We start from the raw sequence: 144179 nt of genomic DNA on the forward strand, positions 1-144179 counted from the left end.
AGAACATAACCCCACATCAAACTCCATGGCACCCAAATGCATCTCAAGGTTCTGACCTATTGGTCCAGGAAGCCATTATCTGTCCCCCATTTCCTTGAGATGGCTGGATTGTCATTGTAAATAAGCACTTGTACCTTGCCCCCCCCCCCCCCCTCGCATTGTAGATTGTAAGCTCTCACAAGCAGGGTTGCCTTTTTTCCCTTTAAATATTGTATCTTCTATAGCTGTTACTTGTTTGTATATGTTTACGTATATGATATGTATATGTAGATGAGCCTCCTGAATTGTAAAACGCTGCAGAATATGTTGGCGCTATAGAAATAAAGATTATTATTATTAGACACCGCACTACAGATCAGGGCTGTGGAGTCGGAGTCGGAGCTCATTTTGGTGGAGTCGGAGTCGGTATAAAATGCACCGACTCCGACTCCTAAAATATATAATAAATTGGGGACAGTAGTGCAATGCAGAATGTGCTGAATATTTTACTAAATAATATTTAGTATAATAGTTATATTTAAGTGAAAAATGTATTGTACAATGTGAACATCAGACATTTAATCATTTTTATGATACAATAATCAAGATATTTGGAAAGAACATAAAATATATTTATTGGATACAACTTTAGAACACAAAAAACATAAATTGTAAATATGTAATTAATATATACATATATACACACACACAAGATATATATGTCATCTACTGTATATTACATATTGTATTACATATTTACAATTTATTAGTTTTTTGTGTTCTAAAGTTGTATCCAATAAATATATTTTATGTTCTATCCAAATATCTTGATTATTGTATCATAAAAATGATTAAATGTCTGATGTTCACATTGTCCTACAATACATTTTTCACCTAACTATAAGCAATATATGTAGGAGTCGGAGTCGGTGCAAGAGAAATTGAGGAGTCGGAGTCGAAGGTTTGGCTTACCGACTCCACAGCCCTGCTACAGATCCTCAGAAAACCAGACCCAGACACCGCACTACAGATGCTCAGAAAACCAGACCCAAACACACAGACACCGCGCTACAGATGCTCAGAAAACCAGACCCAAACACACAGACACCGCGCTACAGATGCTCAGAAAACCAGACCCAAACACACAGACACCGCGCTACAGATCCTCAGAAAACCAGACCCAGACACCGCGCTACAGATCCTCAGAAAACCAGACCCAGACACCGCGCTACAGATCCTCAGAAAACCGGACCCAGACACCGCGCTACAGATCCTCAGAAAACCGGACCCTGACACACAGACACCGCACTACAGATCCTCAGAAAACCGGACCCATATACACAGACACCGCACTACAGATCCTCAGAAAACCAGACCCAGACAGACACCGCGCTACAGATCCTCAGAAAACCAGACCCAGACACACAAACACTGCACTACAGATCCTCAGAAAACCAGACCCAGACACACAAACACTGCACTACAGATCCTCTGAAAACCAGACCCAGACACAGACACCGCACTACAGATCCTCAGAAAACCAGACCCAGACACCGCGCTACAGATCCTCAGAAAACCAGACCCAGACACCGCGCTATAGATCCTCAGAAAACCAGACCCAGACACAGACACCGCACTACAGATGCTCAGAAAACCAGACCCAAACACCGCACTACAGATCCTCAGAAAACCAGACCCAGACACCGCGCTACAGATCCTCAGAAAACCGGACCCAGACACCGCGCTACAGATCCTCAGAAAACCGGACCCTGACACCGCGCTACAGATCCTCAGAAAACCAGACACAGACACCGCACTACAGATCCTCAGAAAACCGGACCCTGACACCGCGCTACAGATCCTCAGAAAACCAGACCCAGACACCGCGCTACAGATCCTCAGAAAACCAGACCCAGACACCGCGCTACAGATCCTCAGAAAACCAGACACAGACACCGCGCTACAGATCCTCAGAAAACCGGACCCTGACACCGCGCTACAGATCCTCAGAAAACCAGACCCAAACACCGCACTACAGATCCTCAGAAAACCAGACCCAGACACCGCGCTACAGATCCTCAGAAAACCGGACCCAGACACCGCGCTACAGATCCTCAGAAAACCGGACCCTGACACCGCGCTACAGATCCTCAGAAAACCAGACACAGACACCGCACTACAGATCCTCAGAAAACCGGACCCTGACACCGCGCTACAGATCCTCAGAAAACCAGACCCAGACACCGCGCTACAGATCCTCAGAAAACCAGACCCAGACACCGCGCTACAGATCCTCAGAAAACCAGACACAGACACCGCACTACAGATCCTCAGAAAACCGGACCCTGACACACAGACACCGCGCTACAGATCCTCAGAAAACCAGACCCAGACACCGCGCTACAGATCCTCAGAAAACCAGACCCAGACACCGCGCTACAGATCCTCAGAAAACCAGACCCAGACACCGCACTACAGATCCTCAGAAAACCAGACCCAGACACCGCGCTACAGATCCTCAGAAAACCGGACCCAGACACCGCGCTACAGATCCTCAGAAAACCAGACCCAGACACCGCGCTACAGATCCTCAGAAAACCAGACCCAGACACAGACACCGCACTACAGATGCTCAGAAAACCAAACCCACACACAGACACCGCACTACAGATGCTCAGAAAACCAGACCCAAACACACAGACACCGCGCTACAGATCCTCAGAAAACCAGACCCAGACACTGCGCTACAGATCCTCAGAAAACCAGACCCAGACACCGCGCTACAGATCCTCAGAAAACCAGACACAGACACCGCGCTACAGATCCTCAGAAAACCAGACCCAGACACCGCACTACAGATCCTCAGAAAACCAGACCCAGACACCGCGCTACAGATCCTCAGAAAACCAGACCCCGCACTACAGATCCTCAGAAAACCAGACCCAGACACCGCGCTACAGATCCTCAGAAAACCGGACCCAGACACCGCGCTACAGATCCTCAGAAAACCAGACACCGCGCTACAGATCCTCAGAAAACCAGACACAGACACCGCGCTACAGATCCTCAGAAAACCAGACCCGAACACACAGACACCGCACTACAGATCCTCAGAAAACCAGACCCAAACACACAGACACCGCGCTACAGATCCTCAGAGATCCGGACCCAGACACACAGACACCGCACTACAGATCCTCAGAAAACCAGGCCCGGACCCAGACACCACACTACAGATCCTCCCGGACACACAGACACCGCACTACAGATCCTCAGAAAACCAGGCCCGGACCCAGACACCACACTACAGATCCTCCCGGACACACAGACACCGCACTACAGATCCTCAGAAAACCGGACCTGAACACACACACACCGCGCTACAGATCCTCAGAAAACCCGACCCAGACACACAGACACCGCGCTACAGATCCTCAGAAAACCAGACCCAGACACACAGACACCGCGCTACAGATCCTCAGAAAACCAGACCCATATACACAGACACCGTACTACAGATCCTCAGAAAACCGGACCCATATACACAAACACCGCGCTACAGATCCTCAGAAAACCAGACCCAGACACACAGACACCGCGCTACAGATCCTCAGAAAACCGGACCCTGACACACAGACACCGCACTACAGATGCTCAGAAAACCAGACCCAGACACACAGACACCGCGCTACAGATCCTCAGAGATCCGGACCCAGACACACAGACACCGCGCTACAGATCCTCAGAAAACCAGACCCAGACACACAGACACCGCGCTACAGATCCTCAGAGATCCGGACCCAGACACACAGACACCGCGCTACAGATCCTCAGAAAACCAGACCCAGACACACAGACACCGCACTACAGATCCTCCCGGACACACAGACACCGCGCTACAGATCCTCAGAGATCCGGACCCGCGCATTCAGCTGAAGGACGGTTACATCCTCGTACATTGTGTCATTGTAGGTGTGCAGACACAACTGTGACGAAGCCTCCGCCAAGACAAGTTTTGGGGATTTGTTGCCACATTATATGTTGATCTCCGTTGTCCGAAGGAAACGGACAAGAAGGCGGAGCATCCGGTCACTGCGCACACCGTGCTACGGAAAATCACTAAAGATGAGAGGGGGTCAGGAGGTGGGGGGCCGGGGGACAGCGGGGACCCCCACAATGCCTAGCACTGTACCCAGCTCGCCGGCCGCTCCCCCAATCCGTATCCTACACAAGCTGTGGACGTGCCCTTCACAAATCAGCATTTAGGGGCTTCCTGGGATTTGGCGGCTGTGAGACCCCCCCCAATCACTGGACCGGGGTCTGCAGCCATTAACTTCTCCAGCAGTGAATGACATGAGCTCCAAACGTTCTCACCAAGAGGTTCTGCAGCAGCTGGGTGTATGCTCAGCTCCCCCAACCAATATAACATGTAAGAGAAGCCACTGAACTCTGGGACTTCAACACATTCTGGGGCCACGGGGCCCTATAACGACTATTATATTACGGGGGACGTGGCCTCGTCTCTTCCCCTCCCCCGAGCGTTAATCTTCGGAGATTTCCTCTATCACTGCTGTACGCAGACTGTGCTCCAGGATGGGGAACACACTATTTATACAGGGGGGAGGGGCGCTGACGTCAGCAGGACCATCCCCTCCCCCGCAGCTCTGTGTATATAGAGGCAGGCGAGGGACAAGGAGCAGCCAGAGCAGATACAATGTAACGTCTGCGTATTACTGCACCGGGGGAGGGGACGCTGAGCCACAAGAGGGGAGCCCGAATATCGGGGGGCATCACTGGGCCCCACAACAGTCAGAGGGGGCCCAAATACCGGGGGGCCGTCACTGAGCCCCACAACAGTCATAGAGGGGCGCCGAATACTGGGGGGTATCACTGGGCCCCACAACAGTCAGAGGGGGCCGGAATACCAGGGGGAGTCACTGAGCCCCACAACAGTCATAGAGGGGCGCCAAATACCGGGGGGTAGTCACTGGGCCCCACAACAGTCAGAAGGTGCCGGAATACCAGGGGGAGTCACTGAGCCCCACAACAGTCATAGAGGGGCGCCAAATACCGGGTGGTAGTCACTGGGCCCCACAACAGTCAGAAGGTGCCGGAATACCAGGGGGGGGTCACTGAACCCCACAACAGTCATAGAGGGGCGCCAAATACCGGGGGGTAGTCACTGGGCCCCACAACAGTCAGAGGGGGCCGGAATACCGGGGGTCGTCACTGGGTCCCACAACAGTCAGAGGGGGCCGGAATACCAGGGGGAGTCACTGAGCCCCACAACAGTCAGAGGGGGCCGGAATACCAGGGGGAGTCACTGAACCCCACAACAGTCAGAGGGGGCCGGAATACCAGGGGGAGTCACTGGGCCCCACAACAGTCAGAGGGGGCCGGAATACCGGGGGTGGTCACTGGGTCCCACAACAGTCAGAAGGTGCCAGAATACCAGGGGGAGTCACTGAGCCCCACAACAGTCATAGAGGGGCGCCAAATACCGGGGGGTAGTCACTGGGCCCCACAACAGTCAGAAGGTGCCGGAATACCAGGGGGAGTCACTGAGCCCCACAACAGTCATAGAGGGGCGCCAAATACCGGGGGGTAGTCACTGGGCCCCACAACAGTCAGAAGGAGCCGGAATACCAGGGGGAGTCACTGGGCCCCACAACAGTCAGAGGGGGCCGGAATACAGGGGGGCGTCACTGGGCCCCACAACAGTCAGAGGGGGCCGGAATACCAGGGGGAGTCACTGAACCCCACAACAGTCAGAGGGGGCCGGAATACCAGGGGGAGTCACTGGGCCCCACAACAGTCAGAGGGGGCCGGAATACCGGGGGTGGTCACTGGGTCCCACAACAGTCAGAAGGTGCCAGAATACCAGGGGGAGTCACTGAGCCCCACAACAGTCATAGAGGGGCGCCAAATACCGGGGGGTAGTCACTGGGCCCCACAACAGTCAGAAGGTGCCGGAATACCAGGGGGAGTCACTGAGCCCCACAACAGTCATAGAGGGGGCCGGAATACCGGGGGTCGTCACTGGGTCCCACAACAGTCAGAGGGGGCCAGAATACAGGGGGAGTCACTGGGCCCCACAACAGTCAGATGGGGCCGGAATACCAGGGGGAGTCACTGAGCCCCACAACAGTCAGATGGGGCCGGAATACCAGGGGGAGTCACTGAGCCCCACAACAGTCAGAGGGGGCCGGAATACAGTGGGGAGTCACTGGGCCCCACAACAGTCAGAAGGGGCCGGAATACCAGGGGTCGTCACTGGGTCCCACAACAGTCAGAGGGGGCCGGAATACCAGGGGGAGTCACTGGGCCCCACAACAGTCAGAGGGGGCCGGAATACCAGGGGGAGTCACTGAGCCCCACAACAGTCAGATGGGGCCGGAATACCAGGGGGAGTCATTGAACCCCACAACAGTCAGAAGGGGCCGGAATACCGGGGGTCGTCACTGGGCCCCACAACAGTCAGAGGGGGCCGGAATACCAGGGGGAGTCACTGAGCCCCACAACAGTCAGATGGGGCCGGAATACCAGGGGGAGTCACTGAGCCCCACAACAGTCAGAGGGGGGCTCCAAATACCGGGGGGCGTCACTGGGTCCCACAACAGTCAGAAGGGGCCGGAATACCAGGGGGAGTCATTGAACCCCACAACAGTCAGAAGGGGCCGGAATACCGGGGGTCGTCACTGGGTCCCACAACAGTCAGAAGGGGCCGGAATACCAGGGGGAGTCACTGAGCCCCACAACAGTCAGAGGGGGCCGGAATACCGGGGGTCGTCACTGGGTCCCACAACAGTCAGAGGGGGCCGGAATACCGGGGGTCGTCACTAGGTCCCACAACAGTCAGAGGGGGCCGGAATACCGGGGGTCGTCACTAGGTCCCACAACAGTCAGAGGGGGCCGGAATACCAGGGGGAGTCACTGAGCCCCACAACAGTCAGAGGGGGCCGGAATACCGGGGGTCGTCACTGGGTCCCACAACAGTCAGAGGGGGCCGGAATACCAGGGGGAGTCACTGGGCCCCACAACAGTCAGAGGGGGCCGGAATACAGTGGGGTGTCACTGAGCCCCACAACAGTCAGAGGGGGCCGGAATACAGGGGGGTGTCACTGAGCCCCACAACAGTCAGAGGGGGCCGGAATACAGGGGGGTGTCACTGAGCCCCACAACAGTCAGAGGGGGCCGGAATACAGGGGGGTGTCACTGGGTCCCACAACAGTCAGAGGGGGCCGGAATACCGGGGGTCGTCACTGGGTCCCACAACAGTCAGATGGGGCCGGAATACCGGGGGTCGTCACTGGGTCCCACAACAGTCAGAGGGGGCCGGAATACCAGGGGGAGTCACTGGGCCCCACAACAGTCAGAGGGGGCCGGAATACCGGGGGTCGTCACTGGGCCCCACAACAGTCAGAGGGGGCCGGAATACCGGGGATCGTCACTGGGCCCCACAACAGTCAGAGGGGGCCGGAATACAGGGGGGTGTCACTGGGCCCCAGTCATGGAAAACAAGAATAAAATTAGATTCTCACATTTACTAGATCTACAGAAAATAAATAATATACACAGGTATACAGACTCCGCCCCCGAGGGGACACCCCAAATCCTGAGAAAGGTACACGAGACCCTAGGCTGCAGCACACCCCAAGGAGAGGGTCACAGCGACCCATATTAATACCCTAAGGAATTATCCCCCAATCTGAGGCCCCCGGGGTACATCTCCTCCTGATCTGAGGCCCGCAGGTTACATCATCTGCTGATCTGGAGCCCCTGGGGTACATTATGTCCTAATCTGGGGCCCCCGGGGTATATTATGTCCTGACCTGGGGCCCCCGGGGTACATTATGTTCTAATCTGGGGCCCCCGGGGTATATTATGTCCTAATCTGGGGCCCCTGGGGTATATTATGTCCTAATCTGGGGCCCCCGGGGTATATTATGTCCTAATCTGGGGCCCCCGGGGTATATTATGTCCTAATCTGGGGCCCCCGGGGTATATGTCCTAATCTGGGGCCCCCGGGGTATATTATGTCCTAATCTGGGGCCCCCAGGGTACATTATGTCCTAACCTGGGGTCCCCGGGATACATTATCTGCTGATCTGGGGTCCCCGGGGTACATTATCTGCTGATCTGGGGCCCCCGGGGTACATTATCTGCTGATCTGGGGTCCCCGGGGTACATTATCTGCTGATCTGGGGCCCCCGGGGTACATTATCTGCTGATCTGGGGCCCCCGGGGTACATTATCTGCTGATCTGGGGTCCCCGGGGTACATTATCTGCTGATCTGGGGCCCCCGGGGTACATTATCTGCTGATCTGGGGCCCCCTGGGTACATTATCTGCTGATCTGGGGCCCCCGGGGTACATTATCTGCTGATCTGGGGCCCCCGGGGTACATTATCTGCTGATCTGGGGCCCCCGGGGTACATTATCTGCTGATCTGGGGCCCCCGGGGTACATTATGTCCTGATTTGGGGCCCCCTGGGTAAATTATCTGCTGATCTGGGGCCCCCGGGGTACATTATCTGCTGACTGGGGTCCCCGGGGTACATTATCTGCTGATCTGGGGCCCCCGGGGTACATTATCTGCTGACTGGGGTCCCCGGGGTACATTATCTGCTGATCTGGGGCCCCCGGGGTACATTATCTGCTGATCTGGGGCCCCCGGGGTACATTATCTGCTGATCTGGGGCCCCCGGGGTACATTATCTGCTGATCTGGGGCCCCCGGGGTACATTATCTGCTGATCTGGGGCCCCCGGGGTACATTATCTGCTGATCTGGGGCCCCCGGGGTACATTATCTGCTAATCTGGGGTCCCCGGGGTACATTATCTGCTGATCTGGGGCCCCCGGGGTACATTATCTGCTGATCTGGGGCCCCCGGGGTACATTATCTGCTGATCTGGGGTCCCCGGAGTACATTATCTGCTGATCTGGGGCCCCCGGGGTACATTATCTGCTGATCTGGGGCCCCCGGGGTACATTATCTGCTGATCTGGGGCCCCCGGGGTACATTATCTGCTGATCTGGGGCCCCCGGGGTACATTATCTGCTGATCTGGGGTCCCCGGGGTACATTATCTGCTGATCTGGGGTCCCCGGGGTACATTATCTGCTGATCTGGGGCCCCCGGGGTACATTATCTGCTGATCTGGGGCCCCCTGGGTACATTATCTGCTGATCTGGGGCCCCCTGGGTACATTATCTGCTGATCTGGGGCCCCCTGGGTACATTATCTGCTGATCTGGGGCCCCCGGGGTACATTATCTGCTGATCTGGGGCCCCCGGGGTACATTATCTGCTGATCTGGGGTCCCCGGGGTACATTATCTGCTGATCTGGGGCCCCCTGGGTACATTATCTGCTGATCTGGGGTCCCCGGGGTACATTATCTGCTGATCTGGGGTCCCCGGGGTACATTATCTGCTGATCTGGGGCCCCCTGGGTACATTATCTGCTGATCTGGGGTCCCCGGGGTACATTATCTGCTGATCTGGGGCCCCCTGGGTACATTATCTGCTGATCTGGGGCCCCCGGGGTACATTATCTGCTGATCTGGGGCCCCCGGGGTACATTATCTGCTGATCTGGGGTCCCCGGGGTACATTATCTGCTGATCTGGGGCCCCCGGGGTACATTATCTGCTGATCTGGGGCCCCCTGGGTACATTATCTGCTGATCTGGGGTCCCCGGGGTACATTATCTGCTGATCTGGGGTCCCCGGGGTACATTATCTGCTGATCTGGGGCCCCCGGGGTACATTATCTGCTGATCTGGGGCCCCCGGGGTACATTATCTGCTGATCTGGGGCCCCCGGGGTACATTATCTGCTGATCTGGGGCCCCCGGGGTACATTATCTGCTGATCTGGGGCCCCCTGGGTACCTTATCTGCTGATCTGGGGCCCCCGGGGTACATTATCTGCTGATCTGGGGCCCCCGGGGTACATTATCTGCTGATCTGGGGCCCCCGGGGTACATTATCTGCTGATCTGGGGTCCCCTGGGTACATTATGTCCTGATTTGGGGCCCCCGGGGTACATTATCTGCTGATCTGGGGCCCCCGGGGTACATTATCTGCTGATCTGGGGCCCCCGGGGTACATTATCTGCTGATCTGGGGCCCCCGGGGTACATTATCTGCTGATCTGGGGCCCCCGGGGTACATTATCTGCTGATCTGGGGCCCCCTGGGTACATTATGTCCTGATTTGGGGCCCCCGGGGTACATTATCTGCTGATCTGGGGCCCCCGGGGTACATTATCTGCTGATCTGGGGCCCCCGGGATACATTATCTGCTGATCTGGGGCCCCCGGGGTACATTATCTGCTGATCTGGGGCCCCCGGGGTACATTATCTGCTGATCTGGGGCCCCCGGGGTACATTATCTGCTGATCTGGGGCCCCCTGGGTACCTTATCTGCTGATCTGGGGCCCCCGGGGTACATTATCTGCTGATCTGGGGCCCCCGGGGTACATTATCTGCTGATCTGGGGCCCCCGGGGTACATTATCTGCTGATCTGGGGTCCCCTGGGTACATTATGTCCTGATTTGGGGCCCCCGGGGTACATTATCTGCTGATCTGGGGCCCCCGGGGTACATTATCTGCTGATCTGGGGCCCCCGGGGTACATTATCTGCTGATCTGGGGTCCCCGGGGTACATTATCTGCTGATCTGGGGTCCCCGGGGTACATTATCTGCTGATCTGGGGCCCCCGGGGTACATTATCTGCTGATCTGGGGCCCCCGGGGTACATTATCTGCTGATCTGGGGTCCCCGGGGTACATTATCTGCTGATCTGGGGTCCCCTGGGTACATTATGTCCTGATTTGGGGCCCCCGGGGTACATTATCTGCTGATCTGGGGTCCCCTGGGTACATTATCTGCTGATCTGGGGTCCCCTGGGTACATTATCTGCTGATCTGGGGTCCCCTGGGTACATTATATCCTGATTTGGGGCCCCTGTGGATGAACCCAATGACTGAGGACACGGCGGGAACACATAACAGCCCCGGTGCAGACGGGACACCGAGCATCCGCGGACTCCCCGTCCTCCGGCACCGGCTGAGGAGACTCCCCGTCCTCCGGCACCGGCGGAGCTGACTCCCCGTCCTCCGGCACCGGCGGAGCTGACTCCCCGGGCCGGGTGACCGCACACTCGGGGCTCCGGGCTCTTACCACGGGGTTGGCGTTGGCCGCGGTCGCCATGTCCCGCAGTAGCCTCCCCGGCCCCCGGTGCTGCCTCCTCGCTTCTGCTTCTCCTTTATATACGGACACCGAGCGCCGAGACGCAGCCAGCAGGTCACGGGGGCGGGAAACCTCGCGGGAAGAGCGCGTCACTGGGGGCGGGGCCGCGCGGAGGCTGCTGGGAGTCGTAGTACTGAAGGCCGAGAGGGAAAGGCGTCTATTAACCCGTGAAGTGCCAGAGCGAGAGAGCGACGGAACAGTGCGGAGAGGAGAGGAGCTGCGGCCTAGGAGACCTGCCGGGACCTGTGGTTCTACCGCAGACGGGGGCGTCATAGCTGTGTGACAAGGACCCTCCGTACGAGGGGGAGGGGTCATTACTTCTGCACAGTGACCCCACTCATCTACAGTAAATGGGGGGTGATTACTTCTGCACAGGTACCACATCATGTACAGTACGTGGGGGGAATGACTTATACACAGTGACCCCCCATGATCTACATTCCATAAGAGGTGATTACTTCTGCACAGTCACCTAAATAATCTACTGTACCTGAGGGTTGATTACTTCTGCATAGTGACCCTCATCATGTACAGTACCTGGGGGGTGATAACTTCTGCACACCGACCCCTATTATCTACCATACCTAGGGGTGATTACATCTGCAAAGTGACCCGTATCATCTACAGTACTTGGGCTATGATTGCTTCTGTACAGTGACCCCATCATCAACCGTACCTGTGGGGTGATTACTTCTGCAAAGTGACACCCATCATCTACTGGTGGGGGGGTGACTACTTCTGCACAATGACTCCATCATGTACAGTACCTGGGAGGTGATTACTTCTGCACAGTCACCTCAATAATCTACTGCACTTGAGGGTGATTACTTCTGCACAGTGACCCCCATCATCTACAGTACCTGGGAGTGATTACTTCTGCACAGTGACCCCCATCATCTACAGTATTTTGTAATGAAGGCGGCAGAGAGCAGGACGTCTTCTATACTGTGTGCTGTGCTCTTATCTCACCACATGAGGGCGGCAGAGAGCAGGACGTCTTCTATACTGTGTGCAGTGCTATCTCTCACCACATGAGGGCGGCAGAGAGCAGGACGTCTTTTATACTGTGTGCTGTGCTCTTATCTCACCACATGAGGGCGACAGAGAGCAGGACGTCTTCTATACTGTGTGCAGTGCTATCTCTCACCACATGAGGGCGGCAGAGAGCAGGACGTCTTCTATACTGTGTGCTGTGCTCTTATCTCACCACATGAGGGCGGCAGAGAGCAGGACGTCTTCTATACTGTGTGCAGTGCTATCTCTCACCACATGAGGGCGGCAGAGAGCAGGACGTCTTCTATACTGTGTGCTGTGCTCTTACCTCACCACATGAGGGCGGCAGAGAGCAGGACGTCTTCTATACTGTGTGCAGTGCTATCTCTCACCACATGAGGGCGGCAGAGAGCAGGACGTCTTCTATACTGTGTGCTGTGCTCTTATCTCACCACATGAGGGCGGCAGAGAGCAGGACGTCTTCTATACTGTGTGCTGTGCTCTTACCTCACCACATGAGGGCGGCAGAGAGCAGGACGCCTTCTATACTGTGTGCTGTGCTCTTATCTCACCACATGAGGGCGGCAGAGAGCAGGACGTCTTCTATACTGTGTGCTGTGCTCTTATCTCACCACATGAGGGCAGCAGAGAGCAGGACGCCTTCTATACTGTGTGCTGTGCTCCTATCTCACCACATGAGGGCGGCAGAGAGCAGGACGTCTTCTATACTGTGTGCTGTGCTCTTATCTCACCACATGAGGGCAGCAGAGAGCAGGACGCCTTCTATACTGTGTGCTGTGCTCCTATCTCACCACATGAGGGCGGCAGAGAGCAGGACGTCTTCTATACTGTGTGCTGTGCTCTTATCTCACCACATGAGGGCGGCAGAGAGCAGGACGTCTTCTATACTGTGTGCTGTGCTCTTATCTCACCACATGAGGGCGGCAGAGAGCATGACGTCTTCTATACTGTGTGCTGTGCTCTTATCTCACCACATGAGGGCGGCAGAGAGCATGACGTCTTCTATACTGTGTGCTGTGCTATCTATCACCACATGAGGGCGGCAGAGAGCATGACGTCTTCTATACTGTGTGCTGTGCTATCTATCACCACATGAGGGCGGCAGAGAGCAGGACGTCTTCTATACTGTGTGCTGTGCTCTTATCTCACCACATGAGGGCGGCAGAGAGCATGACGTCTTCTATACTGTGTGCTGTGCTATCTATCACCACATGAGGGCGGCAGAGAGCAGGACGTTGTTACGGTTGCTGCGAGCACTGGAGACTATGTCCAGATTTCTTGCTACTGCACATATGCGAGCGCTGGAGACTAAGTCCAGATTTCTTGCTACTGCACATGTGCGAGCGCTGGAGACTAAGTCCAGATTTCTTGCTACTGCACATGTGCGAGCGCTGGAGACTAAGTCCAGATTTCTTGCTACTGCACATGTGCGAGCGCTGGAGACTAAGTCCTATCTTGGAGCCATTGCACATGTGCGGGTGACATCATCGCTGACACGAGGTCACATGTCTCTGACACCTTCTATGCCGATTGGTCGCTGGTCATGTGCTTGTGACGCCTTGCTCGGTGATAGGCCAGCATGACGTCACTCTTGTCGTTCTGGCAGCCGATTGGCTCTGGTGTCCTCCATCTTGGATGAGGCACAGAGTCTATATAAGACCCTGACACACGCCGCATGGTGCTCAGTCCTCTTGGTTCATGCATGAGGGTAGACGCCCTGTGCACGTTCCTCTAGGCATTCCTCTGTCTATGCTAGGTGAGCGCTACCGGCAGGGTAGCGTTCTTATACCTTACAGCTTCGGCTGCTGTCCGTATCCTTACCTCTTAGGGGAGCGGACATAGGCAGGTGCCTGAGGCACATGGTCTGGCTGGGCCTTGTGATTCTACTCGTAGGTGGACGTTGCCGCTAGGGTAACGTTCCTTATACTGCGTCTGGCAGTTGTTCGTATCCTCGCACACTAGGGGAGCGAACAGAGGTAGGAGCTTTGTGCGGCTTATGCTGCTGTTCGTCTCTTTTGCACCACTAGAAGAGCGGACCTAGGTAGGTGCCATTTCGCACACATTGCCTTTGTCTCTGTGATTATTAACAGAGATCATTCCACACACCCTCCAAGTAAGGGAGGAATTGCTTTACTTACTTATTATATCCTTCTGTGAGTTAACAGAGGTATTGCACTCTGCCATAGTCTGCAGCAAAGTCTTTGCACGGTGGACCCTGACTGTCTGATACTCCTTTAAGTTATTATCAGACAACCCCCCGTAACAGACGTCTTCTATACTGTATGCTGTGCTCTTATCTCACCATATGAGGGCGGCAGAGAGCAGGAGGTCTTCTATACTGTATGCTGTGCTCTTATCTCACCATATGAGGGCGGCAGAGAGCAGGACGTCTTCTATACTGTGTGCTGTGCTCTTATCTCACCACATGAGGGCGGCAGAGAGCAGGACGTCTTCTATACTGTATGCTGTGCTCTTATCTCACCATATGAGGGCGGCAGAGAGCAGGACGTCTTCTATACTGTGTGCTGTGCTCTTACCTCACCACATGAGGGCGGCAGAGAGCAGGACGTCTTCTATACTGTGTGCTGTGCTCTTATCTCACCACATGAGGGCGGCAGAGAGCAGGATGTCTTCTATACTGTGTGCTGTGCTCTTACCTCACCACATGAGGGCGGCAGAGAGCAGGACGTCTTCTATACTGTGTGCTGTGCTCTTATCTCACCACATGAGGGCGGCAGAGAGCAGGATGTCTTCTATACTGTGTGCTGTGCTCTTATCTCACCACATGAGGGCGGCAGAGAGCAGGACGTCTTCTATACTGTGTGCTGTGCTATCTATCACCACATGAGGGTGGCAGAGAGCAGGACGTCTTCTATACTGTGTGCTGTGCTCTTATCTCACCACATGAGGGCGGCAGAGAGCAGGACGTCTTCTATACTGTGTGCTGTGCTCTTACCTCACCACATGAGGGCGGCAGAGAGCAGGAGGTCTTCTATACTGTGTGCTGTGCTCTTATCTCACCACATGAGGGTGGCAGAGAGCAGGAAGTCTTCTATACTGTGTGCTGTGCTCTTATCTCACCACATGAGGGCGGCAGAGAGCAGGACGTCTTCTATACTGTGTGCTGTGCTCCTATCTCACCACATGAGGGCGGCAGAGAGCAGGACGTCTTCTATACTGTGTGCTGTGCTCTTATCTCACCACATGAGGGCGGCAGAGAGCAGGACGTCTTCTATACTGTGTGCTGTGCTCTTATCTCACCACATGAGGGCGGCAGAGAGCAGGACGTCTTCTATACTGTGTGCTGTGCTCTTACCTCACCACATGAGGGCGGCAGAGAGCAGGACGTCTTCTATACTGTGTGCTGTGCTCTTATCTCACCACATGAGGGCGGCAGAGAGCAGGATGTCTTCTATACTGTGTGCTGTGCTCTTATCTCACCACATGAGGGCGGCAGAGAGCAGGACGTCTTCTATACTGTGTGCTGTGCTCTTACCTCACCACATGAGGGCGGCAGAGAGCAGGACGTCTTCTATACTGTGTGCTGTGCTCCTATCTCACCACATGAGGGCGGCAGAGAGCAGGACGTCTTCTATACTGTGTGCTGTGCTCTTATCTCACCACATGAGGGCGTCAGAGAGCAGGACGTCTTCTATACTGTGTGCTGTGCTCTTATGTCACCACATGAGGGCGGCAGAGAGCAGGACGTCTTCTATACTGTGTGCTGTGCTCTTATCTCACCACATGAGGGCGGCAGAGAGCAGGAGGTCTTCTATACTGTGTGCTGTGCTCTTACCTCACCACATGAGGGCGGCAGAGAGCAGGAGGTCTTCTATACTGTGTGCTGTGCTATCTCTCACCACATGAGGGTGGCAGAGAGCAGGACGTCTTCTATACTGTGTGCTGTGCTCTTATCTCACCACATGAGGGCGGCAGAGAGCAGGACGTCTTCTATACTGTGTGCTGTGCTCTTATCTCACCACATGAGGGCGGCAGAGAGCAGGACGTCTTCTATACTGTGTGCAGTGCTATCTCTCACCACATGAGGGCGGCAGAGAGCAGGACGTCTTCTATACTGTGTGCTGTGCTCTTATCTCACCACATGAGGGCGGCAGAGAGCAGGACGTCTTCTATACTGTGTGCTGTGCTCTTACCTCACCACATGAGGGCGGCAGAGAGCAGGACGTCTTCTATACTGTGTGCTGTGCTCTTATCTTACCACATGAGGGCGGCAGAGAGCAGGACGTCTTCTATACTGTGTGCTGTGCTCTTATCTCACCACATGAGGGCGGCAGAGAGCAGGACGTCTTCTATACTGTGTGCTGTGCTCTTACCTCACCACATGAGGGCGGCAGAGAGCAGGACGTCTTCTATACTGTGTGCTGTGCTCTTACCTCACCACATGAGGGCGACAGAGAGCAGGACGTCTTCTATACTGTGTGCTGTGCTATCTATCACCACATGAGGGCGGCAGAGAGCAGGACGTCTTCTATACTGTGTGCTGTGCTCTTACCTCACCACATGAGGGCGGCAGAGAGCAGGACGTCTTCTATACTGTGTGCTGTGCTCTTATCTTACCACATGAGGGCGGCAGAGAGCAGGACGTCTTCTATACTGTGTGCTGTGCTCTTATCTCACCACATGAGGGCGGCAGAGAGCAGGACGTCTTCTATACTGTGTGCTATGCTATCTCTCACCACATGAGGGCGGCAGAGAGCAGGACGTCTTCTATACTGTGTGCTGTGCTCTTATCTCACCACATGAGGGCGGCAGAGAGCAGGACGTCTTCTATACTGTGTGCTGTGCTCTTATCTTACCACATGAGGGCGTCAGAGAGCAGGACGTCTTCTATACTGTGTGCAGTGCTATCTCTCACCACATGAGGGCGGCAGAGAGCAAGATGTCTTCTATACTGTGTGCTGTACTCTTATCTCACCACATGAGGGCGGCAGAGAGCAGGACGTCTTCTATACTGTGTGCAGTGCTATCTCTCACCACATGAGGGAGGCAGAGAGCAGGACGTCTTCTATACTGTGTGCTGTGCTATCTATCACCACATGAGGGCGGCAGAGAGCAGGACGTCTTCTATACTGTGTGCTGTGCTATCTCTCACCACATGAGGGTGGCAGAGAGCAGGACGTCTTCTATACTGTGTGCTGTGCTCCTATCTCACCACATGAGGGCGGCAGAGAGCAGGACGTCTTCTATACTGTGTGCTGTGCTCTTACCTCACCACATGAGGGCGGCAGAGAGCAGGACGTCTTCTATACTGTGTGCTGTGCTCTTATCTCACCACATGAGGGCGGCAGAGAGCAGGACGTCTTCTATACTGTGTGCTGTGCTCTTACCTCACCACATGAGGGCGGCAGAGAGCAGGACGTCTTCTATACTGTATGCTGTGCTCTTATCTCACCACATGAGGGCGGCAGAGAGCAGGACGTCTTCTATACTGTGTGCTGTGCTCCTATCTCACCACATGAGGGCGGCAGAGAGCAGGAGGTCTTCTATACTGTGTGCTGTGCTATCTATCACCACATGAGGGCGGCAGAGAGCAGGACGTCTTCTATACTGTGTGCTATGCTCTTATCTCACCACATGAGGGCGGCAGAGAGCAAGACGTCTTCTATACCATCCTTCCTACAGTCCCCACCCTGGATATGCCCCATCATAAGCCATGGACTTCCATAGCCCCCCTCCTAGAAGTGCCCCCACAGTCCCCACCCTGGATGTGCCCCATCCATCCTTCCTACAGTCCCCACCCACCATCCCCACAGCCCCAGCCCCTAATGTACACTTGCTTTGGCAAAACTAATTTGTATTTGGTCCTGCCAATAAAGCTTATTTGATTTGATTTGATTACTGTGTGCTGTGCTCTTACCTCACCACATGAGGGCGGCAGAGAGCAGGACGTCTTCTATACTGTGTGCTGTGCTCTTATCTCACCACATTAGGGCGGCAGAGAGCAGGACGTCTTCTATACTGTGTGCTGTGCTATCTATCACCACATGAGGGCGGCAGAGAGCAGGACGTCTTCTATACTGTGTGCTGTGCTATCTCTCACCACATGAGGGTGGCAGAGAGCAGGACGTCTTCTATACTGTGTGCTGTGCTCTTATCTCACCACATGAGGGCGGCAGAGAGCAGGACGTCTTCTATACTGTGTGCTGTGCTCTTACCTCACCACATGAGGGCGTCAGAGAGCAGGACGTCTTCTATACTGTGTGCTGTGCTCCTATCTCACCACATGAGGGCGGCAGAGAGCAGGACGTCTTCTATACTGTGTGCTGTGCTCTTATCTCACCACATGAGGGCGGCAGAGAGCAGGACGTCTTCTATACTGTGTGCTGTGCTCTTACCTCACCACATGAGGGCGTCAGAGAGCAGGACGTCTTCTATACTGTGTGCTGTGCTCCTATCTCACCACATGAGGGCGGCAGAGAGCAGGACGTCTTCTATACTGTGTGCTGTGCTCTTATCTCACCACATGAGGGCGGCAGAGAGCAGGACGTCTTCTATACTGTGTGCTGTGCTATCACCACATGAGGGCGGCAGAGAGCAGGACGTCTTCTATACTGTGTGCTGTGCTATCACCACATGAGGGCGGCAGAGAGCAGGACGTCTTCTATACTGTGTGCTGTGCTCTTATGTCACCACATGAGGGCGGCAGAGAGCAGGACGTCTTCTATACTGTGTGCTGTGCTCTTATGTCACCACATGAGGGTGGCAGAGAGCAGGACGTCTTCTATACTGTGTGCTATGCTCTTATCTCACCACATGAGGGCGGCAGAGAGCAGGACGTCTTCTATACTGTGTGCTGTGCTCTTATCTCACCACATGAGGGCGGCAGAGAGCAGGACGTCTTCTATACTGTGTGCTGTGCTCTTATCTCACCACATGAGGGCGGCAGAGAGCAGGACGTCTTCTATACTGTGTGCTGTGCTATCTATCACCACATGAGGGCGGCAGAGAGCAGGACGTCTTCTATACTGTGTGCTGTGCTCTTATCTCACCACATGAGGGCGGCAGAGAGCAGGACGTCTTCTATACTGTGTGCTGTGCTCTTATCTCACCACATGAGGGCGGCAGAGAGCAGGACGTCTTCTATACTGTGTGCTGTGCTCTTATCTCACCACATGAGGGCGGCAGAGAGCAGGACGTCTTCTATACTGTGTGCTATGCTCTTATCTCACCACATGAGGGCGGCAGAGAGCAGGACGTCTTCTATACTGTGTGCTGTGCTCTTATCTCACCACATGAGGGCGGCAGAGAGCAGGACGTCTTCTATACTGTGTGCTGTGCTCTTATCTCACCACATGAGGGCGGCAGAGAGCAGGACGTCTTCTATACTGTGTGCTGTGCTCTTATCTCACCACATGAGGGCGGCAGAGAGCAGGACGTCTTCTATACTGTGTGCTGTGCTATCTATCACCCCATGAGGGCGGTAGAGGGATAGATGACTTCTATACCGTGTGTTGTGCTCTTATCTCACCACGTTGTTCAAGTAAAACCACTTATACTCTCCACCGCCATTAACTTGAGAACGGCGGCAGCTATAGGCATAGAAGTGGTGTCTAGATATAGTAAAGTAGCCATGCGCTACACAATGAAACCACTTATAGCTCCACCTGGTGGAAAACAACGGAGTTAGCATTTTTATCTCGAAAATGGAACGAGATAGAGAAAAAAAGTGAATTAAAAAAATGTAGGGCATCATCAATTCAATACGAATCCACACCTTGCATACAGAAATGCTAACTTTATGTTCACAGTGGCCCCCGTCAGCTGCAATGCACATCTGGCCTCTGCACAGCATACTGTATCTTGCTGCAATGCACATCTGGGCTCTGCACAGCATACTGTATCTTGCTGCAATGCACATCTGGCCTCTGCACAGCATACTGTATCTTGCTGCAATGCACATCTGGCCTCTGCACAGCATACTGTATCTTGCTGCAATGCACATCTGGCCTCTGCACAGCATACTGTATCCTGCTGCAATGCACATTTGGCCTCTGCACAGCATACTGTATCTGGCTGCAATGCACATCTGGCCTCTGCACAGCATACTGTTTCTTGCTGCAATGCACATCTGGCCTCTGCACAGCATACTGTATCTTGCTGCAATGCACATCTGGGCTTTGCACAGCATACTGTATCTGGCTGCAATGCACATCTGGCCTCTGCACAGCATACTGTATCTGGCTGCAATGCACATCTGGCCTCTGCACAGCATACTGTATCTTGCTGCAATGCATATCTGGCCTCTGCACAGCATACTGTATCTTGCTGCAATGCACATCTGGCCTCTGCACAGCATACTGTATCTGGCTGCAATGCACATCTGGCCTCTGCACAGCATACTGTATCTTGCTGCAATGCATATCTGACCTCTGCACAGCATACTGTATCTGGCTGCAATGCACATCTGGGCTCTGCACAGCATACTGTATATTGCTGCAATGCACATCTGGCCTCTGCACAGCATACTGTATCCTGCTGCAATGCACATCTGGGCTCTGCACAGCATACTGTATCTTGCTGCAATGCACATCTGGGCTCTGCACAGCATACTGTATCTGGCTGCAATGTACATCTGGCCTCTGCACAGCATACTGTTTCTTGCTGCAATGCACATCTGGCCTCTGCACAGCATACTGTATCTTGCTGCAATGCACATCTGGGCTTTGCACAGCATACTGTATCTGGCTGCAATGCACATCTGGCCTCTGCACAGCATACTGTATCTTGCTGCAATGCACATCTGGCCTCTGCACAGCATACTGTATCTGGCTGCAATGCACATCTGGCCTCTGCACAGCATACTGTATCTTGCTGCAATGCATATCTGGCCTCTGCACAGCATACTGTATCTGGCTGCAATGCACATCTGGGCTCTGCACAGCATACTGTATATTGCTGCAATGCATATCTGGCCTCTGCACAGCATACTGTATCTGGCTGCAATGCACATCTGGGCTCTGCACAGCATACTGTATCTTGCTGCAATGCATATCTGGCCTCTGCACAGCATACTGTATCTGGCTGCAATGCACATCTGGCCTCTGCACAGCATACTGTATCTTGCTGCAATGCATATCTGGCCTCTGCACAGCATACTGTAACTGGCTGCAATGCACATCTGGCCTCTGCACAGCATACTGTATCTTGCTGCAATGCACATCTGGCCTCTGCACAGCATACTGTATCTTGCTGCAATGCACATCTGGGCTCTGCACAGCATACTGTATCTGGCTGCAATGCACATCTGGCCTCTGCACAGCATACTGTATCTTGCTGCAATGCATATCTGGCCTCTGCACAGCATACTGTAACTGGCTGCAATGCACATCTGGCCTCTGCACAGCATACTGTATCTGGCTGCAATGCACATCTGGGCTCTGCACAGCATACTGTATATTGCTGAAATGCACATCTGGCCTCTGCACAGCATACTGTATCCTGCTGCAATGCACATCTGGGCTCTGCACAGCATACTGTATCTTGCTGCAATGCACATCTGGCCTCTGCACAGCATACTGTATCTTGCTGTAATGCACATCTGGCCTCTGCACAGCATACTGTATCTTGCTGTAATGCACATCTGGCCTCTGCACAGCATACTGTATCTTGCTGCACGCTGTGCAATATGGTAGGTGACACGTTTCCACACATCTGTGATACGTGGTGGTAGGTCCTGCAATGTTGGGGGAGGGGTCGCAGCTGTGTGATGTGACCTCACAGAAAGGAGTGCAATGGGGTCAGGTCAGGTGAGCGGAGGCCACTCCACACAGCTCCATACCCAATGACTTGTAGGAAGGTCTCCATGAGGTGTCGCTTCACCTCCGCAGCCTTGTGAGTTATACACGTTCTAATCACAGCATTTCTGTGTAAGGTGTGGATTCGTATTGAATTGATGAGGCCCAAAACTTTGTAATTCACTTTTTTTCTCTATCTCTTTTTGTTTTCGAGATAAAAATGCTAACTCCGTTGTTTTCCACCAGGTGGCGCTATAAGTGGTTTCATTGTGTAGCGCATGGCTACTTTACTATACCTAGACACCACTTCTATGCCTATAGCTGCCGCCGCTCTCAAGTTAATGGCGGTGGACAGGATATGGGTGGACACACTGTATATAGGTGCGGTGTATACAGGATATGGGTGGACACACTGTATATAGGTGCGGTGTATACAGGATATGGGTGGACACACTGTATATAGGTGCGGTGTATACAGGATATGGGTGGACACATTGTATATAGGTGCGGTGTATACAGGATATGGGTGGACACACTGTATATAGGTGCGGTGTATACAGGATATGAGTGGACACACTGTATATAGGTGCGGTGTATACAAGATATGGGTGGACGCACTGTATATAGGTGCGGTGTATACAGGATATGGGGGGACACACTGTATATAGGTGCGGTGTATACAGGATATGGGTGGACACACTGTATATAGGTGCGGTGTATACAGGATATGGGTGGACGCACTGTATATAGGTGCGGTGTATACAGGATATGAGTGGACACACTGTATATAGGTGCGGTGTATACAAGATATGGGTGGACGCACTGTATATAGGTGCGGTGTATACAGGATATGGGTGGACACACTGTATATTCTTCCTTTAAAATGTTTGTTCACAGAGAGTGCGAGAGTGAAAAAGGGGAGAGAAAGTGCAAGAGCAAAGAACAAAGGAGGGCAGAGAGGAGAGAGTGCGAAGGAGGGGAGAGAGGATGAAGAGAGAGCGGGAAAGGACAGAGTGAGTGAAGCAGAGAGAGCGAACGAAAGGCAGAGAGAGCAGGAAGAAGGGGAGAGAGAGCAAGAAGGAGGGGAGAGAGAGAGCAAGAAGGAGGGGAGAGGGCGAGAAAGAGGGGAGAAAGCGAGAAAGAGGGGAGAGAGAGAGAGCGAGAAGGAGGGGAGAGAGGGCGAGGAGGGGAGAGAGAGCAAAGGAGGGGAGAGAGAGAAAAAGGGGAGGGTAAGAAGGAGGAGAGAGGGTGAGAAGGAGGAGAGAGGGCGAGAAGGAGGGGAGAGAGGGCGAGGAGGGGAGAGAGAGCAAAGGAGGGGAGAGAGAGAAAAAGGGGAGGGTAAGAAGGAGGAGAGAGGGTGAGAAGGAGGAGAGAGGGCGAGAAGGAGGGGAGAGAGAAAGCGATGGAGGGAGAGAGCAAAGGAGGGGACAGAGAGCAAAGGGAAGAGAGCGTGAATAAAAGGGGAGAGAAGGCGAGAAGGAGGGGAGAGGGAAAGAGATGGAGGGGAAAGCAATGGAGGGGAGAGAGGGTTGGAGGGGAGAGCGCTGGAGGTGAGAGAGCGAGAAAGAGGGGAGAGAGAGCGAGAAGGAGGGGAGAGAGCGAGAAGGAGGGGAGAGAGAGAGCGAGAAGGAGGAGAGAGGGAGCGAGGAGGGGAGAGAGGATGAGTGAAGCAGAGAGAGCGAACGAAAGGCAGAGAGAGCGAATTAGGACAGAGAGAGCGAGAAGGAGGGGAGAGAGATCAAAGGCGGGGAGAGAGATCAAAGGAGGGGAGAGAGAGCATAGGAAAGAAGAGAGATCATAGGAGGGGAGAGAGAGAGCAAAGAAGGGGAGAGAGAGAAAGGGGAGAGAGCGTGAATAAAAGGGGAGAGAGGGCGAGAAGAAGGGGGGAGAGAGCGAGAAGGAGGGGGGAGAGAGCGAGAAGGAGGGGGGAGAGAGCGAGAAGGAGGGGGGAGAGAGCGAGAAGGAGGGGGGAGAGAGCGAGAAGGAGGGGGGAGAGCGAGAAAGGAGGGGGGGGAGAGCGAGAAGGAGGGGAGAGAGAGCGAGAAGGAGGGGGAGAGCGCGAGAAGAAGGGGAGAGAGAGCGAGCAGGAGGGGAGAAAGATCAAAGGAGGGGAGAAAGATCAAAAGGAGGGGAGAAAGATCAAAGGAGGGGAGAGAGATCAAAGGAGGGGAGAGAGAAAGCAAACGAAGACAGAAAATGAAAGGGAAGAGAGTGTGAGAAAGAGGGAAGAGAGAGCGAGAAAGGAGGAGAGATAGAGCAAGAAGGAGGGGATAGAGAGAGCAAGAAGGAGGGGATAGAAAGAGCAAGGAGGGGAGAGAGCGAGCAAGAAGGAGGGGCGAGAGAGAGCAAGAAGGAGGGGGAGAGAGCAAAAGGAGGGGAGAGGGAGCGAGAAGGAGGGGGAAGAGAATGAGAAGGAGGGGGGAGAGAGCGAGAAGGAGGGGGGAGAGAGCGAGAAGGAGGGGGGAGAGAGCGAGAAGGAGGGGGGAGAGAGCGAGAAGGAGGGGGGAGAGAGCGAGAAGGAGGGGGGAGAGAGCGAGGAGAGGGGAGAGAGGGCTAGAAGGAGAGGAGAGAGGGTGAGAAGGAGGGGAGAGAGAGCGAGAAGGAGGGGAGAGAGAGAGAGAAGGAGGAAGGAGAGAGCGAGAGAAGGAGGAAGGAGAGAGCGAGAAGGAGGGGAGAGAGCGAGAAGGAGGAAGGAGAGAGCGAGAAGGAGGGGAGAGAGCGAGGAGGGGAGAGAGCGAGGAGGGGAGAGAGCGAGGAGGGGAGAGAGCGAGAAGGAGGGGAGAGAGAGCAATGGAGGGGAGAGAGCGATTGAGGGGAGAGCGATGCAGTGGAGAGAGCGATGGAGGGGAGAGGGAGCGATGGAGGGGAGAGGGAGCGATGGAGGGGAGAGAGAGCGATGGAGGGGAGAGAGAGCGATGGAGGGGAGAGGGAGCGATGGAGGGGAGAGAGAGCGATGGAGGGGAGAGGGAGCGATGGAGGGGAGAGGGAGCGATGGAGGGGAGAGGGAGCGATGGAGGGGAGAGGGAGCGATGGAGGGGAGAGAGAGCGATGGAGGGGAGAGAGAGAGCGATGGAGGGGAGAGAGAGAGCGATGGAGGGGAGAGGGAGCGATGGAGGGGAGAGGGAGCGATGGAGGGGAGAGGGAGCGATGGAGGGGAGAGGGAGCGATGGAGGGGAGAGGGAGCGATGGAGGGGAGAGGGAGCGATGGAGGGGAGAGGGAGCGATGGAGGGGAGAGGGAGCGATGGAGGGGAGAGGGAGCGATGGAGGGGGGGAGGGAGCGATGGAGGAGAGAGGGAGCTATGGAGGGGAGAGAGAGCGATGGAGGGGGGAGGGAGCGATGGAGGGGAGAGGGAGCGATGGAGGAGAGAGGGAGCTATGGAGGGGAGAGGGAGCGATGGAGGGGAGAGGGAGCGATGGAGGGGAGAGGGAGCGATGGAGGGGAGAGGGCGCGATGGAGGAGAGAGGGAGCTATGGAGGGGAGAGGGAGCGATGGAGGGGAGAGGGAGCGATGGAGGGGAGCGCAAAGGAGGAGAGAGGGAGAGCAAAGGAGGGAAGAAAGAGAGAGCAAAGGAAGGAAGAAAGCGAAGGAAGGAAGGGAGCGAAGGAGAGAACGTAGGAGGGGGAGAGAGAGTGAAGAAGGGAGAGTGAGCGATAGGGAGAGAGAAGGAGAGAAAAGAAGAGTGCAACATAGTCTGCAATAATAAAGGGTAAAATGGTTTTACTTTAACACTATATGCCAGCTGTCTTTCTTCCTTCACATTATCTGTAGGGAGATATCACTGTTATCTGTGGTGTTACATAGGACTGCAGGTGACATCTACTACATTATCTGTACTCAGAGATATGACTGTGTTATCTGTGGTGTTACATAGGACTGCAGGTGACATCTACATTATCTGTACTCAGAGATATCACTGTGTTATCTGTGGTGTTACATAGGACTGCAGGTGACATCTACTACATTATGGCTAGGTTCACACACTGCGCTTTTTTGCCGCTGCGTTTTTGTGCGTTTTGCCGCGATTTGGTGCGTTTTTTGCTGCGTTTTTGCTCACTACGTATTTATGCGTTTTTTATCAGTGAACAAAAAAAAAAGGTCTGATGTCATTTCCTTCTTCAATATGTTCTTCATTCTCCACTAGTGTATGCAGGAGAGCAGACAGCTGCAGAACTACAAAGCTCAGCATGCTCCATCCAGGACTGTATGCTGGAGGGAGAGGCAGGGGGAGCAAACCTACAATGCTCAGCATACTCCATCCACTAGTGTATGCAGGAGAGCAGACAGCAGCTGCAGAACTACAAGGCTCAGCATGCTCCATCCAGGACAGGAGGCTGGAGGGAGAGTCAGGGGGAGCAGACCTACAAGGCTCAGCATCCTCCATCCAATAGTGTATGCAGAAGAGCAGACAGCAGCTGTCGAACTACAAGGCTCAGCATCCTCCATCCAATAGTGTATGCAGGAGAGCAGACAGCAGCTGTCAAACTACAAGGCTCAGCATCCTCCATCCAATAGTGTATGCAGGAGAGCAGACAGCAGCTGCAGAACTACAAGGCTCAGCATCCTCCATCCAATAGTGTATGCAGAAGAGCAGACAGCAGCTGTCGAACTACAAGGCTCAGCATCCTCCATCCAATAGTGTATGCAGGAGAGCAGACAGCAGCTGTCGAACTACAAGGCTCAGCATCCTCCATCCAATAGTATATGCAGGAGAGCAGACAGCAGCTGCAGAACTACAAGGCTCAGCATCCTCCATCCAATAGTGTATGCAGGAGAGCAGACAGCAGCTGTCGAACTACAAGGCTCAGCATCCTCCTTCCAGGACTATATGCAGGATTTCTTTGCCTCCCCCAAACAAAAAAAATGACGTGGGCTTCGCCATATTTTTGTATGCTAGCCGGGTACAGCAGGCAGGTACGGGCTGCCCCCAACCCCCAGCTGCCTATTTGTACCCAGCTGAGAACCAAAAATATAGAGAAGCCCTTTTTTTTAATTATTTCATGAAGTTCATGAAATAATTTAAAAAAAAAAAATGACGTGAGCTTCGCCTAATTTTTGTGTCCAGCCGGGTACAACTAGGCAGCTGGGGATTGGAATCCACAGTGCAGGGTGCCCATGCTTTCTGGGCACCCCCACTACGAATTGCAGTCCGCAGCCACCCCAGAAAATGGCGCTTTCATAGAAGCGCCATCTTCTGGCGCTGTATCCAACTCTTCCAGCTGCCCTGGTGACGGTGGCTCGCTGGGAAATAATGGGTTTAGGGCTAGCTGTATATTATCAGCTGGCCCTAAGCCTGAAATTCATGGTGTCACACCAATATTCGACATGGCCACCATGAATTTCTAGTAAAGATAAAAAAAAAACACAACACACAGAAAAATATTTTTATTAGAAATAAAACACAACACAATTAGTGACTCCATCTTTATTGAAATAAAGAACCCCCCCCTCCGCAGTAATCCTGGGTCAGGGTCCTGCGCCATCCAATCCGGATCCAATATCATCTGATCGGTTTGCTGGAAGGCAAAGCGATCAGATGATGTGTCAGGTTCTAGGGGCTGAAGCACATCACACATCAGCTGATTGTAAAAAAGCCGTTTATACAATCAGCAGATGCATCGGTGAAAAAAAAAAAAAATACTCACTTATGTGCTGATTACCGGCAGCTCCTGGAGCGGAGTCTGATCCCATCCGATCGCTGCAGGAGCTGCCGGTAATCAGGGGTGAAGTCTCCTGACGCATCTGCTGATAGGTGAAGCCGGCCGGCCGCTGGCGTCAGCCCGAGACTTACGATCAGCTGATGCGTCAGGTGACTGCATCAGGTGATCCATCGCCAGGTCCTGCATCCTGCAGGCACACGTACCCGGGGAGACTGCACACAGCCGGAGCGGGGGTGGCGTTACCGTGAGGAGCTGGGAGCGGGCATGGCACCGGGAGTCTGCAGACAGGTGAGTATGACTTTTTTTTTCTTCTACTGTTCACTTTTATTTTCGCAGCGACTTCCACCTCCCGCCCAGACATGGCGCCGCACGGCAGCATACATGCACAGGACGGGAGGTGGACGCGGCGGTGACGGTACCGGGAGGATTCACGCTTCTGTATTTACTGACAGAAGGAATCCTCTTCCTGTACACGTCACTTTACTACCCACCTCCTGCGTTTATAGCTGCGTTTTTGGTCTTAGAAACGCACCAAAACGCAGCTATATTTGCAATTTGCGTTTCTCATTGCGTCTTTCAACATCCCATTGCACTCAATGAATGAAAAGCGCAGTGAAAAACACGGGGAATAATTGACATGCTGCGTTTTTGTGGCACCACAAAAACGCAGCTGAAAAAAAATGCTGTGTGCAGACAGCAAAAATGAAAACCCATAGACTTTGCTGGGGAAGCAAAGTCCTGCAGTTTTCTGAGCAAAAACGCACCCGAAAAATGCGCAAAAACGCCGCGAAAAACGCACTGTGTGAACTTACCCTATCTGTGCTCAGAGATATCACTGTGTTATCTGTGGTGTTACATAGGACTGCAGGTGACATCTACTACATTATCTGTACTCAGAGATATCACTGTGTTATCTGTGGTGTTACATAGGACTGCAGGTGACATCTACTACATTATCTGTACTCAGAGGTATCACTGTGTTATCTGTGGTGTTACATAGGACTGCAGGTGACATCTACTACATTATCTGTACTCAGAGATATCACTGTGTTATCTGTGGTGTTACATAGGACTGCAGGTGACATCTACTACATTATCTGTGCTCAGAGGTATCACTGTGTTATCTGTGGTGTTACATAGGACTGCAGGTGACATCTACTACATTATCTGTACTCAGAGATATCACTGTTATCTGTGGTGTTACATAGGACTGCAGGTGACATCTACTACATTATCTGTACTCAGAGATATCACTGTTATCTGTGGTGTTACATAGGACTGCAGGTGACATTACTACATTATCTGTACTCAGAGATATCACTGTTATCTGTGGTGTTACATAGGACTGCATGTGACATCTACTACATTATCTGTGCTCAGAGGTATCACTGTGTTATCTGTGGTGTTACATAGGACTGCAGGTGACATCTACTACATTATCTGTACTCAGAGATATCACTGTTATCTGTGGTGTTACATAGGACTGCAGGTGACATCTACTACATTATCTGTACTCAGAGGTATCACTGTGTTATCTGTGGTGTTACATAGGACTGCAGGTGACATCTACTACATTATCTGTACTCAGAGATATATTACTGTGTTATCTGTGGTGTTACATAGGACTGCAGGTGACATCTACTACATTATCTGTACTCAGAGGTATCACTGTGTTATCTGTGGTGTTACATAGGACTGCAGGTGATATCTACTACATTATCTGTACTCAGAGATATATTACTGTGTTATCTGTGGTGTTACATAGGACTGCAGGTGACATCTACTACATTATCTGTCCTCAGAGAGATATCACTGTGTTATCTGTGGTGTTACATAGGACTGCAGGTGACATCTACTACATTATCTGTACTCAGAGAGATATCACTGTGTTATCTGTGGTGTTACATAGGACTGCAGGTGACATCTACTACATTATCTGTACACAGAGAGATATCAGTGTGTTATCTGTGGTGTTACATAGGACTGCAGGTGACATCTACTACATTATCTGTACTCAGAGATATCACTGTGTTATCTGTGGTGTTACATAGGACTGCAGGTGACATCTACTACATTATCTGTACTCAGAGAGATATCACTGTGTTATCTGTGGTGTTACATAGGACTGCAGGTGACATCTACTACATTATCTGTCCTCAGAGAGATATCACTGTGTTATCTGTGGTGTTACATAGGACTGCAGGTGACATCTACTACATTATCTGTACTCAGAGAGATATCACTGTGTTATCTGTGGTGTTACATAGGACTGCAGGTGACATCTACTACATTATCTGTACTCAGAGAGATATCACTGTGTTATCTGTGGTGTTACATAGGACTGCAGGTGACATCTACTACATTATCTGTCCTCAGAGAGATATCACTGTGTTATCTGTGGTGTTACATAGGACTGCAGGTGACATCTACTACATTATCTGTACACAGAGAGATATCAGTGTGTTATCTGTGGTGTTACATAGGACTGCAGGTGACATCTACTACATTATCTGTACTCAGAGAGATATCACTGTGTTATCTGTGGTGTTACATAGGACTGCAGGTGACATCTACTACATTATCTGTCCTCAGAGAGATATCACTGTGTTATCTGTGGTGTTACATAGGACTGCAGGTGACATCTACTACATTATCTGTACTCAGAGATATCACTGTGTTATCTGTGCTGTTACATAGGACTGCAGGTGACATCTACTACATTATCTGTACTCAGAGATATCACTGTGTTATCTGTGGTGTTACATAGGACTGCAGGTGACATCTACTACATTATCTGTACTCAGAGATATCACTGTGTTATCTGTGGTGTTACATAGGACTGCAGGTGACATCTACTACATTATCTGTCCTCAGAGAGATATCACTGTGTTATCTGTGCTGTTACATAGGACTGCAGACTCTGGTTTCGTGGGTGAGGAGGGGTGCTATACATAGGTGAGGCCAGAGGGGGCGCTGTGTTGTGCACTCCGGGGGTTGTCGGCTGCTGCGGTTCCTGGAGGTTTAATAAGTGACTGTTTAATAACGATCCATTCTGGAGTCAGTGGCGCGGCCTCCGCCGTGTGACCGGCCTAGTCAGTGGCGCGGCCTCCGCCGTGTGATCGGCCAAACCCTTCGATGGCTCAGACAGGGCAAAGGTTCCCTCTGGCGCCCCTCCCCCATCAGATTAATGGTGGGTGCAGACGGGTACGTCCCGGTCCATATACAGAGCACAGTGCCTGAACCCGTCCGGGGGTCCGGGGGCAGGAAAGCGCCTGCTCCTCTCGTAATTACATTGCAGGCACCACTGACCTTCCTAATGAACACTTTCTAGGGTCCCTCGGGTGTGAAATGCGTCAGTCGTGGGGTGATGCAGCGTTCCGGCCGGCTGAGCTGCAGGGAGATGTGGCGTCCATCGTCATCAGCGCTGGAACAGAGGCAATCACCAATGGGGGCAGCGAGGAGAGAGAATCGCCAAAATGGTGCTCCATCCTCCAGTCACATCCAGAGCTGCGGCCACAGGTGCATTGTGGGGGCTGAGCAGACAGTCACAGTGAGGGCAGAGATCCGGGGTCACTATTCCCCACAGACATGGATGTAACAAGGGTATTCGAGATAACGTAAATCTGCGCAGAATAAAGGGAAACCATCAGCATGGCGGCACCGGTCCTAGTACAAGAGACGATTCCCGTCCTGTAGTTCCCGATGTGCGAGCGCTGAGAAATCAGGCTGCGAGGACGCAGCGGACGAGCCTGGAGAGCAGCCACGGGCACTGCCACGATAAACTGCATGTATCGCTGAAGCTTCATTTCTCAGCGCTGGCTCATCGATAACTACAGGACGGGAATCCAGCCCCCCTGCCCGTCTCCAGCACGCCAGCCCCCCTGCCGGTCTCCAGCACGCCAGCCCCCCTGCCGGTCTCCAGAACGCCAGCCCCCCTGCCCGTCTCCAGCACGCCAGCCCCCCTGCCGGTCTCCAGCACGCCAGCCCCCCTGCCGGTCTCCAGCACGCCAGCCCACCTGCCCGTCTCCAGCACGCCAGCCCCCCTGCCCGTCACCAGCACGCCAGCCCCCCTGCCGGTCTCCAGCATGCCAGCCCACCTGCCCGTCACCAGCAAGCCAGCCCCCCTGCCGGTCTCCAGCACGCCAGCCCACCTGCCCGTCACCAGCACGCCAGCCCACCTGCCGGTCTCCAGCACGCCAGCCCCCCTGCCGGTCTCCAGCACGCCAACCCACCTGCCCATCACCAGCACGCCAGCCCCCCTGCCGGTCTCCAGCACGCCAGCCCACCTGCCTGTCACCAGCGCGCCAGCCCACCTGCCTGTCACCAGCACGCCAGCACACCTGCCTGTCACCAGCACGCCAGCCCACCTGCCTGTCACCAGCACGCCAGCCCACCTGCCGGTCTCAAGCACGCCAGCCCACCTGCCGGTCTCAAGCACGCCCACTAGTTTTTGGTCTGCCCTCCGATTTCTGGCTCCCTCCCTGGTCACTAGCTGACTTGCCGGTCTCCGGCCCAACTGTCAGTCTCTGGTTTACCAACTAGTCTCCAGTCCTCCCGCCAGTCTCCAGCCCACCCCTTGGTCTCTAGTCTACCCACCAGGCGCCGGTCCGTCCACAGGTCTCCAGCCCACCCCTTGGTCTCTGGTCTACCCACCAGGCTCCGGCTGGCCCGCCCGCCAGTCTCCAGCCCACACCTATATCTGACCGGCCTTTTGACATTAAACACTATATAGATTTCGGCATCTGGTCCATTTAATGAACATCAGGATGAAGATTTTGCTCACGGATACCGGGGCGCCCCTCCCCAGGTAACGACCAGTCTCTGAAATGTCACTGCTATGGAGGAAGGCGACTACAGACAGGTTGTGCAGTTCTCCGCCTGTAGCGCAGCTCTCCGTGTTTTCCCGACTTCTTGGTCCTCTATTACTGTCTTCTACAGTTTCCTTCTCTAGTGCAATCACAACGTCTAATGTTATCAGTCCCTTTCCCATTAATGTTCATGAATGAGCAGCCAATCGGTACAACATTGTAAAGTGCCTATCGCTCATCATCATCCCCAGAGAAAATGGAGCCCTGGCACATATGGAGCTGGTGATGGGCACCTGGTCTCGGCTTTGTACCAGTCTCCTGACACCATTAAGGCTGCAGAAATTGCTTCACTCCAGTTTCCCGGTCAGTTATTGGGCGACACATTCAGCTGGATTCTCCACAACCTCGTCCTCGGCCTCGGGGTTCAGGGTCTTCTTCTGCTCAATTTCCACCTGATCATGAAAGAGAAGAATCAGTATAAGCTGCGACCATGCACAGAGACGGCAACGAGTGGGGGGCTGCAGTGGGCACAGAAACAAAACCCCCATGTCTCCATTTATATACTGTTAGACTGGATCAGGTTCTATGACTCCTACCCGGTCAATAATTGCCACATAATGTGGTGGGCTTTCAGCATTGTCTTACCTTGTAGTAGTAATGTGCTGAGTAGTTCACCCACTTCTTGATTTCTGTCCGTTCTTCTACAGAAATAGATCGCACCGCAGTCTTGGAGGCAGATGCTGCAGGCATAGAAAATTCCACCTCCACATACTTGGCAAAGACTGAGGGCACTTCCCTGTCTGAGCCCAGCTCCAGGTGGCAGTAGAAGCAGTGTGGGTGACCCCATCCTAGGAGAGACAGAAGCCGTGTCAGATATTACTGCTCCGCGCGATCCATCTTACCTCTATATAACTATAGAAACGACAATATATAGGAGAAAAGGAGGTGCAAAAAACGTGACAAAATGTATTTCATGCCAGAGGTCACCACGTATTTTGTCAAAGTGTGAGCTACTCTCAAGTGGAAGACGTTCACACCTTGAGACACCTCACGGTCTACCTTTGGCATGGAATACATTTTTTCATGCTTTTCCTATGTTTGGAGTGGGACCTCTTTTTCATTTAAAAATAACAATACATATTTTTGTTCATTCTAACCATCCCTAAATCTGGAGAACTACAGTCAACTCCCTTCCTAAATGCCACTAACTCCAGTGAGCCACCAACACCTGAATGCCCCAAACTCTCAAGAGCCATCAACCTCACCCTAAGGACCACTGTGAGGTAAATCCGGAGATATGACGATAAATCATGATATTCAAGTATGTCAGGAAGCCCTCTCCTGGTGTCACCCCCCCTTTCCTTCACACAACTGGTTTAGCAACAAATCCCATGGCCATGTCCTGTGATATGGAAATTAGGTGGCTTAGGGACAATGGACACAGGATGACTCCCTGCCGTGACCCTGTAGTGGGGGCTGCTAGCTAGTTAGCAAGGCTATGGAAATAGCCAGACAGAACGACTCCAGTAAAAAATGGTTCATATCTCGCAAGCCATATTTCCGATAAATATGGCAACCATAAAAATGGTGTCTCCGCATGTGGACGATGCCGGCACCCCCTTTTTATGGGAGCAGGACATTGGGAAATGCCCCAGGCGTGATATCAGCCAATGGGGAACTGGCAGACAGGTCATGAGTCCCCTCGTTCTGTAGCTAAATTCATAACTGTCACAATGAGAGCATTGGCGTCCGCCTACGACGCTCCCAGGCCAAGTTATGGCCATATTCCATGTTGTGGATTTTGTCCATAACTCCAGCCAGGGGTGGAGCAGTGCTCCCTGTGAGGTCACTAAGGTAGGAGGGGACCTGGATTGCCCAGGTTGATAACCCTACTTCGGCCATTTTCCAGTGTTCTTCTGCTCGGGGGCCTGGTTGGGAAAGACCTGTGAGGGAGTTCCTGGAAACCTGGTCTACAGCGCCCCCCTGTGGCCAGACGCAACAAGGTAACTGCTGGAACTCTGTATGCCTGTTTGTAACCCATGCTTTGATTGTAACTGTACTCTGACATATGTATATTCTGTAGATTCCCTATTGTATATATTGTAGTTTCTAGTGTGCTTTAGGCTGATTAAATTATATAATTAATCTTGGGCTGTTCTGTTATCTCGATCTTGAATCCCACGTCTGTGTGTTCGGCTAATAGTTACCGTAAATCGGTTGGTGGCAGCGAATTGTGCCAAGGATTATTGTGGGGAGGCCAGTGAGATTCGGGGAGATTTTATATATTCCGCCCGCGGAGGTCGGGGGAATATATACCTTACTCTCACCGGGGACCCTTCAATAATCGGCATAAGTAGTATAGCGGCCTCCTTGCTTATGGTCGGGCAATTCCATAATTGGCCTGACTATAAGAGGGGCGCTAGAGAGCGCGTCACGTGCTCTGTCTGTCGGTCGGGAGGTATAAAGGAGGGGTGACCCCCACTTGTTACCCCCCGATTGTGACGTACTGGTAGCCAGCGCGGGGGATTTCTGAGTGACCCCCCCGGTGGTTTGTGACATATTGGTGGCATAGCGGTGGGATCGAGATAATAGTGTGTGTGAGTGTGAGACCCATACTCCCAGACACTAAAGACTGCCTGCAGCAGCTGTGGCTGCTGGGGTCTTCAGACTAGCTCAACACTAGAGTGTCAGAGTGCAGATACTGTAAGGTGTGTGGAGGCATCAGGTGTCAGTTCTGTGTCAGTGACCAAAAGTCTGCAAGAATGGCTGATGGCACCAGGAGCAGAGCTATGCAACTGGCCAATGCTAAGGCAGGAGCCGAAGAGAGGGAGGACGGTGCTGTGGACAGCAATGAGGAGGTTGCCCACGAGTCCTCCAGGAGCTCGACGCCAGAAAACCGTTCTGCCGAGGACATTGCGCAACCTGGCACTGCTGGACAAGATGAGGAGGAGCTCACCCAAGGTTCCTCAACGAGCCAGATGCCAGCCCTCCGCTCTGAAAGGGACAGTGAATCGCCTAGCTCTGCAGCGTGCCACAGATCACCACGTGCCATTCCACCGAGCCTGGGAGGCTCGGATAGCCTTCTTCAAATGGCTATGGCCCTTCTCCAGGCTGGAGACCAGAAGGGCTACAAGGAACTCCTGGCAGAGCGCAGGGCAGAGCGGCAGGCAGCGCGTGACGCTGAGGCTGCGGAGCGGCACGCAGAGCGTGAGGCTGCGGAGCGAGAGCGGCAGGCAGCGCGTGAAGAGCGAGAGCGACAGGCAGACCGTGACTACCAGCTGCAGCTAGCTCAGCTCCGGCCCTCATCAGCCACATGTGACCTTCGAGACACCAAACTTCCAAAGGTCCGTGTTGAGGACTTCCCAGTGCTGGAGAAGGATGGAGACTTGGACTCTTTCTTGACTGCTTTTGAACGGACTTGCTTGCAGCACCATCTGGACAAGGACCAGTGGGCCAAATACCTGACCCCCCGTTTAAGGGGCAAGGCCCTGGATGTCCTTGGGGACTTGCCTGCTGAGGCAGATCAGGGCTACGACACCATCAAGCGGGCCCTGATCCAACAGTACAACCTCACCCCGGAGTCCTACCGCAAGAAGTTCCGGAGCCTACAGAAGGGACCAAAGGACTCCTGGGCTGACCACAGGCGGGCACTTGCCCGAGCTGCCGACCACTGGACCCAAGGCCTGCAGCTTTCCACCGGACCGGAGATCCTGGACTTGTTCATCACGGAGCAACTCTTGTGGAACTGCCCTGAGGATCTCCGCCAGTTCATCCGAGACCAGAAGCCAAAGGGGTCCACGGCTACAGCTGCCCTTGCCGATGACTACACCAACAACCGGGCCCCTGAGGCCAGGAGAGCGGCCACCAGCAGCACCTGGAGAGGGGGTAAGATGAACTCTGCGACTGCCCCACCTGCCCCTAGACTGCAGGGGGTGTCCCCCTCAACTCCCCTCTCCAGGCCCGTGGCAGAGCCAAGACGGTGCCACCAGTGCAACCTACCTGGACACTTCAAGGCCATGTGCCCTCAGCGTCCCAAGGCCCCGGCTCCGTCCCCGTCCCAAGGGCCGCCCAAGGTGTATTGTGTGGGTGGGGGTGGTGGTAGGTCCCTGGACAGCTTCCAACCTGTCACCGTCAGCCGGTCTGTGACCATAGGACTGCGAGACAGCGCCTCGGAGGTGACTCTGGTGCGGCCTGAGATGGTGTCCCCCCAAGACTTGATCCCTGGAAAAACCCTCGCTGTCTCCGGGATTGGAGGCACTGACCCGGCGCTGCCTGTTGCTGACATTTATGTGGACTGGGGCGCAGGGCGAGGGGTGAGGGAGGTGGGGGTAACTGATCGGATCCCTGCAAACGTGCTACTTGGGACAGATTTGGGGCAGATAACCTCCCAGTTTGGGCCCCAACCAAGGGCTGAACCTTCAGCCAGTACTGACATGCCTCCGGACAATGTTAATGTGTTATCTATGAATGATGTAAGGGAGGAGGGAGTGAACTCTGATATTTCTGCTTGCATAGACACCATAGACACACACTCAGCTGCAGCTGTGACAGGGGAGGGGGTCAGAGAAAGGTGTGACAATGCCTCTACAAGTAACCAGCCTGTGAGCTGGGATCTGTTGCCCTCTGCAGGGATAAGCAGAGAGCAGGGTGCTGCAGGGGGAGGACCAGTGTGTGGGGTGGGGGCTACCACAGCAAATGTGGGGTCCCCAGAGATTTCACAGCGGGGTTCTGTTGCTGCAGGAGGGGAACAGGCAGGTGAGATTGGGGCCGGTCCAGGAGCGGAAGTGCTCCCAGGTAAGATCTCGGTGCATGGTTCCCCCACAACCGGGGTGTCAGGAAGCCAGGTAGGTCTGCCTGAACCGGCGACTTGGTCAGGAACGGAGGAGGAGCAGGCACGACCCACGGTCGCAGCGGCTGTGGCCGCTGTCACCCGCAGTGGGAGTGCTGGAAGCCAAGGGGCCTCCCGGAGGTCCGATAGCTCTTCCCCTTCTGACCAAGTGGCAGCCGAGTCAGGTGGAGGCCAGGACACAGGTCCCGGGGTACTGACTGAAGATGTGACAGTCTCGTCGATTCTGGCCACATCTAGTCAGGGGTTTCAGGCAGCGTTAGAAGCTGACGACAGCCTGAAAGCTCTTAAGGAGCAGGCGGCACAGCCTCCCTCGGACGCGGACCCGGAGCGAGTGGTCTGGGACCAAGGACGGCTGTACCGGGCCACGGTCCAGCAGGGTTCACCGGAGGCGTGGCCCAGGGACCGACAGTTGGTGGTACCCTATCCGTTCCGGACGGAGTTGTTGCGGATCGCACATGAGATTCCGATGGCCGGACACCTAGGGATCGCTAAGACCAAGGCCAGGTTAAACCAGCATTTCTACTGGCCAAAAATGGGGGCCGATGTGGCTGCCTACTGCCGTTCGTGTGAAACCTGTCAGAGAGTGGGGAAGGCGGGGCCACGCCCCAAAGCCCCACTGGTATCTCTGCCCATCATCGATGAGCCTTTCAGGAGGGTGGCTGTGGATCTGGTCGGCCCGCTGGCCATCCCCAGCAGCTCCGGGAAACGCTTCATACTGACGGTAGTGGACTATGCCACCCGGTACCCAGAAGCAGTGGCCTTGTCGTCCATTCGGGCTGACAAGGTGGCCACCGCATTGCTGGAGATTTTCTCCCGAGTGGGTTTTCCCCAGGAAATGCTCACTGACCGGGGGACCCAATTCATGTCCCAGCTGATGGAGGCCCTCTGTAAGCAAGTCCAGGTGCGACATCTGGTGGCCAGCCCGTACCATCCACAGACTAATGGCCTGTGCGAGCGGTTCAATGGCACCTTAAAGCAGATGCTTAAGATGTTGGTCGACTCCCATGGGCGTGACTGGGAGCGGTATCTCCCACACCTGTTATTTGCTTACCGGGAGGTTCCACAGGCCTCAACAGGATTCTCACCGTTTGAGCTCCTGTACGGGCGACGTGTGCGGGGCCCCCTGGCTCTGGTGAAAGAGGCTTGGGAAGGGGATTTGGCCACCCCTGGAGTGTCGGTTATCGAGTATGTCATGCGCTTCCGGGACAAAATGCAGGCCTTGACGCAACTGGTACACGACAATATGGCTCAAGCCCAGGCCGATCAGAAGCGTTGGTACGACCAGAACGCTTGTGAGAGGACCTACCAAGTGGGTCAAAAGGTGTGGGTACTGGTCCCCGTACCACAGGACAAGCTTCAGGCAGCCTGGGAAGGCCCATACCTCGTGTACCAGCAGCTCAACCCTGTAACGTACCTGGTCACCCTGGACCCTGCCCGTGGAAGGCGGAAGCCCTTCCATGTAAACATGATGAAGGCACATCATGAGCGGGAGGCATGTGCGCTCCCCGTGTGCAACCTGCCCGAGGAGGGAGAAGCGGAAACCCTCTTGGATATGCTAGCCCAGGTTAGGGCAGGCGGATCCATTGAGGATGTGGAGGTTGGCCACCAGCTCTTGGAGGACCAACGGTCCCAGCTGTGGGCCACCCTACACCCCTTCCGGGGGTTGTTTACCAACCAGCCCGGAAGGACTAACTTGGCTGTCCATCACGTGGACACTGGGGATCATCCCCCGATCCGGCGTTCAGCATATCGGGTCTCCCTGGAGGTGCAGCAACACATGCGCCAGGAGATTGACGAGATGCTGAAGCTGGGGGTGATCCAGGCATCCAACAGCGCTTGGGCCTCGCCTGTAGTCCTCGTCCCTAAGAAGGACCGAACCACTCGGTTCTGCGTGGACTACAGGGGGCTCAATGCGGTCACGGTCGCCGATGCGTACCCAATGCCACGCATCGATGACCTGCTCGATCAGTTGGCCGGGGCTCAGTACCTGACCATCATGGATCTGAGCCGGGGATATTGGCAGATCCCCCTGACTCGCAAGGCCAGGGAACGCTCTGCCTTTATTACCCCATTTGGACTGTACGAGTCCACGGTGATGCCATTCGGGATGAGGAATGCCCCTGCCACTTTCCAGCGGATGGTCAACACCCTGCTCAAGGGACTTGAAGGGTACGCGGCCGCGTACCTGGATGACATTGCCGTCTTCAGTCCCACCTGGGAGGACCACCTAGAGCATCTAGCACAGGTGCTCAGGCGGATCCACCGGGCAGGTTTGACCATCAAGCCGGGAAAGTGTCAGCTGGCCATGAGCGAGGTCCAGTACCTCGGTCACCGGGTAGGTGGGAGAACACTGAAGCCCGAGCCTGAGAAAGTGGAAGCCATCGCATCCTGGCCCACCCCCAGGACCAAGAAGCAGGTGATGTCCTTCTTGGGGACCGCTGGGTACTATAGGAGGTTTGTTCCATGCTATAGTAGCCTGGCAAAGCCCTTGACGGACCTCACCAAGAAGAAGCTGCCCTCTGCAGTCGATTGGACAATGGACTGCGAGACAGCCTTCCGGGCCCTAAAGGACGCCCTGTCCAGCCCGCCCGTGCTACAGGCAGCCGACTTCACGCGGCCGTTTGTAGTACAGACCGACGCCAGTGACTTCGGCCTCGGTGCGGTGCTCAGCCAGGTGGACTCTGCGAGCCAAGAGCACCCAGTCTTGTACCTGAGCAGGAAGCTGTTACCAAGGGAAGTTGCCTATTCCACGATGGAGAAGGAGTGCCTGGCCATAGTGTGGGCCCTGCAGCGTCTGCAACCCTATCTATACGGGCGCCACTTCATCGTGGAGACGGACCACAATCCCCTCAGCTGGTTGCACACCGTCTCTGGGACGAATGGGCGATTGTTGCGATGGAGCCTTGCGCTCCAGCAATACAACTTCACCATTCGCCACAAAAGGGGCCGTGACCACGGTAACGCAGACGGGCTGTCCCGACAAGGAGAGGTCGCGGACGGGCGCACGGGGGAACACCGGAGTGTGCTGCCCCCTAGCGCCCTCAAAAGGGGGGAGGTGTGAGGTAAATCCGGAGATATGACGATAAATCATGATATTCAAGTATGTCAGGAAGCCCTCTCCTGGTGTCACCCCCCCTTTCCTTCACACAACTGGTTTAGCAACAAATCCCATGGCCATGTCCTGTGATATGGAAATTAGGTGGCTTAGGGACAATGGACACAGGATGACTCCCTGCCGTGACCCTGTAGTGGGGGCTGCTAGCTAGTTAGCAAGGCTATGGAAATAGCCAGACAGAACGACTCCAGTAAAAAATGGTTCATATCTCGCAAGCCATATTTCCGATAAATATGGCAACCATAAAAATGGTGTCTCCGCATGTGGACGATGCCGGCACCCCCTTTTTATGGGAGCAGGACATTGGGAAATGCCCCAGGCGTGATATCAGCCAATGGGGAACTGGCAGACAGGTCATGAGTCCCCTCGTTCTGTAGCTAAATTCATAACTGTCACAATGAGAGCATTGGCGTCCGCCTACGACGCTCCCAGGCCAAGTTATGGCCATATTCCATGTTGTGGATTTTGTCCATAACTCCAGCCAGGGGTGGAGCAGTGCTCCCTGTGAGGTCACTAAGGTAGGAGGGGACCTGGATTGCCCAGGTTGATAACCCTACTTCGGCCATTTTCCAGTGTTCTTCTGCTCGGGGGCCTGGTTGGGAAAGACCTGTGAGGGAGTTCCTGGAAACCTGGTCTACAGCGCCCCCCTGTGGCCAGACGCAACAAGGTAACTGCTGGAACTCTGTATGCCTGTTTGTAACCCATGCTTTGATTGTAACTGTACTCTGACATATGTATATTCTGTAGATTCCCTATTGTATATATTGTAGTTCTAGTGTGCTTTAGGCTGATTAAATTATATAATTAATCTTGGGCTGTTCTGTTATCTCGATCTTGAATCCCACGTCTGTGTGTTCGGCTAATAGTTACCGTAAATCGGTTGGTGGCAGCGAATTGTGCCAAGGATTATTGTGGGGAGGCCAGTGAGATTCGGGGAGATTTTATATATTCCGCCCGCGGAGGTCGGGGGAATATATACCTTACTCTCACCGGGGACCCTTCAATAATCGGCATAAGTAGTATAGCGGCCTCCTTGCTTATGGTCGGGCAATTCCATAATTGGCCTGACTATAAGAGGGGCGCTAGAGAGCGCGTCACGTGCTCTGTCTGTCGGTCGGGAGGTATAAAGGAGGGGTGACCCCCACTTGTTACCCCCCGATTGTGACGTACTGGTAGCCAGCGCGGGGGATTTCTGAGTGACCCCCCCGGTGGTTTGTGACAACCACCAACTCCGAAGAGTCACCAACTCTACAGCCAATAAAACTAACCGTCGAAAGCCACCAACTTTGGGAGCCTCCTCTACCCTGAGATACATCCGCTCTAGAAAGCCACTAAAACAGAAACACCAATTCCTAGGATTCACTAACTTAAGAAGCCACCAGAAATCACCTCTGAGGGCCACCAACTCCCGAGTTTCATCAACTCCAGACATGCAACAACCATTGAGAGACACTAAAGGCCCCGTTACACGCAACGACGTATCTAATGATATATCGCTGGGGTCACGGATTCCGTGACGCAAATCCGGCATCGTTAGCGACATCGTTGCATGTGACAGCAAAGAGTGACTGTTAACGATGGAAAATACTCACCTTATCGTCCATCGTTGACACGTCGTTGCTTTTCAAAAAATCATTGATTGTTGAGCTCGCAGGTTGTTCGTCGTTCCCGAGGCAGCACACATAGCTACGTGTGACACCTCTGGAATGACGAAGTACAGCTTACCTGCGGCAGCCGGCAATGCAGAAGAAAGGAGGTGGGCGGGATGTTACGTCCCGCTCATCTCCGCCCCTCCGCTTCTATTGGGCGGCCGCTTAGTGATGCCGCTGTGATGCCGCACGAACCGCCCCCTTAGAAAGGAGGCGGGTCGCCGGCAACAGCGACGTCGCTAGGCAGGTAAGTCCGTGTGATGGCTCCTAACGATATTGTGCGCCACGGGCAGCGATTTGCCCGTGACGCACAAACAATGGGGGCGGGTGCTTTCACCAGCGATATCCCCCTTAATTCTTGAGAGCCATCAATTTCAAAACACTAGTAACACAAACCCCGCAAAAGCCATTAACCTTTGAGAGCCACCACTATCCCAGGAGCCAACAACTCTAGAGTCGCAAAAGAAAAAAATAAACATTTCTTGAGAGCTACTAACTCCTGGGACCCAGAAACTCCAGAAGCCACCAGCCCCCAGAATCCACCAACTCTAAACCCTGAGAACCACTAACTCCAGAAAGACACCAAACCCAGGGTTTCACAACTCTTGAGAAAGATCCAACTCTAGAGCTTGAACTGTTTCCCAGACTGACTACATAGAAATCGAAACCAAGGGCTTGGTGAGCTTAAGATACACATATATACAAACAATACAGCCGCACTCAGAAAACATCAAATACTTTTTGTCAGTATGTGAAGGGACACTTGTCCTCACCTGAGTTTTTGTCAGGAAGTCTGCTAATCCTCCATACGATGGCATTATAGGCATGCTCATATTTCGCAGTTCCCAGTGTAACTCTCATAGCTGGCTCTGAACCAGAGATGCTCGGAGAGCCGAAACTGGCCTCCCTATTGACTTTGGCCTTTAGTGACCTCTCTCCAAGTACGCCATCTCTTCGGAAATAGTTCACCCACTCTGATGGCACTGGATGTCGGATAGTGACATTTTCACAGGGAACCTGGGATAAACTATCTCTGTTAGAAGAGAAGCCAGTAGACATGACCACCCAACTCTGCAGCTCGACCTCTGCTCCACGAACACAGGCCATAGTTCTGAGCGTGAAGGGCATAGTCTTTTCAGAAAACACCGTCCGGAACCTCATTAACTCAAATCTGCAGGCATCAAGTGGGGTGAAAAGAACAGTTCTGGAGCCGGGAAATACCTCTTCATCTACTGATGAATGGAACTGGCAGTCATGAAGTCTCACCCACTTGGTGGTTGTAGTTGGCATGATATCGTGCCTAGAGACAACTTCATTGCCTTTGATGAGAACATCGTTGAGTCCTATCCTGCAGTCGGCCATCCCTGAGATGAAACTGAGAACATGCACATGTGTGACCACAGAGCACTGAAGAAGCTGGTTGTCCCCCTTGGCCAGAATTCCCCTAAACTCATCTCTGACATCTACGGTGATCTCCTCTTCAATGTAATTCTGGTGCATGGTGCTGAGGTCCACTGTGGCCGGAAGATGGAACAAAACATCTTGGATGGTGGAGATAAAGCTTATGAAGTCCGTATAGTCAACTGTTCCCAGCTTTATCACCTGCTCCCTGTCTCCTGTGTGAGTGACAAGCGGCATTGGCTGATATTTGCGTTTTTCTCTGTATAACACCCGGTCAATGCGGATGGTGTGAATCCTTCCACTCTCGTCATAGTTTTGGAGCTTTGGATCTGAGATCTCATGGTTGACCTCCAGTTTAAATTCTCGGAATGGTTTTTCCAAACCCTTCTCATAGAATAGCTGCAGGAATCCAGCTTCATTAACCTTCACATAGATGGGACCCCAGTGTCTAGAAGACATAATGTTCTTTTTCTCTGGGATTCTCAGCAGCATTGGCCATCCTTCTTTTAGCTGAGGCTTTGTGAAAGACAAAGAAGGGCCAATAGGTTCCTCAAACTTCAAAGGGTCGTCTGGTAGAGAAGGGCTCCCAGGAGAATCTGGGTCCTCTATCTGAATCTGTTTGAGTTGTTCTACCACGTCAGCTTGTAAGACCTTCTTCCGGTAATCTTCAAACTGCTCTGTATCGAGTTCTTCAGCAAGAATGGAGATGGAGTTTCTTTGGCTGGACCCTGGCCCACTGGATACAGAGGAGTGTTGAGAGCGTCTCTCCTGTTCCTCAAAGAAGGAGCTGAATGGATTAATAGGGGACGGCTGAACATCCTTCAAGGTCTCGTCAAGAAAAGGGTTAGGAGCCTTGGTAGGAGTGGAATTTAATGAGAGCTGTCTGTGCAATGTCAAAAAGTCAAGTCTCTGAGTCCTGGAGAGGTCGACCAGCGAGCTCTTGGGTCGCTCTCTTTTTCTTAAGACTTTGACATTACTCAAGCTGCTGACTGTGGTAGAGGGGGATTGTGGACTCTCTGTAGGTTTGTGGGGAGAATCATTAGGACTGGGTGCTATAATCTCATCTTCAAAGGTGACCCAACTGGGGAATCGAGTTCTTGTGCATGACTCTGGATGACCATTGACTGTGCCTGGCCAGTTTACAGATTCCATGTCTAGGTCTTCATCTCCCTGGAAAGAGGAGTTATCTAGAAGAAGAACAGACAACATAATAGGTAATGTCATTATGGGTGTCTCTGATGTCTGAGGGATAGTAGAGGAATTACCAGTGTAGGAAGTCTCACGGCTATTACAGAGAGGAAAAAACAGCAAAGACCAAACAGTGATCCAAACTCCAACTATTGGTGACTTTATAAAGAACTAGCTGCACTCCCCGGGTTCGCCCGGCTTAATAACTGTTGTTAACAAAATAGAATGTATTAACAAAAATGTATTCTGCACACAAAAACCACAAAACAAATAGATAGAAATGTAATTATTAAAATGCAAAAACTAAGCTAATAGAAGCATTTCACAACATATAATTCATCACCACAGATATTCCACACAGATTTAACTAAATTGGCCAAGTAATGTGCTCCGTCTGTCTCTTCCCAGGTCTGTCTCTTTCCCCGTCTGCCTGTCTCTGTCTGTCTCTTTTTTTGTCTGTCTCTAATCTCTCTGTTTCTTTCCCCATCTGTCTCTTTCCCAGGTCTGTCTCTTTCCCCGTCTGTCTCCCCATCTCTTTGTCTGTGTCTTTTCCTGTCTGTCTCTTTCCATGTCTGCCTGTCTCTGTCTGTCTCTTTCCTTGTCTGTCTCTATTTCTCTGTCTCTTTCCCTGTCTTTCTCTATCAAGGTCTGTGTCTTTCCCCATCTATCTTTGTCTGTCTCTCTGGCTGTCTCCTCCTTCCCTGTCTGCCTGTCTCTGTCCCTGTCTGCATGTCTGTCTGTCTCTTTCCCCATCTGTCTCTTTCCCCATCTGTCTCTTTCCAGCTCTGTCTCTGTCTGTTTCTTTCCAGGTCTGTCTCTATCACTGTCTGTCTGTCTGTCTCTTTCACCGTTTGTCTCTGTCTGTCTCTTTCCCCGTCTGTCTCTCTCTCTGTCTCTCTCTATCTGTCTCCCCACCGACATCTTATTACCTCACATATAAGTTTCTTATATTATGAATGTCTTTTGTTCCTATAGCAACCAATTACAGCTCCTACTAATAACCTGTAGTAACAGGCTCCATTTACTTTAATGGAAGCATGTTTTTGGAGAGTAACTGTAAAGCGCGGGGTTAAATTTTCCTGTCGAAACATAGTCTACGATGTTCCCTGGGTCACATGAGGTGTCTGTGCAAAATTTCGTGATTGTAAATGCGACAGTGCGGATACACTTTTCGTTTCAATTTTTCCCCATTATGTAGATAGGGGCAAAATTTATTGGTAAATTGGAACGCATGGGGTTTAAATTTCAGCTCACAACATAGCCTATGACGGTCTCGGGGTCCAGACGTGTGAGTGTCCAAAATTTTGTGGCTGTAGCTGCGACGGTGCAGATGCCAATCCCGGACATACACACATACACACACAGCTTTATATATTAGATGTTATCACCCTAGTGGTGTCTGCAGACAGGATCTTATCATGTATCTCTGTATACAGGGAGCTCCCCTAGTGGTGTCTGCAGACAGGATCTTATCATGTATCTGTGTATACAGGGAGCTCCCGCTAGTGGTGACTGCAGACAGGATCTTATCATGTATGTCTGTATACAGGGAGCTCCTCCTAGTGGTGGCTGCAGACAGGATGTTATCATGTATCTGTGTATACAGGGAGCTCCCCTTAGTGGTGACTGCAGACAGGATCTTATCATGTATGTCTGTATACAGGGAGCTCCTCCTAGTGGTGGCTGCAGACAGGATGTTATCATGTATCTCTGTATACAGGGAGCTCCCCCTAGTGGTGGCTGCAGACAGGATCTTATCATGTATCTCTGTATACAGGGAGCTCCCCCTAGTGGTGGCTGCAGACAGGATGTTATCATGTATCTCTGTATACAGGGAGCTCCCCCTAGTGGTGACTGCAGACAGGATGTTATCATGTATCTCTGTATACAGGGAGCTCCCCTAGTGGTGGCTGCAGACAGGATCTTATCATGTATCTCTGTATACAGGGAGCTCCCCCTAGTGGTGGCTGCAGACAGGATCTTATCATGTATCTCTGTATACAGGGAGCTCCTCCTAGTGGTGGCTGCAGACAGGATATTATCATGTATCTCTGTATACAGGGAGCTCCCCCTAGTGGTGACTGCAGACAGGATATTATCATGTGTCTCTGTATACAGGGAGCTCCCCCTAGTGGTGGCTGCAGACAGGATATTATCATGTGTCTCTGTATACAGGGAGCTCCCCCTAGTGGTGGCTGCAGACAGAATCTCATCATGTATCTCTGTATACAGGGAGCTCCTCCTAGTGGTGGCTGCAGACAGGATATTATCATGTATCTCTGTATACAGGGAGCTCCTCCTAGTGGTGGCTGCAGACAGGATCTTATCATGTATCTCTGTATACAGGGAGCTCCCCCTAGTGGTGGCTGCAGACAGGATCTTATCATGTATCTCTGTATACAGGGAGCTCCCCCTAGTGGTGGCTGCAGAAAGGATCTTATCATGTATCTGTGTATACAGGGAGCTCCCCCTAGTGGTGGCTGCAGACAGGATCTTATCATGTGTCTCTGTATACAGGGAGCTCCCCCTAGTGGCAGCTGCAGACAGAATCTTATCATGTATCTCTGTATACAGGGAGCTCCTCCTAGTGGTGGCTACAGACAGGATCTTATCATGTATGTCTGTATACAGGGAGCTCCCCCTAGTGGTGGCTACAGACAGGATCTTATCATGTATCTCTGTATATAGGGAGCTCCCCCTAGTGGTGGCTACAGACAGGATCTTATCATGTATCTCTGTATACAGGGAGCTCCCCCTAGTGGAGACTGCAGACAGGATCTTATCATGTATCTCTGTATACAGGGGGCTCCCCCTAGTGGTGGCTACAGACAGGATCTTATCATGTATCTCTGTATACAGGGAGCTCCCCCTAGTGGTGGCTGCAGACAGGATCTTATCATGTATCTCTGTATACAGGGAGCTCCTCCTAGTGGTGGCTCAGACATGATCTTATCATGTATCTCTGTATACAGGGAGCTCCCCCTAGTGGTGGCTGCAGACAGGATCTTATCATGTATCTCTGTATACAGAGAGCTCCCCCTAGTGGTGGCTGCAGACATGATCTTATCATGTATCTCTGTATACAGAGAGCTCCCCCTAGTGGTGGCTGCAGACAGGATCTTATCATGTATCTCTGTATACAGGGAGCTCCCCCTAGTGGTGGCTGCAGACAGGATCTTATCATGTATCTCTGTATACAGGGAGCTCCTCCTAGTGGTGGCTAAAGACAGGATCTTATCATGTATCTCTGTATACAGGGAGCTCCCCCTAGTGGTGGCTACAGACAGGATCTTATCATGTATCTCTGTATATAGGGAGCTCCCCCTAGTGGTGGCTACAGACAGGATCTTATCATGTATCTCTGTATACAGGGAGCTCCCCCTAGTGGAGACTGCAGACAGGATCTTATCATGTATCTCTGTATACAGGGGGCTCCCCCTAGTGGTGGCTACAGACAGGATCTTATCATGTATCTCTGTATACAGGGAGCTCCCCCTAGTGGTGGCTGCAGACAGGATCTTATCATGTATCTCTGTATACAGGGAGCTCCTCCTAGTGGTGGCTCAGACATGATCTTATCATGTATCTCTGTATACAGGGAGCTCCCCCTAGTGGTGGCTGCAGACAGGATCTTATCATGTATCTCTGTATACAGAGAGCTCCCCCTAGTGGTGGCTGCAGACATGATCTTATCATGTATCTCTGTATACAGAGAGCTCCCCCTAGTGGTGGCTGCAGACAGGATCTTATCATGTATCTCTGTATACAGGGAGCTCCCCCTAGTGGTGGCTGCAGACAGGATCTTATCATGTATCTCTGTATACAGGGAGCTCCTCCTAGTGGTGGCTAAAGACAGGATCTTATCATGTATCTCTGTATACAGGGAGCTCCCCCTAGTGGTGGCTGCAGAGAGGATCTTATCATGAATCTCTGTATACAGGAGCTCCCCCTAGTGGTGACTGCAGACAGGATCTTATGTATCTCTGTATACAGGGAGCTCCCTCTAGTGGTAGCTGCAGACATGATCTTATCATGTATCTCTGTATACAGGGAGCTCCCCCTAGTGGTGGCTACAGACAGGATCTTATCATTTATCTCTGTATACAGGGAACTCCCCCTAGTGGTGGCTGCAGACAGGATCTTATCATGTATCTCTGTATACAAGGAGCTCCCCCTAGTGGTGGCTACAGACAGGATATTATCATGTATCTCTGTATACAGGGAGCTCCCCCTAGTGGTGGCTACAGACAGGATCTTATCATGTATCTCTATATACAGGGAGCTCCCCCTAGTGGTGGCTGCACACAGGATCTTATCATGTATCTCTGTATACAGGGAGCTCCCCCTAGTGGTGGCTACAGACAGGATCTTATCATGTATCTCTGTATACAGGGAGCTCCCCCTAGTGGTGGCTACAGACAGGATCTTATCATGTATCTCTATATATAGGGAGCTCCCCCTAGTGGTGGCTGCACACAGGATCTTATCATGTATCTTTTTAAAGGAAGCTCCACCTAGTGGTGGCTACAGACAGGATCTTATCATGTATCTCTGTATACAGGGAGCTCCCCCTAGTGGTGGCTGCAGACAGGATCTTATCATGTATCTCTGTATACAGGGAGCTCCCCCTAGTGGTGGCTGCAGACAGGATCTTATCATGTATCTCTGTATACAGGGAGCTCCTCCTAGTGGTGACTGCAGACAGGATATTATCATGTGTCTCTGTATACAGGGAGCTCCCCCTAGTGGTGGCTGCAGACAGGATCTTATCATGTGTCTCTGTATACAGGGAGCTCCCCCTAGTGGTGGCTACAGACAGGATCTTATCATTTATCTCTGTATACAGGGAACTCCCCCTAGTGGTGGCTGCAGACAGGATCTTATCATGTATCTCTGTATACAAGGAGCTCCCCCTAGTGGTGGCTACAGACAGGATATTATCATGTATCTCTGTATACAGGGAGCTCCTCCTAGTGGTGGCTGCAGACAGGATATTATCATGTATCTCTGTATACAGGGAGCTCCTCCTAGTGGTGGCTGCAGACAGGATCTTATCATGTATCTCTGTATACAGGGAGCTCCCCCTAGTGGTGGCTGCAGAGAGGATCTTATCATGAATCTCTGTATACAGGAGCTCCCCCTAGTGGTGACTGCAGACAGGATCTTATGTATCTCTGTATACAGGGAGCTCCCTCTAGTGGTAGCTGCAGACATGATCTTATCATGTATCTCTGTATACAGGGAGCTCCCCCTAGTGGTGGCTACAGACAGGATCTTATCATTTATCTCTGTATACAGGGAACTCCCCCTAGTGGTGGCTGCAGACAGGATCTTATCATGTATCTCTGTATACAAGGAGCTCCCCCTAGTGGTGGCTACAGACAGGATATTATCATGTATCTCTGTATACAGGGAGCTCCCCCTAGTGGTGGCTACAGACAGGATCTTATCATGTATCTCTATATACAGGGAGCTCCCCCTAGTGGTGGCTGCACACAGGATCTTATCATGTATCTCTGTATACAGGGAGCTCCCCCTAGTGGTGGCTACAGACAGGATCTTATCATGTATCTCTGTATACAGGGAGCTCCCCCTAGTGGTGGCTACAGACAGGATCTTATCATGTATCTCTGTATACAGGGAGCTCCCCCTAGTGGTGGCTGCAGACAGGATCTTATCATGTATCTCTGTATACAGGGAGCTCCCCCTAGTGGTGGCTGCAGACAGGATCTTATCATGTATCTCTGTATACAGGGAGCTCCTCCTAGTGGTGACTGCAGACAGGATATTATCATGTGTCTCTGTATACAGGGAGCTCCCCCTAGTGGTGGCTGCAGACAGGATCTTATCATGTGTCTCTGTATACAGGGAGCTCCCCCTAGTGGTGGCTGCAGACAGAATCTCATCATGTATCTCTGTATACAGGGAGCTCCTCCTAGTGGTGGCTGCAGACAGGATATTATCATGTATCTCTGTATACAGGGAGCTCCCCCTAGTGGTGGCTGCAGACAGAATCTCATCATGTATCTCTGTATACAGGGAGCTCCCCCTAGTGGTGGCTACAGACAGGATCTTATCATGTATCTCTGTATACAGGGAGCTCCCCCTAGTGGTGGCTGCAGACAGGATCTTATCATGTATCTCTGTATACAGGGAGCTCCTCCTAGTGGTGGCTGCAGACAGGATCTTATCATGTATCTCTGTATACAGGGAGCTCCCCCTAGTGGTGGCTGCAGACAGGATCTTATCATGTATCTGTGTATACAGGGAGCTCCCCCTAGTGGTGGCTGCAGACAGGATCTTATCATGTATCTCTGTATACAGGGAGCTCCCCCTAGTGGTGGCTGCAGAAAGGATCTTATCATGTATCTGTGTATACAGGGAGCTCCCCCTAGTGGTGGCTGCAGACAGGATCTTATCATGTGTCTCTGTATACAGGGAGCTCCCCCTAGTGGCAGCTGCAGACAGAATCTTATCATGTATCTCTGTATACAGGGAGCTCCTCCTAGTGGTGGCTACAGACAGGATCTTATCATGTATCTCTTTATATAGGGAGCTCCCCCTAGTGGTGGCTACAGGCAGGATCTTATCATGTATCTCTGTATACAGGGAGCTCCCCCTAGTGGAAACTGCAGACAGGATCTTATCATGTATCTCTGTATACAGGGAGCTCCTCCTAGTGGTGGCTGCAGACATGATCTTATCATGTATCTCTGTATACAGGGAGCTCCCCCTAGTGGTGGCTGCAGACAGGATATTATCATGTATCTCTGTATACAGAGAGCTCCCCCTAGTGGTGGCTGCAGACAGGATCTTATCATGTATCTCTGTATACAGGGAGCTCCCCCTAGTGGTGGCTGCAGACAGGATCTTATCATGTATCTCTGTATACAGGGAGCTCCTCCTAGTGGTGGCTAAAGACAGGATCTTATCATGTATCTCTGTATACAGGGAGCTCCCCCTAGTGGTGGCTGCAGAGAGGATCTTATCATGAATCTCTGTATACAGGAGCTCCCCCTAGTGGTGACTGCAGACAGGATCTTATGTATCTCTGTATACTGGGAGCTCCCTCTAGTGGTAGCTGCAGACATGATCTTATCATGTATCTCTGTATACAGGGAGCTCCCCCTAGTGGTGGCTACAGACAGGATATTATCATGTATCTCTGTATACAGGGAGCTCCCCCTAGTGGTGGCTACAGACAGGATCTTATCATGTATCTCTATATACAGGGAGCTCCCCCTAGTGGTGGCTGCACACAGGATCTTATCATGTATCTCTGTATACAGGGAGCTCCCCCTAGTGGTGGCTACAGACAGGATCTTATCATGTATCTCTGTATACAGGGAGCTCCCCCTAGTGGTGGCTACAGACAGGATCTTATCATGTATCTCTATATATAGGGAGCTCCCCCTAGTGGTGGCTGCACACAGGATCTTATCATGTATCTTTTTAAAGGAAGCTCCACCTAGTGGTGGCTACAGACAGGATCTTATCATGTATCCCTGTATACAGGGAGCTCCCCCTAGTGGTGGCTGCAGACAGGATCTTATCATGTATCTCTGTATACAGGGAGCTCCCCCTAGTGGTGGCTGCAGACAGGATCTTATCATGTATCTCTGTATACAGGGAGCTCCCCCTAGTGGTGGCTGCAGACAGGATCTTATCATGTATCTCTGTATACAGGGAGCTCCCCCTAGTGATGGCTGCAGACATGATCTTATCATGTATCCCTGTATACAGGGAGCTCCCCCTAGTGGTGGCTGCAGACAGGATCTTATCATGTATCTCTGTATACAGGGAGCTCCCCCTAGTGGTGGCTGCAGACATGATCTTATCATGTATCTCTGTATACAGGGAGCTCCCCCTAGTGGTGGCTGCAGACATGATCTTATCATGTATCTCTGTATACAGAGAGCTCCCCCTAGTGGTGGCTGCAGACAGGATCTTATCATGTATCTCTGTATACAGGGAGCTCCCCCTAGTGGTGGCTGCAGACAGGATCTTATCATGTATCTTTGTATACAGGGAGCTCCCCCTAGTGGTGGCTGCAGACAGGATCTTATCATGTATCTCTGTATACAGGGAGATCCCCCTAGTGGTTGCTGCAAACATGATCTTATCATGTATCTCTGTATACAGGGAGCTCCCCCTAGTGGTGGCTGCACGCAGGATCTTATCATGTATCTCTGTATACAGGGAGCTCCCCCTAGTGGTGGCTGCAGACAGGATCTTATCATGTATCTCTGTATACAGGGAGCTCCCCCTAGTGGTGGCTGCAGACAGGATCTTATCATGTATCTCTGTATACAGGGAGCTCCCCCTAGTGGTGGCTGCAGACATGATCTTATCATGTATCTCTGTATACAGAGAGCTCCCCCTAGTGGTGGCTGCAGACAGGATCTTATCATGTATCACTGTATACAGGGAGCTCCCCCTAGTGGTGACTGCAGACAGGATCTTATCATGTATCTCTGTATACAGAGAGCTCCCCCTAGTGGTGGCTGCAGACAGGATCTTATCATGTATCTCTGTATACAGGGAGCTCCCCCTAGTGGTGACTGCAGACAGGATGTTATCATGTATCTCTGTATACAGGGAGCTCCCCCTAGTGGTGGCTGCAGACAGGATCTTATCATGTATCTCTGTATACAGGGAGCTCCCCCTAGTGGTGACTGCAGACAGGATCTTATCATGTATCTCTGTATACAGGTAGCTCCCCCTAGTGGTGGCTGCAGACAGGATCTTATCATGTATCTCTGTATACAGGGAGCTCCCCCTAGTGGTGGCTGCAGACAGGATCTTATCATGTATCTCTGTATACAGGGAGCTCCCCCTAGTGGTGGCTGCAGACAGGATCTTATCATGTATCTCTGTATACAGGGAGCTCCCCCTAGTGGTGGCTGCAGACATGATCTTATCATGTATCTCTGTATACAGAGAGTTCCCCCTAGTGGTGGCTATTGGCAGCCGCATTTGATCACAACCTCTCTCTGCAGATGATTTGGAGATGGTTATTATATAGGATGTCATTACTGGGGTTGAGGATTCGCCATCCTGACACTTTCTGTCCATATCACTAGCTCTATGTGTGACGGGGGCAGGCGACTTCGGGATGAACATTTCCTGGAATTTTGGGTTTTATGAAGAAATGATCTTGGCATCGTGATGTTCCCAGGCTGGGGCAGATGGAGTAAACAGGACGCGACATTGGTTCCCAGAATCTCTCCATACACAGCCGGAGCAGCAGCCTCTCCCATGTCAGGAAGAGGCAGTGACAGGAGCGGGAAGTGTGAGCGGAGATAAGGGGCCGGCGAGGCTCAGGTCACCGCTCCGGACGGATGAGCCGAGACGCTGATCATGGGGTTTCCTTAATGAATTCTGGATAAATGTTACTTGGAAAAAGCCCAGCGACCAATCTGCCGGCTCTCACCCCCGCGAGCCTCACATGTAAAGCTGCAGCCAAAGCCCCCCTAAGTAACAAGGTCTCAACACCACTAATAGACCAAGTGGGCAGAGTCAGGACTGCACAAAGCGGCCAATCACACAGCAGCTTTCATATTTCAAAAGAGGAATACAGAAGGAAAGCTGTGCTCTGATTGGCTTTTATGAGCAAGAAAGAAAGTGACAAGGAACATCATGTGTATCTAATCCTGTCCTGTGTGATACTGTCTGCTGAGCCGTGTATCTAATCCTCTCCTGTGTGATACTGTCTGCTGAGCTGTGTATCTAATCCTGTCCTGTGTGATACTGTCTGCTGAGCTGTGTATCTAATCCTCTCCTGTGTGATACTGTCTGCTGAGCTGTATATCTAATCCTCTCCTGTGTGATACTGTCTGCTGAGCCGTGTATTTAATCCTCTCCTGTGTGATACTGTCTGCTTGTCTGCTAAGCCGTGTATCTAATCCTCTCCTGTGTAATACTGTCTGCTGAGCTGTGTATCTAATCCTCCCCTGTGTGATACTGTCTGCTGAGCTGTGTATCTAATCCTCTCCTGTGTGATACTGTCTGCTGATCTGTGTATCTAATCCTCTCCTGTGTGATACTGTCTGCTGAGCTGTGGATCTAATCCTCTCCTGTGTGATACTGTCTGCTGAGCTGTGTATCTAATCCTCTCCTGTGTGATACTGTCTGCTGAGCTGTGTATCTAATCCGCTCCTGTGTGATACTGTCTGCTGAGCTGTGTATCTAATCCTCTCCTGTGTGATACTGTCTGCTGATCTGTGTATCTAATCCTCTCCTGTGTGATACTGTCTGCTGATCTGTGGATCTAATCCTCTCCTGTGTGATACTGTCTGCTGAGCTGTGTATCTAATCCTCTCCTGTGTGATACTGTCTGCTGATCTGTGTATCTAATCCTCTCCTGTGTGATACTGTCTGCTGATCTGTGTATCTAATCCTCTCCTGTGTGATACTGTCTGCTGATCTGTGTATCTAATCCTCTCCTGTGTGATACTGTCTGCTGAGCCGTGTATCTAATCCTATCCTGTGTGATACTGTCCGCTGAGCCATGTACCTAATCTTATATGTGATACTGTCTGCTGAGCTATGTATCTAATCCTCTCCTGTGTGATACTGTCTGCTGAGCTGTGCATCTAATCCTCTCCTGTGTGATACTGTCTGCTGATCTGTGTATCTAATCCTCTCCTGTGTGATACTGTCTGCTGATCTGTGGATCTAATCCTCTCCTGTGTGATACTGTCTGCTGAGCTGTGTATCTAATCCTCTCCTGTGTGATACTGTCTGCTGATCTGTGTATCTAATCCTCTCCTGTGTGATACTGTCTGCTGATCTGTGTATCTAATCCTCTCCTGTGTGATACTGTCTGCTGAGCCGTGTATCTAATCCTCTCCTGTGTGATACTGTCTGCTGAGCCGTGTATCTAATCCTATCCTGTGTGATACTGTCTGCTGAGCTCTGTATCTAATCCTCTCCTGTGTGATACTGTCTGCTGAGCTGTGCATCTAATCCTCTCCTGTGTGATGCTGTCTGCTGAGCTGTGTATCTAATCCTCTCCTGTGTGATACTGTCTGCTGAGCTGTGTATCTAATCCTCCCCTGTGTGATACTGTCTGCTGAGCTGTGTATCTAATCCTCTCCTGTGTGATACTGTCTGCTGAGCTGTGTATTTAATCCTCTCCTGTGTGATGCTGTCTGCTGAGCTGTGTATCTAATCCTCTCCTGTGTGATGCTGTCTGCTGAGCTGTGTATCTAATCCTCTCCTGTGTGATGCTGTCTGCTGAGCTGTGTATCTAATCCTGTCCTGTGTGATACTGTCTGCTGAGCCGTGTATCTAATCCTGTTTTGTGTGTGCTGAGCTGCAGTATCTGATCCTTTGATGAGGATTTGCTGTGATACCCGTCCTGTGATTCTCTTTTGCGGTGGGCGCTGCTTATCTCCGGAGGTGATTGGGATTTGCCCGTCGGTTCAGGCTTCTCGGCGGCTCCGATCTGCGCCACAAACCAGAGAAAGCAGATGAAATAGGCCTGACAATATACGGGTACAGAGACAGCACATGGATATCGACACTGCACTGCCAGACTCAAGCACAGGGCCTCCAACAAGCCCCACCTGGCTGATAACAGAGAGTGCACAGTGCAAACATAAGGCTGTAATGGCTACACAGCAGGCACTGGATGGGTGCTCTCAGGCATCTGGCAGCACCTTGTTGGTTTCCTTGCCATCTCTGGGGATACCGGACGTTGGCATGGCTTAGTCGCCACGTGCGGAGGTTGTCACACTCGCTCTCGGTTGTCAGCCGCCATATTGCAGTATATATTTATAAAGCTGTCATTATAGTCATTAGTTGTGGCGCCGTGTGGGGAGCACATGTTACGGATCCACAGATAACGGAAATTAGTGCGGTTTCTAGACGGGATCCAGATTCAGCCGCAGCCCCAGTGTTATCCTTATTGTCACGTCCCCATCCCACAGATGTCAGGGTGGACCTCGGCCAAATGCCAGGAAATGCTTCACATTGTGACACCGGGGTCTCCGGGAGGCTGCGATGTCCTCGCCTCATCGGGGGGCCACCCCGCAGATTACACGCAGCAGCTTCTGTGCAGAGACCGCACATCTCATCCGTGTGTCGTGTGCTGCAAAGGCGAGAAGTGGGCTGGCGGGAAGAGGGGCACGGGCCGGCGGAAAGAGGGGCGCGGGCCGGCGGAAAGAGGGGCGCGGGCCGGCAGGAAGTGGGCCGGCGGAAAGAGGGGTGCGGGCCGGCGGAAAGAGGGGCGCGGGCCGGCAGGAAGTGGGCTGGCGGAAAGAGGGGCGCGGGCCGGCGGAAAGAGGGGCGCGGGCCGGCGGAAAAAGGGGTGCGGGCCGGCGGAAAAAGGGGCGCGGGCCGGCGGAAAGAGGGGCGCGGGCCGGCAGAAAGAGGGGCGCAGGCCGGCAGAAAGAGGGGTGCGGGCCGGCGGGAAGTTGTGCGTGGGGCGGCGGAAAGAGGGGTGCGGGTCGGCGGAAAGAGGGGTGCGGGCCGGTGGGAAGTGTGCCGGCGGGAAGAGGGGCATGTGTCGGTGGAAAGAGGGGCGCAGGCCGGCGAGAAGAGGGTCATGGGCCAGCGGAAAGAGGGGCTCGGGCCGGTGGGAAGTGGGGCAGTGGAAAGATGGGGGCGGGCCGGCGGGAAGAGGGGCGCAGGCCAGCGGGAAATGGGCCATCCGGACGCGAGTCAGCGGGGCGTTGGATGGCAGGACACAGGGTGTGGGCCGGCAGGGCATAGGCCAGCGGTCCGTGAGTCGGCATAAAGAGGGACGCGGGCCGGCGGGAAGTGGGTCACAGGCCAGCAGTCCGTGGGCCGGCGGGGCACAGGCCAGGAGTCCATGGGCCAGTGGGATGCGAGCCAGCAGGGCGTGGTGTGGCAGAACATGAGGTGTGGGTTGGCGGGGTGCAGGCTGGCGGAGGTTAGGCCAGCAGGGAAGCGGAGTGTGGGCTGGCGAGGCGTGTGCCGGCAGCGCACAGTGTGTATGGTGGTGATCTGGGGCGTCATTACAATAACTGCAGGGCCTGTAATCACCCCCGGGCCGCGGAGCCGAGGGGCAATGAAGTCCCTTTGCTTACATGAACAGACCTGAGCTCTGTTATTGGAGGCCGCTGGAGCTTTTGCAATCCACGAGCTTTACGTTACGCTATCGGTGACAATGTCCCAAAGAAGCCCAAAAAGCGAATTGTCAGATCTAAGGCTAGACGCCGGCAGCTCTGGGGTCGACAAGACAGATCCTTCTTCCTCAAACACAATATGGCAGCATCTGCACAAACCCGTCTCCTGTGGACGGAGGGGACGGAGGTGGAGGCGTCTGCTCAGTAACACTAAACTGGACCAGAACCGGGTCACACAACAGAACCCTGGGCCCAAGCAGCAAAGACAAATGACTAAAAAAGAATCCAGCGCCCCCTGCGCTGACACACTGTGACGGGTCCTCAGCACAGGACATCCTCCATAAGACTTCCTTCTATAGCTGACAGTGCTATGATGGGGGGCACTTATTTTTTCCGGCCAGGATCTTCTGCCCTCAGGGGGGTGTTTAGGGTTAACCCCTTATGTTGCGCCATGTATATACTGTATACGTAGAGTCACCCCCATAATCACACTGATAGCAGCAGTCACGCAGCGTTCCCAGGGGCTGCCTGGGGCAGATTAGGGGCAGGAGTCCATCTCCCGACCCCCAGGAGGGCCATATACTGTTCAGGTCAGTTGCTTTCCTCCATCGTCCTCTCTGCATGTATGGTCCTGGGCATCGGTGACATCGCACGGCGTTGGCCCGACCAGAGGCTACACATTAGAGAATGCCGCCCCTTCTCCTTACTTCATGCTGCAGCCGCCCCTTCTCACCATGTCCTCCTCCAGCCTCCCCTTCTCGCCATGTCCTCCTCCAGCCTCCCCTTCTCGCCATGTCCTCCTCCAGCCTCCCCTTTTCCCCCTTGTCCTCCTCCCGCAGCCCCTTCTCCCCATGTCCTCCTCCAGCTGCCCCTTCTCCCCGCTTCCTCCTCCAGGCGCCCCTTCTCCCCGCTTCCTCCTCCAGCCGCCCCTTCTCCCCGCTTCCTCCTCCAGCCGCCCCTTCTCCCCGCTTCCTCCTCCAGGCGCCCTTTCTCCCCACGTCCTCCTTCAGCCGTCCCTTCTCCCCACTTCCTCATGCAGCTGCCCCTTTTCCTCACACCCTCCTCCAGCAGCTCCTTCTCCCCATGTCCTCCTGCAGCAGCCCCCTCTCCCCACTTCTTCTCCTGCAGCCGCCCCTTCTCCCCACTTCCTCCTGCAGCCGCCCCTTCTCCCCACGTCCCGCCTGCTCAGTCCCAAGGCAGCACAGGACACTACTGGTGATGGCGCTGTCCCAGGTGAGAGTCCTGGTTTGGAAACCATCCACAAGGCTCCTGAGTGTGAACTCGCCTGAGTACTACTAGGTGAAGGCTGCAGGCGGTGGCACTCCGGAGCTGAAATCCTTCATTGCTCCGTCTGACATTAACTCTTCACATGCAGTAATAATCTGAGATATGAGCAGTGGTTTGAGACAGAAAAATGCGTCATGGCGGGAACCAGGAGATAAGCGGCAAACGAGAAGAGTCACAGCGAGGTGAACAGTTCTGCAACGTCCTGATATACCTGGACTTCAGTCTGCTTCTAGTCTCTGCTTGCTGTCAGTGAATGAAAACATTCTTCACATTCAGAGGACGAAACTTTGTCTAGATGTAATACTTCTCACAGCTGAGGGTTTGCTACAATTGTGTCCAGTGTAACAAGCCTTTTTGAGCTAAACAAAGCCGCGCACAAATCTCTCCTGTCCGGCAGTCGGGGTCTGGACGCTCACATGCAATTGTGACAAACCCTCAGCTGTAAGGAGTCTAAGGCCGGCTTCACACTTGTGTAGTGTGAGAAATTCTCGATTGCACTCGGACCCATGTTAATCACGGAGGCGGCTCCATCTGCTATGGATTTCTCACTCCAAATCGGACTGAGAACAAAATCGCAGCATGCTGCGTTATGGTGAGTTTCACGCGCGAGTCTCTCCAATGAAAGTCAATGGGTACGTGGGGAAAAAAAAAACGGATGTCGCACGGACGGCACACGGACCATCCTAGTGACATGCGTTTTTATAAATACATTTATCGCATGTTGCAGAAAACTGCAAATGAGTGAGGTCACCCTGTCGGTCGGTCTCTCTCTCTCTCTGTCCATGTCGGTCTCTCCCTCTCCCCCCCTCTCTCATACTCACTGATCCCCGATCACCGGCGCAGGGCTGCACGGCTGTCACACTGCTCCGGCGGCTTCTCCTCTTTTGAAAATGCCGACCGCTCATTATTCTATCTAGTATTCACTGCTTTCCCCGCCCACCGGCGCCTATGATTGGTTGCAGTCAGACTCGCCCCCACGTTGAGTGACATCTGTCTCACTGCAACCAATCACAGCTGCCAGTGGGCGTGTCTATATCGTGCAGTAAATTAAATAAATTTAAAAAAAAAACGGCGTGCGGTTCCCCCCAATTTTGATACCAACCAGGGTAAAGCCATACGGCAGGAGGCTGGTATTGTCAGGATGGGGAGCCCCATTTTATGGGGAGCCCCCCACCCTAACAATATCAGCCAGCAGCCGCCCGGAATTGCCGCATCCATTAGATGCGACAGTCCCGGGATTGTACCCAACTCATCCCGAATTGCCCTGGTGCGGTGGCAATCAAGGTAATAAGGAGTTAATGACAGCAGCCCATAGCTGCCACTAAGTCCTAGATTAATCATGGCAGGCGTCTCCCGGAGATACCTTCCATGATTAACCTGTAAGATAAAGAAAATGAAGACATACACTATAAAATCCTTTATTTGAAATGAATAACAAAAAAAACCCAAAAAAAACCACCCTCTTTCACCACTTTATTCAAGTCCCCAAATACTCCTCCAGGTCCAATGTAATCCACAGAGGTCCCACGACGCTTTCAGCTCTGCTACATCGGAAGCTGACAGAGAGCGGTCACAGACCACGATCGCTCTCTGTGAGCTCCCCGCAGCGACTGAAGTGAGTCACGCTATCAGCGATGACGTCACTCAGGTTACCCGCGGCCACAGATCTCAGCGGGAGGACTACAGCTGTGGCCGTGGGTAACCTCAGTGACAGCACCGCTGATAGCAGAGATCACTGCAGTCACTCAGGGGATCTGCGGTCACCGATGAGACCTTCACCGGTGACCGAAAATCAGGCCATGCCACACAGACAGAGCCGCGGGATGACAATGAAGTCGGGTGAAGTTCATCCGACTTCATTCTGATCGTGCGGCTCTGTCTGTGTCTGCTGTCAGCGGCCATTCAGCTCTGCTACATGGCTCTGTCTGTGGCTGCTGTCAGCGGCCATTCAGCTCTGCTACATGGCTCTGTCTGTGTCTGCTGTCAGCGGCCATTCAGCTCTGCTACATGGCTCTGTCTGTGTCTGCTGTCAGCGGCCATTCAGCTCTGCTACATGGCTCTGTCTGTGTCTGCTGTCAGCGGCCATTCAGCTCTGCTACATGGCTCTGTCTGTGTCTGCTGTCAGCGGCCATTCAGCTCTGCTACATGGCTCTGTCTGTGTCTGCTGTCATCTGCCATTCCGCTCTGCTACATGGCTCTGTCTGTGTCTGCTGTCATCTGCCATTCAGCTCTGCTACATGGCTCTGTCTGTGGCTGCTGTCAGCGGCCATTCAGCTCTGCTACATGGCTCTGTCTGTGTCTGCTGTCAGCGGCCATTCAGCTCTGCTACATGGCTGTCTGTGTCTGCTGTCAGCGGCCATTCAGCTCTGCTACATGGCTCTGTCTGTGTCTGCTGTCAGCGGCCATGTAGAAGAGCTGAATGACAGATGACATAGTAAAAACGGATCCCATACGCATCAAACACGCATTGCACACTGATCATAAAGTGAACAGAGCTCATGCTACTTTCTGGCATGAGGCTCGGAGCGATTTTACACGCACATATGTGTTTCCAGCCTAACATCAGGAGTTCGGACAGCTTCTGGATTCCCAGGCCTATTGCAAATAGTGAGACCTGTGACACAAAGTCTATCAGGAAGGTAATGGAGCCGAAAATAAACACCCAATGCAGAAAGGAGGGGGTTAATTCATGGAAATCGTATGCAGCCGCAGAAAGGTCACAAACTGCAAGTGCCCAGCAGCCCCGCAGATGGCACAATGGCGCAGTGTCTGCCCACCGATGGCCGCTCACCCACATCCTCACATCTACAGTGTCTACACCCTGCTCGCGGGTCAGGCTGCTGCACCTGAGACAGGCCTTGTAGCGATACCCCCCAGTGTCCGCCTCCCAGTAGATGTACCCCCCAGTGTCCGCCTTCCAGTAGATGTACCCCCCAGTGTCCGCCTCCCAGTAGATGTACCCCCGGTGTCCGCCTCCCAGTAGTTTTACCCCCGGTGTCCGCTTCCCAGTAGTTTTACCCCCGGTGTCCGCTTCCCAGTAGTTTTACCCCCCGTGTCCGCTTCCCAGTAGTTTTACCCCCCGTGTCCGCTTCCCAGTAGTTTTACCCTAGTTTTACCCCCCGTGTCCGCTTCCCAGTAGTTTTACCCCCGGTCTCCGCTTCCCAGTAGTTTTACCCCCGGTCTCCGCTTCCCAGTAGTTTTACCCCCGGTGTCCGCTTCCCAGTAGTTTTACCCCCGGTGTCCGCTTCCCAGTAGTTTTACCCCCGGTGTCCGCTTCCCAGTAGTTTTACCCCCGGTGTCCGCTTCCCAGTAGTTTTACCCCCGGTGTCCGCTTCCCAGTAGTTTTACCCCCGGTGTCCGCTTCCCAGTAGTTTTACCCCCGGTGTCCGCTTCCCAGTAGTTTTACCCCCGGTGTCCGCTTCCCAGTAGTTTTACCCCCGGTGTCCGCTTCCCAGTAGTTTTACCCCCGGTGTCCGCTTCCCAGTAGTTTTACCCCCGGTGTCCGCTTCCCAGTAGTTTTACCCCCGGTGTCCGCTTCCCAGTAGTTTTACCCCCGGTGTCCGCCTCGCAGTAGTTTTACCCCCGGTGTTGCCTCGCAGCAGTTTTACCCCCGGTGTCCGCTTCCCAGTAGTTTTACCCCCGGTGTCGGTGTCGCTTCCCAGTAGTTTTACCCCCGGTGTCCGCTTCCCAGTAGTTTTACCCCCGGTGTCCGCTTCCCAGTAGTTTTACCCCCGGTGTCCGCTTCCCAGTAGTTTTACCCCCGGTGTCCGCTTCCCAGTAGTTTTACCCCCGGTGTCCGCTTCCCAGTAGTTTTACCCCCGGTGTCCGCTTCCCAGTAGTTTTACCCCCGGTGTCCGCTTCCCAGTAGTTTTACCCCCGGTGTCCGCTTCCCAGTAGTTTTACCCCCGGTGTCCGCTTCCAAGTAGTTTTACCCCCGGTGTCCGCTTCCAAGTAGTTTTACCCCCGGTGTCCGCTTCCCAGTAGTTTTACCCCCGGTGTCCGCTTCCCAGTAGTTTTACCCCCGGTGTCCGCTTCCCAATAGTTATACCCCTGGTGTCGCCTCGCAGTAGTTATACCCTCAGTAGTTGTAGTTACACTTTTTATATCTCATGCTGATCCTGCATGGAGTGAACATTTTACCGGCTAATAGAGACCACTGAGAAGCAAGGGTTAATAAAACTGAGTGCAAAGGGAAAGGAGGGTGAGGGTGGTGGTCTGTCCCCATGCCCAGGGACAAGGGTTGGATGCAGGGGCCCTCTCCCCCATTCATTGTGATTCTGATCCCCAGCCCCCACCATAGGATCTCTGATACAACAGATACAAAGAATCAGCGAGAAGGAATCTGCCACCTGTTACTATGGCAGCCGAGCGGGAATCTGTTCTGTTCTATGGAGGAGCCTGGGAAATTGTGCCACACACCCAGAAAGGGAGGCAGGGAGCGGGCGGGTGAGCGCAGGGGCCACCCTGCTGCCAGGCCCCGAGACTGACCAGGAGGGTCGCTGCCATCTGTGCCCGCTGCACACAGACTATGAGCACAGGGCAAATAGGAAACAGAAAAGTGTCAGCAAAAGCCCAAGAAGGGAAAGCTCACGTGATGGGGGAGAGTGCGCATGAGACATACGCGTGGTGGTGGTGCACGCAAGAAATGTGCATAATAGCACACAAGAAATGAAGAACGTGTGAGGGGGGGGAGCATACGAGAAACGCACAGGGATAGCACTCAGGAGAAACGTGCATGGGGGAGAGTGCAAGCAAGAAGTGCACACAAGAATGTGGGGGAAGAGTGCACACAGGTAGAATACGTGAGAGGGGAGAGCATACGAGAAACGCACAGGGAGAGCACTCAGGAGAAACGTGCATGGGGAGAGTGCAAGCAAGAAGTGCACACAAGAATGTGGGGGGAGAGTGCACACAAGTAGAATACGTGAGAGGGGAGAGCATACGAGAAACGCACAGGGAGAGCACTCAGGAGAAACGTGCATGGGGGAGAGTGCAAGCAAGAAGTACACACAAGAATGTGGGGGGAGAGTGCACACAAGTAGAATACGTGAGAGGGGAGAGCATACGAGAAACGCACAGGGAGAGCACTCAGGAGAAACGTGCATGGGGAGAGTGCAAGCAAGAAGTGCACACAAGAATGTGGGGGGAGAGTGCACACAAGTAGAATACGTGAGAGGGGAGAGCATACGAGAAACACACAGGGAGAGCACTCAGGAGAAACGTGCATGGGGGAGAGTGCGAGCAAGAAGTGCACACAAGAATGTGGGGGAAGAGTGCACACAGGTAGAACACGTGGGAGGGGAGAGCATACGAGAAACACACAGGGAGAGCACTCAGGAGAAACGTGCATGGGGAGAGTGCGAGCAAGAAGTGCGCATGAAGCGCACACAAGAACGTTTGGTGGGGGGAGGTGGGTTGTGAATACATGCAAGAATTGCACATAAAGTGCACACAAAACGTGTGCATGAAAACTGAACATAGGAGCCACTTATCTGTTTGTGTTTTTCAGTTTCTCCAATTAATATCAATAGCCAGCATAACTAGCCCCCCAAAAATCAGCTGGTCCCCTGTATGAATGAGGCTGTGTAGTTCGCCACCCATCTCCTGCACGCACATGAAATCTAATATCCGCTTCGGTGGAGGGGCGCTCACCTGCTGAATGTCACCGCTGCCTCGCGCCTCATCCTGATCCGTCTCTCATTGTAACTGATTTAATATGATCAGAGTCCGGAGATACAATCATTTAATTTCCTGACAGCGCAGGGTTAACAGCGTCCCCTCCCTTTGGCTGAGAAGATCCCACTAAAGGATGTTAATGTTCCCTGTGAGGCAACTACAGCTGCAAACGTCCTCACCCATCTGATGACATCACCACCCAACCTGTGATGTCACCAGCAACCGGCGAGCCAAAAATACTCAGCTACAAAGCCCAAGAACAACAGGACAAGCCCAGTGACTCATGGCACAAGGGGAAAATGCCAGTATGACCAGGGGCAGCCTCCCGGAGCCACCTGCAGGAGGGCGACTATCCCTGCCCACCCACAGACAGGCAGATGTAGTGATGCAAGCAGCTATGGCCTGGAGGAACTCCGCAATATATATGAATGGGTGCAGTCTGGGTGACATTTCGCTTCCTCGGTTGGTCTCGGACATCATGCTCGTGGAGCTGCAGGTTCAGAGCGCAGTGGAATGCCCCCCCCTTTATGCGCTGCTCCTTGCTACCTCGAGCGCAGTGGGTGTTCCCTCTCTGTGCGCTGCTCCTTCCTACCTCGAGCGCAGTGGGTGTTCCCTCTCTGTGCGCTGCTCCTTCCTACCTCAAGCGCAGTGGGTGTTCCCTCTCTGTGCGCTGCTCCTTCCTACCTCGAGTGCAGTGGGTGTTCCCTCTCTGTGCGCTGCTCCTTCCTACCTCGAGTGCAGTGGGTGTTCCCTCTCTGTGCGCTGCTCCTTCCTACCTCGAGTGCAGTGGGTGTCCCCCTCTGTGCGCTGCTCCTTCCTACCTCGAGCGCAGTGGGTGTTCCCTCTCTGTGTGCTGCTCCTTCCTACCTCGAGCGCAGTGGGTGTCCCCCTCTGTACGCTGCTCCTTCCTACCTCGAGCGCAGTGGGTGTCCCCCTCTGTGCACTGCGCTCCTTCCTACCTCGAGCGCAGTGGGCGTCCCCCTCTGTGCGCTGCTCCTCCCTACCTCGAGCGCAGTGGGTGTCCCCCTCTGTGCGCTGCTCCTTCCTACCTTGAGCGCAGTGGGTGTCCCCCTCTGTGCGCTGCTCCTTCCTACCTCGAGCGCAGTGGGTGTCCCCCTCTGTGCGCTGTTCCTTCCTACCTCGAGCGCAGTGGGTGTCCCCCTCTGTGCGCTGCTCCTTCCTACCTCGAGCGCAGTGGGTGTCCCCCTCTGTGCGCTGCTCCTTCCTACCTCAAGCGCAGTGGGTGCACCTCCTCTGTGCGCTGCTCCTTCCTACCTCGAGCGCAGTGGGTGTCCCCCTCTGGGCGCTGCTCCTTCCTACCTCAAGCGCAGTGGGTGTCGCCCTCTGTGCGCTGCTCCTTCCTACCTCGAGCGCAGTGGGTGTTCCTCTCTGTGCACTGCCCATGCACCAGAAATATGGGCGCTACATCCTGCCCCGATATCCGTCATCTCTATGGTCAGGGCTGGTGACAGACTCTTCTACATTAGGACACACTGGATCCTGGAAGGCAGATATCACTGCACACCAGAGATATATAACGGCTACTGACTTCCTGGGATGTAGAAACTTCATGTATCATGGGACAAAAACATATTGTAATTGGATTTAAAAAAAGACTTTTACCTGCTTTGTACCAGGAGCTTGCAGGACAAGCAGCACATTGCAAGCAGCTCGATGTCATTCAGTGTCAGTGCCTACACAAGCTACGATAAGGTCAGTGATGCCTTGCTTTTATTTTCAAGAATTGCAGAAAAAACAAACAAACAACGTGTCTGCAACTTGTGGAATTATTTGATATTAAAATAATTGAGATTACATTTGTGTAAGGAAAATATCACAGCACTGAGCAGCCTGCAATGCACTATAGGGTACACATGTAAGCTGCAGGAGAAAAACTGTTACAACTATGAATGAAAACCAAAGAAAAGGTTTTGCCCTTATTTGCATGATACATGCTTTAACACACAGCTGCAAAGCTGTCCAAGATCTCGAAAGGGGTGATAAAATTACTCAATTTTTATACCACATTTCTGAAATATTGAAAATACTTTTATAGTACTCAGCTCATTAGGTGGACGTGACTGAGCATGTGTGTCCTCCAGAACTCAGCTCATTAGGTGGACGTGACTGAGCATGTGTGTCCTCCAGAACTCAGCTCATTAGGTGGACGTGACTGAGCATGTGTGTCCTCCAGAACTCGGCTCATTAGGCGGACGTGACTGAGCATGTGTGTCCTCCAGAACTCAGCTCATTAGGTGGACGTGACTGAGCATGTGTGTCCTCCAGAACTCGGCTCATTAGGTGGACGTAACTGAGAATGTGTGTCCTCCAGAACTCGGCTCATTAGGTGGACGTGACTGAGAATGTATGTTCGTGTCACAATATCCAAGGCACGAAAACACCTTCTTTAGTCAAGAAAAAACTTTATTGGTCACAGCATACATTAAAGGAATACAAATGGCGACATTTCAGCCAACAGAGGGCCTTTCTCAAGCCGTAAAAATTTGTACAAGGCTTGAGAAAAGGAACGGCGTTGGCCGAAACGTCACTATTGTTTTTCCTATATGTATGCTGGGACTAAAAGTTTTTTCTTGACTAAAGAAGGAGTTTTGATGCCTTACATATTACGACACTGTTACAACTCTTCAGCCTATGGGGAGCTGAACCAAGTAACACAAATGTGCATGAGTAGCATGAGTGGGACTTGGGACACAACTCATTATTTATGAGCATGTGTGTCCTGCAGAACTCTGCTTATCAGGTGGATGTGACTTAGCAGGTGTCCTCCAGCACTCCGCTCAGTAGGTGGATGTGACTGAGCATGTGTGATGTGCCTGAGCATGTGTGTCCTCCAGGACTCTGCTCATAAGGTGTATGTCCCGAAGCACGTGTGTCCTCGACCACTCGGCTCATTAGGTTGTTGTCACTGAGCATGTATGATGTCAGTGAGCATGTGTGTCCTCAAGGACTCTGCACATCAGGTGGATCTGATTGAGAATGTGTGATGTGACTGACCATGTGTGTTCTCCAGCTCTTGGCTCATTAGATGGCGTAGACTGAGGATGTGTGATGTGACTGAGCATGTGTGTCCTACAGCACTTAGCTCATCAGGTGGAGCTGACTGAGCATGTATGTTGTGACTGAGCGTGTGTGTCCTCTAGCATTCGGCTTATTAGGTGGATGTGACTGAGCGTGTGTGTCCTCCAGCACTCGGTTCATTAGGTGGATGTGACTGAGCGTGTGTGTCCTCCAGCATTCGGCTCATTAGGTGGATGTGACTGAGCGTGTGTGTCCTCCTGCACTTGGCTCATTAGGTGGATTTGACTGAGCGTGTGTGTCCTCCAGGGTTCTGATCATCAGGTGGATGTGACTGAGCGTGTGTGTCCTCCAGGACTCTTCTCATCAGGTGGACCTCCACATTGTAATACACTATAAACACCTAGGGCCACCATAATACTTCAGTAAATGACATAACTCCGCACTTGACTTATACAGCCTGTGGCGAGACTGTAGTAGAGGCAAATACAGTCTATTGTTCTCTGTAATCAGCTATTTTACATTGGGGAGGGTGTTAACTGCACTCTAAACAGGATATGGGTCGGGGCAAGCAGCTTTGTAGTTAGTGTGTTTTTGGATTGTAGAATGCAATAAATCTGGGTCTCCATCAGTGATGCCACTAAAAAAAGGCAATAAAAAACCCGCATTGTGTGCACCCTGCTGTGTCCTCCCCTGTATTGCCCGCTGTGATTCTGACCATAGGATTGGGGGATTGCACTGTGAGCAGTTTCCTTGCACATATTTGCGGTCTTGCTGCGGGTCTGTACTCGGCTCAATCATTTTTCACTGTGATTCCACTTTAAATTCTTTTCACAAGTGACAGAACAGGTTTTTCTGGTGAGAGGCAACTTGGCGCAGAGACGGTAATGTGACAGTGCTGAACGTGCGGCGGCCCCGGAGCCCAGCAGCTCCATGAGTCAGTCCATCCGCTGCCTCCGGGGCCCTCACAATGGGCGATTCAGCCCAAGCCAAATCCTCCCGGCATGCGAGTACAGCCCCGGCATCGTCCAGGGAGGCGAGACGTGCCCCACACAGTCACAACAGACGCATATATCCCCCCATAGTCATATATACCCCGTCACAGACACATATACCCCCAACAGATGGATATATCCCCCCCAAACGAATATATCCAACTACAGACAAATATATCTCTCCCAGAAACATATACCCCCCCACAGACAAATATACCCCCCCACAGACAAATATACCCCCCCCACAGACAAATATACCCCCCCCACAGACAAATATACCCCCCCCACAGACAAATATACCCCCCCCACAGACACACATACCCCACACACACGCATATAACCTCCTGCAGATGCACATACCTCACCATAAGAAGCCTATACACCCTGAAGTTGCATATACCTCCCACAGATACATATACCCCCGCAGAACCATATACCCAACCACAGACGCACATAACCCCCTGTAGTTGTATATACCTCCGCAAAGCCGCATACATCCCCCTGCAGATACTCCTCTTGTAGATGCATATACCTGAATACAGACACATATACCCCCGCAGCCACATTATTTACCCCCGCAGCCACATTATTTACCCCCGCAGCCACATTATTTACCCCCGCAGCCACATTATTTACCCCCGCAGCCCTTACGATATTGTGATGATTTTAGGGATTTCAGTCATCGTTCAGTGTTGTACAAATAACGGCTATGACTACACCACTTGTCCGCTGCTTCACAGGACGCAGATCATGTGATCACTTTTCATGACTTGTCTGAAGAGCTTACAATCTGCCGTTTCTCTTCCTGCCTGCTGCACAGTCAGCGTGGGATGATGAGCAGGTGGCGGCTCATCTCTCTCCATACACAACATATGCTGCAAACACTACAGAAATAAACGCAGAGCCCAGGAGCTGGCGATCTAATACCGCCAACGCAGAGCACAAACCCAAGGGATCACCGCAGGACTTGACCCGCCAGCAGTGCACAGACGGAAGAATCTGCCAAAAGCGAATCCCAAAAAACGGACGAGCGAGAGTCAACCGCATAATTACCAAAAATTATTCCCAGTTTGGGCTGCGAACTGTCAATGGTAATGCTGGGATCTGGGCACAGCCGCACTTACCTGAGCTCCAAACTTCTCCAAAAGACGTGCCCACGACCACATAACCGCCACACCTCCTCCTGCCAAACTTGCCCCAACTTCAGTGCAGTTACCCAGAGCTGTGCAGAGCCAGATCCGTGGCGCAGAGCTGTGTGGGGTGAGCTGCGCTGTGCAGAGCTGTGTGGGGTGAGCTGCGCTGTGCAGAGCTGTGTGGGGTGAGCTGCGCTGTGCAGAGCTGTGTGGGGTGAGCTGCGCTGTGCAGAGCTGTGTGGGGTGAGCTGCGCTGTGCAGAGCTGTGTGGGGTGAGCTGCGCTGTGCAGAGCTGTGTGGGGTGAGCTGCGCTGTGCAGAGCTGTGTGGGGTGAGCTGCGCTGTGCAGAGCTGTGTGGGGTGAGCTGCGCTGTGCAGAGCTGTGTGGGGTGAGCTGCGCTGTGCAGAGCTGTGTGGGGTGAGCTGCGCTGTGCAGGCTTCAGTATGGAGCCGTCATTCAGGGGAGGATTCGTTCCCTTTCATGTGAGTGCGGGGAGGGCACAGACTGGAGACAATGAGGAAGGAGTGGAGAACAGGAGGAGGCTCTGCCCAGACGTCCTTGCTCTGTAGAGTGTCAGCTCCTGGACCCAGTGCACTTACTTTTAGCCATACAATAATCTGACAACTGTAGTGATCATGAGGGAAGAAATGAACGCACTGACACTGTCACACCGCACCTCCAACACAAACAGGAAAATCAGGGAAAATTCACCTGAGGATCCGCCTCAGGCAAACACACCGGAGGCAGGAAAAGGGCCGAGCCATTGAGGTGTAGCGGGAGGTGGCGTCACACCAGGCCCACATAACCCCACAGCTCAGCTGTGCATGGCAGGCAGAGGTGGGTCGGGAGCAGCTCCTGAGGTCGGCTGCTCCTGAGGCCACACCACAGCCCCTGAGGTAAAGCAGCTCCTGAGGTAAAGCAGCTCCTGAGGTAAAGCAGCTCCTGAGGTAAAGCAGCTCCTCAGGTAAAGCAGCTCCTGAGGTAAAGCAGCTCCTGAGGTAAAGCAGCTCCTGAGGTAAAGCAGCTCCTCAGGTAAAGCAGCTCCTCAGGTAAAGCAGCTCCTCAGGTAAAGCAGCTCCTCAGGTAAAGCAGCTCCTGAGGTAAAGCAGCTCCTCAGGTAAAGCAGCTCCTGAGGTAAAGCAGCTCCTGAGGTAAAGCAGCTCCTGAGGTAAAGCAGCTCCTCAGGTAAAGCAGCTCCTCAGGTAAAGCAGCTCCTCAGGTAAAGCAGCTCCTCAGGTAAAGCAGCTCCTCAGGTAAAGCAGCTCCTCAGGTAAAGCAGCTCCTCAGGTAAAGCAGCTCCTCAGGTAAAGCAGCTCCTCAGGTAAAGCAGCTCCCCAGGTAAAGCAGCTCCCCAGGTAAAGCAGCTCCCGAGGTAAAGCAGCTCCTGAGGTAAAGCAGCTCCTCAGGTAAAGCAGCTCCTCAGGTAAAGCAGCTCCTCAGGTAAAGCAGCTCCTCAGGTAAAGCAGCTCCTCAGGTAAAGCAGCTCCTCAGGTAAAGCAGCTCCTCAGGTAAAGCAGCTCCTCAGGTAAAGCAGCTCCTCAGGTAAAGCAGCGGAGCAACAGCGTCCAGAATCAGTGCAGCTCTAGAAGCCGAACGCAGAAGTGATTATCTCGCCTTTCTTCAGTATCCAGACACCCTTGTGACTTCAGCTCATCACTATACGGTCTCCCACCAACTCCTGTATTGCCGCTCTTACTCTTATCTCGGAGGTTCTGCTCATCCTGAGCACCCTGGTTCATGGCTAGAATATCAGGCCTGCTGCGGGTTCTGTGATAGACTGTGGGGAGCCCATGATGACCCCTCAGGGCGCTGTGATCGGGGCAACTAGAGGTCTTTCTCCAAACAAAGCATGAAAACAAGAGCTCACACAAGAGGACGACTGAGGAGCCGTCCACCCCTGATGAGAGCGATAGAGACCTCCAGATGATCAGCCGCACCACAGCTATAATTCTGTGGAATAGTGGGGCGCCAGGACACGGTGTCCACAGGAGCCACTCCAGATATGGCTCCTTACTGCACCTCCATCGCTCCAGCTGCTGCACACCATCATGTCCCGGCCTGTCCTGTCTGCTGCCGGCTCTGACATCAGGCCCCACTGTCTGCAGACGGAACGCGCGAGTCCAGGCCTGCAGAGCGACCATTGTTCTCCACGTGAGGAGCAGAAATACGCGCCCCAGTCACACATACAGAAACCACAAACCCACCGGAGGAGGCGTGACTACCTCTACCTCTCAACAGGGGCACATCTAATGTACAGTACATAACCAGAATAAAGTTACACCACGTACTTTACTCCAGAGCTGCACTCACTATTCTGCTGCTGCAGTCACTGTGTACATACATTACTGATCCTGAGTTACCTCTTGTATTATACTCCAGAGCTGCACTCACTATTCTGCTGCTGCAGTCACTGTGTACATACATTACTGATCCTGAGTTACCTCCTGTATTATACTCCAGAGCTGCACTCACTATTCTGCTGGTGCAGTCACTGTGTACATACATTACTGATCCTGAGTTACCTCTTGTATTATACTCCAGAGCTGCACTCACTATTCTGCTGGTGCAGTCACTGTGTACATACATTACTGATCCTGAGTTACCTCTTGTATTATACTCCAGAGCTGCACTCACTATTTTGCTGGTGCAGTCACTGTGTACATACATTACATTACTGATCCTGAGTTACCTCCTGCATTTTACTCCAGAGCTGCACTCACTATTCTGCTGGTGCAGTCACTGTGTACATACATTACTGATCCTGAGTTACCTCCTGTATTATCCTCCAGAGCTGCACTCACTATTCTGCTGCTGCAGTCACTGTGTACATACATTGCTGATCCTGAGTTACTCCTGGTTTGCAGCTTTGTAGAATAATACAGGAGTGATAATGCATAGTGTGTACCCAGGACATGTTCATGGGGGGGTCCCTTCTTGTGTGTGTGTGCGGGGGGGGCCTTCAAGTCTCTCCCAAGAGATGATGTTAGAGGTAAGGATCCCACTTATCTGATTTCGGACAGCCGTTATAATAGTGACCCCCGGAGGATTCTGGCAGCGGCTCAGAGCACACAGGAGCTGGACAGAGAACCGCCGACCGAACGAGCAGCAGAGCCAGCGCTCAGCCCACAGCTGTGTACTGTGTGCAGGGGACCTTACACCCTCAATTTCAGCTGTGATGTCACATAGCTACGTGTGCCCATACACTGTATCCGCAGGGTTGTGTGCCCATACACTGTATCCGCAGGGTTATGTGCCCATACACTGTATCCGCAGGGTTATGTGCCCATACACTGTATCCGCAGGGTTATGTGCCCATACACTGTATCCGCAGGGTTATGTGCCCATACACTGTATCCGCAGGGTTATGTGCCCATACACTGTATCCGCAGGGTTATGTGCCCATACACTGTATCCGCAGGGTTATGTGCCCATACACTGTATCCGCAGGGTTATGTGCCCATACACTGTATCCGCAGGGTTATGTGCCCATACACTGTATCCGCAGGGTTATGTGCCCATACACTGTATCCGCAGGGTTATGTGCCCATACACTGTATCCGCAGGGTTATGTGCCCATACACTGTATCTGCAGGGTTATGTGCCCATACACTGTATCTGCAGGGTTATGTGCCCATACACTGTATCTGCAGGGTCGTGTGATGTGGATATATTGCACGCCCTTTCAATGCGATTACCTGGGAGCAGCCTAATGGTGTTGGGTCGGCTTGTCTGGTGGTACGAGTGAAACTACACAGGTCTGTACACTAATAATGGAGCCCCCTCCCCCAGAATAAACCGACCCCTCATCCCCCCACCTTCCAGCCCCACCCCAGTCACTTGTCTGTAATGATTCACTCTGCAGGGGAGACGCATCCCCGCCACCTACTCACAGCTCCCCCTCCACCACTGTACTCACAGCTCCCCCCCCCCCCCCCGCCACCACTGTACTCACAGCTCCCCCCGCCACCTACTCACAGCTCCCCCCTCCACCACTGTACTCACAGCTCCCCCCCCGCCACCACTGTACTCACAGCTCCCCCCCGCCACCACTGTACTCACAGCTCCCCCTCCACCACTGTACTCACAGCTCCCCCCCGCCACCACTGTACTCACAGCTCCCCCCCGCCACCACTGTACTCACAGCTCCCCCCCGCCACCACTGTACTCACAGCTCCCCCCCGCCACCACTGTACTCACAGCTTCCCCCCGCCACCACTGTACTCACAGCTCCCCCCCCGCCACCACTGTACTCACAGCTCCCCCCGCCACCTACTCACAGCTCCCCCTCCACCACTGTACTCACAGCTCCCCCCTGCCACCACTGTACTCACAGCTCCCCCCCGCCACCACTGTACTCACAGCTCCCCCCCCGCCACCACTGTACTCACAGCTCCCCCCCGCCACCACTGTACTCACAGCTCCCCCCCGCCACCACTGTACTCACAGCTTCCCCCCGCCACCACTGTACTCACAGCTCCCCCTCCACCACTGTACTCACAGCTCCCCCGCCACCACTGTACTCACAGCTTCCCCCCGCCACCACTGTACTCACAGCTTCCCCCCGCCACCACTGTACTCACAGCTCCCCCCCGCCACCACTGTACTCACAGCTCCCCCGCCACCACTGTACTCACAGCTCCCCCCGCCACCACTGTACTCACAGCTCCCCCCGCCACCACTGTACTCACAGCTCCCCCCCGCCACCACTGTACTCACAGCTCCCCCGCCACCACTGTACTCACAGCTCCCCTGCCACCACTGTACTCACAGCTCCCCTGCCACCACTGTACTCACAGCTCCCCTGCCACCACTGTACTCACAGCTCCCCCTCCACCACTGTACTCACAGCTCCCCCTCCACCACTGTACTCACAGCTCCCCCTCCACCACTGTACTCACAGCTCCCCCTCCACCACTGTACTCACAGCTCCCCCCCGCCACCACTGCACTCACAGCTCCCCCCTGCCACCACTGCACTCACAGCTCCCCCTCCACCACTGTACTCACAGCTCCCCCCCGCCACCACTGTACTCACACACCTGCTCCCTACATTCCCCCTGCCAGATGCTCCACACAAGTACACACATCTGTAGTCACAACATGTGCACGACTGCTCCGACACACACACACACACACACACACACAAAGACGTGACCCGGCTCCCCGACACACACCACGTGCCCCTGCTCCTCGACACACACATGCCCCTGCTCCCCCTGACACAGACACACACACACACACACCACGTGCCCCTACTCCCCTGACACACACAAACCATGTGCCACTGCTCCCACTGAGACACACACACACCACGTGCCCCTGCTTCCCGACACACACACCACGTGCCCCTGCTTCCCCTGACACACACACCACGTGCCCCTGCTTCCCCTGACACACACACCACGTGCCCCTGCTTCCCCTGACACACACACCACGTGCCCCTGCTTCCCCTGACACACACACCACGTGCCCCTGCTCCCCTGACACACACACCACGTGCCCCTGCTCCCCTGACACACACACCACGTGCTCCTACTTCCCTGACACACACACACCACATGCTCCTACTCCCCCTGACACACACAGACCACATGCTCCTACTCCCCCTGACACACATACACACACACCATGTGCCCCTACTCCCCTGACACACACACACCACGTGCCCCTGCTCCCCCTGACACACACACCACGTGCTCCTACTTCCCTGACACACACACCACGTGCTCCTACTCCCCCTGACACACACCACATGTTCCTACTCCCCCTGACACACACACAGACCACATGCTCCTACTCCCCCTGACACACATACACACACACCATGTGCCCCTACTCCCCTGACACACACACCACGTGCCCCTGCTCCCCCTGACACACACACCACGTGCCCCTGCTCCCCCTGGACACACACACCACGTGCCCCTGCTCCCCTGACACACACACACCACATGCTCCTACTCCCCCTGACACACACACCACATGCTCCTACTCCCCCTGACACACACAGACCACATGCTCCTACTCCCCCTGACACACATACACACACACCATGTGCCCCTACTCCCCTGACACACACACACCACGTGCCCCTGCTCCCCCTGACACACACACCACGTGCCCCTGCTCCCCTGACACACACACCACGTGCTCCTACTTCCCTGACACACACACACCACGTGCTCCTACTCCCCCTGACACACACAGACCACATGCTCCTACTCCCCCTGACACACATACACACACACCATGTGCCCCTACTCCCCTGACACACACACACCACGTGCCCCTGCTCCCCTGACACACACACCACGTGCTCCTGCTCCCCCTGACACACACAGACCACATGCTCCTACTCCCCCTGACACACATACACACACACCATGTGCCCCTACTCCCCTGACACACACACACCACGTGCCCCTGCTCCCCTGACACACACACCACGTGCCCCTGCTCCCCTGACACACACACCACGTGCTCCTACTTCCCTGACACACACACACCACATGCTCCTACTCCCCCTGACACACACAGACCACATGCTCCTACTCCCCCTGACACACATACACACACACCATGTGCCCCTACTCCCCTGACACACACACACCACGTGCCCCTGCTCCCCTGACACACACACCACGTGCTCCTACTTCCCTGACACACACACCACGTGCTCCTACTCCCCCTGACACACACCACATGTTCCTACTCCCCCTGACACACACACAGACCACATGCTCCTACTCCCCCTGACACACATACACACACACCATGTGCCCCTACTCCCCTGACACACACACCACGTGCCCCTGCTCCCCCTGACACACACACCACGTGCCCCTGCTCCCCCTGGACACACACACCACGTGCCCCTGCTCCCCTGACACACACACACCACATGCTCCTACTCCCCCTGACACACACACCACATGCTCCTACTCCCCCTGACACACACAGACCACATGCTCCTACTCCCCCTGACACACATACACACACACCATGTGCCCCTACTCCCCTGACACACACACACCACGTGCCCCTGCTCCCCCTGACACACACACCACGTGCCCCTGCTCCCCTGACACACACACCACGTGCTCCTACTTCCCTGACACACACACCACGTGCTCCTACTCCCCCTGACACACACCACATGTTCCTACTCCCCCTGACACACACACAGACCACATGCTCCTACTCCCCCTGACACACATACACACACACCATGTGCCCCTACTCCCCTGACACACACACCACGTGCCCCTGCTCCCCCTGACACACACACCACGTGCCCCTGCTCCCCCTGACACACACACCACGTGCCCCTGCTCCCCCTGGACACACACACCACGTGCCCCTGCTCCCCCTGGACACACACACCACGTGCCCCTGCTCCCCCTGACACACACACCACGTGCCCCTGCTCCCCCTGACACACACACCACGTGCCCCTGCTCCCCCTGACACACACACCACGTGCCCCTGCTCCCCCTGACACACACACCACGTGCCCCTGCTCCCCCTGACACACACACCACGTGCCCCTGCTCCCCCTGACACACACACCACGTGCCCCTGCTCCCCCTGACACACACACCACGTGCCCCTGCTCCCCCTGACACACACACCACGTGCCCCTGCTCCCCCTGACACACACACCACGTGCCCCTGCTCCCCCTGACACACACACCACGTGCCCCTGCTCCCCCTGACACACACACATGGCGCAGTGGAGGGTACATGTTCAGATCGTGCTGATCTCACACTTCACCGCTTTTTAACAAATAATCTCTGGGATTTTGTCTGCTTTCCCTTCAGTAACCAAACACAAAGCCGGAGTGCGCGGTGTCCCGGAGCCCACAATACTCGGCCGCGCTGGATCCAGGCCATTAGCCGGAGTTCCCAAAGTCCCTGACATCACACATTGTGTTTGGGGGTCTCTCCGGAGCCCCCTTCCGCCCTGCAGCGGCCCCTGATCTTTGGGAAGTCGTGCACAAGTTGTAAACCCATTGGAGACTTATAACGCCGCACTATCCTGACACCACAGAGCTGAAAAAAGGAGCCTAAATGGCTGATAACAGGGAACAGCAGAATGGTTGCAGCTGGAGCTGTGTTCACAGGCGGATGCCCCCCTCTGCAGCCTCTCGATAAACCTGACCTCTGCTCCCAGGTCCCAGACAGGTCGTTGCTTTTCTGTACTTTCTGAAAACCGCAGCACAAACTGGTGTGAACAGGCCCCTAGTATCCCCATCCACGGCTGCACGTATCTAATAGCTCTCACAGCTGAGGGGCTGCTGCAGTGTATCAGTGTAGATAACATTGTGTGAGCTGCACATCTCTCCCCCCTGAATACAGTGTGGACATGATCTTGTGGTATAGCATGTAAGAGTATAATTGGTGGCGTTACCTGGAGAGCCCGTCCCGGAGGCGATGTCACTGGTGGCGTCGTCCAAGTGGCCGGTACATGGGGGTCCGATGCTGGTGCTGCTGTCCTCACAGAAGACCTCTGTGCTGCTGTGCGAGTGTAACGGGGGCCTCCATGGAGATGATGCTAATAAAAGGAGAATAGAAAGCGGTGTCTGTTCCTGGGAAAGCTGGGTGGCAATCTGTAATGGGGTCATCACCCCGTGACATCCCCGCACTGCCGCCAGTGGTCACAATACTCTCCTCCAAGCCAGTGCCAGGGGCTTCCCCCCTGTATGGGCCGCACTGTAGTGTCACCCCGTGTAGCCCCCCATGAAGAACGGTAAAAGGCACCACTACCTGGTACACTCCATGCAGGGGTGATAGTCTGGGGACGTTCATCAAACTGGACCCAGCAGAAGCCATCAGACCTCACAGAACTTGGCTCCACATCCAAGGGGTCTGCCCATGATTTCTGGGGGGTCCCTGGTTGCTCTGATATTGCCGTGACTTTCTCATGTTCGGGGGGCGGTGGAGGGACGTTTTTTGACTTGTCCACAGTAACTTGTCCTATAAAATGGTGAGAAAAACAATGAAGGAAGTCTGATTGTGACGAGGAGGAAAGTGAAGGCTCAGGACGCCATGACTGGAGTAACCAGAGAGTGAACAGCCCTGCCCACAAAAAAAAAGTACACCCCTCCTGTGTAATACACTACATACAGAGCTCAGCAGAAATGAATACACCCATCCTGCGTAATATACTGCACACAGAGCTCAGGAGAATTAAGTACACCCCTCCTGTGTAATATACTACATAATGAACTCAGCAGAAATGAGTACACCTCTCCTGTGTAATACACTACATACAGAGCTCAGCTGAAATGTGTACACCCCTCCTGTGTAATATACTACATACAGAGCTAGCAGAAATGAGTACACCTCTCCTGTGTAATACACTACATACAGAGCTCAGCTGAAATGTGTACACCCCTCCTGTGTAATATACTACATACAGAGCTAGCAGAAATGTGTACACCTCTCCTGTGTAATATACTACATACAGAGCTAGCAGAAATGTGTACACCTCTCCTGTGTAATATACTACATACAGAGCTAGCAGAAATGTGTACACCTCTCCTGTGTAATATATTACATACAGAGTTCAGCTGAAATGTGTACACCTCTCCTGTGTAATATACTACATACAGAGCTAGCAGAAATGTGTACACCTCTCCTGTGTAATATATTACATACAGAGCTAGCAGAAATGTGTACACCTCTCCTGTGTAACATTACATATATATCTCAGCTGAAATGTGTACACCCCTCCTGTGTAATATACTATATACAGAGCTCAGCAGAAATAAGCACACAACAGCTGTGTACTATACTACACACATTGCTCAGTAGAAATGTGTACACCTCTCCTGTGTAATATACTACATACAGAGCTCAGCTGAAATGTGTACACCCCTCCTGTGTAATATACTACATACAGAGCTAGCAGAAATGTGAACACCTCTCCTGTGTAATATACTACATACAGAGCTAGCAGAAATGTGTACACCTCTCCTGTGTAATATATTACATACAGAGCTCAGCTGAAATGTGTACACCTCTCCTGTGTAATATACTACATACAGAGCTAGCAGAAATGTGTACACCTCTCCTGTGTAATATATTACATACAGAGCTAGCAGAAATGTGTACACCTCTCCTGTGTAACATTACATATATATCTCAGCTGAAATGTGTACACCCCTCCTGTGTAATATACTATATACAGAGCTCAGCAGAAATAAGCACACAACAGCTGTGTACTATACTACACACATTGCTCAGTAGAAATGTGTACACCTCTCCTGTGTAATATACTACATACAGAGCTCAGCTGAAATGTGTACACCCCTCCTGTGTAATATACTACATACAGAGCTAGCAGAAATGTGAACACATCTCCTGTGTAATATACTACATACAGAGCTAGCAGAAATGTGTACACCTCTCCTGTGTAATATATTACATACAGAGCTAGCAGAAATGTGAACACCTCTCCTGTGTAATATATTACATACAGAGCTCAGCTGAAATGTGTACACCTCTCCTGTGTAATATACTACATACAGAGCTAGCAGAAATGTGTACACCTCTCCTGTGTAATATATTACATACAGAGCTCAGCTGAAATGTGTACACCTCTCCTGTGTAATATACTACATACAGAGCTAGCAGAAATGTGTACACCTCTCCTGTGTAATATATTACATACAGAGCTAGCAGAAATGTGTACACCTCTCCTGTGTAATATACTACATACAGAGCTCAGCTGAAATGTGTACACCCCTCCTGTGTAATATACTACATACAGAGCTAGCAGAAATGTGTACACCTCTCCTGTGTAATATATTACATACAGAGCTCAGCTGAAATGTGTACACCCCTCCTGTGTAATATAATACATACAGAGCTCAGCTGAAATGTGTACACCTCTCCTGTGTAATATACTATATACAGAGCTCAGCAGAAATAAGTACACAACGCCTGTGTACTATAATGCACACATTGCTCAGTAGAAATGAGTACACCTCTCCTGTGTCATATACTATATACAGAGCTCAGCAAAAATGAGTAAACCCCTTTTGACAATTAAAATGTAAATCAATGTCTCAATTTCTAACATTCCCACTCTCCCCACATGGACGCCTCCACACATGCCGCCCCTCTACAGTATGTGCCGGATTGTGTCCCCCGGGTTGGCTTTCTTCCCCTTCTCTCCGTTAGACGCTCCTGTTAGGTGGTGGCCTCCATGGTCCCCGGACGTCTCTGAGAGATGATGAAGCTCCATCTTTGTTACGTTTTGCTCTGGTATGTGGCTGATCAGTAATGCGTTCAACCTTTCCAGTATACACAAATGAATCTCTCTCTCAGGTGTTGTAGCATCATGAGCAGGGAGGGGTTTTCATTGGTATCGCCATTGTTTGGTCCCCCGCCTGCTGGACACCGATGTAATGAATGAATAGACCGACCTCTGGGTGAATTCTTGTTAATTAAAATGTTTTAATGTAAACTTTAGATTACGGCAAATCTGTTGGGGTGTACTCATTTATGCTGACTAATATATACACACACACACACAGTCATGGCCGAAAGTGTTGGCACCCTTGAAATAGTTCCAGAAAATGAGGTATTTCTCATAGTAAATTATTGCCGTTACACGTGTTGTTATCCACAGGTTTATTTCCTTTGTGTATTGGGACAACAGAAAAAAAAACGGAGAAAGAAAAAGTCAAATTGGGCAAAATTTCACACAACCCTTAAAATGGGTAAGACAAAGTTGTTGTCCCCTGCCTCGTAATATTTGGCTGCCTTCCCCCCTTTACCCTTTGGAATAAACCCCTTCCATCAGTCGCCTCCTGTCCCCGTCCACAGCTTCTTCCTCCTCTCACCTGGAATCTCAGACTCTTCTTTATTAATGTCTCCAGGTCTCTCATATCTGAAGGCGTCTCCTCTCCTCTCCTCCCAATCTTCAGATCTCTCCACAGGTGTCTATGGGGTTTAGATCCGGACTCATTCACAACTTTCCAGTACTTTGTTTCCATCTATTTTTGGGGCTTCTCAAACTGTTTGGGGTCACTGTCCTGCTGGAAGACTCCTGACCTAAAATGCACCCCCAGCTTTCTGACACTGGGCTCTACATTGCCACCCAAAATCCTCTGCTGATCTTCAGATTTCATGATTTCTTGCACACAGTCAAGACCTCTAATGCCAGAGGCAGCAAAACAACCCAAAACATCTCTGACCTCCACCATGTGTGACTGTAGGTGCTGTGTTCTTTTTTTTGTAGCCTCAATCCGTTTTAGGTTAACAGTAGAATGATGTGTTCCACCAAAAAGCTCCATCTTGTCCTATCTGTCAACAAGACACTTTCCCAGGATTTCGGTTACTCTTTTACATTTTGGCTTTTACTGTCTGTGTCAGCAGTGGGGTCCTCCTGGGTCTCCTCCATAGTGTTTCATTTCCTTCAGATGTGGACGGATAGTTTGTGCTGCCTTTGATGCCCCTGAGCTGCAGGACGGCTGGAATTTATTTGGATCTTGATTGGAGCGGATTATCCACCATCCGGACTATCCTGCGTTACAACCTTCCATCAATTTTTCACTGCCGTCCACGTCCAGGGAAATTAGCTACAGAGCCACAGTACGGGGGATAAAAGTACCTCAAGATCTCTGGAGAAGGAAGAAGGAGTTGTAACCTTGAAATGGTTGATGTTTCTCAACTATTTTGGTTCTCAAGTCCTCAGACACTTCTCTTCTCCTCTTCCTGTTCTCAATGCTTAGTGCAGCACACTCAGACACACAATGCAGAGATTAGACAAATTCTTCCCTTTTTATCTGGTTTCAGGTGTGATTTCCATATTGCCCACACCTGTTACTGGGCACAGGTGAGTGTGAACGAGCATCACATGCTGGAAACAAAGTTGTTCACCCACAATTTTAGAAAGGTGGCAACACTTTTGGCCATGACTGTATATATTAAAAATAACACATATTTCCAACCCTATAACCAGCCATCACACCCAGGGGACCCCGGCTTCAGCTGGGGGGTTATTCACTCTCATCATTACCCTGTAAGCTGGAGTCATCATTGAAGGACACCCACTGGGATTTCTGGGTGACGAGCGCTTCCTCCCGTGAGGTCATCTCTCATCTGTCTCCAGGATTCATATTGACTCGCTCTGTAGAAAAGAGAAGAAACCTCATCACCAACACATCCGAGAAAAGGTAAAATGCTTCATCAGCATGGAAATCCTGACAATCCATCTCCCAGAAGAAGTCGCGGAAGAAGGAATTCACAGGACGGAGACGTCACCAATGTGTAGATGGCGAAAAATGGAAACAACATGATCACAACCTCCGGATGTGTCCAGTTCTCCAGCCTCCGCTCACCTGATAAAGGGTCCGCCGCGTGAGGGAAGGGTCCGCCGCGTGAGGGAAGGGTCCGCCGCGTGAGGGAAGGGTCCGCCGCGTGAGGGAAGGGTCCGCCGCGTGAGGGAAGGGTCCGCCGCGTGAGGGAAGGGTCCGCCGCGTGAGGGAAGGGTCCGCCACGTGAGGGAAGGGTCCGCCACGTGGATTCTGGTGGTGCAGTCACTGTGTACATACATTACATTACTGATCCTGAGTTACCTCTTGTATTATACTCCAGAGCTGCACTCACTATTCTGCTGGTGCAGTCACTGTGTACATACATTACATTACTGATCCTGAGTTACCTCCTGTATTATACTCCAGAGCTGCACTCACTGTTCTGCTGGTGCAGTCACTGTGTACATACATTACATTACTGATCCTGAGTTACCTCCTGTATTATACTCCAGAGCTGCACTCACTATTCTGCTGGTGCAGTCACTGTGTACATACATTACATTACTGATCCTGAGTTACCTCCTGTATTATACTCCAGAGCTGCACTCACTATTCTGCTGGTGCAGTCACTGTGTACATAATAATCTGCAGATCTGCTAGTAAACTATTAACCCTGTGCGCTCCTTACCTGCGGCTCCGATGTCCTGAGGCTTAAGCTGCGGGGAATCCACAGCTTCTTATGTGTTGGTGGTTAGAAATGAGTGGATGTGGGGTGTGCGATAACTGCGACTTGATATGTGTGGGCGTACGGAGCTGGATCTCACAGTGAGCGTGCACTGCGGGGGCTCACACTGTACGGATACACTGTGATTACACCACCCCAGGACTGTGCGCTGCGGGGCTCACACTGTACGGATACACTGTGATTACACCCCCCCAGGACTGTGCGCTGCGGGGCTCACACTGTATAGAAAACACTGTGATTACACCACCCCAGGACTGTGCACTGCGGGGCTCACACTGTACGGATACACTGTGATTACACCACCCCAGGACTGTGCTCTGCGGGGGCTCACACTGTACGGATACACTGTGATTACACCACCCCAGGACTGTGCACTGCGGGGCTCACACTGTACGGATACACTGTGATTACACCACCCCAGGACTGTGCACTGCGGGGCTCACACTGTACGGATACACTGTGATTACACCACCCCAGGACTGTGCGCTGCGGGGGCTCACACTGTACGGATACACTGTGATTACACCACCCCAGGACTGTGCTCTGCGGGGGCTCACACTGTACGGATACACTGTGATCACACCACCCCAGGACTGTGCTCTGCGGGGGCTCACACTGTACGGATACACAGTGATCACACCACCCCAGGACTGTGCGCTGCGGGGGCTCACACTGTACGGATACACTGTGATCACACCACCCCAGGACTGTGCTCTGCAGGGGCTCACACTGTACAGATACACAGTGATCACACCACCCCAGGACTGTGCTCTGCGGGGCTCACACTGTACGGATACACTGTGATCACACCACCCCAGGACTGTGCTCTGCGGGGGCTCACACTGTACGGATACACCGTGATTACACCACCCCAGGACTGTGCTCTGCAGGGGCTCACACTGTACAGATACACTGTGATTACACCACCCCAGGACTGTGCTCTGCGGGGGCTCACACTGTACGGATACACAGTGATTACACCACCCCAGTACTGTGCGCTGCGGGGCTCACACCGTACAGATACACTGTGATTACACCACCCCAGGACTGTGCGCTGCGGGGCTCACACTGTACGGATACACTGTGATTACACCACCCCAGGACTGTGCGCTGCGGGGGCTCACACTGTACGGATACACTGTGATTACACCACCCCAGGACTGTGCGCTGCGGGGGCTCACACTGTACGGATACACTGTGATTACACCACCCCAGGACTGTGCACTGCGGGGGCTCACACTGTACAGATACACTGTGATTACACCACCCCAGGACTGTGCTCTGCAGGGGCTCACACTGTACAGATACACTGTGATTACACCACCCCAGGACTGTGCTCTGCGGGGGCTCACACTGTACGGATACACAGTGATTACACCACCCCAGGACTGTGCTCTGCAGGGGCTCACACTGTACAGATACACTGTGATTACACCACCCCAGGACTGTGCTCTGCGGGGCTCACACTGTACGGATACACTGTGATTACACCACCCCAGGACTGTGCTCTGCAGGGGCTCACACTGTACAGATACACTGTGATTACACCACCCCAGGACTGTGCTCTGCGGGGGCTCACACTGTACGGATACACAGTGATTACACCACCCCAGGACTGTGCGCTGCGGGGCTCACACCGTACAGATACACTGTGATTACACCACCCCAGGACTGTGCGCTGCGGGGCTCACACTGTACAGATACACTGTGATTACACCACCCCAGGACTGTGCTCTGCGGGGCTCACACTGTACGGATACACTGTGATTACACCACCCCAGGACTGTGCTCTGCGGGGCTCACACTGTACGGATACACTGATCACACCACCCCAGGACTGTGCGCTGCGGGGGGCGGCTGCTCTCAGGGTGGTCCTTTTCTTATGGCCACGTTTGTACGTCCAGTCACGTAGCTGGGAGCAGGATATTCTGACTTTATGGTTTATAGCTCAGTGGCTTTCAGTGGTTATCCTATAGTATAGGACTTATACGGTGATTGCGGGGTCCGTCCCCCACCGATCCTGAGTGTGGCTCAGCCGTCACTACACGGATAGCCATTACTGAGAGTGTTTGTCCTGGTTATAATGACACTGATACTCCCCTGCGGCGCCGGTGTCCTTCCAGCACTCGCTGTCTGGGGCTCACACGATCCTGCGCCCGATCACCCCGGCTTCCCTCTCACCTTCAGACGATCAACACCAAGTCAGGGCTGCAGCTGCCGCTCACTTCCTGTCCACAGCGGTCACAATGGCGGCTGACGACCGACGAAGGCAACAGATTTACAACTGGCTAACAGACCGTTATTACTAACCAACCAGAGCTCAGCTTTCACTGTACCACATCAACCAACCAGAGCTCAGCTTTCACTGAACCGCACCAACCAATCAGACCTCAGCTTTCACTGTACCACACCAACCAATCCAAGCTCAGCTTTCACTTTACCACACCAAACAATCCAAGCTCAGCTTTCACTTTACCACACCAACCAATCTGAGCTCAGCTTTCACTTTACCACACCAACCAATCTGAGCTCAGCTTTCACTTTACCACACCAACCAATCTGAGCTCAGCTTTCACTGTACCTCACCAACCAATCTGAGCTCAGCTTTCACTTTACCACACCAACCAATCAAAGCTCAGCTTTCCTGTTTTCATGGGCTGTGGTAAAGTGAAAGCGGTGCTGGGAGAGGACGCCGTGCAGACGTCACATGTCCATTTCCCACTGAGCACAGAGACGGTTATGGAGGAGCCAGAAATATGAGCTTTGGCCCCGACTCCAGCACCGGAGCCGCAGTGGGGCCAGGCAGAATATCGCTGCTCCAGATCTACAGCCCAGGTCTAAGGCAGGACAGGGAGACTATCCCAGACAAGCAGCCGCAGTGCTGCCACCTAGTGCCCACAGCTCCTGCAATGGTTTCTGTTGCTACTGACCAGGTCCATCTCTCTAAAAGCTCCCCCTGGAAACCAATCCTGCAGTTTTGGATTCCTAGGTTACTTATTGTCTTACACCTATTCTGTCTTTGGCCAGCAGAGGGCAGTGTTGAACCATTAATCTCTGATTGCTGTGTCCATATTCCTACATAGGGACAGAGCCCCTGATTCCAGTAATGTGTCACTTACTGCGCTGTCTGCTCTGCTGCGGATCTTGCAGTTATACAGAGCTCATGAATATGCTGGACTACCTGCAGCACGCCAAGTAGTCCTGTAATGATAATCTCCTGCTGATTAAACAGTGATTTTATCAAAACTAGACTAAGCAGGCCAGTAAGTGACACATTGCTGGAATCAGGGTATATGTCCCCCTGTTATGCTGCTCTCAGATTAGGTGGCAAAAATCTGGTGACTAATTCCTTTAATGTCACCACTTAATCCATAATGTGACATTTCTGGGCTGGCAAATCACTCGCCTCTCCAGAGTCCTCATCTGCCTCTCCGGAGCAGTCACCCACCTCACCGGGGTCTTCACTCATCTCTCCGGGGTCCTCACCCGCCTCTCCGGGGTCCTCACCCGCCTCTCCGGGGTCCTCACCCGCCTCTCCGGGGTCCTCACCCGCCACTCCGGGGTCCTCACCTGCTCTGTGGCCGCGGCAGCAGTCGCATCTACATTTTATTCTACATGTTCCTTGGCTTTACCGGTAGCAGCTCTGCCCCCCCCCCGATCCGTGCCCCTTTTGTAGAAGACGCCTCGTCATTAATGGCTATTATTACAAAGTGCTTGTAAGAAAATGAGCAACTTTAAAATGAACGTGCTAGTGTGTCGCCCTGGGCAAGCCAGGGGACACAGGTCACACACCACCACACCTTACATCCCAGGTAGGAACAACACAGCTAACCAAAAATCCTTGTTGCCTTCCTCCAGAGGCTGATGATTCACACCAGGGGGCGGGCCAGGCGGTTGGCTCCGCCCACCGAGGAGGTCACAGCTCTGGAGGCGGGAGAAACCAGGCAGAACAGAGTCAGCTCAGGGACGAGCTTGAGCAAACAACAGAGTCAGCTCAGGGAGGAGCAGGAGTGAGGAGCTAAGTAGAGGCGTTAAGAAAGTGAAAGTGAAAGTAGAAAAGTGGAAAAGGAGGAAAGCAAGTGAGGTGACAAGAAGGAAGGAACGCCTGAAGGGTCCAGCTTTGTGTAGGGCCAGGTCAGCAAGGTCAGCAACGGCGGTGACTGTCTGGAGGGGGACCGTTTGGAAGTTCCTGGAAGGACCCCGTTGGCTGTGTGCCCGGCGGTCTGGAGCAGTGTTCCGAAGGACAGTCAGCACCAGGGCAGGGGCCTCTCGGACCCCGGCAAGGCTAGGAGTCGCCAAATTTGCCAAATCCGTCAGTGAAGGGGACGTAGATCCCCCAACAACAAAGTCCCGATTGAAGGCAACAGCCCAGCCAGTATAGAAGAGACACCGCCACCGCCAGGGCACCAGTTTCTTAGGGCCAGCGCCTGCGGGCAAAGAGTAGAGCTCCCCCGGTCCAGCTTGAAGCCGGGGAGCGGGTTACCGGTGGGGACCCATCGCAACCAACCAGTTGATCAAGGTGCAAGGAAAAGGGACATCACCGTCACCTACCGGGAGTGCAGGTGCAGCCGTCCGTGGGACCGTCTATCCAGCCGTTTGGTTTACCGTAAAAACTGTGTCACGTCTCAGGCTGAGTGAGTACCACAGTGCCGCAAGGCACAGCGCTGCCCCCGCGTCCCTGCGCCCACCAGGCCCTGCACCTCCATCTCCATCACCGGGCCCCGGGATCACCAACCCCTACCCACGGAGGGGCAACACAACACCTGGCTGCTCCGCATCACCATCCCTGGGATCCCCATATTGAGCAGCGGTGGTGAAATCACCACAACCGTGGGTGGCGTCACGGACAATAATCATCCCCACACCCAACAACCCCCTTTCACTCACGGGCGAGGAGTGCCGCTCGAGAAACCCCCCGGGATCCGGCCCACCTCTCGAGCCACCACTGAGCAGCAGCCGCCGGACCCGAGCAGAAGGAGGTGAGCGCGGTGTGCTGACACCCTCCTCCCCGCCCGCAACACTAGTAATCCACTCCATTTTCTTGAAGTAATGTTCTTGTTTCCTGCTCGTTGCCATGGTTACCAAGATGCTTGGAGTAAGCAGTAAATCCCAGAAGCTTTGACAAGGGACGTCAGGTCTGAGACGCGCATCTCTCGGTGTCTTACACCTCCGGTCGCTCTTCCTCGTTATGGGATCACCATCCACCGTTATTTTATCTACACAGAGCGGATTCCTTTCTTCACTGAAGTAAATCCCAGAATGATCCCTATAAAGAGTGGCACAGTGTGTAGATAACGTTTCATGGGATGCACCAGGCCGGGCCTCGCGGTGGGGGGGGGTGGGATACACCAGGCCGGGCCTCGCGGTGGGGGGGTGGGATGCACCAGGCCGGGCCTCGCGGTGGGGGGGTGGGATGCACCAGGCCGGGCCTCGCGGTGGGGGGGTGGGATGCACCAGGCCGGGCCTCGCGGTGGGGGGGTGGGATGCACCAGGCCGGGCCTCGCGGTGGGGGGGGTGGGATACACCAGGCCGGGCCTCGCGGTGGGGGGGGTGGGATACACCAGGCCGGGCCTCGCGGTGGGGGGGGTGGGATATACCAGGCTGTGACCTGTGCTAAGTGGGTGGGATACACCAGGCCGGGCCCAGTGGTGGGGGAATACACTAGGCCAGGCCCCGTGGTGGTGGGGGGAAATACACCTGGCGGGCTCCGTGGTGAAGGGGATACACCAAGCCGGGCCCCGTGGTGGAAGGTACACCAGGCCGGGCCCCGTGATGGAGGAATACACTAGGCCGGGCCCCGTGATGGAGGAATACACTAGGCCGGGCCCCATGGTGAGGGGGAATACACTGGGCCGGGCCCCGTGGTGGGGGAATACACTAGGCCGGGCCCCGTGGTGGGGGAATACACTAGGCCGGGCCCCGTGGTGGGGGAATACACTAGGCCGGGCCCCGTGGTGGGGGAATACACTAGGCCGGGCCCCGTGGTGGGGGAATACACTAGGCCGGGCCCCGTGGTGGGGGAATACACTAGGCCGGGCCCCGTGGTGGGGGAATACACTAGGCCGGGCCCCGTGGTGGGGGAATACACTAGGCCGGGCCCCGTGGTGGGGGAATACACTAGGCCGGGCCCCGTGGTGGGGGGATACACCAGGCCAGGCCCCGTGGTAAGGGGGATACACCAGGCCGGGCCCCGTGGTAAGGGGGATACACTAGGCCAGGCCCCGTGGTAAGGGGGATACACTAGGCCAGGCCCCGTGGTGGGGGGGATACACTAGGCCAGGCCCCGTGGTGGGGGGGATACACTAGGCCAGGCCCCGTGGTGGGGGGGATACACTAGGCCAGGCCCCGTGGTGGGGGGGATACACTAGGCCAGGCCCCGTGGTGGGGGGGGATACACTAGGCCGGGCCCCGTGGTGGGGGGGATACACTAGGCCGGGCCCCGTGGTGGGGGGGATACACTAGACCGGGCCCCGTGGTGGGGGGATACACTAGACCGGGCCCCGTGGTGGGGGGATACACTAGACCGGGCCCCGTGGTGGGGGGATACACTAGGCCGGGCCCCGTGTGGGCACATTTCTGGTTCACATCATTGGTCTCTTCTCTCCATTTTGCAGAAGCCGCATTATTTTCCCATAGACACCGGTTACCATGGCGTCGGCTTCATCCCGACCGCGCAGATCTGAACATATTTCATCCCAGCTTTAATTGGAAAGTTTTCTGAGCTCTGGGGGAGATTCCAAGGTGGTATCATTAACCCCTTCTCCACTGCAAGTAGCTGCTGATCGGGGGGCCGCCGACCCTGTAATACTCCCGTATGTAGTAAACTATGAGAGTGGCTGGTGATATTGTATCAGACGCCGCCATCGCCCTGCTGGGCACCGGACAGCACCATCACCCTGTTGGGGCACCGCCGCTGCCATCAACCTGCTGGGGCACAGACGTCGCCATCTGTCACGCTCCCCGTGTCCCAGCACCGCTCCTTACCCACTGATCCAGTCCACGTGTCCACCGGTCATGGCTGCCGCTCCCGCTCATGCTCCCCAGAGTCCTATTCCTGGTCTCAGGAGTCTGATTCTGACTAATGTTCTGTATAGGACCGGGCCGCGCCCACTCACCTGGTCTTATAGCCCCAGCACTGCTGCAACAGGAAATGACCTGAGGCTGTGCTGGGTATATAGGACCGGCCTCTCCATGTGGGCGGGGCCTGATCATCGCTTGTGTTTCTATGCCTTGTCTTGTGAGCTCGGTGCTCAGGTCTTTGTTCCTGTTTCCTATTACTGCCTTAAAGTACGCTGTGACCTTAGTGACCTGGTCCTGTCTTTGCTTCCTGATACCTGCACCCGTTCCTGCCACGTTAGTGCTCCAGCTACTGTGTACCCTGCCCTCCAGGTGGGGTGCTCGGTCCAGTGGATCCACCTCCTGGGCCTACCAGTCCTCCCCGGCCCTCACAGTATGATCAGGCCATGGATCCCGCTGGAGCACAGGCCATGGATCCCACTGGAGCGCAAACATCAGAGTTGGCTGAGCTGCGCCAGGAGCTGGTGCAACAGCGTGAAACCCTGAACCGGATGCTGAAATTCCTGGCGTCCGTGGACCACCAGTTATATACGCTGCAGACCGCCGCCTCGTCTGAGTCCACGCAGCAACCATTCTCCAGGTCTGAACCAGGTTCCTCCACAGCCTCGCAACTTCGCCTTGCTGCTCCGCCTCGCTACGCAGAGGATCCCAAGTCCTGCCGAGGCTTCCTGAACTAGTGCTCCTTGCACTTCCAGTTGCTCCCGCACTTGTTCACCTCAGACCAGGCTAAAGTAGCATTCCTTATGTCACACCTGGAAGGCAAAGCCCTGGCCTGGATTAACCCCTGTGGGAAAATGAGGACCCGATGATCACCGACATCCAGGAGTTCCTGCGAGCCTTCAGGGGCACCTTTGACGAACCCGGACGAACTACCGCAGTGACCTCTACGCTCCTCCGGCTACGCCAAGGGACCCAAATAGTCGGCCAGTATGCCATACAGTTCCGCACGCTCGCCTCTGAGCTGGGCTGGAACAATGAGGCTTTGACGGCGGTCTTTTGGGAAGGTCTCTCTGGCCGCATCAAAGACGAACTAGCCGGCCGTGACGTTCCCCGCACCTTGGACGCTTTGATTTCACTGGCCACTCGGATTGACCTCCGTTTTCAGGAGCATACCAAAGAGAGAGTCCGGGAGAAGCAACCACCTCGCCACATCTTGCCCCCACAGAGATCTACCGCTCCCTCGTCCCTGCCTTTCCGCGACTTATCGCCAGAACCCATGCAAGTGGACCGTCTGACCCAAGCCAAGCAACACCGTGCAGAACGGCTCGCCCGGGGCCTGTGCTTCTATTGCGGAGACTGTTCACATATGCTTCGAACATGCCCTAAGAAACCTGGTAGACCCCAGGTCCAAGGGATTGTGGGAACCGCCACCCTTGCCACCGAAATCCCTTTGGTTCCAGTTAAACAGACTGTCCGGGTGACGACAGAGGGGACCCGGTTTTCAGCTGAGGCCCACGTCGATTCTGGGGCGGCAGGCAACTTTATCCATCAGGCCACGGTAGACAAATACCAGGTCCCTGTCACCCCGCTGAAGAAGCCTCTCTGGTTCGCCTCAGTGGACGGCAAACCGCTCTACGAACCTGTCCGGTTTACCACCGAGCCCGTGAACCTCCAGGTTGGCACTTCGCATATGGAGACCATCGCCTTCTATGTCATCCTGAGGATGGCTCCTGAGCTCCTGTTGGGCCTGCCCTGGCTGAAACTCCATGACCCTGTTATTAGTTGGCGTTCTGGCGCGATTACCCGCTGGAGTCCCTTGTGCCACGAAACCTGCTTGCAGCTTGTTCCTCAGCCCCTGGCACTTGACTCAGTCAAGCTGCAGGATCCTGAAGAAGAAACTACGCTATCCAGTGATGTTCCACCGCCCCAGGCATCCGAGACCTTGATTTTACCATCTTCTGGAGATGAGACTTTGATTTCACCGCCTTCTAGAGTTGAGACTTTGAGTCCAGCGGCTGAGGATGAGACTATGATCGATACCCGGTCCGAGACGCCCGATCCGGTCGTCCAGGATTCCAGTCCTGCTTCTGACTGTCCTTCCCTTTCCGTTGCTTCCGTTGCCACTGCTCGAAAATCTTCGGTTAAGCGTGTTGCGGTCCGGAAGGGTGCATGGGGTCAGCCGTCCCTCCTTTCCTTTGCGCTGGGTTACGGTCCGGGGGCTCGGTCCCGGGTGCCCCGGCGGTCCTTTGCTCGGAGAGGGGGGCTTCAAGGGGGGGGGTACTGTCACGCTCCCCGTGTCCCAGCACCACTCCTTACCCACTGATCCAGTCCACGTGTCCACCAGTCACGCCTGCTGCTCCCGCTCATGCTCCCCAGAGTCCTGTTCCTGGTCTCAGGAGTCTGATTCTGACTAATGTTCTGTATAGGACCGGGCCGTGCCCACTCACCTGGTCTTATAGCCCCAGCACTGCTGCAACAGGAAATGACCTGAGGCTGTGCTGGGTATATAAGACTGGCCTCTCCATGTGGGCGGGGCCTAATCATCGCTTGTGTTTCTTTGCCTTGTCTTGTGAGCTCGGTGCTCAGGTCTTTGTTCCTGTTTCCTATTACTGCCTTAAAGTACGCTGTGACCTTAGTGACCTGGCCCTGTCTTTGCTTCCTGATACCTGCACCCGTTCCTGCCACGTTAGTGCTCCAGCTACAGTGTACCTTGCCCTCCTGGTGGGGTGCTCGGTCCAGTGGATCCACCTCCTGGGCCTACCAGTCCTCCCCGGCCCTCACACCATCGCCCTGCCGGGGCACCGACGGCACCATCGCCCTGCCGGGGCACCGACGGCACCATCGCCCTGCCGGGGCACCGACGGCACCATCGCCCTGCCGGGGCACCGACGGCACCATCGCCCTGCCGGGGCACCGACGGCACCATCGCCCTGCCGGGGCACCGACGGCACCATCGCCCTGCCGGGGCACAGACACTGCTTTACTGCACCCGATTTATCCTACATTTAGCGCAGAAGGTGACAGGTGGTGACCAGCGCTGTCACTTCTAATATTGGCATGGCTCAGGCCACGTTGATGCCTTGTGCCACGCTTGACACATCGATGCCTTCCCCTCTGGAGCAGCCGCCATGGTCAAACTCTATGAGGTCACACTTAGCGCCAAAAAATAAGAAATATATCAACTGGCCAGAGGAGCGGCAAGGGCGGTGATAAGGGAGAAGTCAGAAGAAACGCCATCAGGGGTAATCATCACTCCTCCGATGCTCCCTGCCGCCCCAGCGTCCTGTGCGATCCGGTCACCTCCAGGCCTGCGCCCGGGCGCCAGCTTCTCCGGGACTCACATGATGCACACAAACCACACAGGACTGACGGGGGCCGACATGACGGGTGCGAGGGGTAGAATAATGACCGGCTGTAATAACTGCAGGGACAGCGATCCCTACAATCACCAGATGACTGCTGCCTAATCAGAGCTCTACAGCGCCCCCTACAGTCCATAACAAATACTGCAATCATACAGACAGCCAACACCGGGAGGGTCCCACAAAGCCCCCAATACTAAACCTTAATACAGGAATAATATTAACCTGACTTACCTGAAATAAGAACTATGTCCAGCCCACTGCAGGCGAGATATAAGAGAGCAGCTGGAATCAGTGGCTGATAACAGGGAGTAATTCATTGAACTCACATGTCATACAGTTTCCTCCCCCAGTAATGGTTGATAACAGGGAGTAATAGATTGTACTCAACTGTCCTACAATCTCATCCCCCAGTAATGGCTCATAACAGGGAGTGATAAACTGTACTCACCTGTCCTACAGTCTCCTCCCCAGTATGGGCTGATAACAGGGAGTAATAGATTGTACTCACCTGTCCTGAAATCTCCTCCCCCAGTAATGGCTGATAACAGGGAGTGATAGATAGTAGTCGCCTGTCCATGATGGCTCTGACCCCCAGTGCCCCGCCTGATGTTTCCGGATTTCCCCCCCTTATAATCGCGGATACATGTCAGTGTTTACGAGACACAATCTAAATTTAGGGTCTGAGATTCGGAGAAGCTGAAAGGTCAAACTGCGGCTCAGGACGCAATAAAACAAGAACCTGCACAGGACTCCCCAGGAGGGGACACTATAGATATAGGGCACATGATACACCACGAGAGGGGACACTATAGATATAGGGCACATGATACACCACGAGAGGGGACACTATAGATATAGGGCACATGATACACCACGAGAGGGGACACTATAGATATAGGGCACATGATACACCACGAGAGGGGACACTATAGATATAGGACACATGATACACCACGAGAGGGGACACTATAGATATAGGGCACATGATACACCACGAGAGGGGACACTATAGATATAGGGCACATGATACACCACGAGAGGGGACACTATAGATATAGGGCACATGATACACCACGAGAGGGGACACTATAGATATAGGGCACATGATACACCACGAGAGGGGACACTATAGATATAGGACACATGATACACCACGAGAGGGGACACTATAGATATAGGGCACATGATACACCACGAGAGGGGACACTATAGATATAGGACACATGATGCACCACGAGAGGGGACACTATAGATATAGGGCACATGATACACGACGAGAGGGGACACTATAGATATAGGGCACATGATGCACCACGAGAGGGGACACTATAGATATAGGGCACATGATGCACCACGAGAGGGGACACTATAGATATAGGGCACATGATGCACCACGAGAGGGGACACTATAGATATAGGGCACATGATGCACCACGAGAGGGGACACTATAGATATAGGGCACATGATACACCACGAGAGGGGACACTATAGATATAGGGCACATGATACACCACGAGAGGGGACACTATAGATATAGGACACATGATACACCACGAGAGGGGACACTATAGATATAGGGCACATGATACACCACGAGAGGGGACACTATAGATATAGGGCACATGATACACCACGAGAGGGGACACTATAGATATAGGGCACATGATACACCACGAGAGGGGACACTATAGATATAGGGCACATGATACACCACGAGAGGGGACACTATAGATATAGGACACATGATACACCACGAGAGGGGGACACTATAGATATAGGGCACATGATACACCACGAGAGGGGACACTATAGATATAGGGCACATGATGCACCACGACGAGGGGACACTATAGATATAGGGCACATGATACACCACGAGAGGGGGACACTATAGATATAGGGCACATGATACACCACGAGAGGGGACACTATAGATATAGGGCACATGATACACCACGAGAGGGGACACTATAGATATAGGACACATGATACACCACGAGAGGGGACACTATAGATATAGGGCACATGATACACCACGAGAGGGGACACTATAGATATAGGACACATGATGCACCACGAGAGGGGACACTATAGATATAGGGCACATGATACACGACGAGAGGGGGACACTATAGATATAGGGCACATGATGCACCACGAGAGGGGACACTATAGATATAGGGCACATGATGCACCACGAGAGGGGACACTATAGATATAGGGCACATGATGCACCACGAGAGGGGAACACTATAGATATAGGGCACATGATGCACCACGAGAGGGGACACTATAGATATAGGGCACATGATGCACCACGAGAGGGGACACTATAGATATAGGACACATGATACACCACGAGAGGGGGACACTATAGATATAGGGCACATGATACACCACGAGAGGGGACACTATAGATATAGGACACATGATGCACCACGAGAGGGGACACTATAGATATAGGGCACATGATACACCACGAGAGGGGACACTATAGATATAGGACACATGATGCACCCACGAGAGGGGACACTATAGATATAGGGCACATGATGCACCACGAGAGGGGACACTATAGATATAGGGCACATGATACACGACGAGAGGGGACACTATAGATATAGGGCACATGATGCACCACGAGAGGGGACACTATAGATATAGGGGCACATGATGCACCACGAGAGGGGACACTATAGATATAGGGCACATGATACACCACGAGAGGGGACACTATAGATATAGGGCACATGATACACCACGAGAGGGGACACTATAGATATAGGGCACATGATGCACCACGAGAGGGGACACTATAGATATAGGCATGATAGCACTAGACGAGAGGGGACACTATAGATATAGGGCACATGATGCACCACGAGAGGGGACACTATAGATATAGGGCACATGATGCACCACGAGAGGGGACACTATAGATATAGGGCACATGATACACCACGAGAGGGGACACTATAGATATAGGACACATGATACACCACGAGAGGGGACACTATAGATATAGGGCACATGATACACCACGAGAGGGGACACTATAGATATAGGGCACATGATGCACCACGAGAGGGGACACTATAGATATAGGGCACATGATACACGACGAGAGGGGACACTATAGATATAGGGCACATGATGCACCACGAGAGGGGACACTATAGATATAGGGCACATGATACACCACGAGAGGGGACACTATAGATATAGGGCACATGATACACCACGAGAGGGGACACTATAGATATAGGGCACATGATACACCACGAGAGGGGACACTATAGATATAGGGCACATGATACACCACGAGAGGGGACACTATAGATATAGGGCACATGATGCACCACGAGAGGGGACACTATAGATATAGGGCACATGATACACCACGAGAGGGGACACTATAGATATAGGACACATGATGCACCACGAGAGGGGACACTATAGATATAGGACACATGATACACCACGAGAGGGGACACTATAGATAAATGGCACAGCACTCCCCAGCAGAGGGGACACTATCGATGTATGGCACAGGACTCCCCAGGAGAGAGGACACTATAGATATAGGGCACAGGACTCCCCAGGAGAGAGGACACTATAGATATAGGGCACAGGACACCCCAGGAGAGAGGACACTATAGATATAGGGCACAGGACACCCCAGGAGAGAGGACACTATAGATATAGGGCACAGGACACCCCAGGAGAGAGGACACTATAGATATAGGGCACAGGACACCCCAGGAGAGAGGACACTATAGATATAGGGCACAGGACACCCCAGGAGAGAGGACACTATAGATATAGGGCACAGGACACCCCAGGAGAGAGGACACTATAGATATAGGGCACAGGACACCCCAGGAGAGAGGACACTATAGATATAGGGCACAGGACACCCCAGGAGAGAGGACACTATAGATATAGGGCACAGGACACCCCAGGAGAGAGGACACTATAGATATAGGGCACAGGACACCCCAGGAGAGAGGACACTATAGATATAGGGCACAGGACTCCCCAGGAGAGAGGACACTATAGATATAGGGCACAGGACACCCCAGGAGAGAGGACACTATAGATATAGGGCACAGGACTCCCCAGGAGAGAGGACACTATAGATATAGGGCACAGGACTCCCCAGGAGAGAGGACACTATAGATATAGGGCACAGGACACCCCAGGAGAGAGGACACTATAGATATAGGGCACAGGACTCCCCAGGAGAGAGGACACTATAGATATAGGGCACAGGACTCCCCAGGAGAGAGGACACTATAGATATAGGGCACAGGACTCCCCAGGAGAGAGGACACTATAGATATAGGGCACAGGACTCCCCAGGAGAGAGGACACTATAGATATAGGGCACAGGACTCCCCAGGAGAGAGGACACTATAGATATAGGGCACAGGACTCCCCAGGAGAGAGGACACTATAGGTATAGGGCACAGGACACCCCAGGAGAGAGGACACTATAGATATAGGGCACAGGACACCCCAGGAAAGAGGACACTATAGGTATAGGGCACAGGACACCTCCACACATCACAAAACACCTCGGGCACTATACCTGGCTTCATGCACAGAGACGACTCCTCATCAGTGACTGCCGGCTCCGGGGCTTCAGTCTCCGGGGTCCTCAGCGCTGCAGGGATCATACTATGGAGGGGTCACTGCAGCAGCAATGATGGGGGCAGTGATCCGGGGGCAGCGGGGTCCAGGGAAGCGCGCACACAACTGCAGCTCCAGGAACAGCTGAGCTCTCTCTGCCGGAGATGGGATGTGCCGGCTCCTCCTGACTGCCGGCTCCTCCTGACTGCCGGCTCCTCCTGACTGCCGGCTCCTCCTGACCGGCTGATTGGTCGCAGCGCAACATCTGGACCGCAGGGCGCTGCTTAACCCTCGCTGGGTAGGGTGACTGCCGGTGGAGCCCCCCTCACTGCCGGTAGAGCCCCCCCTCACTGGCTCTGTAGCCCCCCTCACTGGAGGTGGAACCCCCCTCACTGGCGGTGTAGCCCCCCCTCACTGGCGGTGTAGCCCCCTCACTGGCGGTGTAGCCCCCTCACTGGCGGTGGAGCTCGCTCACTGGCTGTGGAGCCCCCTCACTGGCTTTGTAGCCCCCTCACTGGCGGTGTAGCCCCCTCACTGACGGTGTAGCCCCCTCACTGGCTGTGGAGCCCCCTCACTGGCGCTGTAGTCCCCCTCACTGGTGGAGGAGCCCTCCTCACTGGCTGTGGAGCCCCCTCACTGGCTTTGTAGCCCCCCTCACTGGCTTTGTAGCCCCCCTCACTGGAGCTGTAGTCCCCCTCACTGGCGGTGGAGCCCCACTCACTGGTGGTGGAACCCCACTCACTGGCGGTGGAGCCCCACTCACTGGCGGTGTAGTCCCTCTCACTGGTGGTGGAGCCCCCCTCATTGGACTGTGTAGTTCCCTCACTGCCGGCGGAGCTCCCCTCACTGCCGGTGTAGCCCCCCTCACTGGCTGTGTAGCCCCCCTCACTGGTGGTGTAGTCCCCCTCACTGTCTATGTAGCCCCCTCACTGGCTGTGTAGCCCTCCTCACTGGCTGTGTAGCCCTCCTCACTGGCTGTGTAGCCCCCCTCACTGGTGATGGAGCCCCCCTCATTGGACTGTGTAGTTCCCTCACTGCCGGCGGAGCTCCCCTCCCTGCCGGTGTAGCCCCCCTCACTGGCTGTGTAGCCCCCCTCACTGGCTGTGTAACCCCCCTCACTGGTGGTGTAGTCCCCCTCACTGTCTATGTAGCCCCCCTCACTGGCTGTGTAGCCCTCCTCACTGGCTGTGTAGCCCCCCTCACTGGCTGTGTAGCCCCCCTCACTGGCTGTGCAGTACTCCTCATTGACTGGTGGAGCCCCCCTCACTGGCTGTGTAGCCCTCCTCACTGGCTATGTAGCCCCCCTCATTCGCTGTGTTGCCCCCCTCACTTGCCCAGTATAGTCCTCCTCACTGTCGGTGAAGCCCCCTCACTAGTAGTGGAGCCCCCCTCACTGGGGTTAGAGCCTCCCTCACTGGCGGCGGTACCCCCTTGTGAAGACACAGCCCTGTTCGCTGTCTGTCAGGGGTTAATGTTCTTCATTTGGCCAGACATGGGGCCCTTTTGTGTGGTAACTCGTGTTTAAGTCATTGTTTTCTGCCGGACTCATCGGAGCCGTCCATTGTGTGAGGTTGTGTATTATCCCCTCAGCCTCTCTGTCTACCTCACTCAGAGGAGATGCCACCCAATCATCGCACAGCCTTACTCCACCAATCCGGTGACACCACATTCCCTGGGATGAGTGCCCGAGAGAGATAAAAAGGGACTGTTGGAGTCACCAGATTGTTATTTTGCTACATGGCTGTAATCTAGGGGTTTCGGTCCCGGTTGGACGTCCATTACCAGTCTAGGCACTTTGGCGCCGGTTAGGGGATCAGAAACTGGATTACATTGGACAGGATCACCGCCGAGGATCTTAGGATTCGGCTGGAAGAAAAGCAGGTTGGGGCGATGCAGTTACCTGACTACAGACTTTGCTGTGCTCCTGAAGCTTCCTGTCACTATCATATTCCCTCACCCTGTGTTGTCTGAGTCGTGTTCTGCCCACGGGTACGGAGTGCGGCGCGTTCAGATGGGATGAGGTCTGGTCCATGCGGTCTTTCTAAAGTCGGCCGGACCAGCAGACGAGAGCACCCACTGACCCCTGTGTCTCCACAGGAGAGCACCCACTGACCCCCGTGTCTCCACAGAACACCCACTGTCCCCCGTGTCTCCACAGGAGAGCACCCACTGACCCCCGTGTCTCCACAGAACACCCACTGTCCCCCCGTGTCTCCACAGGAGAGCACCACTGTCCCCCGTGTCTCCACAGGAGAGCACCCACTGACCCCCGTGTCTCCACAGGAGAGCACCCACTGACCCCCGTGTCTCCACAGGAGAGCACCCACTGACCCCCGTGTCTCCACAGGAGAGCACCCACTGACCCCCGTGTCTCCACAGGAGAGCACCCACTGACCCCCGTGTCTCCACAGGAGAGCACCCACTGTCCCCCGTGTCTCCACAGGAGAGCACCCACTGTCCCCCGTGTCTCCACAGGAGAGCACCCACTGACCCCCCGTGTCTCCACAGGAGAGCACCCACTGACCCCCCGTGTCTCCACAGGAGAGCACCCACTGACCCCCGTGTCTCCACAGAACACCCACTGTCCCCCGTGTCTCCACAGTAGAGCACCCACTGACCCCCGTGTCTCCACAGGAGAGCACCCACTGACCCCTGTGTCTCCACAGGAGATCGCCCACTGACCCCCGTGTCTCCACAGGAGAGCACCCACTGACCCCCGTGTCTCCACAGAACACCCACTGTCCCCCGTGTCTCCACAGTAGAGCACCCACTGTCCCCCGTGTCTCCACAGTAGAGCACCCACTGACCCCCGTGTCTCCACAGTAGAGCACCCACTGACCCCCGTGTCTCCAAAGGAGAGCACCCACTGACCCCCGTGTCTCCACAGGAGAGCACCCACTGACCCCCGTGTCTCCACAGGAGAGCACCCACTGACCCCCGTGTCTCCACAGGAGAGCACCCACTGACCCCCGTGTCTCCACAGGAGAGCACCCACTGACCCCCGTGTCTCCACAGGAGAGCACCCACTGACCCCCGTGTCTCCACAGGAGAGCACCCACTGACCCCCGTGTCTCCACAGGAGAGCACCCACTGACCCCCGTGTCTCCACAGGAGAGCACCCACTGACCCCCGTGTCTCCACAGGAGAGCACCCACTGACCCCCGTGTCTCCACATGAGAGCACCCACTGACCCCCGTGTCTCCACAGGAGATCGCCCACTGACCCCCGAGTGTCTACACTTACATTACATTACTGATCCTGAGTTACCTCCTGTATTATACTCCAGAGCTGCACTCACTATTCTGCTGGTGCAGTCACTGTGTACATACATTACTGATCCTGAGTTACCTCCTGTATTATACTCTAGAGCTGCACTCACTATTCTGCTGGTGCAGTCACTGTGTATATACATTACTGATGCTCAGTCTGTGTGTTATGTTACATCCGGGGTACATGTACTGATATGTACCGCCCTGGGGCTCGGCCGGCTGCCAGGCCGCTCGAGTCCGTGCTCGTCGGTGGGTGGCTTGAGCGCCTCCGGACCCGGGGGTCACGTCGCTCTGAAGGGGGTTGGCGCTACGTGTAGGGATTTCAGTGGGGAAGGTTCACGGCCGAGGCCGTGGAGTTTAAAGGTGTAAGTTTGTGACGCCACCCACGGGTTGTGGTGAATGTGGACACCACCGCTGCCGTTAACTAGGCTCACGGGGACGGTTTTATGCAGCCTGGTGTTGACCCCTCCGTGGGCAGGGGGGTGATGGTCCCGGGGCCCGGTGGTTGTGAGGTGCGGGCAAGATGGTGTGGTGCGGTGCGCGGCCCGAGGGCACTGTTGTACTCCCTATGACAGATACACCGGAGTCTCTGGTAAACCAAAAAGGATGGTGGTCGGTGCCCGCAGCCGGCTGCGCTTTGCCCCTTGCCCCTCAGGTTGGTGGTTCCCGCCTTTCTCCTGCACCCCATTTGTAGAACTTGACTGCCTATGCTTCAGCGACGGTAGTCCGCTCCCCGGCTGTGTATATGTCGGGGAACCCGTTTGCCCGCAGGCGCTGGCCCGTGGGATCTCTCTGCCTGGGCGGTGGCTTTCTATCCCCCTCGGTAGGCTGTTGCCGTCTTTCGGGTCTTGGGACGAGAAAGGACCTAAGGTCCAGACCTCAATCAGTGAATTTGACGTGGTCCAGTGGCTTCTGGACCCTGTGCTGGGTCTGAGTACCCCTCCTGGTGCTCCGGTTTCCAGTTGGCTCCCCGGTTCAATTCCAGCGAGCCACTACCCTGTCCCGGTCCCTTACGGTTCCACCAGTCGTCCTCCCGGCTCCTGCAGGTGGCAACCACCATCTGCCTCCTTGCCGCGGTACCAGGGCTACGACCCCGGCACCGGTCAGTGTTGTCGCTGCAGACCTGACGCCTCAGGTGTCCTGCTGCACTTGAACTTCACTCCGCTCCGCTCCACTCCACTCCACTCCACTCCACTGACTGTGACTGAACTAACTCTCACACACTTCTGTTTCCTGTCTCAGGCCCGCTGGACTCCTAGGTGGGCGTGGCCAACCGCCTGGCTCCGCCCCCTGGTGTGACCATTGACCACTGAGAGAGGTGACAAGGGTTTGTAGGTTGGCTGCTGTCACCTTATTCGGGGCTGGTGTTTGTGCAGGGGGGCTACCTGTGACTACCTGGCTAGTCCAGGGCGTCACAGATGCATCCTGGGACGGCCTCTGTTAGTTCCTGAGTTGGAAATGCTCCTGTGTAAATTCCTGACCCCGGCTGAGAGGGGTTACTGAGTCTCTGAGCTCAGATTCTGCCGCTGCGGTCCATGCTCCAGGACGCGATTTTTCTGGATTCAGAGCAAAATAAAAGAAAATCAAGAAAACAATGTTTATATTCTAATGTGTCTCCTGTTCTCTAAGCAATTGATGCCGCCATCTAGTGCCCACCATCAGGAATTGCAAGAAAAAGTTGATATGCCATTGAAAAACAGTGGCATGCAAAGGTTTGGGCACCCTGGTCACAATGACTGTTAATGAGAACTATTAAGCAAGCTGCAGATGAAATGATCTCTAAGAGGCATAAAGTTAAAGAAGACACACGTCTTTTGTAATTTAGGCTATATTTGTTTTTCCATCTTTTACATAAAAAAAAAAAGAAAAAGAAAATGAGCCGATGCAAAGGTTTGGGCACTATGCGTGGTTAGAACCTAGTAGCACCCCCTTTGGCACTATCACAGCCCGTAAACACTTTTTGTAGCAGCCAGGAGTCAGTTCTTGTTGCAGGGATTTTCATCCATTCTTCTTGGCGACATCTTCCAGTTCTGTGAGATTCCTGGTTCGTCTTGCATGCACTGCTCTTGCTTAGAGACGTCTTCCAGTTCTGTGAGATTCCTAGCTCATCTTGCATGCACTGCTCTTGCTTAGAGACGTCTTCCAGTTCTGTGAGATTCCTGGGTCGTCTTGCATGCACTGCTCTTGCTTAGAGACGTCTTCCAGTTCTGTGAGATTCCTGGCTCATCTTGCATGCTCTGCTCTTCCTTGGAGATGTCTTCCAGTTCTGTGAGATTCCTGGCTCGTCTTGCATGCACTGCTCTTCCTTGGAGACGTCTTCCAGTTCTGTGAGATTCCTGGCTCGTCTTGCATGCACTGCTCTTTCTTGGAGACGTCTTCCAGTTCTGTGAGATTCCTTGCTTGTCTTGCATGCACTGCTCTTCCTTGGAGAAGTCTCCCAGTTCTGTGAGATTCCTGGCTTGTCTTGCATGCACTGCTCTTCCTTGGAGACGTCTTCCAGTTCTGTGAGATTCCTGGTTCGTCTTGCATGCACTGCTCTTGCTTGGAGACGTCTTCCAGTTCTGTGAGATTCCTGGTTCGTCTTGCATGCACTGCTCTTCCTTGGAGAAGTCTCCCAGTTCTGTGAGATTCCTGGCTTGTCTTGCATGCACTGCTCTTCCTTGGAGACGTCTTCAAGTTCTGTGAGATTCCTGGTTCGTCTTGCATGCACTGCTCTTCCTTGGAGACGTCTTCCAGTTCTGTGAGATTCCTGGCTCATCTTGCATGCACTGCTCTTCCTTGGAGAAGTCTTCCAGTTCTGTGATATTTCTGGCTCATCTTGCATGCACTGCTCTTCCTTGGAGAAGTCTCCCAGTTCTGTGAGATTCCTGGCTTGTCTTGCATGCACTGCTCTTCCTTGGAGACGTCTTCCAGTTCTGTGAGATTCCTGGCTCGTCTTGCATGCACTGCTCTTCCTTGGAGAAGTCTTCCAGTTCTGTGATATTTCTGGCTCATCTTGCATGCACTGCTCTTCCTTGGAGACGTCTTCCAGTTCTGTGAGATTCCTGGCTTGTCCTGCATGCTCTGCTCTCCTTTGGAGACGTCTTCCAGTTCTGTGAGCTTCCTGGCTCGTCTTGCATGCACTGCTCTTTTAAAGCCTACCTCAGATTTTTATTGATTTTGATAGAATAATAGAATGTTACAGTTGGAAGAGACCTCCAGGGTCATCTATTCCAACCCCCAGTTCACAGGAGGATTCATTATATCATTATGCACAGATGTCTGTCCAGTCTCTTTTCGAAGACTTAAATTGAAGGAGAACTCATCACCTCTCGTGGTCGCCTGTTCCACTCGATCTCCCTCATTGTCAAAAAATTCTCTAATATCTAATCTGTCTCCTTTTAATCCGCTTCATCCCGTTGCTTTTAGTCTTTCCTTGTGCAAATGAGAAGAGCGCTGATTTCTCTACAATGTGACAATCCTGCAGTTTTTTGTAGACAGCTGTTTAGTCTCCTCTCAATCTTCTATTATGCAAGCTAAACATTCCCAAATCGTGCAACCGTTCCTCATAGGACATGGTTTGTAAACCAATCACTATTCTTGTTGCTCTTCCCTGAACTTGCTCCAGTTTGTTGGTCTTTTTTTATAATGTGTTGCCCAAAACAGGACCCAGTATTCTAGATGAGGTCTGACCACAGAGTAGAGGGGGGTAATGACTTCACATGACTCTGTGCTTCTCTTACATCCTGGACCTGTGTTTGCCTTTTTGCTGCTGCATCACACTGCTGACTCCTGTGCAGCCTGTGATCTATTATTATACCCAAGTCTTTTTCTCACGTGCTGTTGCTTCACTCTAATCCTCCCATTCTGTAGATGCATTTTTCTTGCCCTGATGTCGGACTTTAAATTTCTCCCTGCTATAAACCATTTTGTTAGTTACTGCCCACTGTTCCAGATTGTATAGATCCTTCTGAATCCTCTCTCTCTTCTCTAGTATTATCTATCCCTCTGAGCTTTGTGTCATCAGCAAATTTAATCAGTTTAGCCTCAATTCCTTCATCTAAGGCCTAAAACACACTTCCGCAAAAAAACGTACGTGTCTTACGGTCCGTTTTTCGGGTCAGTGTTTCGTTTTTTAGGGGCGTTTCTCCGGTACGTATGACATCCGTGTTGATGGCGTATGCTGTCCGTGTGTGCGTGTGGCATGAACATGTATGTGTACATGGAATGTCCGTGTTTGTGATGCACAATGTCGTTGATACATGTCGGCTGACAGCAGACAGAGTTGCGCGATGAGAATGAACTCGGGTGAAATTCACCCGACTTCATTGTCATGCCGCGGCTCTGTCTGTGTCGCGTCCTGATTAGCGGTCACCTGTGCAGGATTCACCGGTGACCGCTAATCCCCCGAGTGACTGAAGTGAGCAGCCCTCTCTCATACTCACCGATCTCCGGTGCGGCGCTGCTCAGCTGTTATTAAAACTAAAAGCTGGCCGCTCATTAATCAATCTCGTATTCCCTGCTTTCCCCACCCACAGGCGCCTGTGATTGGTTGCAGTCAGACACGCCGGCGTAATCCAGGATGGTCCAGCGTCGCTTCCAGCTCTGCTGCATGAAGATGACCGGAGCAGCAGCAGACACCGCCGCTCCTGACAGCTCCACGCGGCAACTGAGGTGAGTAGCGCGATCAGCTGTGGCCGCGGGTAACCTCAGTGACAGCTCAGCTGATCGCGCGGCTGTCTTCAGTTGCCGCTTGGAGCTGTCAGGAGCGGCCGTGTCTGCTGCTGCTCCGGTCACCTTCATGCAGCAGAGCTGGAAGCGACGCTGGACCATCCTGGATTACGCCGGACATGGATGGCTTTTTGGGGCTGATTAAATTGGTGAACCAGGGAATGTGTTTGTGTTTTTTATTTCTAATAAAGGATTTGTTCGTGTGTGTGTTTATTTACTGAAACTTACAGATTAATCATGGAAGGTTTCTTGGGGAGACGCCTGACATGATTAATCTAGGATTTAGTGGCAGCTATGGGCTGCCATTAACTCCTTATTACCCTGATTTGCCAACGCACCAGGCCAAATCGGGAAGAGCCGGGTACAGTCCCAGAACTGTCGCATCTAATGGATGCGGCCATTCTGGGCGGCTGCTGACTGATATTGTTAGGCTGGGGGGCTCCCCATAACGTGGAGCTCCCCATCCTGAGAATACCAGCCTTCAGCCGTATGGCTTTATCTGGCTGGTATTAAAATTGGGGGGGGACCGCACGCCGTTTTTTTTTAAATTATTTATTTATTTTACTGCACAGTATAGACCCGCCCACCGGCTGCTGTGATTGGGTGCAGTGACACAGCTGTCACTCAGCGTGGAGGCGTGTCTCACTGCAACCAATCATAGGCGCCTGTGGGCGGGGAAAGCAGGGAATACGAGATTGATTAATGACCAGCCGGCTTTTTCAAAGTAATTGTTGCCGCGTATTCTCTGCACAGCTGTTCCTCACCGCGCTGGTGATCGGGGAGTGGTATGAGCCGGGGGAAGAAACAGACCGAGCGCCAATGTAAGTATGACTGAGAACAGCAGGAAAAAAGGTAAGTATACTGAATTTAACAAAAAAAAAAAAATAAATAAATAACATAGTTCGTTTAAAAACGCACACGGACGAAACGTGCTGAACACGGACATACTCCGTGTGCGGTACGCGCAGGCACGGACCCATAGACTTTAGCGAGTCCGTGCCTGCGTGATGCCGGCCAAAAACGGACATGTCGTCCGTGTCGAAAAGCGCACACACGTACTTACCACACGGACACACGTTCCGTGCGATTTTAAGTGTGTGTGCCATCTACCATTGAATAACATGGGTCTCCGTATCTCCGTGTCTCCGGTACGTGCAAATACATACCGCACACGTACAAAAAAAACGGATGTGTGTTGCGGGTCTAAATCATTGATAACAATGTTGAACAGCGCAGGTCCCAGGACAGAGCCCTGTGGTGCCCACTTGAGATATTCGTCCCCTGGATGTGCAGCCATTTATGACCACTCTCTGGATCCGATCACTGAGCCAGTAATGAATCCACCTAATAGTTGTCTTGTTCATTCCATGCTTAGTCATTTTTTATAAGGACGGTATGAGATACTTTATGAAATGCTTTGCTGAAGTCAAGATATACTATATCTACTGCGTTTCCCTGATCCACCCAGCCAGTGATTTTGTGATAGAAGGAAATGAAGTTCGTCTGACATGACTTATTAGTTACAAACCCATGCTGGCTCTGGTTAATCACTTCCTTCTCAGGCAGGTGCTTACATACATGTTGTTTAATAATTTGTTCAGGCTCACAGGTTCCCCGGGTCCACCTTATTCCCCTTTTTGAAGACGGGGACAAAATTTGCTCTTTTCCTGATTTTTGGGATTTCCAGTTCTCCAACAATTTTCAATGATATGGAGAGTTGCTCAGAAATTTCCTCTGCTATCTCCTTCAGCTCAGGTGACTATGAGGGCCCTTGTAAAACCTTCAGCTCAGGCGACTATGAGGGCCCTTGTAAAACCTTCAGCTCAGGCGACTATGAGGGCCCTTGTAAAACCTTCAGCTCAGGCGACTATGAGGGCCCTTGTAAAACCTTCAGCTCAGGCGACTATGAGGGCCCTTATAAAACCTTCAGCTTGCGCCTTTTGAGGTCGTCTATTGTGGATTTTGACGTGTGTTGAGAATCATTATCCATTTGTAGATGCCATCATCTTTTCTCCTTTTTTCTCTTCTTTTCTCCTCTCTTCTCTTTTCCCTTCCAGCTTTTTTACAGATGGTGTTATGTTTGAATCAAGAATTTTAACCTCATTGGTCCACAGGACTTGTTTCCAAAATGTTATTTTGCAGACTTCGGACGTTGAATTTTCTGGTGAGGATGGAGGAGAGGTTTTCTTCTGATGACTCTTCCATGAAGGCCATATTTGTGCCGGGGTCTTTGAACAGTAGAACAATTCACCACAACTCCAGAGTCTGCTAAATCTTCCTGAAGGTCTTTTGCAGTCAGGCGGGGGTTCTGATTTCACTCTTTAGCAACCCTACCAGCAGCTTTCACAGAAATTTTGCTTGGTCCTCCAGACATTATCTTGACTCCTGTCCCTTCATGAGGACATCTATGATCAGGCACCTCCCCATTTCTAATTTGATAACTCGTTGGCATTCTACCCTTGTGGTAAAAAGGACCGCCACTTCGCTATACGGCTCGGCTGCAAGAGACCAATAGGAGGGCCCGAGTCTCCACTCCTTTTTGGCTTTAAACATCTCTGCCATATTTGGCAGCCTGGTCTTTTGCAAAAACAAATGTCAGCGTCAACCCGGCTGAATAAATGAAAAGCCAAAAATCTAGCCGTATTTGACTTAATGCTGGCGAAATTAATGGAGACCAGCGTCAGTGGAGTGGGTACCGCCAGGAGGAATCCTTCCCCCTCTTTAGTAACACAGATACGTCCATTGCTTCATGCTTTCTTCCTTTATCATCCTCGTCTCCGGACTCTGGGCCAGTCCCTCCCCCCGTGGACCTTGCATCCCCAGGAAAAGGAGACTCAGCGCCCCCTGTAAGCACCGCCGAGGCCGGAACCTCACCCTCGGCTTCCTCCTCAGAGGAAGAGATGTTCTCGAGGGCTTGGAACTGGTTAGAGAGACCCACCAGAGGGCAGTCGGTTTTATCTTCCTTAGGTACCTTGGTCAGAGCAGGAGAAGATGTTACATCTCTCTTGTTTTCCTTCTTCCTGGCTGTTGACGAGGAGGACACCCTGCTTCCCCCAGCGGTGATACTGGCATAACTCCTGCCAGGCGCTGCCACCGCCGGGGAGACAACTGGACCAGTAACTGCCTCAGCATCATTATTACCCACCTCCATCTCATTATCCACCACACTAGCACCCTCACCAATATTCACACCAGCACCCTCACCATCCACCACACTAGCACCCTCACCAATATTCACACCAGCACCCTCACCATCCACCACACTAGCACCCTCACCAATATTCACACCAACACCCTCACCATCCACCACACCACCACACCAGCACCCTCACCAATATTCACACCAGCACCCTCACCATCCACCACACTAGCACCCTCACCAATATTCACACCAGCACCCTCACCATCCACCACACTAGCACCCTCACCAATATTCACACCAGCACCCTCAGCATCCACCACACTAGCACCCTCACCAATATTCACACCAGCACCCTCACCATCCACCACACCAGCACCCTCACCATCCACCACACTAGCACCCTCACCAATATTCACACCAGCACCCTCACCATCCACCACACCAGCACCCTCACCAATATTCACACCAGCACCCTCACCATCCACCACACCAGCACCCTCAATATAAAAAGAACTAACCCGGATGAAATCAGGGTTATTGGTACTTATAATGTGCAGGCGGAACGAATTTTTGGAATTTTGAGGAGACATTGGGGCATTTTGAAAGCGGATGAATCCATAGGAAAAAATATCTCGGAAGATCCTAAGATAACTTTTAGGAGAGGTAGGTCATTAGCAGACCGATTGGTGCATAGCCACTAGAAAAAACCAGTACTGGAGGGGACCTGGTTGAACCGTCGGGTCTGTGGTACTTTTAGATGTGGTAGATGCCACTTTTGTGGTTGGATTAATGTCTCTAAGTATTCGGTCAGTGTAGCTACAGGGATTAAGTACTTTTTGAGGGACTTTGCAAATTGCCTGACAAAAGGGGTAGTATATGTGGCAACATGCACATGCCCAAAGAACTATGTTGGGAAAACGCGACGCGAATTTCGAAGGCGTATAGGGGATCATTTGGGAGATATCCGGCACAAACGGGATACCCCCATATCCCGTCATGTTTGGGAAAATCATGGAGGCGACTCAGGCGTACTTAAATTTGAGGTCTTAGAAGTAATCACACCAAGTGAAAGAGGAGGGAATTGGGACAATAAGATTCTTAGGAAAGAAACGGAATGGATATTTCGTTTGGGGTCGGTACAACCAATGGGTCTTAATGAAAATCTAACATATGGGTGTTTTCTGGATTGACGTATATTGGGTTGTGATGTATTTGGGAATATATTGAGATGGTTCCACTGGGGGGAGGGTATTTCTTCCCTTACTATTTTTGGTGCATGGTTCGGAGGTATTGGAAAGACTAGATGAGGTTAGATTGAATGGTAACCTCCCTAATATAAACCCCCACTATTGGTATTGGTTTTTATCAATAGTAACAGTAAGCTTATTTGAAAAGAAAAAAAACACACCAGCACCCTCACCAATATTCACACCACACCCTCACCAATATTCACACCACACCCTCACCAATATTCACACCACACCCTCACCAATATTCACACCAGCACCCTCACCAATATTCACACCACACCCTCACCAATATTCACACCACGCCCTCACCAATATTCACACCACGCCCTCACCAATATTCACACCAGCACCCTCACCAATATTCACACCACGCCCTCACCAATATTCACACCAGCACCCTCACCAATATCCACACCACGCCCTTACCAATATTCACACCAGCACCCTCACCAATATTCACACCACGCCCTCACCAATATTCACACCAGCACCCTCACCAATATTCACACCACGCCCTCACCAATATTCACACCACGCCCTCACCAATATTCACACCACACCCTCACCAATATTCACACCACACCCTCACCAATATTCACACCACACCCTCACCAATATTCACACCACACCCTCACCAATATTCACACCACACCCTCACCAATATTCACACCAGCACCCTCACCAATATTCACACCACACCCTCACCAATATTCACACCACGCCCTCACCAATATTCACACCAGCACCCTCACCAATATTCACACCACGCCCTCACCAATATTCACACCAGCACCCTCACCAATATCCACACCACGCCCTTACCAATATTCACACCAGCACCCTCACCAATATTCACACCACGCCCTCACCAATATTCACACCAGCACCCTCACCAATATTCACACCACGCCCTCACCAATATTCACACCACGCCCTCACCAATATTCACACCACACCCTCACCAATATTCACACCACGCCCTCACCAATATTCACACCACGCCCTCACCAATATTCACACCACGCCCTCACCAATATTCACACCACGCCCTCACCAATATTCACACCATCAGACTTAACCTCACTTGCCCCCACCACCACAGTCACACCTGCTGAACCAGTACCGTGTGTGGGTGACACGTAAACGTCAGCATCATCGGGCACATGGGGCTCAGGCACCTGCATAGAACTGGAGGGGCCCTCACCCCTGCTCTTATGTGTGCCCTCCACATCATCAGTTAGTGATTTATGCACAAGGCGCCGCTGATCTCCTCCCACAGAGGAGCGCACCACAGTATCGTGGCCTGACCGAATGCCCGCCGCTGGGCCGCCCTCACTGTCCATCCTCTCGGCCGATGCATCCCCTGCTACGTCCCCACTACTACAAGCAGAGCCGCAGCTCTGTGCCTCGCTACCTCGCTTTGTGATCTCCCCGCCCCGCGTCTTTGCACTGAATCCACAGCAGAACCCGGGCTGGGCTGTGCAACGGGGCTTATACAGCGAGCTGACCCTGAGGCTGGCTCTGGGGGTGCAGGGAGGGGGCATATACGTAGCCTATCGTTTCTTGTGGCTTCGGCTTGGTCTTCTACGCCTTGTTCTTACCCCCAGGTGCCTCCTCTGGTAGATCACAACCAAGGTGGAAGTTCTGAAGGCACACTGGGGACTCCAGCAGCTTGATCTCCGCCATTAGCGCACCTACCTGGCTACTGTGGTCACTTTCCTCGCCAGAGCTGGCAGAACTGCGACTGGATGGCACTGACACCTGTCCTGCATGGAGCTCGCTGCACGTGGCCTGCGGGTGGCTCTGCATGGAGCTCGCTGCACGTGGCCTGCGGGTGGCTCTGCAGGGAGCTCGCTGCACGTGGCCTGCGGGTGGCTCTGCAGGGAGCTCGCTGCACGTGGCCTGCGGGTGGCTCTGCAGGGAGCTCGCTGCACGTGGCCTGCGGGTGGCTCTGCAGGGAGCTCGCTGCACGTGGCCTGCGGGTGGCTCTGCAGGGAGCTCGCTGCACGTGGTCTGCGGGTGGCTCTGCAGGGAGCTCGCTGCACGTGGCCTGCGGGTGGCTCTGCAGGGAGCTCGCTGCACGTGGCCTGCGGGTGGCTCTGCAGGGAGCTCGCTGCACGTGGCCTGCGGGTGGCTCTGCAGGGAGCTCGCTGCACGTGGCCTGCGGGTGGCTCTGCAGGGAGCTCGCTGCACGTGGCCTGCGGGTGGCTCTGCAGGGAGCTCGCTGCACGTGGCCTGCGGGTGGCTCTGCAGGGAGCTCGCTGCATGTGGCCTGCGGGTGGCTTTGCAGGGAGCTCGCTGCACGTGATCTGCGGGTGGCTCTGCAGGGAGCTCGCTGCATGTGGCCTGCGGGTGGCTCTGCAGGGAGCTCGCTGCACGTGATCTGCGGGTGGCTCTGCAGGGAGCTCGCTGCATGTGGCCTGCGGGTGGCTCTGCAGGGAGCTCGCTGCACGTGATCTGTGGGTGGCTCTGCAGGGAGCTCGCTGCACGTGGTCTGCGGGTGGCTCTGCAGGCAGCTCGCTGCATGTGGCCTGCGGGTGGTTTTGCAGGGAGCTCGTTGCATGTGGCCTGCGGGTGGCTTTGCAGGGAGCTCGCTGCACATGGTCTGCGGGTGGCTCTGCAGGCTGCCAGGTGGGGCTTTTTGCTGGTTATCATCATCATCATCATCCTCATCCACCTGGCTCTCAGGCTGCAGCCCCATCGGCCTCTGCTCTCTGTTATCACCCATTTCCCTGAATCTGTCCTCATTCATTAGTTGTTCTTTAAATGGTCCACTTTTTTCTATAATAAACACTTTCCTCCCCTCCAGCTTATTTATTTCTTGCTTCAGTCCTTTTATTTCTGCCAGGAGCTTGGTCTTCCGGGGCCTGGAGGCGGTGGCAGCTTTGGTTCTTGTGCAGCGCGGCTCCTCCCGGAGTCTCCTGATGGTCTTACTCGCCTCTTCATACTCACGGAGATGACTCATGACCCGGGAGCCATAGGTGGACTCCTGGGGTCTCTGCAGCCGCCATCCCTGCTCAGTGAGGTCGGCCTTGTACCTCCCCGCGCTCGGCTGCAGCTGAGCCGCTCAGATCCGGGCTCGTTGGTGGGTGGCTTGAGCGCCTCCGGACCCGGGGTCACTTCGGTCTGAAAGGGGATGCTGCCGCTTTTGGTGGGCGTTAGGTAGGTGCACGGCCAGAGCCGCGCTAGAGTTCGTGACGCCACCCACGTGATGTGGTGAAGGTAGACACCACCGCTGCAGTTACGGGGCACCCAGGGGAGATTTTTATGCAGCAAGTTGTTAACCCCTTCGTGGGCAGGGATGGTGGCCCCGGGACCCGTTGGGGGGTAGCTGGGCGGTGCGCGGCCGGATGGCACTGTTGTACTCACTGTTATTGACACACACAAGTCTCTGGTAAACCAAGTTGATGGTGGTCGGTGCCCGCAGCCGGCTGTGTCTGGTCCCCCACCCGGTTCGGTGGTCTTGGCCATTCTCCTGCACCATGTTGTGTATTTGGGCTGCCTGCGCTTCAGCGACGGGAGTCCGCTCCCCGGCTTTGTTAATGTCGGGAGAGCCCTTTTGCCCACAGACGCTGGCCCGTGGGATCTCTCTGCCTGTGCGGTGGCTTTCTATCCCCCTCGGTGGGCTGTTGTCTTCAGTCGGGACTTGGGTGGGAAAGGACCTATAGTCCAGATCGCAATCAGTTAATTAACTCAGTCCAGTGGATTCTGGACCTCGTTTCAGGGTCTGAGTATCCCCCTGTGTTCTCCGGTTTCCGAGTCGGTTCCCCGGGTCGGTACCGGCGGGCCACTACCCTGTCCCGGTCCACCACGGTTCCACCGAGCCGTCTTCCCGGCTCCTGCAGGCTAAGGCCACCGTTTGCCTCCTAGCCAAAGGGGCCCGGGCTCCAACCCCGACACCTGTCAGCCTCCTCTCACTACTCACTGATCTGAACTGAGTTTCCTGCCTCAGGCCCTCTGAACTCCTCGGTGGGCGTGGCCAACCGCCTGGCTCCGCCCCCTGGTGTATCCAGCGAGCACTGAGGGAGGTGACTAGGCTTTAATGGTTGGCTGATGACACCTTTTTGGGGGACAGGTGTAGTGCAGGGGTCTATCTGTGACTACCTGTCTAGTCCAGGGCGTCACAGCCTCACCTCCATGAGCATTTGGCTCTCCTCCGGAAGGACAGCGATCACGCACACTTGCTTGCTGACATTTCCTCCGTGCTGGAAGCCTTGCAGCTTCTCGGGGTCTCCACAGACCCGGGGGGAGTAGGAGCCACATTACTGCGACTCCTGGTGAAGCGCCTCATCCCCGAGTCCTCAGATATGCAGGCCGGTTGCTGGCTTTTCTTGGTCCCCGCTGGCCTGGTTCGGGAAACAGAAGCAGGGGTCTTGGCTTCGTCGCTCATGCCCAGCAACCCTGGGGATGAGAGAACAAATCCTGGGGGGAGAGATTTTCCTTCTCAGGAGCACACAGCAGGATCAGAAGCGACCACACCTCAATTACCAGTGAGCAACAGCTGAGCAGAGCTGCACTCACTATTCTGCTGGTGCAGTCGCTGTGTGCATACATTACATTACTGATCCTGAGTTACCTCCTGTATTATACTCCAGAGCTGCACTCACTATTCTGCTGGTGCAGTCACTGTGTATATACATTACATTACTGATCCTGAGTTACCTCCTGTATTATCCTCCAGAGCTGCACTCACTATTCTGCTGGTGCAGTCACTGTGTACATACATTACTGATCCTGAGTTACCTCCTGTATTATACTCCAGAGCTGCACTCACTATTCTGCTGGTGGAATCACTGTGTACATACATTACATTACTGATCCTGGGTTACCTCCTGTATTATCCTCCAGAGCTGCACTCACTATTCTGCTGGTGCAGTCACTGTGTACATACATTACTGATCCTGAGTTACCTCCTGTACATCTTTTATTATAAAAAGTAAAAAAACATAACAATAACAGAAACATAACAAAATATCAATCAGAAAGCTGCATGTAACTGAGCCCTGGTTCAGCCGCTCGCTCTCTCCACACACATCTCAGCCGCTCGCTCTCTCCACACACATTATCACATACAACCCTCATATATACACAATAATAATAAATGACATCACTGACTTCTGCTCCAGCTGCCAAAGAAAATAGCAAACATAAAACAGGAAAGAAAATAAATAGCCTGTCCGGCAATTTTTTTTTTTTTTTTTTTTTTTCCCTTTATATACACACGCGTAAACATAAATAAAATCAATACTGACTATATACAAACTAATTATAAACTATCCCCCCCCCACTCCAGACCACCATCCCTGCGCCGACCTGAGAGCTGGTCCTGCGTCTCATGCCTCAGTCCATGTCCAACGTCCCTGGACCAGATCAGGCAGCGCCAGTGTGTAACCCAAACCTCAATGTCCCAAAGTCCCAAAAGATGAACCCACCTCCCCCCTCCTGCCACCACCCAACCTAACACCCACACCCCTATCTATATACACAATATATACAATATATACAAACCAACAACAAATCAACAAACAAACAATCAACAAAGCCCAGGTTCGGCGCCTGCAGCCCTACATCACTGTATACTGATCAAAACAAAAATCTAGGGTGTCAGCAGCAGCCCCCCACCAGGAAAGGAGAGGAGTAGACTAAAGCTGGTGTCACACATAACGACGACGACAACGACGTCGCTGCTACGTCACCATTTTCTGTGACGTTGCAGCGACGTCCCGTCGCTGTCGCTGTGTGTGACATCCAGCAACGACCTGGCCCCTGCTGTGAGGTCGCCGCTCGTTGCTGAATGTCCAGCTTCATTTTTTGGTCGTCACTCTCCCGCTGTGAAGCGCACATCCCTGTGTGTGACAGCGAGAGAGCGACGAAATGAAGCGATCAGGAGCCGGCACTGGCAGCTGCGGTAAGCTGTAACCAGCGTAAACATCGGGTAACCAAGGGAAGACCTTTCCCTGGTTACCCGATGTTTACGCTGGTTACCAGCCTCCGCTCTTGCTGCCAGTGCCGGCTCCTGCACTGTGACATGTGGCTGCAGTACGCATCGGGTTATTAACCCGATGTGTGCTGCAGGAGAGCAAGGAGCCAGCGCTAAGCGCGGCTCCCTGCTCTCTGAACTGTGACATGTAGCTGCAGCACACATCGGGTTAATTAACCCGATGTGTGCTGCAGGAGAGCAAGGAGCCAGCGCTAAGCGCGGCTCCCTGCTCTCTGAACATGTAGCACAGCGACGTTATGATCGCTGCTTCTGCTGTGTTTGACAGCTAAGCAGCGATCATAACAGCGACTTACAAGGTCGCTGTTACGTCACCGAAAATGGTGACGTAACAGCGACGTCGTTGTCGCTGTCGTTTAGTGTGACACCAGCTTAAGGCACACTAAAAGAAAAGCCCCTCCAGAGGAGAGCCGCCCTCCGCGCGCCCAGTCTCATACTCCAGAGGAGAGCCGCCCTCCGCACGCCCAGTCTCTCATACTCCAGAGAGCGCACCTTCACCAGGTCACCGAGTATAGTCCTAAACACATCATCCACTGGGAGGATTTTCCGTTGCGTCGATACTAAGCACCGTGCGTTCCACGTGTGATACCTAACCACTACGCTAACTAGAAATAAAGTGCAGCGGTCCCGACCACCCAGGTCTCTGAACGCTCCATAGGCCCATTCCGCATAGGAGAGACCGGCCAGCCGAGGCCAGCCAATGGAGGCGCCCACCCTGTTGTATACCTCTGTGTTAAAGGGACAACGAAGCAGGAAATGGTCCATGCTTTCCAGCACAGTACCACACTGCTCTCGAGGACAATTCCTATCCTCAGAGCTCCTACACTTCAGATTGTCCCTCACACACAGTTTCCCATGGAAGCAGCGCCAAGCCAAGTCCCAAAACTTCGAGGGGATTCTGATAGAATTTAAAAGATGCAAACCCACCCCAAAATCCCGACTTGGGCAGTCTCTGAGCGCCAGAGGCCTCTGGAAATGGGTCAACAGAACCCTTTTGTCAAGGAGCTTCCTTGGCAGAGTCCTAATCTCCCACATTCCCAGTCCCCACCGGCGAATTACCTTCAGAACCAGGGTAGCATAAGCCAGAAGATGTCCATGCGGTGTGCGAAGATCCTTCACTTGCCCTCCTGTCTCCCATTCCTGGAAGAAAGGCTGAAACCATCCCCCACAGGAGAATACCCACGGAGGAGCCCTCTCTTTCCAGAGGTTTGCAATAGTGATCTTAATGAAGGTATTCACAAGGAATACCACAGGGTTGACCATACCCAACCCTCCTAGTCTCCTCGTACGGTAAGTAACCTCCCTCTTGATCAGGTTCAGTCTATTCCCCCATAACATCTGGAAAAACAAACTGTAGACCCGAGTCCAGAGAGGTTCCGGCAAGATGCACACGCTGCCCAGATAGATGAGTAAAGGGAGCAGGTAAGTTTTGATCAGGTTTACCCTTTCCCTTAGGGTCAAAGACCAACCCTTCCATTGGTTGACCTTCTGAGTGGCGATCTCTAGCCTGCTTTCCCAATTTTGTTTGGGGTAATCCCCCTGGCCAAATTCGATGCCAAGAACTTTTGCAGAGACTTTGGGTCCTGGAAGGGTGTCCGGGAGATCAAAACCAGGATCTCCTCCTCCCAGCCAGAGACTCTCACACTTATCCCGGTTGATCTTGGACCCAGATGCCTCAGAGTAGCGATTTACCTCTGACATCAGCCACTCCGTCTCCCCATCCGAGGAAACAAAAATGGTGACGTCATCAGCATACGCCACCACCCTTAGAGTGGATTCCGGTGCCGTCCGGTCCATCTCGACCCCTGCCAACGGTCCACTCTCCACCCTCCGAAGGAAAGGATCAATCGCAAACACGTACAGCAGGGGGCTTAAGGGACAACCCTGGCGAACACCAGAACCAACCTCAAAAGAGCTGCCAATCCAACCGTTCACAAGCGGGAAACTCTCTGCCCCAGCGTACAAGGTCTTAAGCCAATCAACAAACCTCCCCGGCAGGCCATACCTCAGAAGGACAGACCAGAGGTACTCATGATTAACCCGATCAAACGCTTTTGCCTGATCCAGGGACAGCTGTACCCCTTCCAGTGGTCAGCCCTACCCTGCTCCACTGCCTCGCGGACACAGAGCACAGCACTAAATGTACTGCGGCCCGGAACAGAGCAATGCTGGGCCCCTGAAAGGAGCTGGGGTACAAACTTCACCAGCCGATTAAACAGCACTTTTGCCAAAACCTTCCTGTCTGCATTGAGAAGCGCTATGGGACGCCAATTCTCAATGCAAGACGGATCCTTACCCTTTGACAAGATGATCAGGGCAGACCTCCTCATTGACTGTGGCAGAGTGCCCAAGGAAAGACACTCATTGAATACCTCAGTCAAGAGGGGAACCAAGGCGTCCTTAAAGGTCTTGTAGAACTCAGATGTTAAGCCATCTGGACCTGGCGATTTCTTTAGGGCTAGCCCTTCAATCGCCAACCTAACTTCCTCTTCCGTGATCATCTCCGTCAAAACATCAAGAGAAGGGTCTACCCCTGGTTCGGGGACAGCTTCAGCCAGGAAAGCCGACATCTCATCCCAGTCTAGATCCCTCTTCCCCAAGAGCTGCGAGTAAAAGGATCTGACGACCTCCAGGATCCCTGATCTGGATCTCCTCAGGGACCCTGTACTGTCAATCAGTCCTGTGACAACTTTACTATTCACTGACATCTTGCAGTTCCTGTAAGGGTCGGGCGAGCGGTACTTCCCATAATCCCTCTCAAAAACCAAAGATGCGTGCCTATCATACTGACACCTCCTCAGCAAAGATTTCACTCTGGAGATCTCCTCGCGGCTACCTCCAGCTGAGACAAGATGCTCGAGTTTCCTCCTCAGGCCCTGGTACAGGCGGTACCTGTCCAGACTCCTGAGGCTTGAGAGCTGGCGGAAGAATCTCGCCACCCTTTCCTTGAACATCTCCCACCACTCTGACTTACTACTACAAAGATCCAGTAAGGGTACCTGGCTCTGAAGAAAATCCTCAAAGGACTGTCTTATCTCCGCTTCTTCCAAGAGAGACGAATTCAGCCTCCAAAAGCCTCTTCCCATCCGGGGGGTCTCTGTTACATTCAGAGAAAACAAAATTAAACAGTGGTCGGAGAACTCCACCTCAACAACAGATACTGCTGAAGAGACGGCTTCCTCCTTTAAATAAAACCTGTCTATTCTGGACCTACAATTACCTCTATGATAGGTGAACCCCTCGTGGCCCGGGGTGTGCCGGATGTGGACATCCACCAGGCGAGCCTCACTAGCTATACTATTAAGAGCGACGCTATCATAAGTCAGCTTGCCTCTGGCACCTCCTCTATCTCGGGGTCTCGTGACAGTGTTGAAATCCCCTCCAAAGACAACCTGCCGACTCGTAAAAAGGTAGGGCTTGATCCTCATAAAGAGACACTTCCGGTCCCACTTAGATTGGGGACCATAGATATTAATGAGCCGGAGCTCCTGTCCCTTCAGGAGGACATCTAAGATCAGGCACCTCCCCATTTCTAACTCAATAACCCGTCGGCATTCTACCGGTGCGGTAAAGAGGACCGCCACTCCGCTATACGGCTCGGCTGCAAGAGACCAATAAGAGGGCCCGAGTCTCCACTCCCTTTTGGCTTTAAACACCTCTGCCATGTTTGGCAGACTGGTCTCTTGCAAAAAGAAAACGTCAGCTTCAACCCGGCTGAAAAAATCAAAGGCCGCAAATCTAGCCGTATTTGACTTAATGCTGGCGACATTAATGGACGCCAGCGTCAACGGAGTGGGTACCGCCATCATTGGTGATTGAGTTAGACGGCTTTCTTTTTCCCGCTCCCCTTCCTATCTTCTGCCTCCGAGGAGGAATCCTTCCCCCTCTTGAGTGACACAGATACATCCATTCCCACATTCTTGCTTCTATTATCGTCCTCATCTCCGGACTCCGGGCCAGTCCCTCCCCCGGTGGACCTTGCATCCCCTGGAGAAGGAGACTCAGCGCCCCCTGGAAGCATCGCCGAGGCCGGAACCTCACCCTCGTCTTCCTCCTCAGAGGAATAGGTGTCCTCAAGGGCTTGGAACCGGTTAGAGAGACCCGCCAGAGGGGAGTCGGCTTTACCTTCCTTAGGTACCTTAGTCAGAGCAGAAGAAGATGTTACGTCTCCCTTGTTTTTCTTTTTCCTGGTGCTGCGCTTACGCTTTTCCTGTAGCCACTGCCTATTATCCTCATCCATACTTTCATAATGGGAGGATTCTGAGGAAGTGGCATTTTCCTCCCTGTGGAGCCTCCTGGCTTCCTCATCCAACTCATTGTCCCTCGGGGCCTCAGCAGCAGGACTGGCATCCAGGACAGGGGTCACCCTAGTTGGCCGGGGCTCGCCCACCTGCCTCTCCTGTCTGCGCTTATCTAGACGCCTCAGCTGGGCAGGCGTCTTTTGCCTGCTTTTCCTCCCTGGCCCCTCAGCTCCTTCACCTCTGCCAGTCCCTTCCCCAGCAGAATCTGCCTCTCGACTTTCTCCCACCGGGGTCCTGACTGTATTAGCAAAGGAGCGAGGACAACGGCTGAACGGATGACCTAACTCACCACACAGGTGGCACCTGATCTCCTTACAAGATGCGGCGAGATGGCCGACATCCCCACACAATGCACATTTCTGCACAGTGCAATTTGCACTGAAGTGTGTGGGGTCGCCGCACTTGTGACAGAGCTTCGGTTGCCCCTGGTAGTGGACCAGGATACGATCCCTACCCAGGAAGGCAGATGATGGGATGTGGGCAACCGTACCACCTGAACGCTTAAGTTTTACCATAAGCGTCCAGGCCCCTGACCAGATACCAAACTCGTCTCGGTTTTTCTTCGGCATTTCCACCACCTCCCCATACCGACTAAGCCACGTCATGATGTCAAAACAAGAGAGCGACTCGTTACAAGTCATCACGGTCACACTCTTGACCTGGCTTTGGCGAGACACTGCCTGAACGTCAAAGTCTCGCCAGCCAGGCTCGTTCTTTACCAGCTCATAATTCGACCAGAAGAGCTCAAGCCCCTCCGGCCGAACAAAGCTGATATCAAACTCGGTCGTGCCATAGAAATGTAAGAAGGCGTAGATGTCATTCGCCTTGAAGCCCATCCCCAGCAGGAGCTCCACAACTTTTTTCCGTGGAAGACACGCATCACTGCCCCTCCACTGAAGATGGACCACATTCCTACGCACACGGGCCGGCCCGGCTGTCGGGAGGAACCACACAGTATCCCCCTCTCTTTGCTCTCGGAAGGCCCCGAGGCCATGCCTCTCTATCCAGAAGGATAGATCAACCTCTCGACCCTCTACATTTAGTGATCTCTCACCCCTCTTTAGAGCCTCCAGGAGGCGCCGTTGCAATATGCCGTCCACAGAGGCCGGAGACGAGGAGGACGCCCTGGTTCCCCCAGCGGTGACACTGGCATAACTCCTGACAGGTGCTGCCACCACCGGGGGGACAACTGGACCAGTAATTACCTCAACATCATTACCCACCTCCATCTCACCATCCATCATACCAGCACCCTCACCAATATTCACACCCTCAGACTTTTCCTCACTTGCCCCCACCACCACATTCACACCTGCTGAACCAGTACCTTGAGTGGGTGACATGTTAACCTCAGCATCATCGGGCACAGGGGGCTCAGCCACCTCCATAGAACTGGAGGCGCCCTCACCCCTGGTCTTATGAGTGCCCTCCGCGTCATCAGTTAGTGACTTCTGAGCAGGGCGCCGCTGATCCTTAGCTGTTGTGAGGTGCCGCTGATCCTCACTATCAGTATCCGGTTGACCAGCGGCACCAACACAGAACAGAGGCTTCGTGGGAGGACTGGGATTCTCAGCCCCAGCAGCCCCCTCACACTGCCGCCGCTTCTCAACTGAGTGATCAGCGGCAACAGTATTTAGAGGCGCCGAGACTCCCGCAGCTGCCCCCGACACTGGGCTGCTACCCCCTCCCACAGGGGAGCGCACCACAGTATCGTGGCCTGACCGAATGCCCGCCGCCGGGCCGCCCTCACTGTCCAGCCTCTCGGCTGATGCATCCCCTGCTACGTCCCCACTACTACAAGCAGAAACGCAGCTCTGCGCCTCGCTACCTCGCTTTGTGATCTCCCCGCGCCTTTGCACCGAATCCACAGCAGGACCCGGGCTGGGCTGGGCAACGGGGCTTATACAGCGAGCTGACCCTGCGGCCGGCTCTGGGGGTACAGGGAGGGGGGCATACACGTAGCTTACCGTTTCTTGCGGCTTTGGCTTGTTCTTTTTCGCCTTGCTCTTGCCCCCAGGTGCCTCCTCTGGTAGATCATCACCAAGGTGGAAGTTCTGGAGGCACACTGGGGACTCCAGCAGCTTGATCTCCGCCATTAGCGCCCCTCCCTGGCTGCTGTGGTCACTGTCCTCCCCAGAGCCAGCAGGACCGGGACTAGATGGCACTGCCGCCTGTCCCGCAGGAAGCTCGCTGCACGTGGCCTGCGGGTGGCTCTGCAGGCTGCCAGGTGGGGCCTTCTGCTGGTCATCATCATCATCATCATCTACCTGCCTCTCAGGCTGCAGCCCCATCAGCCTCTGCTCTCTGTTATCAGCCATCTGCCTGAACCGGTCCTCACTCATTAGTTTTTCTTTAAACGGTCCACTTTTTTCTCTAATAAATGCTTTTCTCACCTCCAAGTCATTAATTTCCTGCTTTAAGCTGTTAATTTCTGCCAGGAGCTTGGTCTTCCGGGGCCCGGAGGCGGTGGCAGCTTTGGCGCTTGTGCAGCGCAGCTCCTCCCGGAGTCTCCTGATGGTCTTGCTGGCTTCTTCATACTCACGGAGATGATTCATGACCCGGGAGCCATAGGTGGACACAGACTCCCGGGGTCGCTGCGAACCCCATCCCTCCTCAGCGAGGTCGGCCTCACCTCCATGAGTACTCGGCTCTCCTCCGGAAGGACGGCTATCATGCACACTTGCAGGCATTTCCTCCATGCTGGAAGCCTTGCGGCTTCTCGGGGTCTCCACAGACCCGGGGGGAGTAGGAGCCACATTACTGCGACTCCTGGTGAAGGGCCTGACCCCCGAGTCCTCAGATGAGCAGGCCGGTTGCTGGCTTTTCTTGATCCCCGCCGGCCTGGTTCGGGGAACAGAAGCAGGGGTCGTGGCTCCATTGCCCATGCCCAGCAACCCGCTCCCTCCCTGGGGAGGAGAGAGCAGGTCCCTGGTGGAGAGGTCTTCCTTCTCAGGAGCTCAGGAGCACACACCAGGATCAGAAGCGACCACACCTCAATTACCACAGTGAGCAGCAGCTGAGCAGAGCTGCACTCACTATTCTGCTGGTGCAGTCACTGTGTACACACATTACATTGCTGATCCTGAGTTACCTCCTGTATTATACTCCAGAGCTGCACTCACTATTCTGCTGGTGCAGTCACTGTGTACATACATTACTGATCCTGAGTTACCTCTTGTATTATACTCCAGAGCTGCACTCACTATTCTGCTGGTGCAGTCACTGTGTACATACATTACTGATCCTGAGTTACCTCTTGTATTATACTCCAGAGCAGCACTCACTATTCTGCTGGTGCAGTCACTGTGTACATACATTACTGATCCTGAGTTACCTCTTGTATTATACTCCAGAGCAGCACTCACTATTCTGCTGGTGCAGTCACTGTGTACATACATTACTGATCCTGAGTTACCTCTTGTATTATACTCCAGAGCTGCACTCACTATTCTGCTGGTGCAGTCACTGTGTACATACATTACTGATCCTGAGTTACCTCCTGTATTATACTCCAGAGCTGCACTCACTATTCTGCTGGTGCAGTCACTGTGTACATACATTACTGATCCTGAGTTCCCTCCTGTATTATACTCCAGAGCTGCACTCACTATTCTGCTGGTGCAGTCACTGTGTACATACATTACTGATCCCGAGATACCTCCTGTATTATACTCCAGAGCTGCACTCACTATTCTGCTGGTGCAGTCACTGTGTACATACATTACATTACTGATCCTGTATTATACTGCAGAGCTGCACTCACTATTCTGCTGGTGCAGTCACTGTGTGCATACATTACATTACTGATCCTGAGTTACCTCCTGTATTATCCTCCAGAGCTGCACTCACTATTCTGCTGGTGCAGTCACTGTGTACATACATTACTGATCCTGAGTTACCTGCTGTATTATACTCCAGAGCTGCGTTCACCATTCTGCTGTTACTGAACACAATAAGCTTGTGCAGGGACCTCTACTGTCAGCTGTATTGCTATTTTTCAGGGGTGGATGCTTTTCCTCTCCCACAGTAGATGCTGCTTGGTGTAGAGAGAATATAATTCCTGTACAGACACTGAAGCAGCAGGGGATGCTACGTGTGTTGTGTGAATCGATGTGTGCAGAGTATTTCAGCATCAGTTATTTTTTTGTTCCTTTGAAAGAAGATAAATATTTTTTTCGTGCAGAATTTTTATAGAATTTTAATGTATAGACAAAACCATAAGATGCGTGCGGGGAGGGGCTGCACCTTACACATACATGAATGCCCTTAGAAAGAAATCATCCAGTGCGTCCCAGTGACACGTCCGTGCACCTGATGAGGCTGCACTGTGCGGCCCGTGCACACCGCTGTGCGGCAGGAAGGACTCGTGCTCAGGTCTCCTGGCACTTGGTGCCGTTGTTCCAGCAGTGAAGGTCAGCCGCTGCGCAGAGATCCTGCAGGGTTATTCTCTGAATTGCACGGTGAGTGCAGACTTGTCATTAATATACACACAGTCAAACATGAAGGTTTTTTCTTACACCTTTGTGGGTTTTTCCTCTGTATCTGCCCCTCTAGGTATATGGAGCTGAATCGCAGTCTTATTATGCTTCGCCTCGGAGGTATCATCGGGTTAATCTAAGTGTAACATTCATGTTACGCTTCCGTGCACTGTGCGCTCATCTACAGGACCCGGCCTGATGATTTCTGTCTTTTGCCATCTACATCAGTAGAGCTGCAGGGTGGTATAGATAATTGTCAGCTGCAGCTGGTTATAGCAGAGCTCAACTCTCCTGCAATCCTACACAGCAGCAGTCTAGAATTGTGCTTGTTGTCAGCTGTCGTCAGATCAGTTTTATGAAATGGCGCAGGCTGTTCTGTTAATGCATATGTCAGAAGACAGTCCTATTATAGGCAGCAAAAGAGCTTACAATTTCACATCACTGGTCTCTCAGCAGCAGGCAATGCACAAAGCTCAACTAATCTCAGCCCCTGTATACGGTCCCATCCTGGGGTATATCATCTTAGCCCCTCTATACAGAGTCAAATCTTGCAGTACTTTATACAGAGCTCCCTTCTATACCATTTCATCCTTTTCTGTCAACTGTATACAAAGCCCCATCCTGCAGTACATGGTTTCTTTAGGTCCCTCTGTACAAAACCCCATACTTCTCTATAGCTCTCATTACAGCACTTCTGGAGATTCAGAGAAACCAAGGAAAAAATTGTGAAAAAATACCCTGCTGTAACTAAATAAAAGCATAGTGCATATAAACATAGGGTACTTAGTAAACACTGTTTTTGATCAAAAAAAGCATAAAGCTATCCCACCAACGCCAAGGTGTACCCAGTTGGGATAGTACCTACACTCTCTAATATTAAAACCTTACCATGGGTCTAAAATAGGCCTCAATGTGGCTAAGGGCTGAGAGCGACCGGGTCCCAACAGGACACACACAGTCAGGGGGATTCACAGCATGAAATGTCCAGCTCGCTGAGAAGGGGGCCACTCCCTGTTTGTACTGAATACAAAAAAAAAAGAGATTCGTAGCCCCCCTGCAGTATATGTCTCTCTTACCCCTCTATACAGAGCCCCATCCTGTAGGGTTTCTCTATTCTCAGCTCCCTATATAAAGCTGCATCCAGCCCATCCTACAGTACATCTTTCCACTATGCTTTCCTTCCACACTGTAATGAAAGAGGTTTCGCCTTGTCCTGTGACATCGTTCCTCACCGTAGAAGCTCCTTTCTAGACACGTCCCAGTTCCCAGCCCTGGTGACAGCGGAGACTGCGCTGCACATTATCAACCATGAGCACTGAAACTGCTACAGGACCATTCCAATGTAGACTGGAGTGTAAACACAGCTAAGTGCAAAAAAAGCAGATTAAACAAATGAGTTTTATTGGCAAAACTAAATAAATGCGTACATTATTATAAGCCCACGTTGCAATTCTGGGAATAACCCTTTAAGGCTTCCCCACAAGGCATCATTAACATGGCCCCTGTAGGTTCGTCTTTGCTCTGTCATTATATTGGCCTGCACCTACAGTTCTTCTCTCATTTTGGCGATCATTTCCTTCTTGTCCACTTGCGTCCACTGATCCAGGATCGCTCCTCTATTCTTAAATTTAAGCCTATAATCTGCTTCCAGGTTTTGTCTGAAGTGAGACACAAACCACTTCCAGTATGGCTGGAACGAGTTGTCTGGGGTGATGCTCCACTTGGCGTAGTTTGGTCCGATGGTCCGGTAGTTTTTGTATGGGACCTGAGTTGAGTCATCAATCACCAAACAGTTGTTGGAGCTCACAAGGTTAGAACATATTTCTATGACAAACTCATCAGAATTGATCCATGAGATTCCAGTGATGGCCTGAGGGCGGTGAAATGATACGGAATGATCACCATCATGGTTGGCAATCGTATGGGTACAAATTGCTCCACAGAAGGGGCATTGCTCCCAGCATCCACACAGCTGATTGACCAGTATGTCATGAGGTTTGGTCTCAAAGGAGTCAAAAGTGTTTGTATTTAAGACTTTCTTGAAATCCTCTATAATGTCACTCCAAGATGCGCACATGACTTCTTGAATAAACTCGATGTCTTGAATCTCCTGATGTTCGATGTTCTTCAGGTCGGCTCTTGTGAAGATCACATGGTCTTCAATCCTCGTATAGAAGTCATCAAGCCATTCGGACACTTTGCCATTTTTATCTTTCACAGCCCTGGTGGACTTGCCGATGCTTAAGAGTATGAGTTTTTGGAAATGGTCCAGGCTAATGTGTAAGACATCCTTTAGTCTATGAGACTGTCCCTCTATGTAGTAATTGTTAACACTTGTTTCAATGAAGTCTCGAAAAAAAATCTTCGGAAAATGAAGATATTGCCGGTATTTCTCAAAGTCTTCCTGTTCAGCCAGGGAAATCAGGATGTAGGTTTCCAGCCTGGAGCGATTACTGGCGAATGGCGGGTAGTTGCTGGTCATCTCATCCACAATTGCCATCGCCGTCCTTATATACAGAGCAGGTTGCATTGCCTGAAGGATTTTTTTACATAAGAAATCTGCAAATGTCTTAAGCGAAGCGGCTCCTTGACAAGAAATTTCGTAACAATTGAAAAACTCCTCCCGTTTACTCTCCAAGATAACCACAGGGTCATTGGTGAGCTGGAAATCCTTGTGCATCGACTGAAAGATGGGAACGGCCACTCCACAGAAGTGCAGACACACCTCAAAGTTAAACTTCTTGGTTAATGTGAATTTTTTGAATTTCTTTTCATTTATTTGATCGGACACTTCCTGGACGATTTCATAGAAGAATTCCTTTGTGTAGTCCACCTTCTTCCTCTGCTTATCTTCTAAGTATCTGGTTATGACTTGGTTTAGATTCACAAACAATTGCTGAACGCTTGTCTTCTCCGAGTCGCCAAGGGAGGAAAAATAGTACAATTTCTTCATAGTTACATGCTTAGAGTTATCAAAACAGAATGATTTCCACCTTGAGAAGTCAGGTAGCTTCTTGCTCCTAATGCTTTCTTCTCTGTAGTATTCGAACAGGACATCTTCAGCGTGTCTGATGATCTGGGGCTCCTCATGGATGGGAGACGTATTGCTGATCTCTGTAACCCACTTTTGCCACAGGGCATTGAATTGATCTTTCAGCTCGGATTCCTGTAGACCTTGGTCCTTCAGGTCGAGGGCTAGCTGCTTACTCTTCTTGTGGAGTTCTTCTTCGTAGCCCAGCTGCCGCTGATTGACTTGGTTCTGACTGTTTTTGAGCTGTATGTGCTTTGCCGCTTGCCTCTTGGTTTCTTCCACCAGATCCCTCTGTAGACTATCTAACCTGTTTTGAATGTTCGCTTTCCACTGGATCAATATCTCTTTATCCTTATCCTCATTAAAGAAAGCTTCAAACTCGGCCTTGATGGACTCAAACTTTTCCTTTATCTCCATCTCAATACTGCTATGGCTCACAGTGTTAATTTCACCTTTCTGGATTCTGATGTTCAATTTCGCCTGAAGCTCGAGAAAATGTCGTCTCAGCTGCCACGTCTGCCTTCTGTATTCATTTTCAACTTTTCTGTAAGTGGAAATTTCTAAGGTATTTTTAAAACTAAAAACAAAGTTTTCAGTTTTCAGCGCAGTCCATAGGTCGTCTATGCGAACACTAACTGCAGAAATGTCTAAGATGCCCCGGGAGTCTGCTTTTCTGGAGTGCAGTATCATGTCTTTCACTTTCTGTGTGTTCTCGCTATAGTGGGGATTCGGTGGTGCCATCGGTGGATTGCCTTCCCACAAGTGAGAAAAATAATAAATGTGGCGATTCGCATTAAAACTGATGACGTCGCTGAAGCGCTGCACGTGGCACATTTCTTGCTCAGCAGCGAGGGCAGTCATCTTATCCAACTCTGCCTGGAGATTTCTTCGCCCATCTGCATTTTTATCATGTGCGGTTACTTCCCCTACATTTTGGTGCACAAAGAGGCAACTTGTAGAAAGCTTCACCTGCTTCATCCTTAGAAATGCTTGGACGGCTATTTGTAGAATGTCCTTGATCTCGGAAGGATTTTCTCCAAAGACGTTGATCAATGTCATGTTGCCGACGCCAATTACAAAAGTTGCCAATTCATTATCATGATTTATTGTTGATTGATTAGACAGTTCCATGGCTCGGAGACCCTCGGTATCAATAACAAGCAAGTAGTCAAAGCCAAGCTCATCCTTGAATTCCTCAGCAATTTCCATCAGTTGCATAAATGCTCCTCTTGTGCATCGGCCGGCGCTCACACCAAACTGAAGGCCAAACATGGTGTTCAGGAGGGTTGACTTGCCCGAACTTTGGACCCCGAGCACAGAAAGCACAAATATCTTCCGATCTCCTATAATCTTAATGACCTCTTTCAGGACAGCTTTTATCCAGTTGATTGGCACATAGCAAGCATCTCCGTCCATCAGCTCAATGTGGTATCCATAATAAATCATCATATCAGCAGCAATTTTTGGCAGCTCATCAAAACATTCATCTTTATGCTGCAAGTCATGCAAAGCCTCATAAGTTTGTCCAATTTCTCTCAGGATGTGCTCAAGACCAAAGTTACTTGCATTCATTTGTGCTGAAAGAGAATCCAAGTCATCTTGTATTTTTTTTAGCCGATCCTTGTCGTCTGGTTGATCTGATTGCAGCAGCGTCCATGCCCGGTTGTATTCATAGCGGAGCCTCGACATGAGGTCGTAGGAGTGGTCATCTAGGAAGATCTTAAACCACTGCAGAAAGTACTGTTTAGGTGTCATAGGCAGAGACGTCTGTAAAGCAATGAAGTCCTTCATGAACTGATTTTGGCTTGCTTTCTTCAGCTGCTCTTCTCGTACGGAGTTTTTGTCTTTCTCCGTCTGACTGCGGTGATGCTCAATGCTCTGATTCATCTTGTTCTGTAGGTGAGTGAGCTCTCTGTCTTTTTCGCACCACGAGTGCCACAGACGTCCTGATAGAGGTAGCAGCTCCTCCTTGGCTGTTATCAGATCATTTTGTTTCAAGAGGGCCATCATTTCCTTTGCTTTAACTTTGCCCTCCACACAATCCTTACTGTCTTCATCTACGTGGAACCCGCATTGTCTCCCTATTTCTGCACACTTTTCAAGACTGCAACACTGGGGAGATGCGGCCAACAAACGTCTGAGGGAGACGGTTAGTTCATCCAGGACTTTAGCTTCATTCTGGTTTTTTAGACCAATTATGACTTGCTTGCTGTTTGTGTTCACATTTACAGAAGATTCTCTGTCTGGGGAGAGTATTATCAGGGGTTTATTTCTCAAGTTGTCTCCCGGCATTTCACTGCTTGAGTTTGACTTTGAATAAACAATGACATTGACTGAAGATATTTTGTGCAAAAATTCAGATTGTTTCTTATGTTCCAGGACGTCGCCCCTCAAGTTAACAAAAGCTGCACACTGAGGAAATTGGTCTGTGTCCTTCCCACTGGGGCAAAACCAAAAGATTTCTGCCATTCCATCGATCATGACAGGATTCTTGACACTACCTTGGCAGTTCCTGTGGTAGAAGATGTCATGTTTGTGCTTATTTAATAGATTGGTTAAGAGTTGAGATTTAGATAATTGATATGATCCAAACCTGGTGAAGGAAACCATTGGCACATCCACTTGACATATAAATTTCTCTTTAAGTGTTCCTGTTTCAGAGAGGTCAAAGTCTAGAACGCTTTTTTGCACCTGTCTAAATGCCCACAGAGGAAGCTCTATCTCCGAATCATAGGGCCTTGGTACTAGAAAAGGCAGCGCAAACTGGCAGAAGGACAATTTTGTAAAGATGTACTGTCTCATGAAGTCATCTGCACAATGATACATGGCCATCAAGAGATCCATGGGATGTATGGTCTCCTTCCTTTCTGAGATAGTCAGCACCTCTTCCTCAGAACAGAGATTTAGGAAATCGTCAACTGAGCCGAACGTGTTGACCTCGTCTTCGGAGCTGCTGGGATTGTTGGGGTCATTGGTTTCATTGTTGTCATTGTAAGTTAAGTATCTGAATCGATAATCTAATTTCATCAACATCTGCATAAAATGTTTTGGAAGATCTTTCCCATTATCTGGGCTGTTCAGCAAGGATGTGTGGACTACATGAAAGTTTTTTCTTGTCAAACCTTTCGGAAAGTATTGATCAAGCTGCAGACTCTTCATTAGCTTCACAACATCTTGCTTAAAAGTCATTACATTGTGATCGGCAACGCTTGTCGGTTGAGATTCAGCAGTGATACTTTCGTTGGTTGCATGACAAACTTTTTTTATTTCTTCGGCTAGGCTACCCATATTCATGGCTTCATAATCACCTAAATGTAAATGTTTGAGATCCATACTTAAGGCCTGTAAATCACTTAGGTCTTTGTGCTTCTGAAGAACATTGACAATTTCTTGTTCAAGGAGAGACTCTAAACTTTTCACCGTAAGTTGTAAAAGCTTCGCCTTCTGCTCGGTGGATCTGGGGTGCGTTTCATCACCTTCTGTTAGTGCTGCCTCCAATAAGAAAGCTTGAGCTCTGCAGACTCCCACATCTTTGAGAGTGTTATATTCCTTCAACAGATTTTGCATCTCATTAACCATGAAGTTGACCTCAGGCCACCCAAGTCTTTGAAGAAAATAATCTTTTTGGGCTGAGTAGCCTACACAGCTAGCTGCACACACAACAATCATCTCCTCCTCTTTTTGCCCCATGTTTCTCAAGTTTCTTAAAAATGAACTGAAGTAGGAAGTTATACGGACATTGATTTGGACTTGAATGTCTTGGTCTCCGGCCTCAGAGTCATCATCTGAACTGAGCTGTAGGAGATCATTTTTTGCCTTGGATAATAAATTGAAAAATGTAGGAAAATCTGAAATGTTACAAGTCGGTTTATCTTTCTTCTCTGGATATAACCACCTGATTATGGCAGAATAAGAGTTTACATTTTTGTCTGCAGATTCAAGGTTTTGTAGAAGGCATTTTAATAAGGACCGTATGACAGGCTCATCTACCTTCGGGTTCTGTTGGTAGGATTCCATAACCTTCTGGAGGAAACTGTGAAGTGCCTCGTGAGACAGGCAAACGTTTAACCAGACATTATAATTTCCAGTCTTGTCATTAAGATCTTGTCTGAAATCAATCAGTTTCTGCAGCTGTTCCTGTGTCGGCTCGATGGTCCAAGATGGTACTTTAGAGAGGAGTAAATTGGCATCGAACACAGCGGTGGAGATGTTCTCTGCAAGTGGCAAACTCAGTTGTAGGCCGGTGATAGCTACATAAATGTTCTTTAGATCCTTAGACATTTGGTAAACGTCTCTAAAATTCTCTTTGTGCCCATTCAGTAAAATTTCCCAAACTGGAGTAAGGTAAAAGCCTCGGTCTATCACACTCCATGTCTTATTCTTGGATTCCAGTCCGGCCTTCCACTCGCTGAGGGAATCTACAGTCAGTGGTCCTCCAGTTTTAGTCACCGTCAGTTGGACTTCATTTTGAACCTCCTTCTTGTCATTTTTTTTGGAGGACTGACTAGTGTCTGTTTTAGTTATGTCACTGCTGACAGCGGCTGAGAAAATCCCTGAGTAGCTGACACTTACCGATATATCTAGAACCTCCTGAGTTTCTTTTTTTACTTTCTCCAGCATTTCTTTCTTAAATCCCTTGGAAGTAGCTGTCCACCAGAATATGCCTCCAAAGTGAAGAGGCCCCTGATTGGCATGGGAGCCAAACCGACTGAAGAATTTTCCATATTTTTCCATTAATATATTTGTTTTTTCTGCTTCATTACAAAACTCTAAAAGCTCCTCAATTGATTTAAGCTCCTGCAGCGCTGCAGACGAGAGTCGGAGCTGATCCTTCGGTATATAGCAGGAGGCCAGAGGAATGTAGCAGTACTTTGTGGTTGAAATATAGGCATGTTCATTGTGAGTCTCTGTCTTTTGTGTTGACGTGCTGTCTGAACTGTGGCATACACTGCCCTCAGCTTGGATGCCCCAGAAGCCTACTTTAGCTGAGGTAGCAATACTAAAACCCAACTTCTCCATGGATTTATGGAACGTAGTCTCCGCTTCGGAGGATGAGAATTGCTTCTGCTCTAGCACAGGCTTTTGTTGTGGACCGGTGAGAGAAATGTCACTTGGAACGGTGAGAAGATGGTCACGTTTTTGTAGAATATCTTCCCGATTCATTGTGGGGTATATTCCTTCCAGGGAAAGTCCTCCAGAGGCCTGCAGCAGAACATCGGTGTCACATAGGCCTTCACTGCTGGGTGGTCGCGTCTCTTTTACAGTCAGGTCATACTTGTCCATCTTTACCTCCAGAGACTCCATTAAAGGCTGGGAGGGTCTCGTAGTCTTGTCTTTTGACTTCTTCAAGGCTTCTGCTTCCATCTTCACAGTCTTCTTAATATTTTCTTTGGCATTCAGCATCAATTTTTTCACTTCATCCAGTTGTGTTTTCCCTTTTACCTCATTGCTATTTCTTTTTATGACTTCTCCATCTTGGATTTCTTGCAGTGAAGCTTGTGGATTATTTATATTCAGCATCTTTTTGAGGGCTTGTTTTTCCCAAGGAAACTCGGCATACTTCTCTATCTTCTGATAATCTTCAGGACCCAAATATTCCAAACTTTGTGTACTTTCCACCCCCAGGTATTTGCAGAAGAGTGGACTCCATTTTTCATGCTTTAGCCCCACATCTCCCAGTCGTTTGGTGAGGTTGGTGGGCTCTTCATCTCTCCCCTCCATATGCGGAGCCTCGGCCATAGCTGTAAGATACAGAATATCTTGCTTTAGTAGGGCACAGTGACACATGTCCTTACATATTAGATACAATGATGCCATCTACACTGTGTGCAGAATTATTAGGCAAATGAGTATTTTGCTCACATGATACCTTTTATACATGTCGTCCTACTCCAAGCTGTATAGGCTGAGAGCCAACTACCAATTAAGTAAATCAGGTGATGTGCACCTCTGTAATGAGGAGGGGTGCGGTGTAATGACATCAACACCCTATATAAGGGGGGCTTAATTATTAAGCAACTTCCTTTCCTTTGGCAAAATGTGTCAGAAGAGAGATTGGACGGGCTCTGAAAACTCCAAAATTGTGAGATGTCTTGCAGAGGGATGTAGCAGACTTGAAATTGCCAAACTTTTGAAGCGTGATCACCGAACAATCAAGCGTTTAATGGCAAATAGCCAACAGGGTCGCAAGAAGCGTGTTGTGCAAAAAAAGCGCAAAATAACTGCCCATGAATTGAGGAAAATCAAGCGTGAAGCTGCCAAGATGCCATTTGCCAACAGTTTGGCCATATTTCAGAGCTGCAACGTTACTGGAGTATCAGAAAGCACAAGGTGTGCTATACTCAGGGACATGGCCAAGGTAAGGAAGGCTGAAAACCACCACCTCTGACCAAGAAACATAAGATACAACCTCAAGACTGGGACAAGAAATATCTGAAGACTGATTTTTCAAAGGTTTTATGGACTGATGAAATGAGAGTGACTCTTGATGGGCAGATGGATGGGCCCGAGGCTGGATCAGTAAAGGGCAGAGAGCTCCACTCCGACTCAGACGCCAGCAAGGTGGAGGTGGGCACTGGTATGGGCTGGGATCAGCAAAGATCAACTTGTGGGACCTTTTCGGGCTGAGGATGGAGGAAGCTCAACTCCCAGACCTACTGACAGTTTCTGGAAGACAACTTCTTCAAGCGGTGGTACAGGAAGAAGTCGCTATCGTTCAAGAAAAACATGATTTTCATGCAGGACAATGCTCCATCACATGCATCCAACTACTCCATAGCGTGGCTGGCCAGTAAAGGTCTAAAAGATGAAAAATAATGACAAGGCCCCCTTGTTCACCTGATCTGAACCCCATAGAGAACCTGTGGTCCCTCATAAAATGTAAGATCTACAGGGAGGGAAAACAGTCCACCTCTGGGAGCAGTGTCTGGAGGCTGTGGTGTCTGGAGGCTGTGGTGTCTGGAGGCTGTGGTGTCTGGAGGCTGTGATGGCTGCTGCAAGCAATGTAAACAGATCAAGCAATGGCAGAATCTATGGATGGTCGGCTGCTGAGGGTCATCAGAAAGAAAGGGGGCTATATTGGGCACTCATTTTTTTAGGTTTTGTTTTTGCATGTCAGAAATGCTTATTTCTATATGTTGTGCAGTTATATTGGTTACCGGGTGACAATAAACAAGTGATATGGGAATAGATTTGGTTTTTAAGTTTCCTAATAATTCTGCAAAGTAATAGTTACTTGCACAAACAGATCCTCCTAAGAAGCCAAATCTAAAATAAAAAACCTCCAACTGCCAAAAATATTAAGCTTTGATAATTATAAGTCTTTTGGGTGACTGAGAACATAGTTGTTAATCAATAATAAAAAAATCCTCAAAAATACAACTTGCCTAATAATTCTACACGCGGTGAATATAATACCCTGATATTATCATTCATAAATATATTAGAATATGGCAAATCTGCAAGTATTAGGAAAGTGATATTACATTTTACTTTGCTTTATACAATATTTTACCATTTGGTAAAGATTTGACTTATTACTATACTTTTGTCAATAATAATGAACTAAGTAGAAAGAAATATATTTTTGCTATTGTTTATCTAGTGACTTACGTGCGCACAAAAAATGCAGATGTCCATCCGTGTGACATGTACGGGAAAAAACGCATGACACTGAAATTAATAGTTTATGTATTAAAGAAAGATGTGCAATGATGAATAGAGAAATAGATGATAGATACATGATATATAGCTATGGCATATAGATGATACAGCTATTAACCAAACAAATAAATAATGAATGAAAAGAAATAAACCGCATGGGGTCCCCGCTATTTTTGATAATCAGCCCAGACAAAGCAGACAGCTGGGGGCTGGTATTAACAGGCTGTGATGGTCTATGGTTATTGGGCCTTCCCAGTCTAAAAACAGCAGCTCGCAGCCTCCCCGCAAATGACACATCAATTAGATGCGTCACTTTACCCGACTGTTCCCGGAACGGTGGCAGTCGGGGTAATGGTTTTGATGTCAGCTGTGTAATGTCAGCTGGCATCAAGGCCCCGGGTTAGTAGTGGAGACACTATCTCTATCAGACACCCCCATTACTAACTCAGTAAGTAAAAAGAAAAAACAAAACAAAACAAAAACACACAGTTTATTTGAAAATGCAGTCCCCAACTTTTTCCCTGGTTCACCAATTTATTAAAAAGAAAAAAAAAACAAAAAACATGCAGGTCCGTCGTAGTCCGGAGAATCAGACATAGTCCACTAAAATAACCATTAAAAACATAAACAGGGAGTAAAAATAAACAAGACACTGTTCCTCATTCACCAATTTATTTGAAAACAAAGTTCCCCGGTCCGACATAGTCCAGTGGTTCCTACCACATTCCTCAATTTCATAGAGGCTATCTAGCCGCAGAGCGAGGCTCCATAGACATTGAGCAGCAGCCACTTTCGGCCCATGCTGTACTCCGGGAGACCCGGCGACTCTGATGAGTGGCGACATCAGGAATGTTACTGTTCTTCAGAGTCGTCGGATCTACCGGAGTACAGCATGAGCCGAGACTGTCTGCTGCTCAAAGTCTATGGAGCCTCCTTCTGTGTCTCCATAGCTTTTGATGTATGCAATCGAGGAACATTGTGGGAACCGCTAGACTAGGTCGGATGTGGGAACTTTGCTTTCGAATAAATTGGTGACTGAGGGACGGTGTCTTGTTTCTGTTTCTCTCTTTTTAGCTCTTTCTTCTTTCTTTGCCTGGACTACATTGAAATCCTTGGATATGGTGGACCTGCATGGGTTTTTCTTTTTTTTTAATACATTGGCGAACAAGGGAAAAAGTTGGGTATTGTTTTTTCAAATAAACTTTTTTTTTGCTTATGTTTTTTTCTTTTACTTACTGGGTAAGTAATGGGGGTATCTGACAGCCAGGTAAAGCACCAGAATTGGAGCATGTTATGGATGCGCCACTCCTTGGGCGGCTTTGGGCAGCTATTTTTAGGTTGGGAAGGGCACATAACCATAGACCAGAGGATGGGATCAGAGGGCTCTGAGGATGGAGGCCGGAGAAGGGTGTGGTGGTGGAGAAGTATGGGAGCAAAGAGGTCTAAGGATGGAGGCCGGAGAAGGGTGTGGTGGTGGAGAAGTATGGGAGCAGAGAGGTCTGAGGATGGAGGCCGGAGAAGGGTGTGGTGGTGGCGAAGTATGGGAGCAGAGAGGTCTGAGGATGGAGGCCGGAGAAGGGTGTGGTGGTGGCGAAGTATGGGAGCAGAGAGGTCTGAGGATGGAGGCCGGAGAAGGGTGTGGTGGTGGAGAAGTATGGGAGCAGAGATGTCTAAGGATGGAGGCCGGTGAAGGGTGTGGTGGTGGAGAAGTATGGGAGCAGAGAGGTCTGAGGATGGAGGCCGGAGAAGGGTGTGGTGGTGGAGAAGTATGGGAGCAGAGAGGTCTGAGGATGGAGGCCGGAGAAGGGTGTGATGGTGGAGAAGTATGGGAGCAGAGGGGTCTGAGGATGGAGGCCGGAGAAGGGTGTGGTGGTGGAGAAGTATGGGAGCAGAGAGGTCTGAGGATGGAGGCCGGAGAAGGGTGTGGTGGTGGAGAAGTATGGGAGCAGAGAGGTCTGAGGATGGAGGCCGGAGAAGGGTGTGGTGGTGGAGAAGTATGGGAGCAGAGGGGTCTGAGGATGGAGGCCGGAGAAGGGTGTGGTGGTGGAGAAGTATGGGAGCAGAGAGGTCTGAGGATGGAGGCCGGAGAAGGGTGTGGTGGTGGAGAAGTATGGGAGCAGAGGGGTCTAAGGATGGAGGCCGGAGAAGGGTGTGGTGGTGGAGAAGTATGGGAGCAGAGGGGTCTGACGATGGAGGCCGGAGAAGGGTGTGGTGGTGGAGAAGTATGGGAGCAGAGAGGTCTGAGGATGGAGGCCGGAGAAGGGTGTGGTGGTGGAGAAGTATGGGAGCAGAGGGGTCTGAGGATGGAGGCCGGAGAAGGGTGTGGTGGTGGAGAAGTATGGGAGCAGAGGGGTCTGAGGATGGAAGCAGGGGAATGTCGTGGTGGTGGAGGATGGCAGCAGAGGGTTCTAAAAGAGGAGGTGGGTGGCTCACATCACTTGGAGTGGCGGCGTTTGGTTCCTCTCTGATGTACCTCGGCCATTTCTCAACGAGGGTTAATTATCAAACTGAGCACAACTCCCTTTTCCATCTGGACATTATTCCCCCAATTTTCTTATACTGTGGCTGGTTTCCCCCTGGTGGTGGAGCAGCAAGTGATGGACGCTGTCACGAACCACCGGGGGGGGTCACTCAGAAATCCCCCGCGCTGGCTACCAGTACGTCACAATCGGGGGGTAACAAGTGGGGGTCAACCCTCCTTTATACCTCCCGACCGACAGACAGAGCACGTGGCGCGCTCTCTAGCGCCCCTCTTATAGTCAGGCCAATTATGGAATTGCCCGACAATAAGCAAGGAGGCCGCTATACTACTTATGCCGATTATTGAAGGGTCCCCGGTGAGAGTAGGGTATATATTCCCCCGACCTCCGCGGGCGGAATATATAAAATCTCCCCGAATCTCACTGGCCTCCCCACAATAATCCTTGGCACAACTCGCTGCCACCAACCGATTTACGGTAACTATTAGCCGAACACACAGACGTGGGATTCAAGATCGAGATAACAGAACAGCCCAAGATTAATTATATAATTTAATCGGCCGAAGCCACACTAGAAACTACAATATATACAATAGGAGATCTACAGAATATACATAGGTCAGAGTACAGTTACAATCAAAGCATGGTTTACAAACAGGCATACACAGTTCCAGCAGTTACCTTGTGCGTCTGGCCAGAGGGGGGCGCCGTGGACCAGATTTCCAGGATCTCTCTCACAGGTCTTCCCTGACCAGACCCCCGAGCAAAAGAACACTGGGAAATGGCCGAAGTAGGGTTATCAACCTGGGCAAATCCAGGTCCCCTCTTACCTTACTGACCTCACAGGGAAGCACTGCCACTCCCCCTGCATTGAGTCAGAGTAATATCCCAGAAGGGGCTATTACCTGCAACTCCGGACTGGGAGGTCCGATCGGGATGGTTCTGGTGCCATCAGATCCGCCCGGGTCCCCTCTGCATTTTGAGTCCAAGCACGACTCATTTACCGGACTCCCACTAGCAGTTCTCTATATCTCGCCGCCCCAGGGTGCCATATAGACGTCGAGGATATGCACAGATTCGGCTTGAAGTCCCGATTCTAACGATGTAGGAGGTGTATGGCTGAGACGCACGGTAATATCATAACTGGGTATGATATTACGGAGCCAGCAGTATGCTCTCCTGCGGGGACTAGCTACTTTTGGTTTTGCTAGGTCCCTGCCCACTCTCTTTGATGAGTGGACACAGCTCCCAGGGGGTCTTCCTCTCTCTGTTTTTTAGAGGCCTGAGAGAACAAGCAATCTCCATATCAGAGGAGATGGCTGTTGGAGGTGTAAGTGGGACTTCACACCTTTCCAGATGCTGGCATCTGAGAAGTACCTCAGTGTGTGAAGGGACAAGGGAGGGAGTTGCCCTCAGGGGGGTGATGAGAGAAATGATGACTGGACATCATCATTCCTCTTAATATCCCAGGATTTCCCTCACACCTCCCCCCTTTTGAGGGCGCTAGGGGGCAGCACACTCCGGTGTTCCCCCGTGCGCCCGTCCGCGACCTCTCCTTGTCGGGACAGCCCGTCTGCGTTACCGTGGTCACGGCCCCTTTTGTGGCGAATGGTGAAGTGGTATTGCTGGAGCGCAAAGGCTCCATCGCAACAACCTCCCATTTGTCCCAGAGACGGTGTGTAACCAGCTGAGGGAATTGTGGTCCGTCTCCACGATGAAGTGGCGCCCGTATAGATAGGGTTGCACACGCTGCAGAGCCCACACTATGGCCAGGCATTCCTTTTCCATCGTGGAATAGGCCACCTCCCTCGGTAACAGCTTCCTGCTCAGGTACAAGACTGGGTGCTCTTGGCTCGCAGAGTCCACCTGGCTGAGCACCGCACCGAGGCCGAAGTCACTGGCATCGGTCTGTACTACAAACGGCTGCGTGAAGTCGGCTGCCTGTAGCACGGGCGGGCTGAACAGGGCGTCCTTTAGGGCCCGGAAAGCTGTCTCGCAGTCCATTGTCCAATCGACTGCAGAGGGCAGCTTCTTCTTGGTGAGGTCCGTCAAGGGCTTTGGCAGGCTACTATAGCGTGGAACAAACCTCCTATAGTACCCGGCGGTCCCCAAGAAGGACATCACCTGCTTCTTGGTCCTGGGGGTGGGCCAGGATGCGATGGCCTCCACTTTCTCAGGCTCGGGCATCAGTGTTCTCCCGCCTACCCGGTGACCGAGGTACTGGACCTCGCTCATGGCCAGCTGACACTTTCCCGGCTTGATGGTCAAACCTGCCTGGTGGATCCGCCTGAGCACCTGTGCTAGATGCTCTAGGTGGTCCTCCCAGGTGGGACTGAAGACGGCAATGTCATCCAGGTACGCGGCCGTGTACCCTTCAAGTCCCGTGAGCAGGGTGTTGACCATCCGCTGGAAAGTGGCAGGGGCATTCCTCATCCCAAATGGCATCACCGTGGACTCGTACAGTCCAAATGGGGTAATAAAGGCAGAGCGTTCCCTGGCCTTGCGAGTCAGGGGGATCTGCCAATATCCCCGGCTCAGATCCATGATGGTCAGGTACTGAGCCCCGGCCAACTGATCGAGCAGGTCATCGATGCTTGGCATTGGGTACGCATCGGCAACCGTGACAGCATTGAGCCCCCTGTAGTCCACGCAGAACCGAGTGGTTCGGTCCTTTTTAGGGACGAGGACTACAGGCGAGGCCAAAGCGCTGTTGGATGCCTGGATCACCCCCAGCTTCAGCATCTCGTCAATCTCCTGGCGCATGTGTCGCTGCACCTCCAGGGAGACCCGATATGCTGAACGCCGGATCGGGGGATGATCCCCAGTGTCCACGTGATGGACAGCCAAGTCAGTCTTTCCGGGCTGGTTGGTAAACAACCCCCGGAAGGGGTGTAGGGTGGCCCACAGCTGGGACCGTTGGTCCTCCAAGAGCTGGTGGCCAACCTCCACATCCTCAATGGATCCGCCTGCCCTAACCTGGGCTAGCATATCCAAGAGGGTTTCCGCTTCTCCCTCCTCGGGCAGGTTGCACACGGGGAGCGCACACGCCTCCCGCTCATGATGTGCCTTCATCATGTTCACATGGAAGGGCTTCCGCCTTCCACGAGCAGGGTCCAGGGTGACCAGGTACGTCACAGGGTTGAGCTGCTGGTACACGAGGTATGGGCCTTCCCAGGCTGCCTGAAGCTTGTCCTGTGGTACGGGGACCAGTACCCACACCTTTTGACCCACTTGGTAGGTCCTCTCACAAGCGTTCTGGTCATACCAACGCTTCTGATCGGCCTGGGCTTGAGCCATATTGTCGTGTACCAGTTGCGTCAAGGCCTGCATTTTGTCCCGGAAGCGCATGACATACTCGATAACCGACACTCCAGGGGTGGCCAAATCCCCTTCCCAAGCCTCTTTCACCAGAGCCAGGGGGCCCCGCACACGTCGCCCGTACAGGAGCTCAAATGGTGAGAATCCCGTTGAGGCCTGTGGAACCTCCCGGTAAGCAAATAACAGGTGAGGGAGATACAGCTCCCAGTCACGCCCATGGGAGTCGACCAACATCTTAAGCATCTGCTTTAAGGTGCCATTGAACAGCTCACACAGGCCATTAGTCTGTGGATGGTACGGGCTGGCCACCAGATGTCGCACCTGGACTTGCTTACAGAGGGCCTCCATCAGCTGGGACATGAATTGGGTCCCCCGGTCAGTGAGCATTTCCTGGGGAAAACCCACTCGGGAGAAAATCTCCAGCAATGCGGTGGCCACCTTGTCAGCCCGAATGGACGACAAGGCCACTGCTTCTGGGTACCGGGTGGCATAGTCCACTACCGTCAGTATGAAGCGTTTCCCGGAGCTACTGGGGATGGCCAGCGGGCCGACCAGATCCACAGCCACCCTCCTGAAAGGCTCATCGATGATGGGCAGAGATACCAGTGGGGCTTTGGGGTGTGGCCCCGCCTTCCCCACTCTCTGACAGGTTTCACACGAACGGCAGTAGGCAGCCACATCGGCCCCCATTTTTGGCCAGTATAAATGCTGGTTTAACCTGGCCTTGGTCTTAGAGATCCCTAGGTGTCCGGCCATCGGAATCTCATGTGCGATCCGCAACAACTCCGTCCGGAACGGATAGGGTACCACCAACTGTCGGTCCCTGGGCCACGCCTCCGGTGAACCCTGCTGGACCGTGACCCGGTACAGCCGTCCTTGGTCCCAGACCACTCGCTCCGGGTCCGAGTCCGAGGGAGGCTGTGCCGCCTGCTCCTTAAGAGCTTTCAGGCTGTCGTCAGCTTCTAACGCTGCCTGAAACCCCTGACTAGATGTGGCCAGAATCGACGAGACTGTCACATCTTCGGTCAGTACCCCGGGACCTGTGTCCTGGCCTCCGCCTGACTCGGCTGCCACTTGGTCAGAAGGGGAAGAGCCATCGGACCTCCGGGAGGCCCCTTGGGTTCCAGCACTCCCACTGCGGGTGACAGCGGCCACAGCCGCTGCGACCGTGGGTCGTGCCTGCTCCTCCTCCGTTCCTGACCAAGTCGCCGGTTCAGGCAGACCTACCTGGCTTCCTGACACCCCGGTTGTGGGGGAACCATGCACCGAGATCTTACCTGGGAGCACTTCCGCTCCGGGCCCGGCCCCAATCTCACCTGCCAGAACCCCGCTGTGAAATCTCTGGGGACCCCACATTTGCTGTGGTAGCCCCCACCCCACACACTGGTCCTCCCCCTGCAGCACCCTGCTCTCTGCTTATCCCTGCAGAGGGCAACAGATCCCAGCTCACTGGCTGATTACTTGTAGAGGCAATGTCACACCTTTCTCTGACCCCCTCCCTTGTCACAGCTGCAGCTGCGTGTGTGTCTATGCAAGCAGAAATATCAGAGTTCACTCCCTCCTCCCTTACATCATTCATAGAGAACACATTAACATTGTCCGGAGGCATGTCAGTACTGGCTG

The 144179-nt window shown here is 52.6% G+C and overlaps 3 protein-coding genes across 9 annotated transcripts in view; all 3 read right to left on the bottom strand.

Moving 5' to 3' along the window:
• GTF2A1 (general transcription factor IIA subunit 1) overlaps positions 1 to 11294 on the bottom strand; it is a 25398-nt gene extending 14104 nt beyond the window's left edge. Inside the window, exon 1 of the mRNA XM_075330460.1 lies at positions 11163 to 11294. Within this exon, the coding sequence (XP_075186575.1) occupies positions 11163 to 11192 (30 nt within the window). The 5' untranslated portion in view covers positions 11193 to 11294. The remainder of the gene's footprint in view (positions 1 to 11162) is intronic.
• Positions 11295 to 32388: 21094 nt separating this feature from the next.
• Positions 32389 to 99085, bottom strand: STON2 (stonin 2). Of its 5 annotated transcripts, none has more exons than XM_075330458.1 (7): positions 98877 to 99085; positions 82920 to 83030; positions 78656 to 78865; positions 78300 to 78443; positions 42854 to 44668; positions 33113 to 33315; positions 32389 to 32919 (listed from the first exon to the last, which is right to left on the bottom strand). In XM_075330458.1, exons 2-7 carry the CDS (start codon positions 82993 to 82995, stop codon positions 32836 to 32838), a joined length of 2532 nt encoding a protein of 843 aa, XP_075186573.1. In that variant the 5' UTR covers positions 82996 to 83030; positions 98877 to 99085; the 3' UTR covers positions 32389 to 32835. The 5 variants fall into 5 exon arrangements, with proteins under 5 accessions (XP_075186573.1, XP_075186570.1, XP_075186572.1 ...); XM_075330455.1 differs by having other exon boundaries at positions 78653 to 78865; XM_075330457.1 differs by lacking the exon at positions 98877 to 99085 and adding an exon at positions 86084 to 86103 and having other exon boundaries at positions 78653 to 78865.
• A 28035-nt stretch (positions 99086 to 127120) lies between these two features.
• The window catches only part of LOC142258615 (interferon-induced very large GTPase 1-like), a 64656-nt gene continuing 47597 nt past the window's right edge, over positions 127121 to 144179 (bottom strand). For all 3 annotated transcript variants that reach the window (XM_075331253.1, XM_075331252.1, XM_075331251.1), the window contains exon 2: positions 127121 to 134837. In XM_075331253.1, coding sequence (XP_075187368.1) covers positions 127609 to 134835 — 7227 coding nt within the window. In that variant the 5' untranslated portion in view covers positions 134836 to 134837 and the 3' untranslated portion in view covers positions 127121 to 127608. The remainder of the gene's footprint in view (positions 134838 to 144179) is intronic.

Source organism: Anomaloglossus baeobatrachus, chromosome 12, assembly GCF_048569485.1.
Source record: "Anomaloglossus baeobatrachus isolate aAnoBae1 chromosome 12, aAnoBae1.hap1, whole genome shotgun sequence".
NCBI lineage: Eukaryota > Metazoa > Chordata > Amphibia > Anura > Aromobatidae > Anomaloglossus > Anomaloglossus baeobatrachus.

Coding starts and splice junctions, on each gene's coding strand:
- STON2 (XM_075330455.1), bottom strand. CDS start 82,995: ATGACCTCACGGGAGGAAGCGCTCGTCACCCAGAAATCCCAGTGGGTG. Junction 78,866..82,919: donor TGATGACTCCAGCTTACAGG/GTAATGATGAGA, acceptor ACCATTTTATAG/GACAAGTTACTGTGGACAAG. Junction 33,316..42,853: donor ACTTCCTGACAAAAACTCAG/GTGAGGACAAGT, acceptor TGTCTCTCCTAG/GATGGGGTCACCCACACTGC.